Source organism: Saccopteryx bilineata, chromosome 4 (genome assembly GCF_036850765.1).
Source record: "Saccopteryx bilineata isolate mSacBil1 chromosome 4, mSacBil1_pri_phased_curated, whole genome shotgun sequence".
NCBI lineage: Eukaryota > Metazoa > Chordata > Mammalia > Chiroptera > Emballonuridae > Saccopteryx > Saccopteryx bilineata.
Genome location: NC_089493.1, coordinates 122135063 through 122279241, shown reverse-complemented (window position 1 = coordinate 122279241; position 144179 = coordinate 122135063). Strand labels below are relative to the sequence as shown.

Below are 144179 nucleotides of genomic sequence, written 5' to 3'. Positions count from 1 at the left end.
GATCAATTCAATTAAACCCCATACAGGATAAATGAGGTTTTCAATTTTTCAGATATTATTTTGTTATTATTCAAGTGGAAATAAAGATTATTTTAGGTAGCTATCAAATTATCTTAATCTTAGATTTTGTATAGTAAAATGGCTTGGTCGGAAAAGTATCATCTGAAAAATCTTTCTAAAGAACACAGATAACTACTGGGGCCTCACCATGAATTTACAAAATTTCAAAAACTTTATGTTCTAAAAATAATGTGTGAGATAGAGCCCCAGTACTCAGAAATTTGGTTATTGATAAGTCTTTAGAAGGTTGAGTGGGAGAGAAGGCAGAAAAGACAAAGCCTGAATTTCAGAGAAATCCACACTTAAATGAAACTAGGGCAATTTAAGATTAAATAGACACACTAATACCACTATCACCACCAGCAACAAAACTTTGACTTATAGATGCTGCCTGTCTCACTCTAATTCAATCTAGGGCTAGTTTTGGTTCATAATTTATCATTATTAATGGGTTAACATTCCCAAGATAAAAATTACATTTTAATGTAATTAGTTATTTGGCTCATTTTGTGATGCTAAGATCAATCAGAGAACTCAGGTTGTAAAAACCTGACCCCTGTATTATATAGTGTGTTTTCCTTCATGATAAGAACATGAACAGTGGGTTCAATAAAACTGACAAACTCCTGCCTAGACTCACTAAGGAAAAAAGAGAAAAGACTTCTATAAACAAAATCCAAAATAAAAAAGGAGAAATTACCACAGACATCACAGATATACAAAGGATCATATTAGAATACCACAAAATATTATATGCCACCAAATTTAACAATCTAGAAGAAATGGATAAGTTTCAAGAACTAGACAATCTTCCTAGACTTAGTCACAAAGAAGTGGAAAATATAAACAGACCCATGAGCAGGGAAGAAATAAAAACAACTATCAAATTTCCCTAAAAATAAAAGTCCAGGACCAGACAGCCACAGTAGTGAATTCTATCAAACATTCAAAGATTTGGCATTTATACTTCTCAGAGTCTTTCAAAAATGTAAAAAAGATGCAATACTCCCTTACACATTTTATCAGACTAACATAACCCTGATACCAACACTTGGCAAGAATAACACACAAAAAAGAAAACTACACCCCAATACCTCTAATGAATACAGATGCAAAAATTCTAAACAAAATGCTAACAAATCAAATACAGCAACACATTAAAAAAATAATACATCACAATCAAGTGAGATTCATTCCAGGAGCACAAGGATGGTTCAACATATGGAAATTGATCAACATTAATACAAAAAACAAAAATCATATGATCTCATCAATAGATACAAAAAAGGCATTCAATAAGATACAACATCCATTTATGTTTAAAAGACTCCATAAAATGGTATAAAAGTTACATACCTCAACATAATAAAGGCCATGTATGATACAGTATCAGTTAATATTATAATGAATGATGAAAAACTGAGGCTTTACTTCTAAAATCAGGAGGAAGGCAAGGTTTTCCACTATCTCTACTCTTATACAACATAGTTCTGGAAGCTTTAGCCAGAGCAATCATACAAGAGAAAGAAATAAAAAGAATCTATATCAGCTCTGGCTGGTTAGCTCAGTGGTAAAGCATCGGCCTGGCGTGCAGGAGTCCCGGATTTGATTCCCGGCCAGGGCACACAGGAGAAGCGCCCATCTGCTTCTCCACCCTTCCCCCTCTCCTTCCTTTCTGTCTCTCTCTTCCCCTCCCGCAGCCAAGGCTCCATTGGAGCGAAGATGGCCCAGGCACTCAAGATGGCTCTGTGGCCTCTGCCTCAGGCGCTAAAATGGCTCTGGATGCAACAGAGCGATGCCCCAGATGAGCAGAGCATCGCCCCCTGGTGGGCATGCCGTGTGGATCCCGGTCGGGCGCATGCGGGAGTCTGACTGCCTCCCCGTTTCCAGCTTCAGAAAAAAAAAAAAAACATCTATATCAAGAATGAAAGAAATAAGTGTATCACTATTTTCAGAGGATATGGAAAACCCCAAAGACTTCATCCAAAACCTATTAGAAATAATAAACCAATACAGTAACTTGTCAGGATACAAAAGCACTATACAAAAGACTCTACAATTTTTCCACATGCCAACAATGAAATTTCAGAAAATGAATTAAAAAAAACAATTTTTTTTTACAATTGCAACAAGAACAAGAACAACAACAAATACATAGGAATAACCTTTAAAAAGGATGTGAAGGACCTGTATACTGAAAAATATAAAGCATTATTGAAACAAATCGAAAAAGACAATGAAATGAAAAAATATTTTATGTTCATGGATTAGAAGAAATGACATAATTAAAATGGCCATATTGCCCAAAGCAATATACAAATTTAATGTAATCCCTATCAAAATCTCAATGTCATTTTATAAAGAAATAGAACAAAAAATTACCAGGTTTGTATGAAACCAAAAAAACCCTCAAATAACCAAAGCAATCCTGATAAAAAGGAATAAATCCAGAAGTGGCAAGCTACCTGACTTCAAATAATATACTACTGAGCCACAATAATCAAAACAGCCTGTTGGCCTTGGCCAGTTGGATCAGTGATAGAGCACGGTCTGCATGTGGATGTCCTGGGTTTGATTCCTTATCAGGTCACACAGGAGAAGTGTATACGGTGTTCATAAATAAAAAGAATTAAGATCATTAAAAGGTCCACACTATCCAAAGCAATCTATCGATTCAATGCAATTCTTATTAAAATAACAATGGCATACTTCACAGATCTATAAACAATATTCCAAAAGTGTATATGGAACCAAAAAATAACCCAAATAGCCTCAGCAATCTTGAAAATGAAGAACAAAGTGGGAGATGTCACACTTCCTAATATCAAGCTATACAACAAGGTCATTATAGTCAAAATGATTTGGTACTGGCATAAGGACAGGCATACAATCCAATGGAAGAGAATAGAGAACCCAGAAATAAACTCACACGTTTACAGTCAATTAATATTTACCAAAGGAGGCAAGAGTATATAGTAGAGTAAGGACAGTCTTTTTAATAATGGTGTCGGGCAAATTGGACAGTTACATGATAAAAAATGAAATTAGACTACCAATTCACACCATTCACAAAAACAAACTCAAAATAGATAAAAGATTTAACTGTAAGTCTCAAAACTATAAAAATCTTGGAAGAAAACATAGGCAATAGACTCTCTGATATTTCTTAAAGCAATATCTTTGCCAATTTAGCTCCCTGGGCAAGTGAAACAAAGGACAAAATAAATAAATGGGACTATATCAAACTAAAAAGCTTTTACACAGCAAAGTACACAATTAAAATAAAAAGACACCTTGGCCAATGGGAGAAGTTGCTCACTGATACCTATGCTGAGGGACTAATAACCAAAGTTTATAAAGAACTTTTAAAAATAATTACCAGGAAGGTAAACAATCCAATTTTAAAAATGGGCAAAAACCAGAATAAACACTTCTCCTAAGAGAAAAAGCATTTAAAGTATACTTTTTAAATAAGTAACAAATTAAGGATATTAAACATTACTGTTTAACATTTTCTGAAATCTCTGTCCAGGCAATGAAATGTGAAAGTATACAACTTTTTAAGTAGAGGGACAGAAAAATTTAAAAAAATGTTTAGATAGAATATTTCACACATTTGCATGCACAAGTTCACACAAAAACCAAATTAAAAACAATAAATACCTATTACTTGCTTACTATTAAGTTTATCAACTGATTGTCAAGATATTTGAATAAAAAATTGCTATTTAAAATATTTTTCATTTTTTAAGAAATTAAAAATGTAACAGGCCTGACCGGGCAGTGGCACAATGGATAGAGCGTTGGACTGAGACTCAGAGGACCCAGGTTCGAAACCTCAAGGTTGCCGGCTTGAGCACCGGCTCACCAACTTGAGCCCAAGCTCAATGGCTTGAGCAAGGGGTCACTTGTTCTGCTGTAGTCCTCCCCTTCAAGGCACATATGAGAAAGCAATCAATGAACAACTAAGGTGCCACAACAAAGAACTGATGCTTCTCTTCTCTCTCCCTTCCTGCCTGTCTGTCCCTCTTGCTAAAAAAATGTAACTTAAAAGAAGATGCTTTTAAATATATAGAAATGTCAAATGTAAGGGATCTAGAAATATATCATATGAAAATACACAATTACTACATCACTGGAAAAATTAAAATCAAATTTTATATAAAAAAGTGATATTTTAAAAATATTTGCCTGTAGATCAAGTGCAATTTTATCAAAATCTCTACATTTTGTATTTTTCATGAATTTAACAAAAGTTTTTTTAAATTATAGTTCTAATATCAAATAACCATCCAAAACATTACTGTCAGAAACTCCCCCTTCCATTTAATATTCAAATTTATTATACAGAAAGACCAATATAAAGGAAATATTTTTGTTTTATATTTTAATAATGCTCCAAATGTTTTTAAACAAAATGTTTACATTAAATTATTTACATTAAAGTAAATTTTATGTCAAACTGAAATGTTATCTAATTATTGCATTACAATTTAATTTTCAAAACGTATTATTATTGTATGTAGCTTTAAGAAAGTTTTCTCAAAACTTGAATTCTGTTAATCTATCAGGAATAACATGATGCTGACAGGTATTTGTACAGATATTAATAGTGAAAAAATACTTCAGTGCCTTAAACTTATAAAATTTAAATTGGTGCTGTAATACCATTCAATGCTTTTTTGGCAGTCTATCATTAACTTACACAAAGTTATGTTTACACAATTTATGTTTGAATAGCTGTTAGATTTTGGCCAGGAACTTAATTAGTACTGACCACAAGAAACCAAGAGGAGCCTGACCAGGCGGTGGCGCAATGGATAGAGTGTTGGACTGGGATGCGGAAGACCCAGGTTCGAGACCCCAAGGTCGCCAGCTTGAGCGAGGGCTCATCTGGTTTGAGCAAAAGCTCACTGGCTTGAACCCAAGGTTACTGGCTCGAGCAAGGGGTTACTCGGTCTGCTGAAGGCCCGCGGTCAAGGCACATATGAGAAAGCAATCAATGAACAACTAAGCTGTTGCAACGCGCAACGAAAAACTAATGATTGGTGCTTCTCATCTCTCCGTTCCTGTCTGTCCCTGTCTATCCCTCTCTCTGACTCACTCTCTGTCTCTGTAAAAAAATAAATAAAAATTAAAAAACAAACAAACAAACAAACAAAAAAACCAAGAGGAGACAGAACAGAGTAACAAGCCGAGTTTATTGAGCGATTCTACAGCAAAATGTGTTCTGCCATAGGGCCGGCAGGCCAAGAGTCAGCATGAAACTTTTCTTTATATTAGGTAATTTTTGTGTTGTGAGCCTAGGGGTGGGGTTCTAATGATCGATAGCCAGAAGGTTATATAATAGCTGTTATACTGCACACGTTCTTTCCCATGGTGCACTGGGTTTGCCCATTGAGGGAGGGGCAAACCACAGCAGTAATTTAGTATGATGTTATGCTAAGAGAGAATAAGGTTAACTAGGATACAGTTAGCTCCTCTGTGGTTTGATTCTAGCCTAAAAAATTATCTTCTTTATTTTGAGTCCATTCATTGGTTGACCAAGATACACCCCTCATCCACCCTGCTCTTACCTTCTTTCTACCTAACATATTTATGTTGAAAATCTTGACTTTAATATACAAAAATCCTTCAAAATATGTTTTATATATATCAGAGGCTAAACAGAAAGGAATGCTAATGGATTCAATAAATTAGCTATATGATAACTACAAGCTTTATGAAATTAAAAAATGTTATAGGATCACTATATTTTGATGAAAATTGATTTTCTTTTACTGTTTCTTCTGCTCATTACATTTAGCTTCCATAAAGATATGATTTAAATGTTTTACTTTGAAAACATTTGTTCTCAAGTTTACTATAAGTAGCATGTTTGTTGAACATAAGTTTGTAATGTAATATTATGTTATTCACATAATACAATTATTATTCTTTTTTTTATTTTTATTTTTCTGAAGTTGGAAACAGGGAGGCAGTCAGACAGACTCCTGCATGCGCCCGACTGGGATCCACCCGGCATGCACACCAGGGGGCAATACTCTGCCCATCTGGGGTGTTGCTCTGTTGCAACCAGAGCCATTCTAGCACCTGAGGCAGAGGCCATAGAACCATCCTCAGCCCCTTGGGCCAACTTTGCTCCAATGGAGCCTTGGCTGCGGGAGGGGAAGAGAGAGACAGAGAGGAAGGAGAAGGGGAGGGGTGGAGAAGCAGATGGGCACTTCTCCTGTGTGCCCTGGCAGGGAATCGAACCCGGGACTCCTGCACACCAGGCTGACACTCTACCACTGAGACAACCGGCCAGGGCTAATTATTATTCTTATAAATATCTTTTGTACATGTACCTTTACAAAGGGTTTTAATTGCAGCAGTTTGATAAATGCATTCATTTGTTGAAATTAAGACATACTCATTCAAATATGCAAAAATATTTATAGCAACATGTTTAAAACATGTGCCCGTATAAAGTGTCTTAAGTAAACAACATGGTGATTACCATAGGGTTGAGGGGAAATAGGAGAGGAACAGTGGGATAAATGTTGATGGAAGGTGACTGGACTTGGTGTGGTGAATATACAATACAATATCCAGAAGATATATTATAGAATTGTACATCTAAAACAAATAATAAGATTAACTAATGCCGCCTCAATAACTTCAGTTAAAAATTCATGATAATGGCCTGACCAGGTGGTGGTGCAGTGGATAGAGTGTCTGACTGGGATGCAGAAGAGCAGGGTTCAAGACCCCGAGGTCACCAGCTTGAGCGCGGGCTCATCTGGTTTGAGCAAATCTCACTAGCTTGGACCCAAGGTTGCTGGCTTGAGCAAGGGGTTACTCAGTTTGCTGAAGGCCCACAGTCAAGGCACATATGAGAAAGCAATCAGTGAACAACTAAGGTGTCGCAATGAAAAACTGATGATTGATGTTTCTCATCTCTCTTCATTCCTGTCTGTCCCTATCTATCCCTCTTTCAGACTCTTTCTTTGTCTTTGTAAATAAATTAAAAAAAAAATCATGGTAGTGTTCTAAGAACATTCATTCATTGTAAAAACATTGTACTTAGTCACATGTAAATCTAGCTTCCTTATAAACAACTTCTTCCTTTACTTGAACATTTACAGAGTATACTATATATGGCTCCTATGCAGAGCACATTCTATCAGAAAAGAATTTATTTATTATTTTGGAAAATATATCACACAAAGAAACATAGAAATTAGCACTAATTTATAAGTTAGAGATAAAAAAATGTTTCTTCAATAGTATATGACAGGTGTGTTACTTATTCAATAAATCCAATTCTTGCCATTTTTCAAGTGTCACAGTGAAGACATATAACACTTTTTAAAATTTATTTTTTTGGTGGAGGTTGAGATATAATTGACTTACAATATTGTGTAAGTTTAAGTTGTACAACATATCAGTTTGACATGTTTATATATTGCAAGATGATTATAAGCCTAGTATTACCTGTCACCTTTATTATGTCACATAATCATCATTTTGTGTGTGTGTGTGTGATAAGGGCAATTAAGATCTAGTCTCTTAGCAACTTTAAAGTTTAGAATACAGTATTGTTGACTATAATCACTAATGCTGTATATTAGACCTCTAGAACTTATAAATTTTCTCACTCCCCCAGCTCCTGGTAACCACCATTCTGTTCTGTTTTTATGATATTGGCTTTTTTAGGTTCCACATATAAATGATAATCTACAATGTTGACTTATCTCTAAGAATCTACTGATGAACAGATAAAGGTGATGTGGTATCTATACACTGTAAAATATTCAGCAATGAGAAAAAGGAAATCCTGCTATTTGCAACAACATGGACAGACATTGAAAGCATTATGCTTAATGACATATGACTTTTAAATTTAGTTACACACATTGTTTGCAGATGTACTTACAACCTGAATCTTAAACTGTTTTCTTTCAATGCCAAAATTATAAAAATTAGATCTTTAATTGATAATATATATATAATACATATTTTAATGAATCTGAATTTCTACAAATCGATTGTTCTTAGATGGGTTATCTTTTCATGTGAGTAAAAAACATTTTACTCACCAGTTTTAGTAAATTAGAAGTAATGCAAATGCACAGTAGTACAACAAAATAAGTTCATCATCAAATACGCTTTTCCCTCCAGCTGCTTTGGTCGGAGCAATTATGTAAATTTATGTAGTGAAATAATTGCATTAAGTAATTTAGTCATCAAAACACTAATTTTTTGTTATCACAATATAAATATAAAGTTGATTATAAGTCATCAAAGTAAAGCTATTTGCAATGGAAATGTAATTGAGATGATAAAATGAGGAAATTAATGTAGAGGTAAATGAGGTTATTTAAAACACGTTAAATTGTGATTGAATTATTTAAAATTTTTCCTTCATTTTGCAGTTTTAAGCATGCAACATAATGACACTTAAGATAGGTGATTTTTATTTTTTCAATATTTATACAATTTTAAGTAAACCATATTTCTAATCAATTTTTAATGGTTATTTATTGATCTTTTAGTGAGAGAGGAAGGGAGAGAGAGTGGGGGGGAAATATCTATGTGTTCCTGTATGTTCCTGACTAGAGATCACAGTGGCAACCTCTGAACTTTGGGAGGATTCTCTAACCAACCCAGCTATCTGGCCAGGGCTCTAATTAGTTTCTTTTTTTAAAGAGACATAGCCAACTTTCAACTTGCAAAGAAAATTAGCCTTTAGAGGATTAGTTTGTGTCATGTGCCTCCTCTCTGGTGACCTACATACTGCTTGCACAGAAAACTTGAGAAGAATGGAAGCACTTCCATGACTCAATAATATTTTACTAAAGAGTTAAATTGCCTTAGTATGGCCTACAAGCGTAGGGAATCACCCATCCAATCTTGAACCCTCTATGACTTGGATTGAGGAACTTTAGTTAAAAGCCCTGAGTGAATGTCTCTTGGATGCAAACAGCAAGAAATTGTGTGAGTGAGTGACCTTTGCACAGACACAAAGGAATGCATGTGAACGGGCTTTAGAAAATTAGCCTAGAGCAGTGGTTCTCAAACTTTTTGAAGTTGGGGTGCATTTAAAATCCTACAAATAATTGTAGGCACACTATATACAAGTTTCTGAGAAATGTTATAATAATTAAGTCAAATATTAAAGAAAAAATATTAAAGTCCAAGCATGCTTTTATGGTAATTAAATAAAATAAATACGACAAAATTAAATTTATTCTGATATTAAAATACTTTTTTATGTTACATTTTTTGAGTTATACTTTTTAGAATTCATAAAAAAGAGGGGTTAAGAAATAAAAATAAAAAAAGACCAAAAAACTCATCTTTTTATATATACAGATACACTCTTAGTAAGATTTAGTAAATTCTGCAGGTCCCTGCATGAATGTGTTGTTTTTTTCATTCATACATATCATCTTAACTTTATACCAAACAAAGGATAGAAGAAACTTGCCTCCAGTCTTTCTGGGGAACATGGGGGGTAGTGTAAACAACCCAGAACCACAGCTTAACAGCCTTTTGCAACCTAATCAGGTGGGAGGTTGGGTAGATTGTCATTTTACAGCCAATTCCCCACACCTCTGTCCCCCCAAAATCTAAATCCAAAAACCCTGTTGGGTTTTTTGTCCCCAACAGGCACATATTTCTCCGGAATGTCATAGGGCACACCTGTATATCTTCTAGGACAGTGGTCCCCAACCCCTGGGCCGTGGACTGGTACTGGTCCATGGGCCATTTGGAACTGGTCCGCAGAGAAAGAATAAATAACTCACATTATTTCTGTTTTATTTATATTTAAGTCTGAATGATGTTTTACTTTTAAAAAGTGACCAGATTTCTTCTGTTATATCTGTCTAAGACTCACTCTTGACGCTTGAATCGTAAGTTCGACAATTATATTTAAAAATACCACAGTTTTTACATCGGTTGCATAATTTTATTGTGTGCATTTATCCATCCCACCCTAAAGGCTGGTCTGTGAAAACATTTTCTGACATTAAACCGGTCCATAGCCCAAAAAAGGTTGGGGACCATTGTTCTAGGGCACACCAGTGCGCTCTGGCACACACTTTGAGAACAACTGGCCTGGAGGTTCTAGATTGTCCCTTCCTTTGTGCTTGTTAATTAGCAAAAGAAAAGAATATACTGACCCAAATTAGCCCTTTCTCCATTTCAGCAAAACTGCCATTAGTCTTTCTTTCTCCTTGTCACCTGATCATCCTCTACTATAGTCCTGTTACCTCTGTTCTGCTTCTGATAGTAAAAGTGAAGGACAAGGAGATTCAGGAGATCTCTCTTTGCCTCTTCTGGCTGGCCTCCCCCTCTCTTCCTCTTGACATAAGTTTGTGTCTTGAGTAGTTTTCTTTCACTCAACGCTGGTAGTTTCCAGCGGGCTGGAGTGCTACATATAAGAAACTATATAAATTAACCTCTTTTTACCTTTTAATTTGATTTGATCTTCTCCCCACTTTATATTAATTTTTGAACTTATAATATTCATTATCTGTTTACTTTCTAAAGCTCTACTCATTGCTTGGAACAGCTTTGGTGTTCTAGATATTAGAACAAATATGCCTAATTTTTTGGAAGCACATATTTATATAAATTCAAAACTCCCAGTTCCCTGGATATTTCATGCTGTTTCATGCCTTAATGCATTTATTCAAGTGTTCTTTCTCTTTAGAAGCACAATGTTCTTTACCCCAATGTTTACTTGGCAAACATTATGTAAATTATGCAGGACTAACTAGGCATAATTATCATGAGGCTGTGAGGCTTTCTCTACCGGAGTTCATTAAAGACATGTATAACTATTTAATTTTACATATGTATCCTGTCCAAGTGGTTTCATTTGCAAGCACACAATCTTAAAAGAAAATAAAAACTATTATAAAGCTGCATTTCTCTCATTTAGGTATAAAAAATCCAAACAAAGCCTCAAATTATTTTAAAGCAAAGGGAGAGAAGCCATAATGTCTATCATTCTCTTGCAGTCACTGCTGTTCTTGTTCCTTACTGACATGCAATGTTGTTGTTTTTTGTTGTTTACCAACATTTGACCAACAAATTAGAGCCATATGAAAGCTAAATCCTATATTTCACTGTCAGCACAGATCAATGTGTTTCAACAGAGAGAAATACCAGAAACAGTGCTCTGTCTTAATATTAGACTCAACACAGTGTATCTACCCTGAGTTTCTCCGTAGTAACTCTTAAAATACATAAAATCTTTTAGGTAACTCTTGTAGACACTGTGCTTTGAGGTCTCAACACTAGAAGTTCACTTATATTAGAACCAGCAAGAATTTTGCTCTGGTTCTAGGCCCTGATCCCAGCAGGGTTTTGGTTAGTTTCATTTCAGCCCATGAAGTACATAGGAATATCTACCATTTTTCTTCTTGATACAAGTACTTGATCATTACACTGGGAAAAAACTTTAGAATACCAGAGTAGGTTTTTTTTATTATCTTAGAGTGTTTATATTACTTAACAGATTTCTTTTTGCACAGTCAATACAAATGGCTCATTATTTCTGGTTTTTCATGTACCTTGCTTACTCTACCCCTCCATTCCCAACAAACAATCTATACAATTTGGGGAAAATTTTTATATATCTATGCTGACATGACCTCTTACAGTTGACCAGGTTAATAACTTTAATAGAGCAGAGAACAAAAATAAAAAAGGCCAACTCCATGGATGTTTAATCTAGAAAGGCCCATTATACTAAACATATTTCTAGTTGTACTACCTAAATAATATTTTAATTAATTAAATTAGTTAAATAATGTTTTTATGTGCCTGATGATCTTTGTGTGTGAAGGCTTTTAAGCCAGGAGACATGTTTATATATTACTGTATCTCAATTTCTAGTGAAATTTTTTCTTCAATATTTTTCTTCTATTAGTACTTTAAGCACCAGGACAAAATACCAACACAGTAATTTTGCAAAATATCAAGTTTAACAATGTTTTAGTAGTGGAAAATATTGTTAAATAGGATAAAATATTTTGTTAACATCGGCACTTAGTATGTCATTGTAAATGTTCAGAAGTATATAAGGGAAGCATTAGAAAATAAAGTAGGATGGATTAAAGAGTTATTGAAAATAGTGAAGTAGAACAAGAAAAGAGGAAAACCAAAAAAATAATTTTAAGCATTTCAAGAAGTAAAGATAACAGAAAAACAGTATTTTCAGAATGCCCATGAAATCCAGTCTCCACCCATGGAAGCTTTCCAAATCAGAATTTTTACTAATATGGAACAATACTTTCTCAGACTATACCTAATTTTATCACAGGTATGTATATGACAGACAGGATGTCATTTCTTTTAATTGTGCAGAGAATTTGCTTGGCCAAGTTCACAAAAGGACTCAGATTTTTACTTTCTTGATTTTGATTTAAGACAAGGGAGACTGAGACAATAGGTCAGAAGATGAAAAGATAGCATGTAAATTAAAATGTGAGACAGCAAGCTAAAACAATACGCAAGAGAGAGATGTAAGGGTACAGAAACTGAGGAAACAGTGGATGCCTGTGAGCAGGAAGAGCAGAAGAAAGAAATTTGCAAACTATGGTGAAAATACCCATGGTTGCATTCTATTGAAAAAGAGGCTGCCCCTAGAGATGAGAAATCCTTGAGAAATTTTGTTCCAACCTAACCCAATCCTTAATAAGAAATTAGTTTGAAAAATTTACTAGTGTCATGTTTTGTGTGGCTGTTTTATTTTTTTAGTTTTTGGTTTTTTGTTTTGTTTTGTTTTATTTTTAGCAAAAGGGCCAATATAAAATACACAATCTTTACAATGTAGTAAAAAAAAAATTTCACTCACTAGCAACATATGTTTTTCTCATGGGTACATTTTACTTTCTCAGTTCTAAGACTTGGTGAAAGTGGAACATTAGAAATATTATTAAAAGTCAGATGCACATAAGAATTTATAGGCTTAGTTACCAAAAAGTGGAAATTTTCCCTATAACAGAGCAGAAATGCTATAAACAAAACAAAGCAAGAAAAGTGTGGAATCAAAAAAAGGTTACAGTGAAGTTTGATTTTTATTTTGGATTTGAAAATTCATTAATCTTAGTCTGAGTTTTCACCTGGACAACAGAAGGTTATTTTTTATTTTGAGAACTGATCTCAGCTCTGAAAATTAGGATGAAATAATGTGCCCAGTGCTCATATCATTGGAGCCATGTTTTCTATTTATTTTTGCTAGTCTGTGCAAGTGTCGTACCCATAGAGCAGACACTTAACTATATGTCTTAAAGTCTTATGAAATAAATGTATTAATTTTAAATATATTCATACATTAATAAATGGGTGCTATTTTATTCCTTTTCCAAATCTATATTATATGTATATTTTTATGTAAAATAAAGGCAGTCCATGTAAGGGAGTAGAACATTCCAAAACTATTTGACAAATGTCATTCATGAAAATTTTAAAATATTCATATTAAAATCTAAAGTGTTTCAAGATTGCTTGAATACAGCTCTAAGGTTTTAATGTGTAACTAGCAATCAAATCAAATCAAAATATTTTCTGATTACAAACATAAATGTGCCTGTTTAATATGTATTAATTTATTTAAAAATACTAAAAAGGTCCAAAGTATGGTATGTTAGAATTCTATTATTTGAAATAAGACTATATTAAACTAAACAGAATTTCATTCTTTTTAAAGGAAGTTCAGTTGCATGGTTTTAGGGAAAATAATAAAAGAAGTTACATATACTCTTCTTTGCACATTTGACTCAGCCTAGTTATATACATGTTTGCTTAAAAATTTATCTTCCAAGTTTTTTCTGGAATCACTTGATCCTGGGTAGGTAATTATGTTTTACTTACATATTGGTTCACAATAAGAATCTCTCTCTTTTTTTTTTTTTTGTACCATTGAATCCACAATACCTCAAATTATGCATAGAACCAATAGAAAATGAATACATTATTTTTTAGTTTACAAGTGAATTGTTTATGTCTTCTTACCCTTTTTTCTTAAGTTTAAAATAATTTCTAGACAAAGATAATGAATTGCACAAAACTATCATATTGAAATAAGTATGACATGTCAGTGTAATCCTAAATTAATAAAAACAAGTTAAGAAATCAATAAAATACTGTAAAGATATTCTATGATGTTAAAAAATTTGTCAGTTGGTGCCTATAAGATAAAAGTAGAAATATTGTATTTTCTATATGTAAGAAGAAAAACTATAAATTAAAACAATAACTTTTGTGCCTGATCTGTGATGTCACAGTGGTTATAATGTTGACCTGGAATGCTGATGTCACCATTTGGAAACCCTGGGTTTTCTGGGTCAAGGCACATATGAGAAGCAGCTACTATGAGTTGATGCTTCCTGTTCCTTTCCTCTACCTATTTTCCTATCTTTCCCTCTCTTTCTTTCCTCTCTCTAAAATCAATAAATAAAATTTAAAAATAGAAAATTAAAAGATAGCCTTTGTAATAATATCACAGTTATCAATTAATAAAGAAAAAATCAAACAAAACATCAAGTCCTTAAATTAAAAAACAATAAAAGACTGAAATTAAAGAATAAAAAAATAGAGGGATATAATATATATGTATATACATATACATATACATATAGGTAGATAGATAGAAATGATAGATAGATGATAGATAGATAGATAGATAGATAGATAGATAGATAGATAGATATACATGAAGAGGGAAGATAGTGAGGTGGACTCCTGCAGGCACCCTTCTGCATGCGCCCCTACCAGGATCCACCAGGCAACCCCATCTGGGGCTGATGCTCTAGTACCAAGTCATTTTTAGCACATGAGGTTGTCACGCTCCAAGGGAGCTGTTCTCAGTGCCTAATGCCATGCTCCAACCAACTGAGCCACTGGCTGCAGGAGTGGGAGAGGGAGCAGGGAGGAAGCAGCTTCTCCAGTGTGCCCTGACCAGGAATCAAACCCACATCCACACATTGGGCCAACACTCTATCTACTGAGCACTGGTCAGGGCATAATATATATTTTTAATTAACTATGTTAAGTTCCTAGAAATGGCTCTATTATTTTAATAAAATCAAGAAAAAATAGCAGTTATTTTTAATTTTTTGGTGAGAAATATCTTGACAGGTGGTGGCGCAGTGGATAGAGAATTGACCTGGGAGACTGAGGTTTCAGGTTCAAAATGTTGAGGTCTCAGGCTTGAGCATGGATGGGCTCACTCATATTGAACATAGGCTCACCCATTTGAGCTTGAGATTGCCGACTTGAGTGTGGAGTAATTGACATGACCCCAGAGTCACTGGCTTGAGCCCAAACAGCACTGGCTTGGAGCTCAAAGGTCACTGACTTGAATCCAAGGTTGCTAGCTTGAGCAAAGATCACTGGCTTGGCTTGAGCACCCCACTCAAGGCACATATGAAAATCAATCAATGAACAACTAAAGTGATACAACTATGAGTTGATGCTTCTCATTTCTTTCCCTCCCTGTCTTTCTCTCTTGTGCGCGCTAAAAATAATTAAAAAAAAAGAAAAATAGTATGAAAGAATTACATTTTTTTTTGCAAAATTAGTATATTTTTCAAAGATATATGTAAAAATGCAAAGTAAATGAGCTTAAAAAGAAAGGTTAAAGAGAGAAGAGAAATATGAAATTGTCATTTGAAAGAATGGAAAAGCAGACATCATAGAGAATTATTCTTTTAATAACTATGGTTCTTTTAATTCATGGCACTATGAATTTACAGTGATACTAAGAACATTGTTTTAACCTTCTCACCAGCACTCATACTTAGTTGAGTCAAAATGTGAGCTGACAGGGTATAATCTCACTTTCTGTCACTTGAGGAAATATTGCAATTTAGAGAATCTGTAAGGGACTAATAATGTTGTCATGCATTCTAATATAAATAGGGTTAGAAAGTGATACTGTTAGGATCAGTTTATTGCAAAACTTGATAAAATTGAAGATTTTATAACACTAGTGTAGATAAGCTACAATAAGGGGTTTATTTATTAGAGTTTAGGATATTTGAAGTTTACTTTCTGACATGATGCAGTTATTGATAATAAAAAATTCAAAGATATAACATGAGTGGTTAAAAGATGGATGTGAAATATATATATATTTGGAGATGATGGGTTAGGACTATAATGAGATTAGACTAGAATAATATGAGCCACACATATACTTTAAAATTCTTATTAGCCACATGAAAATAAAAAAGAAAGAAAATTTATTTTAATTTAATAATATATTCTATTTAACACAGTATATAAAAATGTAAGTTTTATATTTAATTAATGTAAAATTTTATTGAGATATTTACATTGTAGTTATGTATGATTTTTTGCATAGTAAATATTTACAATATTATGGTTTTAGTTTCCTTATAGTTTAATTTAGATTTCAATTTCAAGTTTTTAACCCTTACATGAGGCTGGCAGCTAATGTATTGGCAACAAATAATTAAAAATGAGTAAAATAAATCTATCTAGAAAAAGAAAATTCTAAATATGGAAATGAAATATCATATTTTTCATGGTTCCTAAATGAAATCACAAGGAAAATCAGAAAATATTTTGAATACCATTGAAAATATTAAAATGTGTGGCATGTAACTGAAATAGTACTTAGAAGGAAACTTATAATTTTAAATTCTTATATCAGAAAACAAAGCTAAAATAAATTTTCTAAGTATATTAGATTTTTTAAAATGCTTAGCGAGAGAGACAGAGAGATACAGGGACATTTAGGGACAGACAAGAAAAGAGATAGATGAGAAGCATCAATTCTTTGTTGTGGCACCATACTTGTTCATTTATTAGATTCTTATTGTTACTATAACATATTACCACAAATGTAATAGCTGCCTTAAAGCAACACAAATATATTATCTAGTAGTTTAGAGGTCAGATATCTGAAAATCGATCTATGTGACTAAACTGAAGGTACCAGCAGGTAGGGCTGCGTGCCTCTACCAGGTTTTGCAAGAGAGTAGATTACTAGCCTTTTCTAGCTTCCAGAGGCTGCTTGTATATTTTGGTTAATGACCACTCCCAGCAACAGCATTATTTTAACCACTGCTTCTATGGTCTCCTTCTTCAATTCTGACTCTAACGCCTATTAATTAAAAGGGCCCTTAGGGTGACATTCTGCCCACCAAAATAATCTAGGACAATCTCCCCATTTTAAAATCCTTTACTCAAAGTCCCTTTGTCATTTAAAGTAACATATTTATAGGTTTTGAGGATGAGGATTACAATGTAGAAATTTGAGGGAAGGCATTAATCTGCATACCACATTAATTGCCAAATGTAAGAAACTAGGGGAAAAAGAGCATAATAAACTGAAAGTAAGTAGAAATAAATAAATAATAAAGATGCTAACAGAAACCCAATTGATATAATTAAGCAACCCCCCAAAAAGCTGATTTTTTTTAAATGATCAACAAAATTGATAAACTAATTAAACTAATAAAATCAAGAGAGAACCAATTTACCAATATCAGGAATAAAAATGGACATTTTTATTACAGATTCTACTTATATTAAAATAATTAAGAATAATGGAAAAAAGTTTCAACAAATTTAGCTGCTTGAATGAGCAGAAATTTTTCTAAAATGCAACTAAAGAAAAAGAAAAAAAATTGAATAAACTTTTATTAAATTAAAATTGTTATTATGAACCTTTCTTTAAAAGAATACTCCGGGCTTAATTCACAACTTTACTGAATTCTATCAAATATTCAAGGATAAAGCAACATTATTATTTTACGTTATTTTTTTCAGAAACTAGAAAAGATCTCTGTCCAATCTATTTGTGAGGTTGGCATAACATTAATACCAAAATCTGACAAAAACATAACATGCTAAAAAAATCTTTACAGTAATGGAAGCACAATTATACAATATAAATAATAAAGAATACAAATAATAACCAAATGAAAATTAACAAACTGTTTTCGGGTAAGGCTATGCACATTATCTCTGTGTATATTCCCATATGTATATGTGTGTGAGTGTGTGTATATATATATTTACTTGATTTAATGAACACATTATTTAATGGCCATATACAAATAGACAGTACACTAATTCATAACTTGACATTTGATGTTTTCAAGTATACCTGGTGCTTATAGCTGGTCTAATATTCTGAGATAGCTCCTCAAAACCTGAATTTGATGATGGCATACAAGAGTGATTCTTAAAACCTTGGTCTGTATAAGAATCACTTAGATATTTAGTTGAAATATAAATTACTGGGGTCTCTACCCAGAGGATTTGACTTGGCCAGCATGAATTGGGGCCCAAAATTTACATTTCTAACAAGATCCCATGCTGGTTCTGGCCTCATATTTTGAGAACCACAGGACTACAGTAAACAGAAAATAGATACTAGAATTCCATTGGCAAATTTATTGAAAAGTTTCTGGAAATTCAGGCAAGCAGATCTATTTGAATGGATTGATTATGTACAACTGGAGAACCTACCCCATGAATATGATCCCCAGAGAGCCTAGGGGAGAACTTCTTTAATAATAATAACAATAATAATAATGATAGAAGTAGAAATGTGCTAGTGATTAGAGCATCAGCGTGTTTGAGAAGCTCAATAATGGTTGTCCTGAGTAGTGATCAGGGTTGAGAATAGGAATGCTGCCAGATGCAGGGTAGTCATGCTTCAGCATAAAAGTCAAAGGGGACATTATTCTCCTTATAAGCAGTAAAATAAGATTAGCAATAATAATGCTATCTGATGATTAAAAGCTCTTTGTTGAGCATTTAACTGTACCCATCTGAAATAGCTATCTACATGTCTTTCACAGAATCTTTTGTCACCAACTTCCCAATGTTTTCTCTTAAGTCCTTGGCCATCTATCCAAACTATCACCAATGTTTCTTAAATTGATGGCAATCCATGTTGATGGCCATATCTTACTTCAGGCTAAGTAGACACCCCAAAATAACACAACAGTATTTTTTTCTTTTCTTTTCTTTTCTTTTCTTTTCTTTTCTTTTCTTTTCTTTTCTTTTCTTTTCTTTTCTTTTCTTTTCTTTTCTTTTCTTTTCTTTTCTTTTTTTTTTTGTGACAGAGCCAGAGAGAGACAGAAAGAGGGACAGATAGGGACAGACAGACCAGAAGGGAGAGAGATGAGAAGCATCAATTCTTCGCTGCAGCACCTTAGTTGTTCATTGATTGCTTTCGCATATGTGCCTTGATCAGGGGTCTACAGCAGATAGATGCTTGAATCAGCAACCTTCACTCAAGCTGGTGAGCTTTGCTCAAACCAGATGAGCCCATGCTCAAGCTGGCAACATCAGGGTTTCAAAACTGGGTTCTCTGTGTTCCACTTTGATGCTCTATCCACTGCATCACCACCTGGTCAAGCCACAGCAGTATGTTTTTATAATCTTTAAAAAAAATTATATATATATTTATTTACTCTGAGTGAAGCTGTAATAACCCTGGGGTTGTCCAACCTATTCAAATTACGCCAGCAGGCAATGCAGAGTAATTTATAATACACATTTAATTTCTTCCTTCTTTGCCATCGAACCATAAGGAACTTGTTTCACAGTTTCCCTGGGAGCTTCTTGGTTATGATCTGAAACTAACTCCTATATTTAGAGGGGAAGGAGAAATGAAAATAAAGGGAAGACCAATCCAGATTGGTTGGCAGCAGATTTAATAAAGAGAATTTATAAGGCCTGTCTTGGGTGACCACAAGGCAAGTAATTTACTGTACTCACTTGCCATATCTTTACATTTTATATAGAGACCTTAATTGCGTTCATTCAAATACACTGGGAACCTTAACAACCTTTAATTATCCAGTCTAGATAGTATCATCACCATATTAGTATCTCAGAGCTGAGTCCTTGGGCAGCTTCTAGCTTGGTGAAGGCAAGTGGAGCACACATTCTTAGCAAAAGGGAGTGAGTAAGGACCCTTCAATTGCCAGGGTCAGCTTGCAAAACAGCTGTCACATCTTGATGACCTTCCCCACCAGAACTTCCCAGGGTGCCATCAGCATTAACTGAAGAAGAAGCAAAGCAATACAAATACATGTCAAGTATTAGAACCACCTGATTGTTCAACTTATTCACTTCTGGGTCTGCCCAAATTCTTTCTCTCTCTCTCTCTCTCTCTCTCTCTCTCTCTCTCTCTCTTTCCTTTTTTTTTTTTTTTTTAGATTTTATTGGTTCTTTTTTAGAGAGATAGAAAGAAAGAGAGAGGGAGGAGCAGGAAGCATCAACTCCCATATGTGCCTTGACCGGGCAAGCCTATGGTTTTTAACTGGCAACCTCAGCATTCTAGGTCAATGCTTTATCCACAACACCACCACAGGTCAGGCAACTGAGTTCACTCTCTTATAAGTCATTTTCATTAAATGACACATTCCTGCTGCATACGTCTCACATTATGATGAATTAGATCAGACAATGCCCAGGTTATGATGGGAAGCTTAGGCCTCATGAACACGTGATGTTTTATGGCTGTGCATTTAATCTTTGTCTAAGTCCATTAGAAATCCAGAGCTATTTGTCAAAGGAGAGTAGACACCTGCAGAATAAGGGAGATATGCCAGAATCTTGTGCTGCAATTTTTCTATTGATCTTTCCAGTGGCTGTAGAAACATTTTATGAATTTGACTCCAAAGGCAAGGGAAGTAAAGTCAATAATAAATAAATGGAACTATATCAAACTAAAAGCTTTTGCACAGCAAAAGAAAACAACAACAAAACAAAAGAAAGCAGCCAACAAAATGGGAGATGATATTCATAAAGAACAGCTCCGGTAAATGGTTAATATCCAAAATATATAAAGAACTCATAAAGGTCAGCAACAAACAAACAACAACTCAATTTAAAAAAGGGGAGAGAACCTGAACAGACACTTCTCCCAAGGAGACATACAAATGACCAACAGATATATGAAAAGCTCATCTTCACTAGCTGCTCAAGAAATGCAAGTCAAAACTACAATCAGATATCACCTTACACCTGTTAGATTTGTTGTTATAAAAAAGACAGGTAAGAACAAGAGCTGGATTGGCTATGGAGAAAAAGGAACCCTCATTCACTGCTGGTGGGAATGTGAACTGGTACAACAATTGTGGAAGACAGTATGGTGGTACCTCAAAAAATTGACCTTGGCCAGATGGCTCAGTAGATAAAGCATCAGCCCTGTGTGTGGACATCCTGGGTTTGATCCATGGTCAGGGCACACATGAGAAGTGACCATCTGCTTCTTTTCTCTTTTCTCTCTCCCTTATCTCTCTCTTCCCCTCTCATGATCAGTGGCTCAATTGATTTGCATGTCAGCCTCAGGTGCTGAGGATAGCCTTGTCGAACATTGGCCTCAGAAGGGGGTTGCTGAATGGATCCCAGTCAGGGTGCATGAAGGAGTCTGTCTCTCTAGCTCCCCTTCTCTCACTTCAAATAAATTAAGAATAGAATTACCATATGACCCAGCAATCCCTTTACTGGGTATCTACTCAAAAAACTTGATAATATTAGTACACAGAGACACAAGCACACTCATGTTCATTGCAGCATTATTCATGGTGGCCAAGGCATGGAAACAATCAAACTGTTCCTCAATAGAGGACTGGATAAAGAAGAGTGGTACATCTATAAAATGGAATACTACTCAGCCATAATTCATGATGACCTATTGCCATTTATGACAACATGGATGGACCGTGAGAACATTATACTGAGTGAAATAAGTAAATTGGAAAAAGCTAAACCTATACGATTTCACACATAGGTGGGATATAAAACTGGGACTCATAGACATAGATAAAAGTTAAGTGGTTACTCAGGGTAAGGGGTGGGGAGGGGATTAAAGAAGGACAAATATACAGTAATGGAAAATGATTTAACTTTGAGTGATGGGCACACAGCACAATAAAAAATTCAAGTGTTATAGAGATGTTTACCTCAAAGCTATTACTCTTATTGATCAATGTCACCCCTTTAAATTTAATTACAAAATTAAAAAAAAATTAAAAAACGACTGAGGCACACACACAAATATTGCACTGACATTTCAAGTATCTAGAAGTTCTACTAGATCATGAGGCTTCAGTGCTAGAGCACCATGCAGCCTGGGTTTCCTGCAGAGGTTTCTCACACTTCGGCCCCTAGAAACTGGTCGTCTAAGAGGTGAATGTGTAGGTGACTGATGTAGTCTACACAGCTATGGTATGTTTAGCCTCCAAACTCCCAAATGGCTCAATGTTATTTTCGTTTTTTTTCAGGGTCAGTGATGTGACGCTCATAAGCTCGCCTTTTAATTGCTGAGGATGTCTCAATATGCTCAAAATTACAGAACTCCTAGAAAATGTATTGAGGTAAAAACACCCTGGAATTTTGTTAGGTTGTACCCTATTGCCTGTTTCATATGTGTCTTACCAAGTCATCTAATGTGTTTGCTGCCTTCTGTTCACCAGTCAACTCAGCATAACATTATGAACATCATGGGCTCATGTAATGTTTTGTGAATTTTTTTTTTTCAGGGACAGAGAAAGACTCAGAGAGAGGGATAGATAGGGACAGACAGACAGGAATGGAGAGAGATGAGAAGCATCAATCATCAGTTTTTTGTTGTGACACCTTAGTTGTTCATTGATTGCTTTCTCATATGTGCCTTGAACGTGGGCCTTCAGCAGACTGAGTAACCCCTTGCTCGAGCCAGTGACCTTGGGTCCAAGCTGGTGAGCTTTGCTCAAACCAAATGAGCCCACGCTCAAACTGGCGACCTCGGGGTCTCGAACCTGGGTCCTACCGCACCCCAGTCCGACGCTCTATCCACTGCGCCATCGCCTGGTCAGGCTGTTTTGTGAAATTTTAAGATGATAGAAATTGTTGGAGACGATTTCTGTCTCAGGCCAAGATGTAGTAACATTAACCTGATTTATCCTCCCCAAATAAACAATAAAAACTTAAAACGTAGAAACACTTGTTTTCAGACATTAGATGTTATATCTCCCAGGTCAGGGACTCCTGAAGTACAGAAACAAGTGAATGAGTTCTAATATTGCTACAAATTACAAGCTGGAGAGAATTTCCTGTCTCTAGAAGAGGAAGGAGGAACACAATCAGTGTGCACTGATATCCTGGAGTTGAGTTAGAATTCTTAGGAGTTTGAGGAAACTCAAGTTGGTGGAACAGAATATCAGAGAGGAGAAGCCTACACACTGAGAAAGCTCAAATGCCCTATTATGCTTTCATGGTTGAAGAAGTTCAGTGATGGGTCCTTCTATGTCCTTACAAATATTATTAAACTTGGTTTTGGGATATATTTAAACTTCTTGGAAAGAGTTTGATCTCTTTATAGCTTATTAGGTGCAACCAGAGCAGCCTAAATCTAAAGCTTATTTTCCTCCTACAAAATAACAAAAACCTAGACAAAATATATGAAACAATATGCTGAGCGCTATGCAAAGGACAGTGATCCTTGAGAGAGAGGTTTGAAACAAATTCTGTAAGTGCACGATTGCCCAAGTTTACTGTTTGGATGATTGGAAATAATCTCTATCTTTACCAGCTAGAATAAAAAACTCCATAATTCCTGGAATATGTGTTAAACACTCAAAAGAATTTTGTCTAAGTAGAAAAAAATAGCATCCCTAGACTAAAGACTACACTAGCCCCTTCAAACAAAAATTCATCTTTCAAATCCATGGGCAAAGGACCATTCACATAAATTTCATAAAATTATTTAAAACTTTTTTCTCTATTTTTACTGAATATACAAATATGGTTATATATTATAAGTGTCTTTCTTTTTACATTATAAATTTTTTTTAATTAATGAACTAAAACTGATCTTGCTCAGCCTATGTACCCTGATATACTTATTATGTAAATTAACAAGAAAAAAGCATGTTGTCTGTTAAAATAGCATCTGAACTTTTACATAAACTAGTTAAAGAATATTACTATTTTTAGCTACAGTTTGGTATAGCTAATCATTGTAATAGCTCATGCTGTTTTATTTGGATAATAATCTCAAATACTTTACTGATGATACATGAATACTGATTTAAAATGCTGTATAATTTGTTAAAACTCAACTCTGTTGTTCCATAGTATTTGAAATCTGCTGCCATAGACTCCATGCAGACAGACAAGTAAAAAATAAATTATGTATTAACTTATTAATTATTGAAACCATAAAATTATCTTCTTAAAATTTTAATTTAAATTGTATTTATATTCATTCAGCTAATTTTTAAATTTATTTTCTAGGACTAACTGACTTGCCTTATTTTATTTTCTGTCTATGAAAAATACATTTTTAATAAAATATAATAGATATTTTTACATTTTTTCCTCTATGTAAGAGAACCATTGCTTTTTTGGGCTCTCACATTATACATTATCCCCAGATTACATTTATTTTTAATGATGTTTTAAAAAGTCACATAGAATAATATAATGGTCAAATTAACTCTTTGGGGATATACTTACTGGTTTTCAAATGGAGTTAGTAGGTGACTATTTACAAGTCATTGTATTAGCTACTACAAATATTCGACAAAAATGGTCTGGCATGTGCACTGCCATAGAAGAGGTCTCAGTTAAGTAAGAATAAGGAAAGTAAAGTTGACCACAAAAGTAGATAAAATACCAAAGGAAAGTTATTTAACAGCAACATATAGAGGCAGAATGGATCTGTATTGCATATAACTAAGGGATTAAGAGCTATCTTCCTCAAGCTGGCTGCAATATTTTGACATTTTGCAAATGGAGGAGTACAGTAGAAAATTTCATTTCTACTAAATTTAAAACTCAGTGGTGGGATGTTAGGTACTGAGAAGGATAGAAATGAAATCCAAGACCAGTGATGGTTCAGCACAGACTGAAGAGGGTATTCACACAGAGTTTTTGTCCACAATAGGACTGCAGATCTAATAAGGATTCTGAGAGAAGAGTTAGCCTGTTCCTGAGAATTGGACTCTGCATGGACAGAAAAGGTCTAGTGCCCGGTAGCACACACCACTGGGTGATGTGAGAATCTGAATGGGGCAAGGGCATTTATGCAGGGGAAGAAGGCCAGGATGGTGGTAGGAGGTATGTTACATATGGAGACTTAATTAAATTAGTACTATATTAATTTAATATAAACAAGGTACATCACTGCCAGACATGGTGGTTAGAACTATGCAAACTAGGATGGAAAATGATATGACTTTGGGTGATGGGCATACAACAATACAATCAACAGTTCAAATGCTATAGAAATGTATACCTGAAACCTATGTACTCTTACTGATCAATTCAAATAAATGTTCTAAATAAGATAAAAACATGTGCCCTGTTGTGCTGAATTTGAATTGGGAATCAGTATGAACCTGTGGTTTTCAACTGATAGATAGATGTGTTCATTGATAAATGACAGGTGGATAGATAGACAGATAAATATAGACCTAAAGGTGTAGGTTTTTACTCATTTGTATAATGAAATTTCTTAGCTCTGCCTGCTAAGGATTTTTTTTTTGAGCACTCTGGACGAAAAAAATGATTCAGTCGTACCTTGTGCTTTCCCCATCCCAGCTATAAAATTAGACATTTTTTGAGGTGCCTGGTTTTTTGTTCAGGAGCTACTATACCCAGAATAGTAATGAACACACTAGCATACCTAGCAAATAATTATTGGTTTCTCTACAACAATTTTTACTAAGCAAAATAGACTGGGGTAGTGAATGTACAAGATAAGTCTATAGCATCTTCTACCAGAAAGTAAGAAAGTCTCAAAAAAGAAAAAAATAGTGCTCAAAGAATGATACCACATCTAAAGAACAGAGAAACCAGCTACTATTGGTCCAACCTGGGACAATTTAGGCTAAAAACATAGTCACCTTAATAAATTATAATGCATTGCATAAAAGATAAAAACATAAATCTATTTTGTTATAAGTAACAAATAAATTTAAGTTTTATAAAAAAGAAAATACTAAATAATTGCATGGTGTCTTTCCACAAATCAATTATTTCAAAAAGGAAGAGTAACTTGTTAAAGGAAAAGCATGTCAGAATAATGAAATAATGAAATAATAAAATGAAATAATAAAATTGCCCTTTATCAGTACTGGGACAAACTGAAACTGTTCACCATCAGTTAGGACTCAAACAGAACACGGCATAATTACTATGATATTCCTGCCAAAAAATCAAATCAGGAGAAAACATCAAACACATTTAGACTGATTGGTGTTCTTTAAAATAAATGGCCAATAAGCTTAAAAATTAGGTCATGAAAGTCTAGGAGAGAATGGGACCCTATTACCTTATACTCTCTTTCTATACTCATGTGATGTTATAGCTAAGAAGTAACTAAGAATGTTCCAAATAATTCGTCTATATTAACTCTTTCTCTTCCAAAATTTGTAATTTTATGAAGTCTATCTGGCAAAACCATGGCTCTTTTCATGCAAATAGAATAAATCTAAAACTTCACCATCATTATGTACTTTCCTGGTCTAGACCCTGCTTCACCACCTTCTCTAGCTTCTATTTCTAATTTACAAGAACATTATTTCAAATTGAATTTCTCACTGATTATGAAATGAGACTCTATTTCATCTTACTTGAGTATTTCTGTCAAAATCTTATTATTCTTAAATTTAGCTCATCTCACATTTTAGTTTGTGAATTCTTTCAGGTGAAAACTATTTTTTTCTTTATCCAAACTCATATTGATCATACTTAAGTAAATCATCCTTGCACTTTAGATACGTATAAAGAATTATCTCCTCTTTTATATAGATTGCTCATGAGCAGAGATTCTATTTTTGTTTTTTACAGTATTTAGCAAAAATAAGTACTCATGAATTATTAAAATTTTGAATTATTGCTTTTCTTGTACCTGATTGAGAAAAATCATAGGACATGCAAACAGCTATATATGAAGTTGACATAAGATATTTATACAAAGAGATTACTGTTACTGAAAAAACACCAGTGATATTTCCTTGGAATGATAATGAAAGTTACTGTGAATGTTTTAAAATACATGTCTAAATGAAAATTGTATTTATAAATTAATTTTGTAAATTGGATATTTGTTCCATACTTTATAACACAAAAGAGTTAACACCCTGTGTTACCTTATCTTAAGCCTAATGAATGCTTAATTTTTCCTCATCTTATCTTTGAAGGTTACTATAAATGAGCATTCAAATTAGCCACTAAAAGCCTCAGAATCTCTCTACCTAAAACATGAATTTTTTCTTTTTTATAAATGCATGAGCCTCTTTATTAATGTGATTCTATTTAGCAGTTCAATATTATTCATTTATTCATTCATTCAACAAATATTTATTGAGCACTGCACTGGAGGAGATACTATTCTAGGTCCTGAGGATTTACTTATGAACAAAATGGACACATTTCTTGTCATAATTGGACTTACATTTTAGTGTGGGAAAGAAACAATAATCAGATGAAAAATAAATTTATAGTGTAATTTTATATTTTAATTTAAAATAATGTTCTATCTTCTTTTTTTAAGGTTGTATTTTAAGATTGTAATTTTTAGAAAGAGAGGAGATGGAGAGAGAGAGAAAAGTGTTGAAGGAGGAGCAGGTAGCATCAGCTCGCAGCAGTTGCTTCTTGCTTGTGCCTTGACTAGGCAAGCTCTGGTCCTGAACAGGCTATCATGGCATTTCAGGTCAATACTACAATCACTGCACCACCAAAGTGAGGCTGATTTACTGGGTTTTTTTGTTTGTTTGTTTGTTGTTTTGTTTTGTTTTAGTGAGAGAGAGACAGACAGACAGGAACAAACAGACAGGAAGGGAGAGAGATGAGAAGCATCAACTTGTAGTTGTGGCATGTTAGTTGTACACTGATTGCCTTCTCATACATGCCTTGACTGAGGGGCTCCTGCTGAGCCGGTGACCTATGGTTCAAGCCAACGACTTTGTTTTTAAGACAGCAACCTTGGACCTCAAGCCAGCAACCATGGGATCATGTCTATAATCCTACGCTCAAGCCAGCAACCCTGCGCTCACTCTGGTGTCCTTGGGTTTTTTAACCTGGGTCCTCAGCCTCCCAGGATGATGCTCTATCCACTGCACCACCACCTGCTCAGGCTGATTTACTGTTTTAATAGATGTTATTAAGAAAGCAGGTTATATACCTAAGAAACCTTCTGATTTTTTAAAACTGAGATAACTGTGAAAGCTTTCTCTGGTGAAGAAATATTTGAGCTGAGACTTGAATGAACTGAGAGAGTGCTATTATACAAATACAGAAGGTAAGAGATAATCACTCTTTTCCTAGTTTAAACAGTTACCTTTACAAACTCTCCTTAATAATCAACCATCATTTGTACTTGAAATTATGGACATCTTGAACTACATCAAATATGTTAAAATATAAATATTATAAGATTTTATGCCCTTAGTCTTTTAAATAAGATGTTTTGCCTTCTTGCAATGTCCACTCAATCCCTAGCTTAACCAAAAAAGCTTGTATTCAATCCTAAACATATATATTCAAGTAACCAGAATCTAGAGAAAAAGTGAAGAGAATGAGTGGACCAGTGCAGGCACTTCCACACCCTGGTTACCATTATCTTGACTTCCTACCACATTAATTACTTTTGCATGTTGTAGAACTCAAATGATTGAAATCAAAAAGCATCACTTTATTGTGCTTGTCTTTTTTTGTTATTGTTGTTAAATATTATATATTTTATATTTATCTATGTTATTCCATGTGATGTTAGTGTATTCTTTTTCATTGTTATTTGGTCTTATATATAAATTTTAATTAGGGTTTATGGGTGAAAGATTTTATGCTGAGAAGAGAGAATATATTATGATTATGTTTTCTTGTTGATTCTGATTTTAGTGTTGGAGTTGAGTTGAACCAGCTTTCTAAAATAATGTAGGTGACTTTTTTTCTTTTTCTATTCTTCAGAACACTTGTATTGCATAAGGATCTGCTAGGTTGACTGGTGACTGACTAACAGATAGCTATTGATAAAAACATGTATTTTACTTAGAAATAATTATATGTTTTATTTGGTGTGCCACAGTGGGCAATTTGATTCAACCTTTAAAAATGCTCATTTGGCAGGAGGTTGTATGAAAACTACTACACTTAAAATCAATTTGTGCCATATTTTTGGAATCCCTGATATTTCACTTTATACAATAATTTCCTAACATTTTTTGTATTGCTGAGGAACATTAATATTGATAATGCCTTTTTGTAAAATCTTGCAGATATTTTTTATAAAATAAATAACATTGTTAATGACCTTCTGTTAAATTTTCACAGATTTTTTAAATTATCAGAGCTGACTTTTTAATATCTGGCCTATCTTAAAAGGTTCATTTCATCCAGCTGTGACAATTTTAAACAAACTTGATATTTGGCAAGAGTCATAAAAAACCATTACAATTTACATTTTCTTCAACACAAAACATTTAGTATCTAAATTTTTATTTTGTGTTTCAATGGCTTTGCTATCACAGAACTATCACATGTTTGCAACCAAAAAAATAACACTTAAAATATGTTTCTGGTAAGTTAAAAATTTTTAACAAATGAAGACTGCGTGATCATAATACATCAAATGACAGATATTTAGGTTTTGTCTGATAGGTAGGACATTTTTATAACATGGATCAACTTAAGTAAAAGCATAATGAAAATTGTGCTACAATATTCATAAGAACATAACTTACATAACTTGATACCATTATTATTATTATAAAAAACTGGTACTATAATTACCATCTGCATAAAATAAAAAATTAATAGTTAAACACAAGTTAACTTTAAAACATTACTTACTTTTTTTAAATGCAGTGCTTATCAGTTGATAAAATTTGACAATTTGGTATGTGAAATATATTTTAAAATAGTATTGAATTAAGGCACACAAATAATGAAACCAGTGAAAAGTTGATGTAGTAAACATAAGAGCATGGTGAAAAAGAAATACAAAGCAAGCCAGATATTTAATTTTAAACTTTATAGAGGCACAGTTTTTTAAAATAAAAAAATAAAATAAAATTAGTTTAATATTGTATTTTATTTAACTAACTATATCCAAACATTTTTATTTCCATATTTAATCAAAATAAAATTATTAGTAAAAATTTTTTATTAAGTCATCAAAATCTGTTGAGTATTGTATTGTTACAGTACACCTAACCATGGACTAGCCTTATTTCCAACATTCAATAGTCGCACATGACCAGCACCACTTTTTGGAGAGTGCAGATGTAAAATACATTCCTTAATGTGTCAGTTTAAGACCTGAAACATTCTAATTCCAAGGTAGAAGAATTTAGGGTCAATGCCTTTTTATTTTACAGAAGATGGATAAGCATTTATTAGGTGAAATCATATATTTATTGTTTGCCACCCATTCATGGCAGCTAAGCTGTGCTAGCGAGCACAAACATCTTAGCTCCTTTAGAATCTTTTGTTCTAGTTTTGCTCATTCCCCCTTCCTTCTTCTTCCTTATAAAACGCTGCCTACACTGGAAGAGAGAGATAGATTTTGAGGACAAAAGTCTTAGCATTGCAGGTGGCTGACATTTGAATAAACCTCTTTCCTTTACAACAGAGCCTGGTGGTGTAATTGTTTTTGTGGTGACAGGCAGCCAGACCTGAGGGTCATTTTTCCAGTTTTACACTTATATGTATATCTATAAACATACATATATACATATGTTTGCAAATGTATTCATAAATAATATAATGTTCTATCACTTCCATTTAAATGAATGTTCAAAGGCTTAAAGAAAACAATTACCCAATATCATACCTTTTATCATTTTCAGACCCTTTTATGCCATTTTCTATATATTTTCCCCAGAACGAACATTCTTAACCATTACATTATCATTAAATTATAATGTCACCTAAGAGTCTTCTTTAAGACTGAAATGATGGACAGAAGTAATTCCCATCTCTAAACTTTATCAATTCTTTTTGTCAAAGGAAATGAATATGATATTAAAACTTATTGATTATGCTAAATGTCTTTCTGATAGATACGTATTTTCTTTCAACTTCTGGTTGACTATTATTTAATTATAACATTTATTTTTATATTAATAATGTCATATAATCTAAAAACAATTGTATTAACCTTACTTTTTTTTTTTTTAATTTTTCCGAAGCTGGAAACGGGGAGGCAGTCAGACAGACTCTCGCATACGCCCGGCATGCCCACCAAGGGGCAATGTTCTACCCCTCTGGGGCGTTGCTCTGTTGCATTCAGAGCCATTCTAGCGCCTGAGGCAGAGGCCACAGAGCCATCTCCAGCGCCCGGGCCATCTTTGCTCCAATGGCGCCTCGCCTGCGGGAGGGGAAGAGAGAGACAGAGAGGAAGGAGAGGGGGAGGGGTGGAGAAGCAGATGGGCGCTTCTCCTGTGTGCCCTGGCCGGGAATTGAACCTCGGACTCCTGCACGCCAGGCCAACGCTCTACCACTGAGCCAAATGGCCAGGGCCAACCTTACTTTCCTTACTTTTAATGGTTGTTAAGTGCTATCACATTCTTGCACTTTGACTCCACTCCCTAATAATTTGTTTATTTTATTATAAGTTTAATGATATAAATATAATACCAGAAATATTGTATATAAGTATATGTGTTTACATACACATATTCTATTTATATTTTTAAAAATATGGGTGCACGTAAATGATATACTTGTACATAAGAGGAGTTTATTAACAGTAGTAATTAATTGAAACTCACTTATAAAGAACAGGCCCATTATCAGCACCAAAAATTTAAGGTATAGATCAAGCTACTGTTCTATTATATTGAATGGTAAAATTGCAACAATTCAGGCTTTTGATAAACACAGAAGCAGTTCCAAAATTGTTATATTTATGTTTTTCTTGTTTAATTTGAAAAATAATTTTTAAGGTTAAACTATTTAGAATTTTTGTAATATTTAGTTTAAAATGCATTCTTAAATAGATATGAAAATATTCTAATATTCATGCTAATATGAGCCTGGTAAATAGATCTCTTAGAATGAATTCTCAGCTTTTAAAATAGTCTTGAATTATTTAATGTATTTCTAATATCTTCAGTGAATCACGGCACAATAATTTTTTCTTGAGTTTAGTCATCACAATGGTAGAATTTTAAGGATTTTGAAATTCACTTTCTTCTTACTTTGAAGGAGAACAGAGTCACTGTTCAGCTCATTTAGACCTTATTTCCCTACATTGGTGGGAATATGTAATGAGGACTCTACTCTCTGATGTCATAGTTTGGGGTATGAGAATTAATAAGTTATGATATGTTCAATATAAAATTTAGATCTATTTTCTCTTACCTCCGAGGCCTCAAATCTAAAAAAAAAAAAAGATGGTGAGGGAGGGGGGAGAGGGGAAGATGTTTCTGAACCGCTAGGGGATTTTTGTTTAACTAGAGAAGCAATCCTCTCAAAACAGTTTTATGATTTATAGCCCATTGCAAAACTCAGGGTATTATAAAGGGAAGTTAAGGAGTTGATGCAGGACATAGTAATGCAAAATTCTTTGTATACCACTGGCTTTGGATATCGTTCTTTTTCTCTTTCACCCCTTGAGTTACATGTAAAGATTTTTAAGATTTTTATTATTATTATTTTGTATTTTTCTGAAGCTGGAAATGGGAAGAGACAGACAGACTCCCGCATGCGCCCGACCGGGATCCACCCAGCACGCCCACCAGGGGGCGACACTTTGCCCACCAGGGGGTGATGCTCTGCCCCTCTGGGGGGTTGCTCTGTTGCAATCAGAGCCACTCTAGCGCCTGGGGCAGAGGCCAAGGAGCCATCCCCAGCACCCGGGCCATCTTTGCTCCAATGGAGCTTTGCTGCCAGAGGGGAAGAGACAGAGAGGAAAGAGAGGGGGAGGGGTGGAGAAGCAGATGGGCGCTTCTCCTGTGTGCCCTGGCCGGGAATTGAACCCGGGACTTCTGCACGCCAGGCCGACGCTCTACCACTGAGCAAACCGGCCAGGGGCAAGATATATATATATATATTTTTTATTCAGAAGTTCCAGCGTGTGGACACTGGAAGTTGGGAGAGAATGAGAACAGGATTTACTTATGCCCAGAATGAACTCAAATCAAGTTAGTTTATACTCACAGCACCTGTAACAATTTAACCCTTTTTCTCTAATTCTTTTTTTTTCACTCACCTTATGTACTATTTTAAATTCATACCTTGTTGTAGGTGAAAGAAAAGAATCTTACAGTTCCTCTAGTCAGAAGCTTAGCTGAACTTGGGAAGAGAGTGAAAGAGTGAGTGAGAGAGAGAGAGAAATGAATTGTCTGGTGTCAGTGGAGTAACAAGCACATAGAAGCAACAAACCAAAAATGAAATATTGTAATCAAGTCTTGATGCTTCCAGCTCCTCCCCCCTTCTCTCTTTCTCTGTCTCTCTCTCCTCTCTCTCCCTCTCTCTATCCTCTCTAAAAATGAATAATTAAAAAAAATTAAAAATAAATAAATATAACTTTTCTTAATATTATCAAAGTAAAATATGATTGGTATAAGAAACTACCAAATAAAGTTTTGAGGTATAATTGAATTGTCAGGTATCCTATTGTTCCAAGAGAGTGTGTCCTTAAACAATTTCTTCTTTGGTCAAACAAACATGTGTAAGTTTATATAAAAAATATAGTTTCTGTTTGTAAGTATATCTACTTTTTACTTCATCAAATAAAATTATATAACTTTTGGTAATAACCTACTTCCTTAGTGCCTACCGTATCTTTAAAATTAAATAAACATGATGAGAACCAACCACGTAATTTTTGGCAGTTCTGAGCATAAGAACAACTGAGGTTAAATTACTGTCCACAAGCACATATTAATGAACTTTGATACCATTATTATTTATTTACCTATCTCTTATAAGTGTCTAGATGGTTTAGAATAAACCACAACAAAACAAACTAGCAATGTTTCTTGCTAGAATGGAAGCAAGAAACCAACGCATTCCACATATAAGTGAAATCATATGATATTTATCTTTCTCTGACTGACATTTTTCACTTAGCTTAATACTCTCTGAGTTCATAGAGGCAAATTAAGGTTGGTTGAGGCCCCAGGCTTAGAAGAAAATATTGGGCCCCTTACATTAGCAAAAATGTAAAGTTGGGGTTTTGTGGAACCCTTCAGAAGTGGGGGCCCGGGGCACATGCCCGGTGTGTCCACCATTATTAAATCTGCCTCTGCCAGTTCAGCAATGTGACTGTGACAGTAAAAAAAAACCCAACAATTTTTTAAGTCAGAAAAATATTCTATTGTGTAAATGTAACACTGCTTTTTAATCCAATTATCTACTGATGGGTACTTGAGCTGTTTCCAAATCTTGGTTATTGCAAATAACACTGCAATGAACAAAATAAACTAATAAACAAAATAGAAACAAACTTATAGATACAGAGAACAGACTGACAGCTGTCAGAGGGGATGGGGGGGCTGGGTGGAAAAGGTGAAGGGATTAAGCAAAAAGAAAAACAAAAACAAAAACTCTTATAGACACAGACAACAGATGGTGATTACCAGAGAATGGGAGGATATAAAAGAGGGTTAAGGAGGAATAAATGGTGACAAAAGGAAACTTGACTTTAGGTTGTGAATACATAATTCAATATACAGATGGTGTATTCTAGAATTGTACAGTTGCAGCTCATGTCACCCAATAAATTCAATAAAAATAAAAAACAAGTTTTTAAAAACAACATTACTTGTGGGGAAGAAATAGTTCCTGGTGTCAGCAATGTCTTTTATTCAGTTCTTTATCATTAAACAAGTTAAAATATATTTTATTAAATGTGGATGTGCTGTTACACACATTTGCATAACATTTGCATACACACATATGTTTTCTTTCTGTATATATTATGCATGCAATCACAGTACTCCAAGGGAACATTTGGTTATTCAGGGTTTGGTCCACTCAAGTATCATTAAACTTAATCAAACTCAGCACAGCAACTTTTTTTTTCTTTTGTATTCTTCTGAAGTGAGAAGCTGGGATGCAGAGAGACAGACTTCTGCAGGTGCCCAACCGGGATCTACCTGGCATGCCCACTAGGGGGTGATGCTCGGGCCCATCTGGGGTGTTGCTTCATAGAAACTGGAGCCATTCTAGCACCTGAGGTGGAGGCCATGGCGCCATCCTCAGTGCCTGGGCCAACTTTGCTCCAGTGGAGCCTTGGCTGTGGGAGGGGAAGAGAGAAATAGAGAGAAAGGAGAAGGGAAGGGTGAAGAAGCAGATGGCTGAGAATCAAACCTAGGATTTCCACATGCTGGGCCAACACTCTACCACTGAGCCAACGGACCAGGGTCTTGGCACAGCAACTTTTAAAATTCACTATAAATTGACAGTTGAATTTAAGAACATCCCTTCTTCAAAAAAAATAAATAAATAAGAAGAAGAAGAAAAAGAATTTCCAGTAATGCTAACCTGGTTGGCACTTATAAGATAATCTTATAAGTAAACCTGAAGATATTTAACATTTTAAATGTTAATTGAAAAGCAGATCAAGTCAGCAGAAATATCAAAAATGACGATTTTGTCTGGGGCATGGATTCTCAGCAATCATCAAGATGCTTCCAATGTGTCAAATAGGGAGTAATACGAATAACAAGAAAATTAGTGTCTCTACATAGAACAGAAGTAATACACCTAACATTAAAGGTATAAGAAATGGGCATTTCAAGAATAACTCAGTAAGATAGTGCATAAACTTAAGGAATGATTGACTGAATGTTTTTTAATGGCACCTTTTTAGTTGATGCTAAATAAGTTACTAGAATAAAAATTAGAACTTACACAAGCCCAATATTTCTGAAGTGAAAAGTTAAATTGTATATCAAGAGAACATATATCTACAAATAAAGTAAATATTCATACCAAAAGACTGGGACAAATGTAACCCACAACTGTCCAAAAGCTTTTCCAAGGCTGCTAGTCTACTGAAAAAAGACGGATACAGCTTTTCCCTGAAAGGACTGACTGATCCACCACTGCCTCAAGTGCCACCTTCACTTAGTAGGATTGCCACAGGTTCTCCAGAAAATCCCAGCCTGCTTACTGTTTCTGGGTTCCCTGAGATTCTTCATCAAACAGGCAGGATTGTCTCACAGACGGTTTGTAATGGAGAAGAAAGCTCATTTAAATGTTTCACTGGTAAACTTAGTTTGGCTGATGAAAAGAGTAATAAGAACAATATGATTGGAACTGGACACATGGGCCAGTGACTTTTAAAGAACTCCCTTCTTCTAAAAAGTGAAAAAGAGACTCCTAAGCATGGAAGTAGCTTTTGTTTTGAAAATGTCCTGAATTTTGTCTCTAATCATTTTTTGTCTGGTAACTATAAGTCTTAATTGAATAAGTATTATTACACTGAGTAGCATTAAAAATAAGTGAATTAAAATTATATGCCTAATTAATTATATCAGTAGAATTGACTACACACTTGTCAAAATATGAAATGAGTAAATACCTACATTGTATCATATTACAGTTATTTGCAGATGATTAAAACCTACCAATAAAAAAAATCTCAATTATTGAGAGTGTTCTCTGATATCTTAGCTATGATTTCTTAAATATACACAAAACTCATACATAATAAATAAAAGTTGGGCCAACTTTAGTACATGCAAATAAAAATCTATATAAATATATACAACATAAGTACTTTATATATTACATAATGAAGATCATATATAAATATATATGTACATATATATAAATATATATATGTACATGTATATGTACAACCACAAATTATGCATAAAATCAAATTACCATAACAGAGAATATTTGAAGAGATAAATACCAAAAATGGATAAAGAAACATGTAGAAAAATAAACTAGGGATATACATAGAAAATTCAAAGAAGAGTGATGTCAGGTGGTCAATAAATATAGGAAAAGGCATCCAACATTACTGTAATTAGAGAACAATAAAGCAAAACAAAAATAATGAATTGCAATTTTATGCCTATTAGCTTATACAAATTAATATTTGATTGTACCAGTGTTGGCTGGGGAGAAAATGGACTTTTTACATATTACTTGATATTAATCAGTATAATTTTTTTGGAGCTCAATTTAGAAATACCAGTTGATGTTGAAAAGTGGTTGCTATACTCTAGCAACACATTTCAAAAGGCTCTTCCATAGGGAAATTCTCTCTTCTGTTCTTTCAGAGAACATGAAGATTTATGCTCATTTCATCATTATTGTACAGTTCAATGATGGCAAACAACCTAATAGTTCTGCAGTGAGGGAATACATGAATAAACATTGGCTTATTTACATGATTTACTGTGGCAGAGATATTCAATTGAATGAAATAAATCTTCATAAGCTAAGTATCATAAAAATAATATTAGGGTGTTTTAGAAGGTAATTTTCAAAGAACAGTGTATTTTCTCTAATAGTCTTTGCATATATTTAATATTTATTTTTTATTATTCATTTATAGTTGACATACAATATTATATTAGTTTAAGGTACTTTAAACTTCAAAATAATAGAATAATAGAATACATCTAGTAACGTGGAGAAATTTAAAATTGCTCATGTTTGATCTTTTTGACAAAAATAATTGCAATTTTATATGATTCAAATACTGACCTTAAAAATAGATGGTAAGTGCTAAATATCACATAAAAATGATTCATCTCAATTTAGGATAATGTGCATCTCTAGGAAAAGAGAAGTAAACAGAAAAGGAAACAGTTGGGGCTTTAGCTGTATCTTAATAATATGTTTATTTAAAGTAAAAGTACAAGATAAAGAAAAAACTTCCAGTAACAGAAAATAAAATGATTAGGAATATATTTAATTATAAAAACAAATAACTGTGAAAACACATAACGCTTTTCATAGGAACTAACATAACACCTTATTAAAAGGGTAGAGCATAATCTAAAATTAAAATTTTGTAGTGTATAAAGAGGTTAAAATTGATTTTATTTTAAAGTCTAATTAAAGTTCCAATGTGAATATGTTTTATTTGAAAATTGAGAAAATGTTTATTCATAAATAATTAGATATAACAAATTTGATAAGTGGATCAGTTTATTTTAATATTATGCTTATTAGTTGAGGTTCTCCAGAAAACCAACAGAAGGGATGTGTGTGTGTGTGTGTGTGTGTGTGTGTGTGTGTGTGTGTTTATAGACTCTTCTATGCCTCCAGTTTACCAATTCACCCAGCAGATTTGGGGACTTGCTAGACTCCATAATTGTGAACCAAAAACTTTTAGTAATTATCTTTATAATAATTATTATTATTAACTAAGAAGTAATAGTTGATGCAGTTAATTAACACCAAAAGGTTGTATTGATTATTTATTCATAATAATTATTATTATAAATCTGTCTATTATAAGAAATTGGCATACATGATTATGGAAGTTGTGTGGGTGGAGTGCAGAGCGCATTCCTAGCAGCTGTGGCTGATGCAATGCTGTGAGAATACTCCAGCTCCCAAAAGCCTCCTGGGCACACCCAGGAAGGAAGCTCACCCAATATAAGGAAGTGACTTAGCGCCAACCACATAGTTCCCTGGTCTTTTCAGCCATTGGCTTTGAGAAACACACTGTAAAACTCTATAGGCTGAACCCATGTATATAGTTAGCTTACTTCCTGAATAAAGTGGATCTGCGTCACTGACCCTGGTCCCCAGAGTCAGGTCTTTGTGTCTCCGTCATCCTCACCCCCAGCAGGACTTGTCCACAACTAGTTGCCAACGTCAGTCAGGGATCTAACCGGCATCCAAGGGACGGGTGAGTAACCCTCTGCAATGGGGAACCTTCTCCCCCACTCTCGAGCCCCACAGGCTCAAGCCCTGCATGTCCTATTGCAGAGTAGGCTAGTTGAAGTTAGTGAAAAGGATCTCTGTACGTACTGGGAGATTTTCTCTAGTCTCAATCCCTGGATTGAGGATGTGCCCTTCTGGGACCCGGATACTTGGGCCCGAGCTCTCCCTGTTAGTTTGACTGAGGTACATAAGAAACGGGCCTTCCCTCTCGGCCTCACTCCTGCCTTATTGGCAATACACGCCTGGTTGACCGGTGTTCCTGCTGGGGACCCTCTGCCAGTACCTGGGGTCCTGCCGGCTGCTCCTCTTTCAGAGGAGCCCCTACCTCCCTATTCGCCCCCCTCCACTGAGGAGGAAAGTAGTTTAGCCTACAAGTTTGCGGCTAAGTGTGCAGAAATGAAACTAACCAAATTGCTAACTGCACCATCAGCTCCGCCACCGGGAAAAGCAGAAGTCCGGGAAAAGCAGAAGTCGCTACTTCTGCATTTCCTGCTGGGGCTCAATGCCCCACCCCAGCCTCTTGGACACCATTTTCTCCAACATGTATTCCTGCTGCAGACCCATGGACCAGCCTATACGCCTCCATGTGTCAGCAAAGAGATATTTCCCGTGCAGCATTAGGACTAGAGCCCCCTCACCTTTTTCCGATCAATATTAACCCTACCACTGCATGACCGCAAGCATGGTATCCACATGACCAAAAACCAGTCGTCACTCTCAGAAAAGCTATCCAGGAAGATGGCCTTCATTCCACTTATGTTCAGCAATTAATTGAAAATATTAGTGTTGATTACTTGTTCTGCCAACTCCTCTCGACCATATTCCCCCTACAAACCACCCCTCATTAGTATCTAGCATCTACCCCTCTTCTGCATAGCATGCTTGTGTTTACAGATGCTGGTCCTATTGTGGAATAGTGTTCAAAGCACAAACGGAAAGCACTAAATTCCACAAATTTAATTATGAAGGATTCGTACAAGTAGGTGAACTACTAGCCATTATTATGCACTACGCCTTTGGCAACATGGCCCCCTTAACATTTTTTCAGATAGTGCTTATGCAGTACAAACAGTTAATGGCCTTGCCCGTTCCACCTTCCAGCCCAAGCAGACATTACTAGATAGGCTCTCAGCCAACTGAAAGAACTGTTAGAGGAGCGTCAACACCCTTGGTATATTCAGCATCTTCACTCCCATCCTGGCTTGCCTGGCCCCCTATTGGCAGGCAACACACAAGCTGATCATCTAGTTTTAACAGTCTCCCCTACTGAGCAAGCCAGACAACTTCATGCCCGGTTTCTTATGTCTGCCCATTCCCTCAAATCTCTCTTTCCCCATCTCACTCACGCAACCTGTAAACATCTTGTTCGCGTATGTAAACAGTGCAGCCCCTTACTACCCTTAGGCCCCCTACAACCACAGGGTGTCAATGCTCGAGGCTTACAGCCTAATACTGTGTGGCAAATAGACATCACTCATGTGTCCCAATTTGGCAAACTCCACTACATACACGTAGCAGTAGACGCCTTCTCTGGAGCCGTCTCGGCCACGGCCCTAGCAGGAGAAAAAACTACACATGCAATTTGTGCACTTTGATAGGCCATGCTTTGCCTTGGTGTACCTTGGGAAATTAAAACTGACAATGGGCCCCGTTATACCAGCAGCCAATTTAAAGCCTTTTGTTCTCAATGGCAAATCACACACTGCCTTGGCATTCCTTATAATCCCTAAGGACAAGCCATTGTAGAACGGCAACACAGAGACATTAAACTTCAAATTCAAAAAGAAAGGGAGATATGCCCCAGGCCTCACCTGGAGAAGTGCTCCTCAGTGCTGTATTCTCAATTATTTAACTTTTGATTCTGAAGGAGTAACTCCCGCTTATAAACATTGGGGAGGCCTTTGTAGCCACCCAACCCCTTTACCATTAGTACACTGGAAGGACCCAGCCACAGCTCAATAGCAGGGACTGCACCCTCTTCTAACACAAGGGAGAGGTTATGCTTGTGTTTTTCCAGAAAATAGCCCACATCCAATTTGGATCCCAGGAAGAAACATACGGCCACTCCCAGTATCCCAAGATGACCCCACCAATGACGCCTCCAACACCTGCGAACCCTCTGGTTCAGGAGATGGCCAGCCTCAGCCTTGATAAATGGCTGCCAGGAGGAAGTCCTCGTGCTCCAGGAGGAGACCTCATAACCAACGTGCTCATAACATAACCTGGGGAGAAATGAAGGCCCTAGCTGAACAGGCTCAAAGATTAGCCCCTGATGGACCCCCAGGTCCAGGCACTCTCTTCATGTGTGCCATTATCACAGCAAACTCCCAGGCATGAGGAGATCCTCACATCTAGGCAGCTGTTCCCCACCCTGACAAAATTATGCCTGTTAAAGTTAATAGCCCACAGTTTCCAGCAGTATGTTCCAGTAACTGCTCCCTTAGTCTATCTTGTGACAATAGTGGCCGGGAATCCCAACAGTGGAATGGCACTATATGGGGTAAACTCGGTAACCCAATGCTACTTAAGTTTACTCTGAATAATAACACTATCCCCTTGGAGGGATGGGTCCTCCTTTGAAATCATACTATGGAAAACTTTGCTAAAAATGGTACTACCAACCAAAGCTCAGTACTTGGCCTACAAGCCCTCCTCCCCCTGGCTACTAACAGCTGGGCTTGCCCCATTAACCTTGCCTTTTCAGGGTCACCTCTTTGCCCATTTCTATATGATGAACATCTAAGAACACTCCCAAGCCTGACCTGTGGTGGCACAGTGGATAAAGCGTCGACCTAGAATGCTGAGGTCACTGGTTCAAAACCCTGGGCTTGCCTGGTCAAGGCATATATGGGAGATGATGCTTCCTGCTCCTCCCTCCCCCTTCTCTCTCTCTTTCTCTCTCAATCTCTCTCCTCTCTAAAAATTCATAAAAGAAAAATTAAAAAAAAAAGAATAAACTTAAAAAAAAAAGAACACACCTGAGAGAAAGAATTCCCTGGAGAGACTGCTGCATTGCCTCTGGCCTGGATGCATAGATACATCAACCTTGGAATTTGGCATTGGAGGCTGAGATGGAATGCAACCATATGCAGTACGCAGCACACAGCAAGCCATCCATTTCATGTTTAGACTATGGGACTTTTGTGGGAAGGGGGTGTGCATGGACCTATGTCCATTTTTTACAATCAAAATGGAACTGTGTTTAACGGCACCTAGAAGGTCTCTGTAACACAATGGGAGGGAAATGACATCCCGACCCCTAGGAGGAATCCCCTGTTTAAGACCCTGTTCTATTTCCTAACTAGTCAAACATTACAGAAACTTGCCTCATTGTTTAATCCAGCTAATCTATTAGCATATAGTATAAAGGTATTATAGTTGTTTTAGTTCTACTAGGGTTCTGTTGCATAATGTGTAGCATTCAGAGGATACAACAACAGCAAGCTGTCATTCATCAAGTCCAATTGGCCTTAATTAAAAGAGAAGGGGGAGATGTGGGTAGAACACAGTGCGCATTCCTAGCAGCTGTGGCTGATACAATGCTGTGAGAATACTCCAGCTCCCGGAACCTTCCTGGGCATACCCAGGAAGGAAGCTCTCCCACAATAAGGAAGTGACTCAGTGCCAACCAGGCAGCTCCCTGATCTTTTCAGCCATTGGTTTTGAGGAACACATGTAACACCCTATAGACTGAACCTGTGCATATAAGCTAGCTTACTTCCTGAATAAAGTGGATCTGCATCACTGAACCTGGTCCCCGGAGTTGGGTCTTTGCATCTCTGTCGTCCTCACCCTTGGCAGAACTTGTCTACAGGTTGTATAGTCCCAAGATCTAGGCAAGCTGAAGAACCAGGAAAGCCAATGGTTTAGTGCCGCTTTGAATCTAAAGACCTGAGAAGCAGGATAGCCAATAGTGTAGTTCCATTCAGAAGACCAGCAGGCTCATGTCCTTAAAAGAGAAAATGTTTACATGATTAAATAATTTTTATAAAAGATAAAACTTGGAAATCCTCCTCTGCTAAATCAAGTGAGTAAATATTGAACCTGTATCATAAAGGGTACATGTCAATAATTTGACTTTGTAAGACTGCTACTTGTGATAGCTCCAGTTTTAGGAATAGTTAGCATTAATACATTAATTTTCACAATTCTATGAGAAGGTTCAGGTGCAGTGGAAATGGCATGGGTTTTGGAACCAGACATCAAAAGATTAACTATACATCTAACATTCATTTTGGGTGATTTGGGAAAATTCCTAAGGTGTCTGTATCTCACTTTTGTTTTAAATGGACTTAGCAAAACTACCCAGTGTTCCAGGCTAGTTTTGAAGAGTTGATGAAAAAATGGATATAAGCATCTTTTCATAACTTAAACACTCAAAATTAATTTATTTCTTCTACTTTCACTATCAGTCTTCTATTCATATTTATATGCAAAGCCTATCAGGGGTCCCCAAACTTTTTACACAGGGGGCCAGTTCACTGTCCCTCAGACTGTTGGAGGGCCACCACATACAGTGCTCCTCTCACTGACCACCAATGAAAGAGGTGCCCCTTCTGGAAGTGCTGCAGGGGGCCGGATAAATGGCCTGAGGGGGCTGCATGTGGCCCGTGGGTCGTAATTTGGGGATGCCTGCTAGATAATAGACTTTTGTGTTTTCTAGTAATTTACTATTTGTCTTTGTTTATTATAATCAAATGAAGAAGATGAAATCATGTGAATTCTACTTTCTTTAAGAATTTTTATAACACAGCAGTCCTCATGATAGATATTAACTCAGTAAAACAATTGTCTATTAGCTCTTCAGTCTTAGAAACTGAATTTTTCTGTTTGAAACCTGGGTCTCTGAGGTTCTCTTCAAAACCTGATATATACAAATCAATGTATCAGTGTATTTTTTTCATAAAAGGAAAATTACTGTTGAAAGAATCAATTTTGGAGTTGACAAGTTATTACATATTCTACCAATAAGTGAGCTTTATGGTGAGCCAGCATACTACTCAGAACAAGTGCCCATGTGCTAAAAGCCAGAACAAGTATTGATATATGATTCACATTTTAGACACGCTTGCCAGGCTGATGGAAGTTCTTTAGTTGTGAGTGTTCTTGGATGGCATTTACAACTACTTTCCCTTTTTCAATAGTTTGATCTTTACTTTTTACATGATTATTTTCTAAACAAGATAAAAGTTGATTAATTAAGTTTCTGCTTTGCAAATTAAAATCACATCTATTTTAGTTTCATTGATTATACTCATGATATTATGATTGCAATTTTGGAATTTTCCAAATTCTGTAGTGATAACCTTTTTGTGGTTCTCTTTTATTTATGAGTTTGTTTTTAATTTTATTTTAAGACTCCACATATAAGTTAGAGCATACAATATTTGTCTTTCTCTTTCTGACATATTTTACTTAGTATAGTGCCCTCATGGTCCATCATGTTGTCACAAATCATAAGATTTCATTTGTTATGGCTAAATAATATTACATTTTGTGTGTGTGTGTGTGTGTGTGTGTGTGTGTGTGTGTGTGTGTGAAGTATACACATATCCATCACTTTATCCATTCATCTCTTGGTGAATGTGGTTGTTTCATGTGACTTTTCCTTTGCTGATTTTGCTTTGTAATCCTTCACTGTAATAAATCACATCCATGGTATGACTGTATCCTGAGTCCCATTTGTCCTAGTAAATGACCTTAGCTAGGTAAGGGTCATCAACACAAATGTTCATCAGGTTCCTTTCCTATTACAGAATGGGGATCTAATTAAGGAATTTCCCTCACCTGGACCGTATAGTCATCATGTGTCCTGCCCAGCTGACTCTGAATCACCACACGGATTATGTACCAGTGATTGCTGTGTACCTTGCATCCTTGTCTTCTGCATGGGAATTTATTTCAGTTGTCTTGTGTCTGCTCTGGCATTGGAAACTGGGTGTGGATGTCATCTAACTTGCTTTATAATGTCTGAGACTCTGAAAACATTTCTGCTTTGCCAGCTGGTCTCCGGTTAAGCGACACCAATAGGGAGTGACTACAGGCTGGAAAGGAAAGAAGACACACGATAGTGCATGTGTGCCTCTCTTTTCTGTCTGTGCAGCTTTGGCCTCACTTTTCCACACTACAAACAGCAGTCCATTCCATCAGCAGCTGTTGAATCCACTTTGCAGGTTCTCCAACCTGACAGAACCAGCTTTGCTGAAGCTCTCCGAGGCACCAAAGCCAGCTGAACGACATTCCTTTCTTACTGATTGGGGTCCCAGCCCCACTGGTCCCCTCTGCTAATGCAGAGACATCAGCAATAGCTGACAGCAACTCTGCTTTGAATTCTGCATTTCAGCCTCACACTCTCTCCTCCAAGCCTCTCAATTCAATAATTCAAACTTTTTCCCTTCACACTCTCTGTCCTAGCCGTGGTAGCTGCTATTTTTATGACCCACTCACAGTTCTTATTTCAACTCCTGACTTTTTCTAAGCCTAATTATTAATACTTTGCATCAGATTCTCTTTTTTAAAATAGCTGATGTGATTTCTCACGCCTGACTACCGATGGGTGAGCAAAGGCAGAAAGGTGAGGGATGTGGCAATTTGGTAGGTGATAAATCAGCAGATCGTGAAAAGTCTCACCCAGACTTAATCAAGAATACTACATTATCGAGAGATACTGGACTATCAGTCTGCTGCAGGAGTGGGAAGGGAATTCATTATCTTTCTAGGGGAGTGTCCGAGTGGGTCCATAGGCAGGAGAAAGGATAAAATGGGTATTAGGCAGCCAGAAGGAAAACAGTGGTGAAGACCATTCAGCTGTGCACCAAACTTGTTTCCTTTCCTCCTGGGTAAATAGTTAGATTATAGTCTCTGGATCCCTTGCTTTTAGACATAGCCATGAGATAGTAATGGTGATGATTCTGGCTCCAGCTAGAGAGCTTAACTAACAGCAATTCATTATTTCACAGTTCTAGAGGCTGAGATCAAGGTGACAGCAGGGCTGCTCCCTCTGATGGCTGTGGAAGAGAAGCTGTCTTTTCTAGCTTCTGCTGGTTGCGGTCATCGTTAGAATTCCTTGACTTGTGGAGGCATCATTCTAATCTCTGATTTCAGGTTGGCACAGTATTCTCCTTATGTGCACGTCTGTCTCAAAATATCCCCTGTTTATAAGAACACCAGTCATACTGGAATAGAAGCCTAACCTACTCTAATATGATTAACTGGTTATGTCTATAATAACTTTATTTCAAAAAAATGTCATATTCTAAGATACTTGGGATAAAAATTCACCATGGGGAGGCACAATTCAACCAACAACACTGGTAACAGAACGTAGTATGATGTATACCCCTTCCAGGTCTAGCCTATAACAACACCTGCATTATTATGTTCTTTTCCTCAATCTTCCTCTTAAATATCAACCCTCATGGACCTTGAAATTCACATTTTGAAGAAGCCTGGAACCCTGAATGATGTATCAATCAGAATCCCAAATGCCACCTCTTTCTTATATGGAGTGCAGTCTGTAAGAGAGGAACATTTATTCTGTTGAGCCACTGAGATTTCCACACCTGCTTGTTATAATGCCTGGTATTACTTTAACTGATACAACTACCAAGTGGAAAGGAAAGATCATACACTTAAAAAGAGTATGATTATTTAACTTTAATCTTTATATTGTACTTATTTACATCTAATCTCCCTCTAAGTAAAGAGTTCCCAGAGGGCAAAATTTATGTTTCATCTTTTATCTCCTACACCTTCTTGAGGAGCCACTGCGCAACCTCACCCGCAGGTGTTGTAAAGTACCAAAAGCTACAGAATCAATATTTATATTTTAAGAGGCTTGAAGAACATTTTATTAATTTGGGCTAAGGTGTGCAAAGAAATTGTGAGAAATAGTCTCTGTACTGTGTGATTGGCATAAAACCAGGATGGCCCTTGGCATTATATTGTAAATGCAAAGGGGAGCAAAACATGGATCCCCAGACATTCCACTAACCCTGTGGGGAAAGGGGTGAATGGCTAGCCAGGTACAGGGAGAGAAAAGCCAAAATAAACCTTTTCTTATAGCAATGAGCCATTTGCGGGCATTTGTCCCCACGGAAACTACCTCTCCTATGTAAATGAGTGTGGTCAACACGTGTGACTCTGGACAGAGAAATGGCAGATAAACACTAGAAAATATAGGAATGCCTTTTAATATGTAAAGAGACATCTTTCTACCATTGTGTTGGCTTGTAAATTTTGTTTTATCCAAAATGATGTATGACTTGCAAATTGAACATGGTCCTATTATGTTAAAGGACATATGACTATAACCAATAGTGGTAAAGGGCTCCTAATTGCAATTTTTTACTTCTGTACTTCCCACTTACAAAACTATAAAAACTAGGTAGAACAAAGGGCCGGCGTGCTATCCTTCAGATTTCTGTTGGAGTTGCCGCGGCTTGGCCAAGCTAGACAATAAAGCTTTGATGTGTAATCGATGCACTTTGTTCGTGTTTTCCATGTTTTGGGTCCCTCCGGATTAGGCTTAACACTTCTAGCACAAAGTAAGCACTCAAAAATATTTGTTTGATTGAATAAAGGAAAATAAAAATCAAAGCAAACTGGAAAATTATATTAATGCAGAGTCTATATGTATTGATTCATTATGACTGTCAAAATTCTTAATAACATTTAAAATTTTTTATTTAAATTAAACCTATTGATTTTAATGAAATTCTCCATTCAAAAGAGTAAAGATGATTTTATGCATAGAAAGCCTAAGGAAAAGACTCTAAGTAACTTTATCCAGTCTTCAGACCTCAGAACTAATGTATTAATTGGCAATATTTAATACTGAAAGGACAATCAGACATATGCACAGAGCCAAAAGTCAAAGAACATAAGCCAAGTAATTAAATGATAGGTTTCTTGAGTAATTATAAAAAAATTATAATGGGCATTGAGACATTTGTATAAAAGCACTGGTGGAATTTCCCAAAGGAATGTAAAATCTAAACTAAAATTATTTCTAAACGTCAAAATAAACTGTCAGTTCTTCAAGAAAGTTCGATGTTAAGAAGCAGTAAATAAGTCACTAAAAGCATTCTTTTCTCTATGAGAAAGGATAGGCTTAGATTTTAAAGCCATTTGAAAAAGTAAAAATTCCAGAAGTTTTAGCAAGGGAAAAAATATTGCATTGCCTATAAATCAGTATATTCAAAACACTTTAAAGAACTTCCCAGCCTTATGAATAAAAAGAAATGATTGAAGTAAAAAATCAATTTGAATTCTGGAATTTCTAGAGAATGCAGGAACACTATTTTAATAAACATTTATGTGGTTAGTTGCTAGTGAGGCACTATAAACCAACAACTCATTTTGAGTATTTTAGGTACATAGAAAGAAAAATGTGATTCAAGTCATCAATAACATTGTTAATCTAAGACAATTTTTTCCTGTTTTCTCGTAAAAAAGAAAGAAAGAAAGAACGAAAGAAAGAAAGAAAGAAAGAAAAGAAAGAAAAGCAGTGCTAATTGAAGAGCTCACATTAGTCTTCCACTATGTAATCATGGTTTTCAACACAAATCTAGTAAATTGAGTTTTTGAAAATAGAATGATAAATGAATAATGCCGTTGTTTCAGATAGAGAATGGTTGATGGCTGGAATGACCTTCCAAGTAACTACTTTCATGGAATTATTGAGTTGCTTCCAAACTAGATAGGTGAAAAAAAATTTAATTGTTCAAGAGGTGATATATTTGTGATAACAATACAAAAATAAGAAAGGTGAAGTACAAAATATTGTTGAAAATGTAAAATATTTGTGTGGAGACTTCTGAAAGATAGAAAATGGAATGTAGCCCTGGCTGGTTGGCTCAATGGTAGAGCATTGGCCTGGCGTGCAGGAGTCCCAGGTTCGATTCCCGGCCAGGGCACACAGGAGAAGCGCCCATCTGCTTCTCCACCCTGCCCCTTCTCCTTCCTCTCTGTCTTTCTCTTCCCCTCCCGCAGCCAAGGCTCCATTGGAGCAAAGTTGGCCCCGGGCGCTGAGGATGGCTCTTTGGCCTCTGCCTCACGCGCTAGAGTGGCTCTGGTTGCAACAGAACAATGCCCTGGATGGGCAGAGCATCGCCCCCTGGTGGGCATGCTGGGTGGATCCCAGTAGGGCGTATGTGGGAGTCTGTCTGACTGCCTCCCCATTTCTGGCTTTGGAAAAATAAAAAAAATAAAAAATAAAAAATAATAAAAAAAAGAAAATGGAATGTAAATACATGGAAATTACAGAGGTTTCAATGCACTAGATATAATTTAGATGAAAAAAATACAATTCTTTATCTGGAAGGCAAAGTTACTATTCTTTCTCCTAATCTGGGAAAACCAGATTTACCACCTTTTCTCCTTTTGAATTGAAAGGAATCTAAGGAATTGAACACACAGTAGTTAGCAAATATTTATTCATTATTTACAAGAAATGAAATGTTAGGATAGACTTTGGAGAAAGATTATGAATAGGAGTAATTTAGCTGGCTCTAATTCTTGAAAATATCAGCTAAGAGCTATATAAATAAATTTTAGTAAAATTTAATAAAAATATTTATGGGCAGTTTTAGCATTTATAGGCACCTTGTACAAGTCACTTAATCTCTCTGAACCTCAACTTCTCAAATTTCTGGATTCTGTGAAAACTACATGGGAATACAGACACTTCCTCCAGAATACCTTCCAGTTCACCTTTTCTTTATAGAAGTTATTTTGTTTTACAGTATCCATATTTCAGAGAATGTACATATTTCTCAAAATGATATTTTTAGCTAATGTTTACAAAGAAGAGGCATATGCTTAACACTCACAACAATTTTTTTTTTTTGCATTTTTTCTGAAGCTGGAAACAGGGAGAGACAGTCAGACAGACTCCCGCATGCGCCCGACTGGGATCTACCCAGCATGCCCACCATGGGGCGATGCTCTGCCCACCAGGGGGCGATGCTCTGCCCATCCTGGGCGTCGCCATGTTGCAACCAGAGCCACTCTAGTGCCTGAGGCAGAGGCCACAGAGCCATCCCCAGCGCCCGGGCCATCTTTGCTCCAATGGAGCCTTGGCTGCGGGAGGGGAAGAGAGAGACAAATAGGAAGGCGCAGCGGAGGGGTGGAGAAGCAAATGGGCGCTTCTTTTGTGTGCCCTGGTCAGAAATCGAACCGGGGTCCTCCGCACGCTAGGCTGACGCTCTACTGCTGAGCCAACCAGCCAGGGTCACAACAATTTTGATGAAATAAATTGTGGGAAAAATCTTGAATCACCTTTCAAATACAATAGTTAGGTGGTTAGGCCATACTAATCACATGTGGGCCTTATACAAACAAGGTGTCAACAAAAGGAATTTATACTATGTTCACACATATATAAACTACTGGGAACCTGTTGGGCAAAAAAGTTTGTAAATTGTGATTTTTATGCTCACTTTGTTAAAGATGGCACTGCCCACGTGAATGGCCATCACCCAGGTGATAATATCAATTACCTTCCTGCTTGGGAAGGGGCTTGGTTATGCTAATGTATGCTGGAGGAGGGGTTGTACTGGCAAAAATGTTGTTTTTTAATTTATAATTTTAATTTATGTTTACGTAGATTCAAGTGTCCCACCGAATATATCTCCCCCCATCCCCTTATTCCCTTTCCCCCCTATACCCTTTTCCCCCAATGCCTTTCCCCCTTCCCTCCAGGAAGGGATTTGCTATCCTGTTCTCTATAATGCTTTGTTATGTATATATAGTATCATTAATCTCTTTTCCTTCTCTTCTACTTTCACTCTGATCTCTTTCCTCTGGTCCCTTTGACTCCGTCTCTGCCTCTGTTCCTTCACTCAGTTCACATTGTTCGTTGGATCACTCTACGGTTCTTTAATTTATTTTTCTAATCATTTAGTTTTATATGGAGATTTTATGGTTTTTTTGAGATTTTATGTTTTTAAGTTTCAGAATGCAAATAAAGTATTATCATTTTTAAGCATTACGTATTTTAGAGTAAATCAACTGCCATTCTCAGTTACTTAAAATAAAAAATCCTAAGCTGCAGCAAGATTGAGGACCAAGTTAAAGATAATAATAACTAAGTGGCTTAACTTTATGGAAAGCTAAATGTCCAACCAAAGCAAGCCCATCATTGCAATGTCAAGGCTCTGGATGGGAAAATATTTTGATTTGTGAAATGGAGATGTTTAGGTGGATGGCCCCAAATATTTTGACTACACAGCCACCTTTGAAACTTCTGAGCCTACAGACGTGACCTGTCCTTCCTTACAAGAAATAAAACACCCCTTGTGCTGAAATAAAAATTGCAGACACCTTTTCCCAGAAATCAAGAATAATCTCCTTAGGCCATTTTTACTGCTGTCTATTAAAAGAATTAATTAAAAATATAACATAGATAGGAATGAAAGACTTGATAAGGGAGGCAAAGACTATACTTCAGAAAAAGCTAGAAAACCTAGGCATTACGTGCCAGTTAGGATAGGGGGAACACATGAATGGTAGATTCTGAGGGGGTTGGTAATATCTCCTTAAGGCAAAAATTGAAAAAGCATTGATTGACCTGAAGTGCTCTCAATACATGATATAGGATTTAACTCCTTGGGAAGTATTGCAAGAAATGGTGTGAACTCCCTGCTAGGATGGCTCCTAGAAAATTATAAAGGCTCAGAAGAAATATTATTCTTATAACCATAAGGTTATCACTGAAAAAAAAAAAGCACTTGTACTACTAAAAGGACTAGGTGTTGCTCTCCTCTGTAAGCAAGGGCTAATGGTATTGATAAGTTGGTACAAAACATGGTAGAATGATGCTAAAAGTTATGATAAAACCATTAAAGAGTAGAGCCCATGTCATAATGCTTCCCCACCAGAAAAAAAGTGGTTATAATTATCATAAGTGGTACAGTTAAGTGGCTGGCAAAGGCTTCTCACTACATGGACATGCTTAAGAAAACACAGTCACAGTAAAGAGAAAACAAATAGATATTCAAAAAGAACTTTAAATTTATGTTGGAATCTGTGTGCATCTTGAATATAAGAGTAAAGATAAGGATTCAAGAATGTAGTTATCCAAATTATGTTTGTTGATTTATGATCAAGAGTTGTATGACAAAGTTTATATATTTGTGATATGAGCTTAATAAGAGTTGATATTTGAGATTGCAGTGAAGAATGACTATGGGTAAGGGAGGGCTCCAGGGCTCATAAAGTAAATGAAGATATAAGAAATAATAGGATTCAAATAAGATTGGCAAAGGAATGCAAACAAATAGAAGTCTATAAAAACTATATAAAGGAAAAATAAATTTTGATACTCTACATAATGTGAAATAAGGATGAGGTAAGAATAATAACGAGTAATGAAAAATCAATTTTAAAGCCAGCTATCTCAAATTAGATGAAATGGGATAAGAGTTCTTAGTAATAATTAGTCTTTATTTTATTCACTTAACATATTTATTGCCTGACTTTTATACATCTGTCATGCTAAAATATTAATATTGAAATGTCACTCTTTAATGATGAAGAAAGAATTAAAATGAGAAAAAATATTGAGGGCAAAATAGTAGGAAGGAGAACTTTTATGCTTTTTTTTGAACAGTTAAGCAGTTGCTCTGTTAGGAATAAACATATATACATATGATAATACTGGTATCGTGAATGTCACAGAAAACTAAATTATTGTGGATTAGAAATATTGAAAACATTTTAAGTATAAAAAACAAACAGACAACTTCCTGACCATACTTCCTCCGCTTCATGTAATATATAATTTGAAATTTTGTCATGATTTTAGGTAATGCTACTTATTTTACTGCTTATTAAATAATTCTCTATATTTCTTTCTGTATGTTTTATATTATTTTTAAATTTCAAATGATACATATATTCCAAATAAGGTATATTTTGCAATGTGTATTCCACTCATAATTTTCTATGTTTCTGGTCTTACTTGACATACACATTTAATATACATAGAACAACAAATGATCTTATCACAAGGTAATAATTAAGACTGTTATTATAAAGGTAATACTAAAATTAGAAACAATTACTAATGTGGTGCAAAATTGTGGCTCTTTAAAATTAAATATATAGTTTCCAAATTAATAAATATTTAATATTCACAACATCATATAATAGCTTTATATAGTGAGTGTGTAACACAATATAATAGAAAACTTAGTAAAATAATGTGTCCGAGGGCAAAGAAGCAATTGTGAATGTTCTTCATATCTAAATATATATATATATATATAAACTATGATCATAAGAGAGATGAAGCTTATAATATAGTTGTGTGATCTATTAAATATTAAATACAATAGAGCAACAATGAAATATCAGACTGAGTCATGGTGAGAATAACAAGGAAATAGAAAAAGAACATGCAATTACATTTTGCAACTCCAGAGTAAACTACCTCTGTATTCGTCCCAGCAATATTTCCTTTAAGTGAAATAAAAGATTAAGGAAACACAAACTATTGGCCTCTTAGTCAAATCAAGTACCTAATAGCTGGGGTCAGTGACCATATTAAAAATGACCTGTACATCTTTATATAAATATAATTTTAGCAAATTATATTAAGCACAACTTTTGTTTTTGAAATACTTTCTCAAATCTGGAATTGTGGATAAGATTACTTTTCATTTGTAGTGTATGATAATCATCAAAGATATTTTGGATACTTCAGAAATATTGTATGATGGTAAAATTTTTAAATTAAATAATTTTGTTTTACCTTGAATTATATATTCAATTAAATTCAACTGGACATTTTAATTTAAAAACTAATTTACTTTCTATTAAATTCTTAAATATTGATAAATTATAAGAAGAGGGGATTTTATTGTCAATTATATAACCCTGTTTATTTTCTGATTCATTTGTATCAAAATTACCTCTTTGCATGGGACAAATGGAGATTCTGGCTCCAAGGAATCAAGATCTCAGAAATCAAGTTCATGGAATTTATATTCTTACCTTTTAAAAAAAAAATTTATTTTAGAAATAGGAGAGTGACAAGGGGTAGGCACTGGAAGCATCAACACCCATATGTGCCTTGACCAGGCAAACCCAGGGTTTTGACCTGACAACCTCAGAGTTCCAGGTCAATACCCACTGTGCCACCATAGGTCAGGTTATACTCTTACCTTAAACCTCAGGTGATTTGACTGCACATTAAAGATTTAGAAACACTGGGAGTACTAAGAAATAGATGAATATTCATGCTGTGTGAAGAGCAGAATAGAGCATTGCTGTTTTACAATAAAATAAAATAAAATATCTTTGCAACAACTCTGAACTATAAATATGGCTATTTTTTGTTGATGTTTTCAGATGAAAACAAAATATCTAGAAAATTCAAATGATATACTCAAAATTATACAGTTTCTGGGGAGTTTGAATTTAGCCTTAAATTTTGAGATGAATCATTATAATCATTTTCTAAAATGAATAATGATTTTTGCAAATTTTAATGAATATAAGTGGTTTTTTTTTACTTTGTTAACATTTTCAAAAGAAAATGTTTTAGAAGTAAAATAGCCATTTTTTTTCTGCTCAGCTGCTTTTTAGACTTTTGAAGACATTAATATCAACTGGAATTCTTAGACATTCAGTCATGTATAACTTGTTCAGAAAGCTGAGACAGAATATGAGCTAAAAAGTTTTTTTTTCCATATAGGTTCTTTAGTTTTAAAGATTGTAAAGAGGTTGATAAGTCTTTAAAAAAGATCCCTTTCCCTTTTTTCTGGACACCATGTTTTCTAGCCTTCTTTGTTACTGGTATGAACTTGAAACTGAGTTTTAAACAGTGAAATAGGATAGGAAGGGATGTTTACCACCTAAGAACCAGAGCTCTGTAAAATTCCCAGTGCCATTCTTCTCTTGGCTCTTTTGCAAGATGGAAATCCACAGAATTAAATTGTAAGCCATGGGTTGAAGATGGCCTAACTTGCCACCTTCTGTAAACTGAGAACTTTATGTTCTGTAAACTGAAAAATAATTAAAACACACACACAAAAAAAACCCCAATCCTTTGTGTTCAGGTCTTCACACTTTTAGGGACCTGTCTGTTAAAGCAGCCTAATCTGTAGTAATTGAAACAAGATAACAAATTTAACTTAATGTTTGGTACACACAGCTAAATTAAACCTCAATATTATTGACAAAAAAAAAAAAAAGAATAAGGAAAGGTATATTTACAAATTTAAGAAAAAAACTGTATAGTTCTAATATCCTGAATCACATACATGGTCTATATATGCAAGAATGGCCAATATATTAAATGATTTTATACATATGTCTTCTAGATCCAAATTATTTTTTGATGAATTGTTTGGACAATTTTACAATATGGGATACTGAAATGTTTTGTGAAATTAGTCTACTTGATTATAGCAACTTCACTGAATCTCAAAGAATCATGTAGCTCCAGCCTGATGTGAATATTTGCTTAATCTGAATTGCTGATTAGAGCTCTCAGATGTTTGAACATGCTTTTCAAATATCCTTTGTGTCTCTTGACTAAGGAATATTTTTATTTTGATGTTGTCACCTTTTCAAAACAGATCCATCTTTTCCCTTGGCTTCTGTGGTAGTTAATAATTCTTCCTGATCCCCATCTGCAGGGATGATGGGCTAGGTGCCCTTCTTCAATGTTACAAAAATAACCTTTCTAGGGAATCCCATTACAGTTCATCTTGGGAAAAGGCTTATCTATTGAATAGGTAAACAGTGATTTAAAAAAAATAAAATAAAACCAGTTTAGCTTTTCAAAGAATGTCTTTCAATCTAACTTTAAAATACAGTTTCATCTCACTTTAACAAGCCATCATTCCTTATCTAGTTTATATTAATAAAAATATAGCTTTGGCTCTGGTCAGATGGCTCAGTAGATAAAACATCTACCTGGCATGCCAAAGGTTATGGGTTTGATCCCCTGTCAGGACACACACAAGAAACAGTCAATGAGTACACAACTAAAGGAAACAACAAGTGGATGCTTCTCTCTCTCTCTTTTACTTTCTCTTTTTTTTCTTTCTCTCTCCTTTCTCTCTCTCAAGTCAATGGAAAAATTTATATATATACATATATATATACACACACATATATGGCTTCATTCTTATGTAAGATTATTGAGACACTTGCAATCTGATAACTACAAACACCACATGGGGAATTGCTGCAACAAATCAAAAACCACGAGAGTACTGGGGAAAAGATTAAGGATGTTCGAGGGGGAGGAAGAAACTATATTTTAGATTGCTTTTATTTTTAAAATGTGTATTGGGTCAAGTACAGTACAGTGTGTGCCAAAAAAAATTAATTTTTTGAGAAAGAGAGAGAGAGAGAGAAAGTCAGTCAAGGGCAGACACAGAAAGATGAGAAGTATCAATTCTTTGTTGCAGCACCTTAGTTGTTTATTGATTGCTTTCTCATATGTGCCTTGACTGAAGGGCTCCAGCTGAGCCAGTGACCCCTTGTTCAAGCCAATGACTTTAGGCTCAAGCCAATGATCTTGGGTTTCAAGCCAGCTACCTCTGGGCTCAAGCCAGGGACCATGGGGTCATGTCTATGATCCCATGCTCAAGCCATTGACCTTGGATTTTGAACCTGGGTCCTCATCATCCCAAGCTGATGCTCTATCTACTGCACTATCACCTGGTCAAGCTCAATTTATTTTTATAATGAGTAAAATGTTTATAACAAACTTTTGCTTTATATAAGTTTAAGAAAATTAGTTTGAAAAAACCAGTGTGCCTTCTTTCTAACTTAGAATATTTTTTTCTATTGTTAATTAAAGTTATTTTAGAAAAAAATATAGTATGATAGTCTGATCAGGTGGTGCACAGAGGATAGAGCATCGGACTTGGACGTGGAGGGCCCAGATTCAAAACCCTGAGATCAGCAGCTTGAGTACAGGCTCATCTGGTTTGAGGAAGGCTCACCAGCTTGAGCGCAAGGTCGCTGGCTTGAGCAAGGGATCACTTGGTCTGCTGTAGCCCTCAGGTCAAGGCACATATGGGAAAGCAGTCAATGAATAACTAAAGTGCCGCAACAAAGAATTGATGCTTCTCATCTTTCTCCCTTCCTGTCTGTGTTGTAAAGTGATTAGCAAATTCCTGAGACTAGAGTTACAAGAAAATTTTGAGAAGGTTATTGCTTATTGCCAACATCAGCATGGAGCTCACAGGCTCAAATCATGCAGCTTTGAACAAGCTTAGGGGTTCGCTTTCAAAAGTAAAAACCACATTTTTGCACGGGTGGGGGGGGAGAAGAGCAGAATACAGGCACCTAACTAAGTGGGATTACAGAAACAAAACAGGTTCATTAAGCTAAGGTTATCTTTAGAACAATCTTGGCTATGTGGTCCAAATTTCTTAACAGTCAGTTGCAGGCCCCCTAATGTCTGCATTTTTTCAGACTGTTGAGCCTGCATAATAATTCCCTAAAATAGGCAGAAATAGTAAAATGCTGAGGCTAAGGAGTATTAGACGTACAAGCTAATCCTGGGTAGTTTACAATGTAAAAGGGGTTACAAATTGGGTCCCTTATAACGTCTGTCCCTCTCTCTGTCTCTATCTGTCCCTGTTACTCACACACAAGAAAATAGTATGATGTTTATTCAAAGCCTGAATTAGTATTTTTCCACTGACCAGGCATATTTCTGTATAATTTTAGAAAAGGAAGAGAATTTTAGTTAACCAAATATTTTAAAATACCTGATTTTTTTTTATTTCTTAAAGTTGCATATATTTAATGTGAAAGTAGAGGTATATACAAAATATTTATCTTTAAAAAATCTTATAAAATACTACTTGAACCTTGATATTCTTTACCCTCTAAATTAGAATCTTAAAATAATACATATTTGAAATTGCAAACCCATAATATTCTAAGCATTAAGAAAATAATCTAACTGTATTGGTATCTTTATAATCATAGATTCTTATAAACATCATACTTTTAAAAAAGTCCTCTTTGCTTCTGTTAGAGCCACACTGACCTTCTAATGATTGGATTACAATAATTTCAAGGTCACGAAAGATTTGACTGCTATTTGACTGTCAAAGCTCAACTATTAAAGTAAGCCACATGAGTTACTGAACTTCAAGTTTTCATCTATATGTAAAGGTATCTCTCAAAGTATAATATAGAAAGTGCAAAGACTAATGGAAGGTGAATGCATACATCAGAATAGAATTGTCCAACATCTCATATCATGCTTTTCCAGACACAAATTACGAGACTGCTTTCTACCACAACATGATTTAGCTAAAGAAATCTTGATATTACATTATCAAGATATATATTATGATATTATTATATATTATGATGTAATATACTATAATATAGAAAATGATATCTAACTTAACATATTATATTTAAAATATTATAAATAATATATTATTTAATATAATACATTATTATTTTAAATAAAGAAATCTCCTATAATCATTATATAATTAATCTTTACAATTTTAGCAATAGTTAGTTTATATAAATTAATGTTTGACAAAATTGAATGTTCCTGCCATGTCAAAGTCTTAAGAACCTTGTGAGTTTATAGCACTTTTACCTGACTATTTTATTTGAAAGTTATTTATTGAGCTCTAAATATATACCTGAATTTAGATAACAGTTTAGATTGTTTTTGAAATTATGGTCTTTATATTAACTAAGCCTTCAGGAAGTAATCTGTCTTTCTGTTTTGAAAGAAGTAAAGGAATATGTTAAAGTTCCCAGAAGATCAAATATCTCATTCTGGTAACCACTGGAATTTTCTGTAGCCAAGGCTGTTAAATATTTTACAATGATAAGGGACTGTCACTGAATCTGGCTCCCAGTCTAGACTGAATGAAAAGAGAGTGATGAAAAGTAAGAGTTGGTGATTCAATCTCATATAAACACACTGGTTACTTAACTTTTTCTCTCCCTTGTTATGCATTGTTCTGGATCAACTTTTCTTTCATATTCATTGTACTGTGTACTTTATCTGATTGTTTTTTTCTCTTAAATTCTGTAAGTTCTCATTTATTTCCTTTTTATTTTCCTTTTTTACCCTTTCCTCCACTGAAGAGTAGGTAAATTCTAACTTTGGCTGGTAAAGTATCTAATGAAAATATCAAAACAAAATAAAATTATATAAAGTAATCACTAAAATAATTATTTATTAATTAATATTTATTTTGCAATAGTGAAGGCAATGATCAGATGCTGAGGACTTTTTAGAGTATCAGTATAATAGACTTACTTAAAACTTGCCATAGGATGATTGCTTTGGAGACAATATCCTGGTCATAGTTGGCAGATGGACCTTTTACACATGGACAGTTTTAATTGATTGTGTTCTAAGTCTAGATGTATTCTAATTTGGGGATTTGTATACTTTACTGCCAAAACTATAGTGAAGGTTCCAATGAAAAGATTGGAAAACATCTATTATTTTGAGTTATAGCACTATTCTAGATTTCCTTGGATCAAGATACTCTTTTTAAAATAACTTCTCACCAATAGGCTATATATCACTTTATTGTTTGGCCACTACCTATTCTTTTTTTTTAACTCTGAAAGCAGTAATGTAATATAAGTTAAAATACAGATGCTCTTTGACTTACAATGGTGTTATATCATGATATACCCATCATAAATTAAAAATATTGTAAGCTGAAAATAAATTTAATACACCTAATCTACTGACCTGATGTGTTAGCTTAGCTTATATGTGTTCAGAATACTTCCATTAGCCTGCAATTGGGCAATCATCTTAGGTTTCATCTCAAGTATAGCCACCTGCATGTTCACCTCTCCAGAGGCAAGAAACACAGATGGGCATTTTCTACATATGATAGGATACAAAAATCACAAAACAATATCCAAAGATCACTGGCACCCAGTACACTGAGTACCGGCTGTTTACCCTGCTATTATGGCTGACCCAGAGCTGCGGCTGACTGCTGCTGCCCAGAATCACAGAGAATATGATACTGCATATTGCTAGCACAGAAAAAAAAAATACAAATTTAAAGTGCAGTTTGTACTGAATGTGTATAGCTTCTGCATAATCGTAAAGTAAAAAAGAACAAACAAAAAACCCCAAAACAAACAAACAAACAAAAAAACTTGTAAGTTGTATCATTTAAGTCAGGACCTTCTACAGTTGATTAAATTATTTTTTTTAAAAGGCAGGGTGTGAAAAGAAATGAAAGATTGGCTTTGATGAATCTTTGATGAATGTTTGCTACTTTGTATGTAAAAAACATAATATATAGTGGAATCTTCTTTGAACAGTTTTTGAAGGTACAAAGTAGAAAGATGGTGTGGAGAATTATGCCGTAACAAAGCTCCCTATTTTTCTTAATTGCATTAGTTATCTGTTGCTGTGTAATCACCACAAAACTTAGCAGCTTTAATGAACACACATTTTTGTCATCTCCAAATGCTTTCCGGAAATGGAAACACCATTTCCACCAGCATCAGCTACACCACTGTCTCAAATTTAGTAGGTAGCTATTTACAAGTGCTGTATCAGGGGGGCAAAGTAATTGTAGCTATTTTATTTCCTGTAAGTGATCCTATTTTTCTCATAAGTACTTATACACTGTCTGAAGAGAGGAGGGTTATAATGTGGAGAGGAGTGTTAGGAGGTGTAACTTATCAAAAGCAGTATGTAACAACTTTATTTCACTTTCCCTTTCTTCCTTGGCAGTATCTTACTTAGTGCTTGATCAGGGTGCCATTAATATCCCCTTCGGTTTGACTAAATTTAGGCAGGTTTCTTCTTAATGATAGGTCCCTGACCTTTGTTTTCTTAGAATTTACTTAGGATTTACTTAACATTTTCTTTAGATTTGTAATTTTAAATTTTTTTCTGTCCCTTTTCAATGTATGTAAATCTTCTCCTAACCTCTTGCCAGTTTTACAACAATAAATGTTTTTCTCAAGCACTCGAAAACATCTCCTTGAAATATAAACATTGGAGGAGATAGCATCCTAGTCTTCCAGTCTCGGTGGGAGGGTAGAAACCTACAGGCAATCAGGAAACACAGACGGCCTAATCACAGAGAAAAACAGTTAAAAATTCAGGAATAGATCTAAGATCTGGACATATCCACAGATTAACTTCCCCCAGAAAGCCCTTCAGCACCTCCTGCTTTTTCTTTCAGCAGAGTTGAGTTCAGTCTGTCCCTCTTATTATAATAGTCCTGAAAAAAATCTTCCTTGTCTATTTCTAGCTGGTAGAATTTTTGCTTTGAAGTTCTGAATATTTATTAGATACTCTTTTTTGTCCTTGTAGTTACTACAGGAGACGTTTTACCCACATTTTTCATCACTACCTCATATGTAGACCCATTTTTCCTCACTACCCACTGTCTGGTACTATATCAAATGCCATATACTTCTCAGTATGTGGAGTGTCCCATCAATCAGCTACATCTATAATAATGCTGCATAAGAAACTCTCCCCAGATTTGCTGGTATTGGGGGAAAGCAGAGTCTGACACCTTTAAATATGCCTTTTTGGGAATTTGATTGTTTTAAGCGGGTATTTGTAAGAAGCAAAAGACTCGGTGTAGGGCCAGGGGCCATCACCTTGGTGGCCATTCACATGCAAGTTCACATTGGATTCAGGCAGACAGTTAAGAAACAGTAGAGCCAAAAAAATAGTGGGTCATTTCTTTATTAAAGTCTCACACCAGCTGATGAGCAAACACACAGGGAAAACACTTCCCTTTCACTCAGGGCTCCCAAACCCACTGACACATTCTCCAGTTCCTCCTATAATCAAAGGTCCCCACAAGCCTCAGTAGGGTCTCAAAGCCCCTCAGCTCTGGTTTCCCATCTGCATACCTTCTCTCTCTCTGCACAAACTGGTTACTTTTTCAGCACTCTGCATTCTTTCTGCTCCTTCTGCTCCTCTCTGCAAACATGGCTTCTTTCTGACTCTTCTTCTTCTTTCTCTCTTCAAAACTTTCTGGGACAAAAACCTCTGCTCCAGCAAACATTAACAAAACAATGGCCCCTCCTAAGCAGGAATGCAATCCACAATTTGCGATCAAGATCAACTTCCCTGATCTCAGAGCAAGCATACATGTGGCTGCCCAGTGCCATTTTTTAACAATAATAATGAGAAAACTCAAAAAATACAAATTTTATAAACTCATTTGCCTCACACTCAGTAAGAGACTTGGACTTTCCCCTTCACTATATAAAAGAATTTATATAGAGGTCCTTTTCAGGAAGGAAGCAATCATCACAGATAGCTATAGTATAATATGAGCTAATGTAGTAGACAGGGAGTAGCCAGCCATGCCTGTCTGTTGAGAATCTTCAGTGTGTCCCATTGTTAAGGAAGGTCCAGCAAACATTTCTTTACTAAACTTTTGCTTTTTCATATTCATGTGAATTGCCTTCCTCCCCTCTGAAGTTCTAAACCACAACTCCCAAACCCCAGTCCTTCTTCTTAGATCAAGATGGCACAGAAGACTCAACTGTTTCTTTTGGTCTTGGGTCCCACATTCTAACAGTGCCCCTGCATGTACATACATAACAAAGTTGGTTATTTTTTTTTTCTTTTAATCTTTCTTATATCTGTTTGATTATTAGACAAGCAAGAGAAACTTAGAAGAATAGAAGTAACATTATGTTTCTTCCCTTGAGAACATATATATAATCTTTTATTTTTCTTATCACAATTTTACAAGTCAGCTGGAGAAGTTTAGCTTTAAGATCTAGGTCTGAAATATAGCCGGTGTGACTCTGCTGTAGGATGTAGTTTGGCTGGGTTTGACTCCAAAATCTGGATCTGCTCCATTAGCATCAATATGTGGTCCGGTTTCAATGGCCAGTGATTACTCAGAGTATGTTTCATAGTATTATCAGAGACTCAAAAAAGACCCAAGTAGCCCTGGCTGGTTAGCTCAGCGGTAGAGAGTCGGCTTGGCGTGCGGGGGACCCGGGTTCAATTCCCAGCCAGGGCACATAAGAGAAGTGCCCATTTGCTTCTCCACCCCCCCCCCCTTCCTCTCTATTTCTCTCTTCCCCTCCCGCAGCCGGGGCTCCATTGGAGCAAAGATGGCCTGGGCACTGGGGATGGCTCCTTGGCCTCTGCCCCAGGCGCTAGAGTGGCTCTGGTCGCGGCAGAGCGATGCCCTGGAGGGGCAGAGCATCGCCCCCTAGTGGGCAGAGCGTCGTCCCTGGTGGGCGTGCCGGGTGGATCCCGGTCGGGCGCATGCGGGAGTCTGTCTAACTGTCTCTCCCCGTTTCCAGCTTCAGAAAAATACAAAAAAAAAAAAAGACCCAAGCACCACCCAAGTCTCTGTGTATATGACATTCTCTAACCCAGTGGTAGTCAACCTGGTCCCTACCGCCCACTAGTGGGCATTTTAGCTTTCATGGTGGGTGGTAGCAGAGCAACCAAAGTATAAATGAAAAGATAGATTTAACTATAGTAAGTTGTTTTATAAAGATTTATTCTGCCAAACGTAGTGAAAATCTGACATAATGTCTGCTTTATAAGTTTCATAAAGTAAAGTTACTTCCCTACTTTATAAATCACCATTACTGTGGAACTGGTGGGTGGTTAGAAAATTTTACTACTAACAGAGATACAAGAGTGGGTGGTAGGTATAAAAAGGTTGACTACCCCTGCTCTAACCTATAAGCCAGAGCAAGTCACAGCCAAGCCTGAGAGTAAGAGGTGGGAAAGTACACTGCTCAGCATGAGGCCATGGAAAAGGTAAAAATATATAAGGCAAGAGAGTAGAAGCCATGATCTGTTTCCTAGAAAATTGCATTGGTGTTTGCATCACCATAACCCACTATTGAAAGCTACAGAAACATGATTGGATAAAGGTTAATTTAATATTTAATTTGTTACAGTGAAGCAGACCTGAAGGACTGTCAGCATCACAGAAAAAAGGGGTTGGGAGGTGCTCATTTTAGGATTGGGGTATGTGCTGAGTGATTTTGAAGAGGGTAAAAGAAATAGACAGTTTTAGAGTAGAACTGATGGCTAAAAGAAGAGATTGAGAGCTAGGCAATCTGTATAATGTTTACTCTAGTAGTGAGTACAACAGGGTTTTCACTGATAAGTGCAGTCACTTGTGTTACCTGGAAGTGGAGGATATGCATTTAGTTGCTTTTGTAGTTCCAAAGAGTTTTACGCCACTGCCACAGTGCAGAAAGTTTCTACTTCTTAAGATTGGTTTGAAAGATTCATGGATATACAGACTACCACAGGTCTTTCATGTCTTCTGCCTTGCCTCCATCTTTTCTTGTGGGTACCAGGTGGAACTCACAGAGTTGTTGAATAAGTGAGGAGTCCTTTTGTGTCTGGGACTCCAGGTGACTAAACTGCTATTGTAGCCTGCATCAAGCCCTCAAAATTCCATTAAAATTTTACTTGCTTTTTTCATAATCATTTTTATTGCCACCACTTTTTCTCCCAGGCAACATTAAAGGTGAAACAGTATCTCTTATAAAGGACTTATTTAACCTTTTGGATTTCAGTTTACATGATTGCCTTGGAACTTCAGCTTTCTGAGGAACTCGTATTCATGATACTGGAGATTACATAGGATTTTTCTGATTGTAGATGAACATTCTCTTGTGATTTTCTATATATCCTAAACCTGTAATCTATAATGTATTGTTTTTTCAGAAAAACAAGTCACTTAACATTCAATATATTAATTATTCTGATCTTAATCCAATGTTAATGGTTTAAACCATGAGTTAATGGTTTTCTTTTAAAAAATAAGAAATTTCAGAAAGGCTAAGTAATTTGCTGCAAGTCTAGCCAATACTTTTTGTTATGGTGAGAATGTAAATCTTGCTCTAATATCCTTCCAAATGGCCCAATACATGCTGGTCCCAAATGATCTTTGCCAGCCCTGCTAACTCCTTTCACATGAATCAGGCTGATTTTACCCCATTGCTTTCTCCATATTGTTCTTTTTTTTTTATTTTTTTTTATTTTTTTTTTTTATATTTCTGAAGCTGGAAACAGGGAGAGACAGTCAGACAGACTCCCGCATGCGCCCGACCGGGATCCACCCGGCACGCCCACCATGGGGCGACACTCTGCCCACCAGGGGGCGATGCTCTGCCCATCCTGGGCGTCGCCATGTTGCGACCAGAGCCACTCTAGCGCCTGGGGCGGAGGCCACAGAGCCATCCCCAGCGCCCGGGCCATCCTTGCTCCAATGGAGCCTTGGCTGCGGGAGGGGAAGAGAGAGACAGAGAGGAAGGCGTGGCAGAGGGGTGGAGAAGCAAATGGGCGCTTCTCCTGTGTGCCCTGGCCGGGAATCGAACCCGGGTCCTCCGCACACTAGGCCGACGCTCTACCGCTGAGCCAACCGGCCAGGGCCTCCATATTGTTCTTTATGCCACACAACTGTATCCAAGTTTAAAATTTTTACATGTAGTAAACATGTGTTTATATTGTAATTATGAGTTCTTTATTTTTCTTTTCTTTCTTTATTTTTTTAAGTAAGAGCAGGGAGATAGTGAGACAGATTCCCGCATGTGCCCCTGACCAAGATTCACCCAACAACCTCCGTCTTGGGCTGATGCTTGAATCAACTGAACTATCCAGAACCTAGGGACAACACTGGAATCAGTACAGCCACTGGCTGTGAGAGGGGAAGAGAGAGAAAAGGGAAAGAGGGAAGGGAAGAAAAGGAATCAGATGGTTGCTTCTCTGTGTGCCCTGATCAGGGATAGAACCCAGGACATCCACAGAGTGGGTAGATGTTCTATCCACTGAACCAACCAGTCAGGGCTTGCATTCTTTTTCTTAAAGAGGGTCCTCCAAACTGGTTAAGTGTCAGGCTACCTAAAACCTTGATTCTTCTGTCAGTGGGTGCTAACTGGGAGTTAATCTGAATTTTAAATTAGAGATATTCACTTAATTCCCATCATATAACCATAACAGAATTATATGCAATAGCACATGTATACATGAAGTAAGGGACTTGTTAGGAGTAGTAATGATAACTTATATTTTACGTGTTTATTTTAGAAGAGAAGATCTTCCATTTTAAAGGGCACACTAAATTATACCTGGAAAGTAGAATCACTGAAGCATAAAACCACTTTGCTATCAAAATATTTCTGGAATTTTGTTTTAACTATCATATAATTGTGTTTAAGTGATGGTTTTTCTTATTCTTTTAGTCAAATTTACTCAATGGAAAAGTTACATCACATTAAAAAATTATGTCAATTATGGCACTATAGATGTTGAGAGTATTTGTAAAAGAGGCCTTGAAGTAAAATATATCTTGGGTTGCCCTTTCAGCCAGGTAATGCTATTATAATCCTGTCTCTTTATAATAGTCCTGTCTCTTTCTTTAAATGAGAAATAGTTTCAAAAAGAAGTAACAGATTCTGTGTGATTTCTACCAATGACTCTGCCTCATTCTATGTATTTCATGATGCCTGTAGTAGAGCTTACTTGCTTTGACAAGATACTTCCATCAAAATCCTTGAGTTGAGCAGAATAAAATTGATGCAAAGATTATGCATCCTTTTGATTTGGGTGAAGATCATACCCTTAGTGGATGCTTTCTATGTGACATTTTTAAAATACATATATCTCTGTTATAATTTCTGTAGATAGTACATATACAGTGGTACCTTGAGATACGAGTTTAATTTATTCTGTAACCAAGCTCATAAGTCAGTCAACTCGTATATAAAACAAATTTCTCCCATTTAAAATAACTGAAATAGATTTAATCCGTTCCAGCCTTGTGAAAAATCCCCAGACCATCCTAAATTATGAAAAAGACATGTTTTTAATTAAGAAACACACATGTATACTTTACCAATGCATAACAAAATATATGAAATAAAAGAAAAAAGTGTTATTTAGTACTGTATTCTTACCTTGAAGACAGATGAGTGCAGCTAACAGAGGTGAATGGTGGAAGAGGAAGGAGGGAGGAAGGGATGCAGGCACTGTAAACATGTAAACAAAAACTGCACTTAACACTAAATGTAAAATAAAACTGCATTTTCATTACTTTAAACAAAACTAAAACTGCACTTTCTTTACTTAAAATGAAACCATAAAAACTTAATTGTAAAAAATGTACTTTCTTAACTTTAATCTTAAACTAAGCTAAACATTATGTATTTTTCATTTAATCATCACCTGTTTTTGCCTTTTTGGCTGCACTTTCGGCACTTTTTTTTTTTTTTTTTTTGTATTTTTCTTAAGTTGGAAATGGGGAGGCAGTCAAGACAGACTCCCACATGTGCCCGACCAGAATCCACCTGGTATGCCCACCAGGGGGCGATGTTCTGCCCATCTGGGGCATCGCTCTGCCGGAATCAGAGCCATTCTAGCGCCTGAGGCAGAGGCCACAGAGCCATCCTCAGCGCCTAGGCAAAATTTGCTCCAATGGAGCCTCAGCTGCGGGAGGGGGAGAGAGAGACAGATGGAAGGAGAGGAGGAGGGGTGGAGAAGCAGATGGGCACTTCTCCTGTGTGCCCTGGCCAGGAATCAAACCCAGGACTCCTGCATGCCAGGCCAATGCTCTACCACTGAGCCAACCGGCCAGGGTCCAATTGCAGGACTTTTGAATAAAAATCTATCCAAAAAGGTTTGCTTTTGCCTGCCTTTTAAAATGTTACGGAAATGTGACAAACAAGTGTCATTAAAAGTGCTGAAGCACGACCAGTTGAAACTTTTTCTGGATGTTTCTTTTCAATGAAACTTGAAAGCTTCTCCCTCATTGCCAGCATGTCTTTAATTTCACTCCGACTCTACCTCCTCCTCACTACATCTCTTGCAGAAGCTCCATATGTTGCATCATCTGTAGCTCCTTCAACTCCTCAGTTGAAAATTCCTTTTCATGTTCCTCGATGAGCTCATTTACATCACCCTCATCTACCTCCAGACCCATCGACTTTCCGAGGGACACAATATCCTCCAACGCTTCTACCTCAGTCTCGGTTATTGGTTTGAATCCTTTGAAGTTCCTGTTTGTAACAACATCAGGCCATAACTTTTTCTATGCTGAGTTTAAGGTTCTTCTTGTAACCTCTTGCCATGCCAAGTCAATAATGCGTAAACATAAAGACCACGATGTTGTAGTGATCTTTCAAAAACTCTTGAAGGGTTAGATTTGTATTTTCAGTCACCTCAAAGCAGCGGCAGAACAAGTGCTTTGTGTAAAGCTTTTTAAAGTTGGAAATGACCTGCTGATCCCTAGGTTGTAAGATTGAAGTCATGTTGGGTGGCAGGTAGAGAACTTTCACGAATTTTAACTCATCGAGATTGTCATCTTCAAGACCAGATGGGTGGGCTGGAGCATTATCAAGGATTAGTAATGCTTTCATAGGGAGTTTATTTTCTTGAAAATATTTCTTCACTGTAGGACCAAAGACGAGATTTACACATTTAATAAAAAATTACCGCGTAACCCATGCCCTAGCATTGGCGTGCCACATAACCTGCAGTTTTTCTTTAAGAATCTTGTGAGTCTTAAAGGCTCAAGGATTTTCAGAATAATACACTAGCAGTGGCTTTACTTTACAGTCACCACTAGCATTTGCACACAATGCAAGGGTCAGACGGTCCTCCATGGGTTTATGACCTGGCAGCTTCTTCTCCTCTGTGGTGATGAAAGTTCTCCAGGGCATTTTTTTCCAAAACAATCCTGTTTCGTCACAGATGAACACTTGTTGGGGGATGTAGCCTTCCTTTGCAATAAGCACAGCAAAACATGCAATGTACTCCTCAGCTGCCTTGACGTCAGCACTTGCACCATGCCTCATCACCAAGTGGATGCCAGATCTCTTCTTGAAATTTTCAAACCACCCATGACTTGCCTTAAATCTATCTTCTGCTGACTCTTTTGAGGTTGATGGTTCTTTCTTCTTCAAGTCACTATAAATAATACGTGCTTTTTCGCATATTACAGACTTTGTCACTGTATCTCCTGCCAGCTCTTTCTCTTTCACCCACACCAGCAGAAGCTTCTCCATTTCTTTATGGATATTTGTCCTTACTTTGGACAGAACTGTAGTTTCTTTTGTTGGATTTGAGCTTTTGATGGCATCCTTTTGTTTAAGGATGGTACAAATTGTAGATGTATTGCGGTTGTACAGCCTTGCCAGTTCAATCACTCGTACACCACACTCATGTTTTTCTATTATTTCTTGCTTTACTTCTATCAACATCATTCTCTTCTTCTTCTCACCACTGTCCTTTACAATCACTTTCTTCAGCCCCATTATAGCACACAATAAAAGTTAGTAAAAAAAATGCAAAAATGATGCAAGAAGGAGTACAGAGCATAAGATTCGACTTGATTCTGCGGGTAACATGTGAGAAAGAATGAGATGCTGGTGTTGTGCTGCCGATACTCTACCCGTGTGGCAATGCACCAACTAGCAGCAGCTTCCAAAATCACGACTTGTATCTTGGAATTTTGCTCTGATCTTGAACAAAAATACAGACCGAGTCACAGCTCGTATCTTAAAAAAATTCCTGTTGGTCTGTTCATATCTCAAGGCACCACTGACTTAAAAAGGTAATAAAATAATTCTTTTGCAAGCTTAAATTAAAAATAAACTCTTAATAAACAACTTTTAAATCAAATTCACATTTTTTTTGATTCCCTTAACATTTTATTGATATAAATGTTATTTATATCAATAACATTAAATTGCCAGGTACTGAGAAATACCTAAATGTCCTTATAAAAAGGTAAAGACTTAGTACTTTTTGTCTCTGTGGATTTATTGACCTAAGAGTTTTAATGAAAAAAAATGAGGTTAGCTGTAAAAAACACAGCATCATTGTCACTGTGAAGAAAATTGTCCTTGTGTCTAAAATGTAATAGTTTATTATTATTATAATAGTAGCAATCTATTCATAATAGATCTGGACACTCCAACAAATGTATATATGTTAAGAAGCTTATATTAAGGATCTAAACACAACTACCTTGTAAAAGTAATTTTTCTTTTTAATCAATAAATGCTTTAAATATGGAGATACTGTGTTCCTCAACATATTTTCATTTACTAATTATTGTATCAGTTGATGATTATTGCTAGAATAAGTATTATCTGCATTATTTTTGTGTTAGTTGAGAGTTACTGATTAATTCACCATTCTATGTTTATTCATTTGCATTCTATTTCAGGGAATAATATTCTTTCTACCCTTCTTTTTTTTCTTTATATTATTGTAGAATCATGCATTCCTATTTTATTCACTGGCTCATTAAGCGTTAATTCATTATCAAAAATATTTAGGGACATTTGGATAAAGAATGCTGTTTTAATGAGTGTTACAAATTTGGGTAATAAGAGTTTCTTTTTTTTTCTTTTTTCTTTTTTACATACTTATACTTCTCTGAACTTTCTCACAAAAGATGTTCCAGGTTCCCTAATACTTTCCTTGTTCGAGACCTGGGATCAGCCATTTCTCTGAGGAACCTTGGTTCACTTCAAAAAGGAATAATATTTGGATGCTAATTCTGGATGTTAGATATGCTAATTCTTAGTAAGTGTTATTACATAGAATAATTCAGAAAGTAGGACTGGAAAAGTTTTTATGTTTGTTTTGTTTTATTGCAAGTTCATGCTGATACCATGTTGAATCCAGCACCACATGGTTTTCTTTCTTCTTTCCACATTTCACATTATATCACCCTTCTCCTACAATGAAAATTCCATGTTCCAAATATAACATACTTACTCATTTACCGTAGGAAGAGGGAAGTTTCTGATATAGTTTATCCCTTGCAACATAGAAATTTATATTTTCTCTTTCTTTATATATAGCTTTCATATTACAATAGAGTATTTCTATATTAATGGAAACAAATGCCCACTTCAAACCCAAAAGGGAGGTAAAAGCACAAGTAATTACCTAAAATTTTAACTTTAATTTATTTTAAAAACTTAAGAGATTTGGTAGCTATAGCTCATGTCTCAGCAGCTGCTCCCGAAGCCATAATTGATCAGTGCCACATTATTCTTCATCTATCCTTTTAGTTTTTCTCATCCTCGATCACAAATTTGACTGGCTTTGGCTGCTTGTCTGGTAGTGGAAGACAGTTTTTTTCCAGAATGACCTTAACCATTCTTAGCCGTTAGATTATAAAAGACAGCATGCTCTCTGCTATCAGAAGTTTAGACATTCATAGTAACAATAGCTAAATAATTACTGAAGATAATTAGTTCCATATTTTTAGTTTCACATCATATGCCCACATCTCTGAAGATTTGCCAATGCCAGAGGCTAAGGAGAGAGTGTTATTTATATTCACAGGAAAAAGTTGTCATCTACCTGATCTTTGAGAACTTATATTATTCTCCTGTCACTGCTGTAATAAATGACCACAAATTTGACAGCTTCAAACAATGAAAATTTATCCTCTCACAATTCTGGACACGAGCCAATGTTGACTAGAATTCTTCCTTGTCTCTTCCTTTTTCTGGTGGCTGTTGGCATTCCTTGGCTTCCTTAGCTTGTAGTAGTCATATCATTCAAATCTTCATGTTACCACCTTCTCTTTTTCTGTATGTCTCCTCTGTGTGTTTTCCACAAGGACAATTGACATTGGATTCCAGGCTGATCTAAATAATCCAGAAGGATCTCATTATCTAAATATCCTTAATTTATTGTCACCTGAAAATAATATTCTATTAAAAAAAATAAGTTTCCAGAAATTTTACATGGCCCTATTTTGGGGGTCACCATTCAAACATGGCATGTGTAAAACCTTCCTGGATGAATTTATTGATTCCTCCCACATGTCTTCCATCTCTTATTAAATCTAAGTTAATTGCATATTAATAACAACATTTCAGTGAGGATATTTTTAAAAAATCAACAACAAAAAACACAGAAAATATATAATCCTTATCCTGCATCTTTGTTATTACGTGTTCTAAGATACTTATTCAAAGAAATTCCATACTTGATATCTAACACAAAATGAAAAGCATTCTAAAGTTCTTCTAAGAAGCTTTCCAGTTTCTGTATCAGAACTGCAGTGAAGCGAACAGCTAGAAATGAAAAAATGGGCTGGTGGGTGGGAGGACCTTGGATGCATAAGGACAGGTTTTGGGCTCCCTGGGATGAATCCTTGAGTCTAGGCTTAGAAGGGACAGGTGACCAGATCACAGGTGGGGTTTCTGGAGCACACATCTTGCTACCCAGGTTTAACCTGCTGCAAAACAGAGATGCTAAATTATTATGTTTCAAACTCATTAAGAATTCTTTACCTTATTTGGAAGTACTACTATTTTACCATCAAAAAAATTAGTAATGCTAGACTTCCATATAATTTATAATCCAATAATACAATAACTACAATATTTTAAGGAAATGATACCAGTGATAATATCACAAACAAATATTTCATGTTTTATATCAATGTTTAAACATTCTTTATTTATAAGAAGCCATCTAATTTTCATCAAGTATAATTATGTCTTGGTTCACAATTGTCATTATTATTAGATGTAATTCAACACCAACCTTAACTCATAACATACTCTTTTAACATGCCTCAGACTGGAACACATTCCACTTTGTCCATTCTTTTCTTTTTTTTTTTTTTTTTTTTTTTTGGAACAGAGACAGAGAGAAAGTCCAAGAGAGAGACAGATAGGGACAGACAGACAGGGAGATATGAGAAGCATCAATTCTTTGTTGTGGCTCCTTAGTTGTTCATTGATTGCTTTCTTATATGTGCCTTGACTGGAGGGTTACAGAAGACTGAGTGACCCCTTGCTCAAGCCAGCAACCTTGGGCTCAAGCTGGTGAGCCTTGGTCATACCAGATGAGCCCACATTCAGGCCGGTGACCTCAGGGTTTCGAACCTGGATCTTCCACGCCCCAGTCTGACACTCTATCTACTGTGCCACTATCTGGTCAGGCTGTTCATTCTTTAACAGATATTTGGTCATGTTCCTAATTTACTGATGGAAAATTTGCATTTTAAAATGATTACCTTTGAAATAAGCCTGGGTGTAAATATCAACATTTCAACACTTCTGAGTTAAATTAAAATTCCTCAACCAATAATTAATTGGGTCCTCACTCTCCAGAAAAGAAAAATATAAATTCTACAACTTTCCAACGGAGTCATTCAGAATGTGTAGATTGATTTTTAGGAAAAGTTAAATAGCGTCATTATAAAATCTTGGCTCTTCCTCCTGACAGTCACAGGTGAAAAATTAAATAATTAATAAAATGATAAATAAAAAATTAAATAATGAATTATTAAGTAATATAATGATGATAAAAATAAATAAATAAGATGATAATAAGAACTGAAAAGAAAGCAAATATTCAGAGCCTTTAAGATGTTTTGTTGTTGCTTGTTTGTTTTTTTTTTTTTTTTAATAAATTTTTATTAATGGTAATGGGATGACATTAATAAATCAGGGTACATATATTCAAAGAAAACATGTCTAGGTTATTTTGTCATCAAATTATGTTGCAAACAACTCGCCCAAAGTCAGATTGTCCTCCGTCACCCTCTATCTAGTTCTCTGTGCCCCTCCCCCTCCCCCTAACTCTCTCCCTCCCTCCCTCCCATGTCCTCCCTCCCCCCCACCCTTGGTAACCACCACACTCTTGTCCATGTCTCTTAGTCTCATTTTTATGTTCCGCCAATGTATGGAATCATGTAGTTCTTGTTTTTTTCTGATTTACTTATTTCACTCCTTATAATGTTATCAAGATCCCACCATTTTGCTGTAAATGATCTGATGTCATCATTTCTTATGGCTGAGTAGTATTCCATAGTGTATATGTGCCACATCTTCTTTATCCAGTCTTCTATTGAAGGGCTTTTTGGTTGTTTCCATGTCTTGGCCACTGTGAACAGTGCTGCAATGAACATGGGGCTACATGTGTCTTCACGTATCAATGATTCTGAGGCTTTGGGGTATATACCCAGTAGAGGGATTGCTGGGTCATAACGTAGTTCTATTTGCAGTTTTTTGAGGAACCACCATACTTTCCTCCATAATGGTTGTACTACTTTACAGTCCCACCAACAGTGAATGAGGGTTCCTTTTTCTCCACAGCCTCTCCAACATTTGCTATTACCCGTCTTGTTGATAATAGCTAATCTAACAGGAGTGAGGTGGTATCTCATTGTAGTTTTGATTTGCATTTCTCTAATAACTAATGAAGCTGAGCATCTTTTCATTTATCTGTTGGCCATTTGTATCTCTTCCTGGGAGAAGTGTCTGTTCATGTCCTCTTCCCATTTTTTTATTGGATTGTTTTTTTGTTTGTTGTTGAGTTTTATAAGTTCTTTGTAAATTTTGGATATTAGGCCCTTATCTGAGCTGTCGTTTGAAAATATCAGTTCCCATATAGTTGGCTGTCTGTTTATTTTGATATCAGTTTCTCTTGCTGAGCAAAAACTTTTAATTCTGATGTAGTCCCATTCATTTATCTTTGCCTTCACTTCTCTTGCCATTGGAGTCAAGTTCATAAAATGTTCTTTAAAACCCAGGTCCATGATTTTAGTACCTATGTCTTCTTCTATGTACTTTATTGTTTCAGGTCTTATATTTAGGTCTTTGATCCATTTTGAATTAATTTTAGTACACGGGGACAGGCTGTAGTCGAGTTTCATTCTTTTGCATGTGGCTTTCCAGTTTTCCCAACACCATTTGTTGAAGAGGCTTTCTTTTCTCCATTGTGTGTTGTTGGCCCCTTTATCAAAGATTATTTGACCATATATATGTGGTTTTATTTCTGGGCTTTCTATTCTGTTCCATTGGTCTGAGTGTCTATTTTTTTGCCAATACCATGCTGTTTTGATTATCGTGGCCCTATAATATAGTTTAAAGTCAGGTATTGTAATGCCCCCAGCTTCATTCTTTTTCCTTAGGATTGTTTTGGCTATTCGGGGTTTTTTATAGTTCCATATAAATCTGATAATTTTTTGTTCTATTTCTTTAAAAAATCTCATAGGGATTTTGATGGGAATTGCATTAAATTTGTATATTGCTTTGGGTAATATGGCCATTTTGATTATATTTATTCTTCCTATCCAGGAACAAGGAATATTTTTTCATCTCATTGTATCTTTTTCGATTTCCCTTAACAATGCTTTGTAATTTTCATTATATAGGTCCTTTACGTTCTTTGTTATGTTTATTCCTAGGTATTTTATTTTTTTTGTTGCAATCGTGAAGGGGATTATTTTTTTGAGTTCGTTTTCTGATATTTCATTGTTGGCATATAGAAAGGCTATGGACTTTTGTATGTTAATTTTGTATCCTGCGACCTTACTGTATTGGTTTATTGTTTCTAATAATCTTTTTGTGGAGTCCTTCGGGTTTTCGATGTATAGGATCATATCATCAGCAAAAAGTGATAGCTTTACTTCTTCTTTTCCGATATGGATGCCTATTATTTCTTTTTCTTGTCTGATTGCTCTTGCTAGAATCTCTAGTACCACATTAAATAAGAGTGGAGAGAGTGGACAACCCTGTCTTGTTCCTGATTTAAGGGGGAAAGCCTTCAGTTTAGTGCCATTTAATATGATATTAGCTGATGGTTTATCATATATGGCCTTTATCATGTTGAGATACTTTCCTTCTATACCCATTTTGTTGAGAGTCTTAAACATAAAATTGTGTTGTATTTTATCGAAAGCCTTTTCTGCATCTATTGATAAGATCATGTGGTTTTTGTTCTTTGTTTTGTTGATATAGTGTATTACGTTAACCGTATTACATATGTTGAACCATCCTTGAGATTCTGGGATGAATCCCACTTGATCATGATGTATTATTTTTTTAATATGTTGTTGTATTCGGTTTGCCAGTATTTTGTTTAGTATTTTAGCATCTGTATTCATTAGAGATATTGGTCTGTAGTTTTCTTTCTTTGTGCCATCCTTGCCAGGTTTTGGTATGAGGGTTATGTTGGCCTCATAAAATGTGTTTGGAAGTATTGCTTCTTCTTCAATTTTTTGGAAGACTTTGAGTAGAATAGGAACCAAGTCTTCTTTGAATGTTTGATAGAATTCACTAGTATAACCGTCTGGGCCTGGACTTTTATTTTTGGGGAGGTTTTTAATAGTTTTTCTATTTCCTCCCTGCTGATTGGTCTGTTTAGGCTTTCTGCTTCTTCATGACTCAGTCTAGGAAGGTTGTATTGTTCTAGGAATTTATCCATTTCTTCTAGATTGTTGTATTTGGTGGCATATAATTTTTCATAGTATTCTACAATAATTCTTTGTATTTCTATGATGTCTGTGGTGATCTCTCCTCTTTCATTTTGGATTTTATTTATTTGAGTCCTGTGTCTTTTTTCCTTGGTGAGTCTTGCCAAGGGTTTGTCAATTTTGTTGATCTTTTCAAAGAACCAGCTCCTTGTTTTATTGATTTTTTCTATAGTTTTTCTGTTCTCTATTTCATTTATTTCTGCTCTGATTTTTATTATCTCCTTTCTTCGGCTGGTTTTGGGTTGTCTTTGTTCTTCTTTTTCTAGTTCCTTAAGGTGTGAAGTTAAGTGGTTTACTTCGGCTCTCTCTTGTTTGTTCATATAGGCCTGAAGTGATATGAACTTTCCTCTTATTACTGCTTTTGCTGCATCCCAGAGATTCTGATATGTCGTATTTTCATTTTCATTTGTCTGTATATATCTTTTGATTTCTGCGCTTATTTCTTCTTTGACCCATTCATTTTTTAGAAGTATGTTGTTTAGTTTCCACATTTTTGTGGGTTTTTCCCCCTCTTTTTTGCAGTTGAATTCTAGTTTCAAGGCTTTATGATCAGAAAATATGCTTGGTACAATTTCAATTTTTCTAAATTTGCTGATATTGTCTTTGTGGCCCAACATATGGTCAATTCTTGAGAATGTTCCATGTACACTAGAGAAAAATGTATACTCTGTCGCTTTGGGATGAAGTGTCCTGTAGATGTCTATCATATCCAGGTGTTCTAGTATTTCGTTTAAGGCCACTATATCTTTATTGATTCTCTGTTTGGATGACCGATCTAGAGCCGTCAGCGGTGTATTGAGGTCTCCAAGTATGATTGTATTTTTGTTAGTTTTTGTTTTAAGGTCAATAAGTAGCTGTCTTATCTATTTTGGTGCTCCTTGGTTTGGTGCATATATATTAAGGATTGTTATGTCTTCTTGATTCAACTTCCCCTTAATCATTATGAAATGACCATTTTTGTCTCTGAGTACTTTTGCTGTCTTGTAGTCAGCATTATTAGATATGAGTATTGCTACACCTGCTTTTTTTTGGGTGTTGTTTGCTTGGAGTATTGTTTTCCAGCCTTTCACTTTGAATTTGTTTTTATCCTTGTTGCTTAGATGTGTTTCTTGTAGGCAGCATATAGTTGGATTTTCTTTTTTAATCCATTCTGCTACTCTGTGTCTTTTTATTGGTAAGTTTAATCCATTTACATTTAGTGTAATTATTGACACTTGTGGGTTCCCTACTGCCATTTTATAAATTGCTTTCTGTTAGTTTTGTATCTAGTTTGATTCTTCTCTTTTGTTTTTCTATCATTTGTTTTTGTTTGTTTGTGTTCCATACTTCTTTCCTCTGTTGCTACCTTTTTTAAGTCAAGTGTTTTTGTGGTGGTTTTTTTAAGGGTGGTTACCATTAAGTAATGAAAAGGGTACCTACCATATTCATTGTAGTACCCTATCTTATAAGTATTTCTGCACTTCATCATCCTTTGCTACTGTTAATCTCCATCCTCTCCCCCCTTTTTTTCCTTTGTTGTCACAGTTTAAGTTTGGTTTTATTGTGTTCTTGGTGGAGCTGTTACTTGTGGTGTTGTTTTCTTTTGTTCTTTGAATCTGGTTGGAAAACCCCCCTTAGTATTTCCTGAAGTGGGGGCTTTCTGTTGATAAATTCTCTCATCTTTTCTGTATTTGTGAATGTTTTTATATCTCCTTCATACTTGAAGGATAGCTTTGATGGGTATAGTATTCTTGGCTGAAAGTTCCTCTCTTTCAGGGCTTTAAATATTGGGGTCCACTCTCTTCTAGCTTGTAGAGTTTCTGCTGAGAAATCTGATGATAATCTAATAGGCCTTCCTTTATATGTTGTACTCTTCTTTTCCCTGGCTGCCTTGAGAATTTTTTCTTTGTCATTGGTTTGTGTCATCTTTATTATGATGTGCCTTGGAGTGGGTTAGTTGGGGTTAAGAAAACTTGGTGTTCTGTTTGCTTCTTGAATTTGAGGCTTTAGTTCCTTCCACAGGCTTGGGAAGTTCTCATCTATTATTTGTTTGAGTATATTCTCCATTCCATTTTCTTTCTCTTCTCCCTCTGATATACCTATTATTCTTATGTTATTCTTTCTGATGGAGTCAGACAATTCCTGTAGGGCTTTCTCATTTTTTATTATTTTTGAGTCTCTTTCTTCTTCTCTCTGTTGTGCCTCAAGTTGTTTGTCTTCTATTTCACTAATCCTATCTTCAATCTGGGCTGTTCTGTTAGCTAAGCTTGTTACCTCGTTTTTCAGCTCGTGAATTGAGTTTTTCATTTCTGTTTGATTTGTTTTTATAGTTTCAATTTCCTTGGTAATATATTCTTTGTGTTCTTTGAGTTGTTTTCTGATCTCCCTATATTGCCTTTCTGTGTTTTCTTGTATATCTCTGAGTATTTTTAAGATTTCTATTTTAAATTCTCTGTCATTTAGCTCCGAGGCTTCCAATATGTTAAGTCTTTTCTCCATAGATTTTTCCACATCTATTTGTGTTACCTCTCTTTCTTTTGTATCCATAATATTCGATTTCCTCTTTCTTATCGGCATCTGAGGGTGGTCTTATTGATAGCACTAATTAGAATTAATAAAGAGTAAAAAGAAAAAAAAGGGGTAAAACACCCCACAAAAAAAAATTAATAATTTATTATTTCCCCCTTTTTTTCTCTCTTCTCTTTCCCTCCTCTCCCCTCCTCAGGGAAATATCGTGCCTATAATGGAGGGCCTGATTTGGGGTGAAGAGTTCAAGGGGCAAAAAAAAGGGAGTAGGGACCTACTAAATGCAAAAAAAAAAAAAAAAAGTAAGAAAATCTTAGACAAGCATAAGATGATTTGCTTGTAAGTGATGGTCAACTAAGAGATATAATGAGAGGGATAAGAGGGAATCAGAAAAAAGGACCAAAAAAGAATAATAAAGAAGAAAAAATAAAAATAATAAGTAAAAATCTGTTGTATTAAGTGGAGCGAAGACTAAATACAATGGAGACCTTGGGTTGGGAGGACCCAAAATGCCACAAAAATAAACAAACAAGAGAAAAAATAAATAAAAACAAAAGCAAAAAAGAGAAATAAAGCCAAAAAAAATCCTTGAGTCCCAAATTAACTAATTTGTTCGTGATTGAGGATTATATGGGAGGAAAGTAAAATGAGAAAAGAAAAAACGAATAGAAAGGAAAAAATAAGAAAAAGTGAAAAACGAAGGAAGAAATAAAATAGGAGGAGAAAAAAACAAAATAAAGCAAGACAAAAAAAAACAAAAAAAAACAAAAGAGGAGAGAGTGAGAGTTAAGTGTTTTGGAGTATAACCTTAAAGGAGGGTGAGGATGAAGAAGAAAAATAAAATGCAACACTCATGGGTAGTGTAGTTCAAGAAAGGGGAAGCATAAGATGGGCAGAGAATAGAAGGACCGAGGTGGAGGAAATAAAGGCAAAAAGATAGAAGAAACAAACAACAACAACAAAAAAAAAAATTAGTGGATCAAGTTGTAAAGTCTGTGGGTTTTTCTTGATTTTGAGAGGTTAACTTCTTCCTTTGTCTTTTCTCTCCCTCTTCCTAGTCGGTGACTCTGTACCCCAGGCTCTGCCCCTGTGTCACTCTTAGGTAGGGATTTGCAGTTGGTGGGATTCTATGGCAATGTCATATAATTGGCTTTAGTCTTGCTGGAAGTAAAGGCTTGTTGGCGTTTGCAGGGTCCAACGATGAGAGAGTTTGCTTTCCTGGATTCTCTCTCCTAGTCCCCCCTTTCTGAATTAGCAGCCTGGTGATCCAGCTATAAGGCTGCAACAGCTTCTGCCTGGGGAGTAAGAGGCTCAAAGAGCTGGGAAATCCCCACTCTATCCCCACTCAGTGCAAGGCTTTGGGAAAGGCTCTGAGAGTCAGGGCCTCCAGTGTAATCAGGTGGGGGTGGGAGTCAATTGTTGTCAAGGTGACTGTTCAGCGCCTATCATTTAGTTGGACCTCTCAACCCAGGCTTTCCACACTTTGTAGCCTGTTTTTACAGGGAAGAAGAGGCACTAGTCTCTGCTTACGACTAGTGTAGTATAGACCTTATTATCTGCCAAGTCCTTCTTGTTAGCGTTTATCCCTGAATATGGAGGCTCTATCAATCAGAAGTTGCCCCCGCCCCTTTAGCGAGAGGCACTAAAAAATATCACGCCTCTTGTCTTGGATCGCTGAACTGAGAGAGATCTTATCAATTAGAACCGAGGGTGCGCAGATTTTATGGGTTAAGCTAATTTCAGTGATTGGGTCGCAGCTGTGCTTCCGAAGGTATTTTAGGCTGCCTGTGCGCGCCCCTCCCCCAAGGCTTGATTGTTAGCTTGAATGGCTGGGTGAGGTGCCCCGCCCATGGAGAGAATCTCCCAAGCCTCTCCCGCTCGCCCCGCCGCTGGTGGCTGGACCGCACCAGGCGCAGGATAATGGAGCCCCCTGGGTGTGCGGGCCAGCAGGGCGCCCTGGGCGCGTGGAATGCCCAAGGCACGCGCACGAATGGGGCGCTCCGGGCACCGGTGGCCGGTGACCCCCACTCACAGTGTGCGGGCTGCTGGGAACGTCAGCGGTGCTCAACCGGACCGGGCGCGCGCTCGGCTGCTCGCGGCGGCTCGTGGCGGCCGCTCGCAGCGGCCGCTCGCGGCAGCCACTCGCGGCGGCGGCTCACGGTTCCCAAGTATATGGGCTGACTCACCACAGGCGCACTCCCTCGCGGCTTGAATGAGCGTCGCTGCGGTAGCTTCCTCCACACCCTCATCTCTCAGATTCAAGTGATAACAGTCCTTTTGCTTTCAGTTTGTGTGGAACTCCGGAATGCTCCGAGGATAAATTTTTCTGTTTCTAGTTGATAAATTTGTTGTGATTTAGGGGAGAGCTGTCGGACGCGCTTCTCACGGCGCCATTTCCGTGACGTCACTCGCCGCTTGTTTGTTTTTGAGGTATTATTGTGCCTCATAAAAAAAAGATAAAGCCAAAGAAATTGCAAGGCAGAGCTGAGTAATTTTCTCAGAGAATGCTACATCCACAGGAAATGAAGACTGCATTTTATTATTAAATTTTCAACATAGACATACATGTATGAAGAGATTGAGTCTATGATGTTTAAGTCTTATTCACTTATATAAGTGCATTATAATTGTTAAGAGCATGGGCTCTGGTCCAGTTATTTTGGGTTCAAATTTCAGCTTCACAATAGACTAGCCCTGTGACCCAGGGCAAATTAATTCATTTTCTAAGCTTTAGTTGCCTAATTTGTAAAAATGAAATTGCTGTAAAGATTAAGGGATGGTATGTAACTTGCATGCAATATGAGGTACATACATGGAAAGCAATCAATAAACTGCTAAAATACAGCTAAAGTTAGCAATACTCTTATTAGTATTATTATTGGCTTAATATTTCACCTCTTTCAGGTCTTTGCTCAAGTGCCACTTTTGTGAGAATATTCTGATCTCCCTATTTATATGTATTATATAAGCCTGGACCTTTTTCAATCCTATCACTGGTCTATTTTACTTTATATAATTTATCATCATCAGAGGTACTCTATTATATTACTTAATAATTCATTATTTAATTATTTAATTTCCTCTATTTCCCCTTACCCTTATTAAACTTAAGTTCTTTAAGAAAAGAATTTTATCTGCTTTGTTACCTACATTTTTCCCAGTGACTACATTCTAGGCCCTAGAAGAATGCCTGGCATAAAGTATATACATAATAGTTTTGAATGAATTAATCAATATTATTAAACTGTTATGAACTTCAGCCTATAAGAAGAGTTTTAGAGCCTAATAAGCACTAATGTCCCTATGACTAAGTGGCTTATTCAAAATCAAAATGTGAACTGGCCAGTTGGCTTAGTGGTAGAACATCAGCTCGGTGTGTAGATGTCTTGGTTAGATTCCTGGTCAGAGCACACAGGAGAACTGACCATCTGCTTCTCCAACCCTCCTCATCTCTCTTCTCTCTTTCTAGCTCTTTCTTCCTCTCCTGCAGCTTGGTTGGAGCAAGTTGGGCCTGGGCACTGAGGACTGCTCCATGGCCCAGCCTCAGGTGCTAAAAATATCTTAGTTGCCGAGCAATGGAGCAGTGGCCCCTGATGGGCAGAGCATCACCCCATAGGGGGCTTGCCAGGTAGAACCAGGTCAGGGTGCATGTAGGAGTCTGTCTCTCTCCCTCCCTGCTTTTCACTTAAGAAAAAACAACAATAACAAAATGAAAAGGTGCTTCAGTAGTAGACAATAGACTGTTCCTTTGGATCTCAGCAATTTTTTGCTTATTTAACAATCATAATATTTTATAGTTATAGTTTATTCAGCATCTATTACTTGACTGCAACTATAATTGATGTCTTGTATATTAATTATAGTGATTTGAATTATCACAGAGAAGTCGAAACATACAATTTTCCTCAATTTTAATGTGATTTTAGTGGCTCACATTCCATATGGTGCCTCTTTTTCTCTTTAGCTCCATTTTTTTCTTACTAACTATCATGTTAGGACAATTCTTCCACAAGCTTGGTTATCAGCCTTCATTGTTTGAAAGCACTATCACTGTTTAATCACTGAATCTGCTGTTATGTTTTCTCTCAAATTACTAGAGTTTACAATAAATAACTTAATATTTGGTTTTTTTAGATATTGTTTATTCATTTTTAGAGAGAGAGAAGGGAGGAGGAGCAGGCTGCATCAACTCCCATATGTGCCTTGCCAGGCAAGCCCAGGGATTCAAACTGATGACCTCAGTGTTCCAGGTTGATGTTTTATCCACTGTACCACCACAGGTCAAGCTAAATAACCTAATCTTAAAGATGGCCAAAAAAAGACATTGCTTCCTTTTGTGCTATAATATCTTGTGTCTTTGAAATATTCTTCAAAATAAACTCCAGTAGAAGGAAAATTTAATTTATTAATGCTGTATAGGATTATACACAAATATGAACATACTGATCATTGACTGACGATGGTTTTTTGAGACTTAAGAAATCTTACTTCTTTATTAAATAAAACTCTCCTTAAAATTGGACTAACAGTTTCTAGTTTGGTCAATTGGCACAATTTAAGCAGCTCCTTTAGTTTGACCTATTTTAATTTTACCTGTCAATTTCACTTCTACTAATAAAACATTTGAATAAATGCTATCTCAAAAACAAATGAAAATAGAGAGCGACTAAAAAACAATAACAACAAAAAAAACTACCATTTTCTGAGTATGTGCCAAAACTCTGCTAGTCACTACAAATGCACTATTTTTGAAAGGTAGTAGTTTCTTCATTGGAGAAAATATTGCTCAGGACATATAAGTAAATTCAAAAAGTCTTCAAATGAATGATCATATCTTTTTACATGTAAAATAAAAATCAATGTTATTTCAAATAAGCTATATTGTCACTTCACCAAGGCAGATAGTAGTAGAAATGATAATATACAGAGCATTTCTGTTATTAGAACTCCACCTTACCTCTTGCCCACCCCCTTTTACTGGAAAAAGATAAAGAATGCTTAATATATTATTTGTTTTACCTTTTGTGTTTACCAATATTATGAGTCCAGGAAATATGGTATCTTTAGTACAACTCAAGTCAATAAATTTCTAAAAGATTTATGGAAGTTGCAAAATTTTGAACAGTATTTCCTCTCCTTTTTTTTCTTTCTCCAGAGATCATAGAAATCCACATTCATTGTGAAAGCAAAGGATTTTGCACAGGACTTAAACATAGAGAGCCTTAAGGGTCATTCAGAGATAATTTTCCTTGACAGTTACCTAGTAATACTAATTTGTCATTATATATATTTTGTATTTTATAATGGATTATACAGGGGTGGTCAAAAGTAAATTTACTGTGCTGTTGTGACAAACTTTTGAGTTAATAAAATTATTGTAATAACCTTAACCTGCATTATTTTCATACAAATAATTGGAAACTTCTTTTTGCTCACTCCTGTATTCAAACATCATGTCTATTATACACAAAAACATTATACCTTAAATGAATACAGATGTAGTCAGCGTAAGATGTACCCCAAAGCACTGAAGAAAAATACAATATTTAGTTACTCCTCAAATTTTAATCCATTAATATTGGTTAGAGCAATGTGTACCAATGGCAGCATCTATAAATATGTTTAACACTAAAACTATGTAAAATTTAAAAAATTGGAAACAGAAAATATATGAACTCTACTATCTCTAGCATTCTAAGATTAAATAAAGCAGATAATCAATTATCTGATAAATTGGTTCTTGGAATATAAAAATGTGGGTTATTAGATAATTCTGGTTATTAGATATATTCCTTAATAGCACCAGTAACCTAGAAAATAGGCCAAAAAAGATGGTACAAATATATTCTCTTTGTGGTCAACATATTTTGATACAATTTTATTTCTATATTCTGAACCACAACAAAAGGAACTCTGAACACTGGGTTATGAAATTTTCTGAGAGGCTATTGTTCTATAGCAGTCAGAACTCCAATGCAACAAGTAAGAAATGTGTGTGTGTGTGTGTGTGTGTGTGTGTGTGTGTGTGTAGATGAAAAGAAAGAGAGAGCTATTTATTACAAGGAATTTATGTAATTTTTATGGGTTGGATAGGCAAGTTTGCAATATGTAGATCTGAACCTCTCAAGTAGAGGTTGATGATGCAGTACACGGGTGATATTTCTTTTATCATTTTCCTCAGGGAAAACTCAGTTCTACTCTTATGACCTCTCAACTAATTAGATCAGATCCACCCAGATTAATCTTCTTTACATAAAGTCAATTAATTGAAGATGTAGCTCACATCTACAAAATACCTTCACAGAAACACCTAGATTAGTGTTTGATTGAATAACTGGGTACTACAGCCTAGCCAACTTGACATATAAAATTAATTATCATCACAGTACACCTCTTGTCAATTTGGCACCTATAAATATCTCTTTAATCCACACTTAATATACAAAGAAGGACATACAAAGTCATACTTCTACTGAACATGATACACTTATTCTACATATAACCAAAAACATGCTAAAGCTTTCCCCAGAAAATCCTTGGGTGATATGCACTCATCTTAATGTAAATAACTTAAATATATATAAATTAAACTATTACTAATATGTTTTATATGAGACTATAAAGGAATAAAAAAGATATAAAATATAATATGTATATATACATACAGGCACACAAATATTCATAACAATATTAAAAAATGCTTGTGACAATTAGTCTTTGTTTCTGTTCCTGATCACATGATTATAGTTAATATTTATAACTACCTTCTTTCACTACCTATTTCATTCTCCTTTTTCCATAGGCAAACATCTCAGTTGGTTATCATTCATAGCCTGGTGTGTTGACCTAAACTTTCACTTTTTTTTTTTTTTTTTTTTTGCATTTTCTTTTGCATTTTTCTGAAGCTGGAAACAGGGAGAGACAGTCAGACAGACTCCTGCATGCGCCCGACCGGGATCCACCCGGCACGCCCACCATGGGGCAACGCTCTGCCCACCAGGGGGCGATGCTCTGCCCATCCTGGGCGTCGCCACGTTGCGACCAGAGCCACTCTAGCGCCTGAGGCAGAGGCCACAGAGCCATCCCCAGCACCCGGGCCATTTTTGCTCCAATGGAGCATTGGCTGCGGGAGGGGAAGAGAGAGACAGAGAGGAAGGTGCCGCGGAGGGGTGGAGAAGCAAATGAGCGCTTCTCCTGTGTGCCCTGGCCAGGAATCGAACCCGGGTCCTCCGCACGCTAGGCCGACACTCTACCGCTGAGCCAACCGGCCAGGGCCCTTAAACTTTCACTTTTAAAGTATCTTGTACATTAACACTTTTCTCAAGTTGAGTTATAGTTTTCCATTGACTTTAATCATAGGACTTGGTATTACAAAGAGATTCCCTAAGGGACTTCCTTTGTACCAAGCATACACTTACTACCTCCTCCTTGGTAAGTAGGATCAAACACCTCATTGAGTATATAGTAACTCTTCTTTGTCTTTTGATTCAGAGGCATAAGGAGTCCAAAAATAACACAGTGGCAGACATTACTTTGATTCAATGTAAACTTTGTTGTGGTTCCTAGTGGAAGCATTTCTCATTCTGGGACTAACACCCCTCTATACCAGCACAACTTAAGGTATGGTAAACAGGATTTTGCTCTTGAATCTCTAGAAGTAATAGTGGTGCTGTTCCACTCTTTAATTCCTGGACTTGTGAATTCTGATTGTGCATGGACCAGCACCATATATTAGATGTTGATTTGCAGGGGTAGTCAACCTTTCTATACCCACTGCCCACTTTTGTATCTCTGTTAGTAGTAAAATTTTCTAACTGCCCACTGGTTCCACAGTAATGGTGATTTTTAGAGTAGGGAAGTAACTTTACTTTATAAAATTTATAAAGCAGAGTTACAGCAAGTTAAAACATATAATAATAATTACTTACCAAGTACTTTACATCATATTTTCACAAAGTTTGGCAGAATAAATCTTTATAAAACAACTTACTATAGTTAAATCTCTTTTTATTTATACTTTGGTTGCTCTGCTACTGCCCACCATGAAAGCTGGAACGCCCACTAGTAGGCAGAAGGACCAGGGTGACTAGAGCATGCACAGCCTTCTTGAGTATTGAGACACAGCTGGCATGGTAAGTGAGTCTTCAAAAGACTATTTCTCCATTTTGTCAAGCTGTCGGTTTAAGAATAATGGGAAAACTGGCAAGACTAGTGAATTCCATTAGCATGGGCACATTTCCACATTTCATTTGCTGTGAAGTGGTTTCGGTAAGCAGAAACAATACTGCGTGGAATACCATGACAGTAGATTAGACTTTCTGTAAAGCCACAGATTGTAGTTAGCCTAAGCATTATTTTCAAGAAAAGCAAATCCATAGCTAGAGTGTCAATTCCAACAAGAATAAAGCATTGCTATTTTTAAGATGAATCAGTCTTATATAATCAACCAGCAATCAAGTAGCTGGCTATTTGCCTCAGGGAATGGTGCTTTATTAGAAACTCAGTGTTGCTCTCTACTGATGGCAGATTAGGTACTCAGCAGTGACTTTACCTAGGTAGGCCTTGGTTAGTGAATTGTGTTAGACTCATGCACAGTCTCCTTCCTTGCCACCATGGTCACTTTATGAGATTATTGGGTGATGACAGGAACTAGCTGAGGAAAAAGACTAACCGGCATCCAAAAAATAGGACATCATATGCCTTTGATTATTAAAATCTTCCCTTGATGAGTATTCACAAGGAGCACATATATCTTTATGTTCATTGCTGATTTAGAAAGATCTATCTATATATCCCTTTCCCAGATTTCCTTATCACCAACTTTCTAATCATGTTCCTTTTAACTCTCTAGCCATTCAGCTCAATCATTGGCCATTTTGATACAGACTTGTACTTGTGATCATATCTCCTTTTAATGCAAAAACACAACTAGGCACAATGCTCAGATTTCTCCCCACTCGGAAGATTTTCCTTCACCTCTTTCCTCCAGGGATGTCCCAGAAGGAGACCATAGTGTTAGAACTATTTACTTTTGACTTTTTTCAGCACATTATGCAAAGCTATCGGTAGATAAACCCAAATTTTAACTGGATTAGTCATCTGTTTATAGGTAACCCTCCAAGAAACCATTGGTGTTACTGGGAAAGAAAAGGTAGTGTTTCAAGAGCAGGGATTACGGGCATTTGGACAACCTTCTCTTATGACTTACGTGTGACTTTAGCACCTCTCAAATTCATTATAACTTAATAAAAAAGTACACTAGCTGTCACCCAACTGTATAACTTGATGGTTCATAAATAAATGGGCAGCTCATGTAACATGTTATCTTTGTGGTCTATGACTGAGCATTCAGTCTCCTAAGGCCCAATAGCTAGTTAAAAAATGTTTATAAAAAGAATAATGAGAAATCAGTTAATAAGCAGCTAAGGTGCTGCAACGAAGAATCGAAACTTCTCATCTCTCTCCCTTTCTGTCTGTCTGTCCCTCTCTCTCTGTCTCTGTCACACACAAAAAAAAGAATAGTTTTCTTCAAAGGATAATAAAGCTTTGATCCAAAACCCTAAGAAACTTATGTCTATGGAGACCTGCCAAAGGCAACAAACAGTCTCTCATTCTGCCAGTGCCTTTAAGCACCATTGGATTATATAGTCTAAGAGGTAGGCATTATGCATGACAGCCTAGCTCTGCTGCAGAAAATTTTCTTGTTCTGCTCTTCACTCAAAATGAATTGTTCCTTTGGTTATTTGGTATATAGTATGGAATAGCATTCTCATGTGAAAAATATGTTGCTCCAAAATTCAAATAGGTTCACTCAGTATTGTGCCTTATTTTTGGTTATAAGAGGAGCCCGATGTAACAATGTATCTTTCACCACAGAAGGGATCTCTACATGTGTTACACCACTAGACTCCTAGAAATTTTACTGAGTCCAGGGGATTCTGAGATTTTGTCAGATTTATTTCCTACCCTTTGATATGCAAACGTCTTACCAATATGTCTATGAGTCATTGCTACTTCTTGCTCACACACATGTAATTTCTTCTTCCCTTTTACCTTATCAATAATATGGATAGAAACAGTGAGCAAAGTAATCAATATTTTTATAGTTTTCAGTACTATGGGTAATTCCTACTATAACATATTATGGTGTTAATAAAATCATATTTAATTGTATAATAAATAAATTGTATTGCTTTATAAACAATTTTTATCTAATCTTTTGTGATTTTGTTAGCTCATCAACAACTCCTGATTCTTTAAACAATCACTTCTGTTGAGTTTTATGATGTGACAATCTTCTGTTTATTTTCCCTCTTGATCTCCAATATTAGCCCAGTTTTCTCTCTGAGGTGTCTACATTGTAGAGAGCTCAATTTTTGGATCTCTTATGATTCTGCACCTTTCCCTTAGGAGCTCTTATCTAGCTATATGGCTCTGTATAACATCTCTAAATGACAACCTCCAAATTTTTGTCTTCAATTCTAGAGCTCTTCTCTTGCAATTAACTGTGTATGTGAAATTGCAACACTGTTTCCCAAGTTAGGGAAACAAATTTTTGTATATCTCATTTATTTATCTAGTTAACATATTATCCTAGTAGTAGATTATAACTAGATAATTGCATTCTCCTGCACTGTTTCATAAATTTATAAACAAATTATAGAGTTAAACTATAATATTAGCAGCAGTATTAAACAAAATGTGGGACTTTAAAACAGAGAATCAATAGAAAGAGGGTAGAAAAAGAGGTGAGGAGAAAAGTAAACTTCTCTATAACCTTGTGGGACCAGAGACTTTAAGGACAAGGATGCATCTTATCTCAGAAAGGAATTGGAAAGCAATTTACATTATTTCTCTATAGTTTCTTCCTCTGAGTGTGTGTGAAAGAGTGTGTATGTATTTATGTATGTCCATTTTTTTATTCTCTCTCTGAGGAATAGATTTCTCTCCTTATTCAGGGTAAAATAAACTTTATAAAATGATCTTAAAGACATGTTTTGACAATGTTTTTATACTTTTTCTTAGACCTGCCACTGAGAAATTTTATTTACTTCTTCCTTAATACATCAAAATGTGCCACATCTCTGAATTATCTGCCTTTCAATTAAATTCCTTATTCCAGAAATTGGCCTCAGCTGCTTTTTAAGGAGAAAACTCACATACTAAATAGTAACATCCAAATAGAATGAAATATTTTTATGTCATAGAAATTGAGCTTTACTAAGTAAAAAGAATCAATTATAATTAAGTACATGTTTTTATACAACTTAGTGAGTTTTTGAGAAGTTAGTTTAAGAGCAATAAATTTTTAGTCTAAGGACCTAAAAAGCATTCAATCTATAACACTATATCATTTGAAGTACAGATTTCAAAACAATATTTTCTGGAGGATATTAATTTCTTAGTAATATGTCTGTCATATGAGAAAATTACAAACTATTAAATTCCTAGAAGCATAAACTGGATAATAAAAAGATTTGAATTTGTGTGATAGAATGATTACAGATATTGGAGGTATTTTTAGTGTTGATACTTTTGGTTTTTTTAGAGCTTAGAGTATTAGATACAGAAATTTTTTCATATTTATGGTTGCCGAAGAGATTAATTTGAATCTTTATCTCTTGATTAAAAGGAAGATCATTAGAACCATCAAAATTTGTTTAAGGAAAAATGATAAAATGCTAATCATCATTATATCATTAAATTTTATATAAGGTAGTAACACAAATATTATGTATGAATTAAAAATCAGTTTGCTTTAAATGTTAATGAATAAATGGATATCATAGGAAACTACTGATCTTACTCGAAAAGAAATTGGACCATATTTATTTAACACATATTAGAACCATTTCCATTTTTTCTTATAATTTCTAGACCAAACTTAATTGTTACTGCTGTCTTGACATTTTTACTACATTATATGTCTCATCAGTTTAAAAAGTTTACTTCTGTGACAGCTGAACCATTGAGTAAATTGGTTCTTCAGATCAATATTCTTGCTCCAAAAAGGAAGAAGTCATGCACAGGTGTCTGGCAGTGTTTATTCACTGAAGCAGTTCATCTACTACTGTTGATTGTTGGCACAGTGACAGTCCATTTTAGGTCTGCAATTGGTTAACCCATTTCTAAAAAAACTGCACGTTGGAAAAAAAATAGAGCAGACTCAATGTACTATTAAATAAAAATGGCCAATCAGTCAACACAGACACCCTCTCTTCATAGCAATCAGCAACAGCTGTATCCCAATTAAGGCTATGATTTTGCAGGTGCTCACAAAAGTCTGTGTCAAAATAAATCCACTTATTTAAAATATTTGAAACATTATAAAGTCTTTATAGCTAGGTTCAGGAAAAATAATTTGTAGGGTTTTTCAGACAACTTATTTATAAATGTCAAATTTCTTGGGTAAAAGAAGGAAATAAGATCAAAATAAGATGTCTGGGGAAACATCATTAACTTGTTCTCAGTAAAGATAGAAAAGGAGATTTTGAACAGCCCTACATATAACTGGTGGAAACAGATGCCACCTTAGCCAACATGTTTCTCAATATATTTAATATACTGCCTGACCTGTGGTGGCGCAGTGGATAAAGCGTCGACCTGGAAATGCTGAGGTCGCTGGTTCAAAACCCTGGGCTTGCCTGGTCAAAGTACATATGGGAGTTGATGCTTCCAGCTCCTCCCCCCTTCTCTCTCTATGTCTCTCCCTCTCCTCTCTAAAAAAATAAGTAAATAAATATATTTAATATACCTTGCTTACAGAAAATTATTCATTTTAATTATTTTTTTCAATTTCTTATTGATTTTAATTTATTGTGCTTACATAGATTCAAGTGTTCCACTGAATACATCTCCCTCCCCCCAATCCTATGTTCCCCTTGACACCCCCTTTGCTGCCTCCCCCCAACACATTCATGCCTTCCCATCAGGATTTGCTGTCCTGCTCTCTATAACGCTGCATTATGTTTCTATAATTTCACTAATCTCTTTCCCTTCTCTGATCTCATCCTCTCCTCCACTCTCCCTCTGACTACTTTCATTTTTAATTATTTACTTCAATCAATGTGTGTGTATCATAGAATATACACTTAAGATCATTCCTCTGAAAACATTTTAATTAAAATTTTAATGAATATTATGTGTATATAAACTCTAAAACAACCATTTTAAATTTTAATTTTTATAAGAATTACAAGGTATTGTTATAAACACAATTTTATTTTCACAGTGTCTAAGAATTCTGATTTTGTAGGTATATTGTCAATTTGTCCAGAAAATATATAAGGTTATCAAATACATATAGTAATAATGATAAAGATATTCAACTTAGACAAAATTTTGAGAAAGCTTGTTCTAAATTTGTGCAGATAAAAAGAATGAGAGTTTTACACTTTCTTTATATATTATTATTTTAAAAATATTGATTTCAAAAGAAACATGCTTATTTGCTTATGTATATACATGATAGCTATTTTTCTTTCTGAGTCTACTCACCAGTATAATAACATATCTGTTTTTTAAACAGACAATTTATGAATGTTTTCTTTTTTAATTTTTTTATTTTAATTATTTTTTTAACTGGGATTTTTTAATTAATTAATTAATTTATTTATTTATTTTAGATTTTATTTATTCATTTTTATTAGAGAGAGAGGGGAGAGAGAGAGATACAGAGAGAACAGGGGGAGGAGTGGGAAGCATCAACTCCCATATGTGCCTTGACCAGGCAAGCCCAGGGTTTTGAACTGGCGACCTCAGCATTCCAGCTCGACACTTTATCCACTGCGCCACCACAGATCAGGCTCTTAATTAATTTTTTATTTATTGTGTTTACAGGGATTCAAGTGTCCCACTGAATATAACTCCCTCACCACTCAACCCTATGTCCCTTTTTATATATATGCCCTTTGGCCCCCTCCCCCCTCCCTAACTGCCTCTTTCCTTCCCACTAGGATTTGCTGTCCTGTTATCTGTATCTCTGTGTTATGTATATATAATTTTACTAATTCCTTAACCTTTTGATCTTGTCACCTCATCCCCCTTCCCTCTGATGCTGTCCTTCTGCTCCCTGTGACCCTGCCTCTGCCTCTTTTCCATTTCTCAGTTCACTTTGTTCATTAGATTCCACATATAAGTGAGATCATATGATATTTTTTATTCTCTGCCTGGCTTATTCACTTAGTATAATAATCTCCAGGTTCATCCATGCTGTCACAAAAGGTAAAATTTTCTTTTTCACAGCCACATATTTTCTATTGTGTATATATACCACAACTTTTTAATCCATTCATCCACTGACAGACAATTGGGCTGTTTCTAGATCATGGCTACTGTAAACAATGCTGCAATAAACATGGGGGTGCTTTTTTTTTTTTGAATCAGTGATTTGATATTCTTAGGATATATTCCTAAAAATGTATAGTTGGGTTAAAGGGCAGTTCCATTTTTAATTTTTTGAAGAAACCCCATACAGTTCTCCACAGTGGCTGCACCAGTCTACATTCCCATCAGCAGTGCAGGAGGGTTCCCTTTTCTCTACACCCTAGCCAGCACTTATTGTGTGTTGTTTTGTTAATGAGCACCATTCTGACTGGTGTGAGGTGCCATTTGTATGTCCTCTTTGGAGAAGTGTCTATTAAGTTCTTTTCCCCATTTTTTAATTGGATTGTTTACCTTCCTGGTGTTGAGTTTTAAAAATTCTTTATAAATTTTGGTTATTAACGCCTTAGCAGATGTATTGGTGAATATGTTCTCCCATTGTGTGGCTTGTCTTTTTATTTTGTTAATGGTGTTTTTTTTGCTGTGCAAAAGCTTTTCAGTTTGATATAGTCCCATTTTTTTATCCTGTCCTTTATTTCACTTGCCCATGCAGAAAAAACAGCAAAAATATTGCTTCGAGAGATATTGGAGAGTTTACTGCTTATGTTTTCTTTTAAGGTGTTTATGATTTCATCACTTAAATTTATATCTTTTAACCATTTTGAGTTTATTTTTGTGAATGATGTAAGTTGTTGGTCTAGTTCCATTTTTTTGCATGCACCTGTCCAATTTCCCCAACACCATTTATTAAAGAGATTGTCTTTACTCCACTGTATGCTCTTACCTCCTTTGTCAAATATCAGTTGACCATAAAAGAAGTGGGTTTATTTCTGGATTCTCTGTTCTGTTTCATTAATCTATATGCTTGTTCTTATGCCAGTACCAAGCTGTTTTGAGTACAGTGGCCTTGTAGTATAACTTGATATCAGAAAGTATAATAACTCCCACTTTATTCTTCATTTTCAAGATTGCTGAGGCTATTTGTATTTTTTTTGGCTCCATATAAATTTTTGGAATATTTGTTCTATATCTTTAAAGTATGCCATTGGTATTTCAATAGGAATTGCATTGAATTTATAGATTGCTTTGAGTAATATAGACATTTTAATGTTTATTCTTTCTATCTATGAACACGGGATATGCTTACACTTGTTTATATCTTCCTTGATTTTTTTTATTAATATTTTATAATTTTCCAAGTACAAGTTTTTTACCTCCTTGGTTAATTTTACTTTTAGGCACTTTATTCTTTTTTACTGTTGCAATAGTGAAGGGGATTGTTTTCTTAATTTCTCCTTAACACAGCGTATTATTGGTGTATAAAAATGCCACTGATTTCTGAATATTAATTTTATATCCTTCCACCTTGCCAAATTTACTTATCAGGTCTATTAGTTTTTTGACTGAAACTTTAGGGTTTTCTATGTATAATATCATGTCATCAGCAAATAATGATAGTTTTACTTCTTCTTTTCCAATTTGGATGCCTTTTTTTTCTTCTTCTTGTCTGATTGCTGTTGCTAAAACTTTCAGAACTATCAATATTTTGAATAAGAGTGTTAAAAGGGGATACGCTGCCCTTGTTCCTGATCTTAAGGAGATTGCTTTTAATTTTTGCCCATTGAGTATGATGTTGACTGTGTGTTTGTCATAAATGGTCTTTATCATGTTGAAGTATGTTCCCTGTATTCCCACTTCATTGAGAGTTTTGATCATAAATGGGTGTTAGATTTTATCAAATGCTTTTTCTGCTTTATTGATATTATCATGTGATTTTTCTCCTTCCTTTTATTTATGTGATGAATCACATTGATTGATTTGCAAATATTGTACCAGCCTTACTTCCCCAGAATAAATCCCACTTGTTCATGATGTATGACTTTTTTCATGTATTGCTGGATCTGGTTTGTTAATGTTTTGTTGAGAATTTTAGCATGTAAATTCATCAGGGATATTGGCTTATAGTTTTCTTTCTTTGTAGTCTCTTTACCTTGTTTTGGAATGAGGATTATGCTTGCCTCATAAAAAAAGCTTGAAAGTCTTTTTTTGAAGGATAGGACTTGGTTCTTCTTTAAATCTTTGGTAAAATTTGCCTGTGAAGCCATCTGGTCCAGGACTTTTGTTTGCTGGGAGTTTTTTGAAAACTATTTCCATTTCATTTGTTGTAATGGATCTGTTTAGGTTTTCTGACATTTTCAGATTGAGTTTTGGAAGATTATATGTTTCTAAGAATTTATCCAGTTTGCTTAGGTTGTCCAACTTTTTGGCATACAGATATTTATAGTATTTTCTTACAATTCCTTGTGTTTCTGTAGTGTCAGTTGTTACTTCTCCACTTTCACTTTTAATTTTATTTAATTTTTTTCCAGTTCTTTTAGATGTAGAGTTAAGTTGTTAATTTGAGCTTTTTCTTGATCTTAAAGTATTTTTTTAATGCTATGAACTTCCCTCACAGGACTGCTTTTGCTGTGTGCCATAAATTTTGAGTTATTGTATGTTGGGTTTCATTTGTGTCGAAGAAAATTTTTTTTCCTTGATCTTGTTGTTAACCCATTTGTTATTTAATAACATGCTATTTAGCCTCCAAGTATTTGAATGTTTTTCAGTATTTCTATTGCATTTGATTTCTAGTTTCATGCCATTGTGATCAGAGAAGTTGCTCGATATGATCTCAATCTTAAAATTATTGAGACTCATTTTGTGTCCTAACATGTGGTTTATGTTACAGAATGTCTCATGAACACTTGAAAAGAATCTATATTCTGCTGCTTTGGAATAAAGGTTCTGAAGGTATATATTAAAACCAGTTGATCTAGTGTCCCTAAGGCCACTATTTCTTTGTTAATTTTTTTGTCTGAAGGATCTATCCATTGATGTTAGTGGGATAGTAAATCCCCTACTATTATAATATTGTTGTTGATCTGGCCCTTTATGTTCATCAAAATCTGCTTTATATATTTAGGTTTTCCTATATTAGGTGCATAGGTATTTACAATGGTTATATCCTCCTGTTGAATTGTTTCCTTTATCATTATGTAGTGACCTTCTTTATCCCTTTGTTTTAAAGTCTATTTTGTCAGATATAAGTATTGCTACTCCAGCTTTTTTTTTTTTTTCATTTCAATTGGCGTGAAATATTTTTTTTCATCCCTTCACTTTAATTCTATGTGTATCTTTTGTTCTGAGGTGGGTATCTTGTAGGCAGCATATTTATGGCTCCTGCATTCTATCCATGAAGCTACCCTATGTCTTTTTATTGAGCATTTAATCTATTTACATTTAAAGTTATTATTGATATGTAGTTGTTTATTATTATTTTATTCTTTAAATCTACAATCCTCTTTTTCTCATTTTTTTTTTTTGCTCTTTTTACAGCAAGCTTCTTACCATTTCTTGCAGTACTAGTTTGGTCGTAATAAATTCCTTCAGTTTTTTTTTTATTTCTCTTTCAATTTTAAATGATAGCCTTGCTGGATAAAGAAGTCTTGGTTATAGGTTCTTGCTTTGCATTACTTTGTATATTCCTTTGCCAATCCCTTCTGGCTTCACATGTTTCTGCTGAGAAGTAGGATGTCATCCTTATGGGGGCTTCTCTATAAGTAATTAACTGCTTTTCTCTTTCAGCTTTTAGTATTCTTTCTTTGTCTCTTAACTTATGACATGTCTTGCTGTAGGCCTACTTGGGTTCCTCTTTAATGGAACTCTCTGTGCTTCTTGAACTTTTTGTGACTTTTTCCATCATCAATTTAGGAAAATTTTCAGCTATGATATCTTCAAACAGGTTCTCTATTCCTTGTTTGTTCTCATCTCCTTCAGGAACCCCTATAATGCAGATGCTATTTCTCTTCATGTTGTCACAGAGCTCTCTTAGAGTTCCCTCAGACTTTTTGATCCTCTTTTCCTTTTGTTGCTTTGTTTTCATTCTTTTGTTTAACTTGTCTTATAAATTGGTTTTTGATCCTCTGCTTCATCCACCCTGCTATTAATTCCTTCTAGTTCAGTCTTCATTTCTGATATTGTATTTGTCATTTCTGACTGGTTCTTTTTTATGATTTCAATGTCCTTTTTGATGTTTGCTATCTCTTTATTTAGGTACTCATTATATCTATCCATTGATGCTTAAAGATCCTTGAGCATACTAAAAATCATTGTTTTAATCTCTGCATCTGGTATTTTGGTTACTTTCATTTCATTCAGTTTTTTTCTGGGAATTTCTCTTATTGATTCATTTGGGTCACATTTCTTTGCCAATTTTTACTGTATTAGGTAGCGCTGTCCTACTTTGAAATTTTGTGTGGTCTTTATGAAAAAAAAAATGGGCTCAGTGGTACTGTCCTCCAGGCCACTTTTTTTCCGTGTTCTAGGACTGCTTCCTGAGGATACTATTTTTCCTCTTGTTGTATGTATTAAATGAAGTTGGTATCTTCATGAGTATATTTATCCCTTCAAACTGGCTGGTTGTAAGGGTCAACCTTGATTATGTGTATTACACACTGTGCGATGTCTGTCCTATTAATTCTCCATAGTGTCTGGTGCCTGGTAGACTCCACCTTTGTAAACCCAAATAAAGCACTGTTTTTTTTAAAATTTTTTTTATTATTCTTTTTATAATACTAATAGAAAAATTTATCTGTTTGAATTAGTCAATAAATAAACAACAAATTTCTGAAGATAATTTATAGGGTCATTTTAACATAAAAGACTATGGAAAGATAAAAATTAGGTTTTTGAAATGGAATTACATAGTGGGAATGGTATTAGTAAGTCTTACTGTATGGATAAAATTTCCAGAAAACCTAAGTGAAAAAAAATGGGGGAAAAAAAAGACAGTAGAAAATAATTATGATATACTATAATTTTATTTTTATAGCACTATACACATACACACAAAAATATAAAATGTTTAATTGTATCTTCTGTTTTGTATGTCCACATTGAAATGTTAAATTCAAAATTCAGCATAATATGGTTTAATTTTTTAAAAACACTAAATAAATGCACTACCAGATTTAAAACAAAACTAATTTTTCTGCATTCCTTTGACTGCATCCGTTCAAGATAATTCAAATGCCATTTCCTTTTCCTATACCTCTATTCTAAAATATCTCATAAGGCAGTGTATCTAAATACATCTGATCCTACATATTTTTTTGTAATGCTTTTAGGAAAGGTATATATAATTCAATGTAAATGTCCTTGGGATTTAGCATTTGGTTATTTTGTAGATAGTGGATGAAGATATTGAATATTTTTTTTAAAGTTTCAACCCTTGACAGGAAAGATGATTATGTCTTTGTATGCTTTATACCATTATTCAAAATGCATTATACAAGTACATGTAATTCTGTCCTTAAAAAGTATGACATGTAATTATTTTTGGGTTACTGTTTAAAAGGACAGTAAAGATTACTATCCTGCTTTCTAAGAAAATTTTGTTTGCTTTTACAGGAAACACATTATGTTTTCACATTAATTTTTAGATTATACTCAAGAAATCTACCATTAGAAATCTGCATCTTTGGTAGATTCTCTCTAAATACTAAAATATCTTCAATAATTTTCAATGATAACTGTTTTTTATAGAAAAATTGGAATGGATGGCAACTGAGTAATAAAATAAACTATTAGTGGTCAGGATATTGTATTAGCCAAAAACAGATCATATAACATAAAATTTGGCAGTAATTGAACAATATAAATGACTGACTATAAAGTGTGCTATATAAAAAGTATAAAAGCTTTATATTTTTTCCAATATATTTCATTGGAATATAATAGCTAAATATAAGAAGAAATAATATGGCACATTATTTTAGCAATATTTTTTGAAATAGATATTTTATATCTCTTTACTTATGTCTTTGGGAAAGATCAAATATAGATATCTATTTTTATGGTGATATTATTAGTATCTTATAGATTTTAAGAGGAAGAAATACCAATAGAACATCAACAAGAAAAAATAGGCTTCAATAAAAAAAATTTAAAAAGACATACTAGTGGTTTGGGAGAGTTTCTAAAAACTTCAAAGAAAAAACCTCAAAAAACAAAAAACAAATCCAGGCTGAATCACATAAGTGGATAGTTTAAAAAAAAATTGAGTAAAATATTTGCTCCAGGGAGAGTCATGTCTTACTCTATATAACAGGGGTTAGGAAGCTTTTTGGCTGACAGAGCCATGAATGCCACATATTTTAAAATGTAATTCTGTGAGAGCCATACAATATGTTTAACATTAAATAAAAGTAAATGTGTGCATTTTATGTAAGACCGACACTTTTAAAGTACAATAAGTCTCTGAATTCTTTTTAATAACATTGTTATGCTGGTTCTAATCAATGATGAATAAAGTACTTCTTACCATTAATGCAACTTCTGGTGCTGCATGGTTTTGCTGATGGTTTTGTAGTCTGGTTGATATGTAGTTAGGTTAAGCTTCATGCAGGTGTTGAGACTTCTATCCATTAAACGTGATCATAGGTTGATCTTAACGTTCTTTTTTTTTTTTTTTCCAAAGCTGGAAATGGGGAGGCAGTCAGACAGACTGCCACATGCGCCCGACCAGGATTCACCCAGCATGCTTACCAGGGGGCGATGCTCTGCCCATCTTGGGGCGTCGCTCTGTTGCAATCAGAGCCATTCTAGCGCCTAAGACAGAAGCCACAGAGCTATCCTCAGCGCCCGGGCAAACTTTGCTCCAGTGGAGCCTTAGCTGAGGGATGGGAAGAGAGAGACAGAGAGGAAAGAGAGGGGGAGGGGTGGAGAAGCAGATGGGCACTTCTCCTGTGTGCCCTGGCCGGGAATCAAACCCAGGACTCTTGCATGCCAGGCCAATGCCCTATCACTGAGCCAAATGGCCAGGGCTCTGGTCTTAATGTTCTTTAGATGTGAGAAAGACTGCTCACATGCATACATAGAACAAAACATTGTCAGTACAGCAATACTCACGCTGCAGTGTGTGGTATGTGATGAGAAGCACATTCCAAGTGTTGACAGTCAGCTGGTCCATGGGTTGAATTTTTTTTCATTTCTCTCCACTTGTGTTTGCTCGCCAACTCTGCTTGCTGTCGTGCAAGTCTTTCCAAATCTTCATTGAACTTGAACTTATTCACCCACATGTCTGAGGCCTTCAGGTCAGCAGCTTGTAACTCAAAATCTCTGATGGAGACACCAGGGATGTAACTCAGGTCAGTGCTGTCCATTGCACACTTGTGTGGATGGGTGATGAACTTAAAAAGAAGAGTGCACTCACAAAATTCTCCAAAGTGTGCTTTGAATGACTGCAGGAGATTAGATGTGAAGCCCACTAGCTGCTGGAGATCAAGATGTTGAGCAGAGTCACTTGCTGTGCATACATCTTTAAACTCTCCCAGTTTTTTTAAAGTGTAGTAAACGACCTGTTTCAATGTTGGCAATAAAGAGTTCCAGCTTTTTTTCAAATGCAAACACTGCTTGTTGAAGGGATAAGACTGTGCTTCCAATGCCTTACATTTTCACATTGAGCTGGTTCAGATGTTCAGTCATGTCCATGAGATAGTAGAACTTCAGGAGCCACTCAGTGTTAGCTAACTTAGGATGCTCGATGTTTTTCATTTCAAGAAAAGTCCGGATTTTGCTCAGACAAGCCACGAAATGGCTGAGCACCTTCCCTCTTGATAACCAATGCACATTGCTGTGCAGAAGCAAACCAGGATAATTATTCTCAACTTTATTCAGCAGTATTTTAAACTGGCAATCATTTAAATAAAGCTCAGGCAACAATAAAGTTGACCACCCAAATGACCAGCGACATAACCTCACCAAGCTGCTCACCACACATCTAAGCACAAAGCACCTCCTGATGTAGGATACAGTGAAAACTCAGGATGGGTCTCTTTTCATGTTCAGGAAGAAGTGTTACGAATCCTCTGTTTTTCCCAACCATGCACGGAGCACCATCAGTACACACCAAAATAAGTTAATCCATCAGTAGATTTTTTTTCTTTAGTGAACTCAGTGAAAGACTTGACAATAAATCCTCCCCTCTTGTTGTCTCTTTCATAGGCAAATCAGCAAGACTTTTCTCATGTAGTGTGTCACTGACAGCATACCTTGCAATCACGCTGAACTGGGATAAAATGCTTACGTCTGTTGACTCATCCAAAGCGAGAGAAAAAAGTGGTACTGCATTTATGTCCTTCGCTTGGGTTGCCTCAATTTGATTTGCCATCATGATAGTATGATCGTGAACAGTTCTTGCCAACAGAGGCATGTCTTTTGTTTGCTTGATTATCTGTCTTTACCTGAAAAGACGTCAAAAAGTTCATTGGCAACATCAAGCATGAATGTTTTGGCATACTTCCCATCTGTGAATGGCTTTCCATTTCTCACAGTCACTAAAGCACTAGCAAAGCTAGCTGAATTCCAGTCACCTTGTTGAGTCCAAACACGGAGTTGCTGCTGACTAGCTTTCAATCTTCACAGTAGCTCTTGACATGCTTTCTTCCTACTGTCCCCCTCTGGATATTTTTATGCAAATGTAGTATGGCGTGTGTTGAAGTGCCGCTTTATATTTGACCATTTCATCAATGCAATTTTATCATTTTATATTAGATACAGTGCAGAACCTGCTCTCTCCACAAAGGCAAATTCCTCTGTCCATTCCTGCTGAAAAGTATAATACTCCTCATCTTTTTTTTTTCAGCCATCTTCTTTGTCAAAAGGGTTTCTGCAATTAGCTAGCTGACTACTTGATTAAAAGGAGGGAAGTTTACTTCTTGACCTCACAGAGACCCATGAACGTTATGCATTTTCCAATAAAAATTTGATGTTGTCCCGGAGGACAGCTGTGATTGGCTCCAGCCACCCACAACCATGAACAGGAGCAGTGGGAAATAAATGGATTGTAATACATGAGAAGGTTTTATGTTTTTAATGTTATTATGTTTTTATTAAAGATTTTTCTGCAATCCAGATGCAGCCATCAAAAGAGCCACATCTGGCTCACAAGCAATAGGTTTCCAACCCCTGCTATATAAAATCTGTCTTATTTTTTAAATACCCTGAAAATTTATAGATTTTTTTCTAATATTTTTGGTCTCAGTGACAGGATTATACATAAACTATTTTGTTTTCTTATAAAGATGATTTTTAAAATTGTCTCATATTTTCTGTTTTTGACATTAATTTTATCTTATGTCTTTCCTTATTTTTATTGAATTGGGATAACATTGGTTAACATATTTATACAGGTTTCAGGTGTCCTTTTGTACAACACATCTCTGTACACCATATTATGTGTTTACCCCCCCCAACTAAAGTCTTCATCCATCACCATTTACTCCTCTTATATCATCCTCTACCTCCATCCCCTCCTACCAATTACTACATTGTTGTCTATGTCCATGATTTTTTTTAATTTTTGTCCTTTTTCTGCTCAATCATTTCACCAGCCTGCAGAGTATGTGCAAAAAATCACTTCGCTCTCTCACCTTGTCAGCTGTCAGTCAGCTTTCTATGTGTGAGTCTGTCTCTACTTTGCTCATGCTCGTTAGTTCATTTTGTTCATGAGATTTCACATGAGTGACATCATATGGTACTTGTCTTTCTCTGACTGGCTTATTCACTTAGCATAATGCTCTCCACGTTTATGCATACTGTCACAAAAGGTAAGAGTTTCTTCGATTTATGGCTGCATATTATTCCATTGTGTAAATGTACCACAGCTTTTTTTATCCACTCATCTACTAATGGGCACTTGGGCTGCTTCCAAATCTTGACTATTGTAAACATTTCCTTGAATTAATGTTTTGGGTATCTTTGGATAAATTCCTAGAAGTGAAATCACTGTATCACAAGGTAATTCCATTTTAAAATTTTTGAGATAACTCCATATTTCTTTTCACAGTGACTGTACCAGTCTGCATTCCCACCAACATTGCATGAGGGTTCCCTTTTCTTCACACCCTTTTCAATATTTATTGTTTGTTGATTTATGGATGATAACCCTTCTGACAGGTGTGAGGTGATATCTCACTGTGGTTTTAATTTGCATTTCTCTGATGATTAGTGACATTGAGCATCTTTAATATGTCTATTGGTCATCTGTATGTCCTTTTTAGGACTCTGTTTATTCAATTCCTTTGCATACTTTTAACTGGATTGTTTGAGTTTTTTGGTGCTGAGTTTTAAAAGTTCTTTATAAATTTTGGAGGTTAATTCCTTGCTTCCTGATAAATAGAAATTTTCAAAAAGCACCAATCCATTTAAAGTAATATTATCAGCTTGATTAATATTATTACAAAAGAAACATTATTTTTCTATTCTAAACATTTGTATTTATCTGATATTTAATTTTTAAATCCTATTTACTCTTAATGGTTTTTATTGGTTCTTTATTATGTTCACAGTTTATTGGAGTGGATATAAATAATTATAATAACAACTGCCTGACCAAGTAGTTGTGCGGTGGATAGAGCCTTAGCTTGGAACTCAGAGGATCCAAGTTTAAAAACCAGAGTTCTTCAGCTTGAGTGTGGGCTCATTCGGCTTGAACACAGGCTCACCAGCTTGAATGTAGGGTTGCTGTCATGAGCATGGGATCATAGATATAATTTTAATTTTTCAAGCTTGAGCCCAAAGTCACTGGCTTGAGCACTGGGTCACTTGCTCTACTGTAGATCCCTGGTCAAGTCACATATGAGAAAGCAATCAATGAACAACTAAGGTGCTGCAACAAAGAATTGATGCTTCTCATCTCTCTCTGTTCCTGTCTGTCTGTCCCTATCTTCTCTTTTTTTCTTTCTTTTTGTCTCTCTCAGACACATGAAAAAATATATAGTAGAAAAATAAAAATAATTATAATAACAATATTAGTGACAATGAGGAGAATGATAAAAATAACACGTCCACTATAAATAATTTGCCATCCACTCTAAGAATACAGTTCAATAATTCATTAACAATTTTTAGCACTCTGCCAACATGGTAAGCACTCAGTAAGTTCTGTGAAGATTGGTAAGACAATATGTCACTTTCCTGATTTTAGTTTGTCTTCTTTTTTTGCTTATAACAATTAATTGGTGAAAAAATATAATGTAATGTAAAAGTTTTATTTAATTAAAAGTAAAAACATACATATTACTTAGAAATTTGAGCCTTCAAAAATTATTGCTCCTTCTTATAACAAACATTATCAAGGCCTATGAATAATACCTTTTCTGTCTACATTTTAAAAAATTAAGACCACTCCTTGAGTCTTCACTTCAAAATTGGTCATCAATGTTACCTTAGAAATGTATTTTAATTTAATTATCTGTATATGTAGCTGTATCTTTACTATCTTTATTATTTAAACAACAATATGGTAAAATATTTATTTCCTAGATAAGCTTTTATTTCTACAATATTGGTATGTTCCCTAATAAAAGACATTTAAAATTAAAATTATTTTTTCCAAAGTATATTAGAGAATTATGAAGTTATTGGTGTGTTTTAAATTGCTTTCTAATGGAATGGTGTTAACATTCTGGTCCACCTACAATGTACAACATTTATTTCATTGAATTTTAGTAAAGTTCAGTGTTTTTGTTACTTCTAATCTTTCTTTTTGGTGACTAAAATAAAAAAAAAATAAAAAAGTTTTTATGTTATTTGATTTAGGAAAGTTAAAAACAATCCTATGAAATTGTGATATTTGATCTTTATTTTTATAAAAATTATCTGTATGTGTTTATTTGAATGAATTTATTCCTAACACCATTGATACATATCTATTAGTCTAGCCATTCAACAAATATTGGTTAACACCTCTTGTATGAGCAAGATACTATTCGAGGAGCTATAAATAAAGAAGTGAACAAAATTGATGAAAATATCTGCCCACGTAAAACTTACCAATGATAAATGAACTAAATAAATAGTGTTAATTATGTTAGTGTTAATAGATGCTATGGAATTTAAAGGTTTTTTAAAGGAGTTTCTGTCTCAAAAAGTAATTTTAAGTATGAAAGAGTAAGTTGTGTTGGTATCTAGGAAAGTGAAGTTCTAAACAACATGCAGAGCATGTGCAAAAAAACTTAGGAATTATTTTACATAGTATTACATAGGAGGAGCAAAGAATCCAATGAATTGAAGTGAATGAGTGTTGGGCATTAGAGAATGAGATCAGAGAAATAATGTATGAACAGATATTGTGCTTCCCTTGTGTAAGTGCTATAGACACTACCTGAAATTTGTTCCATATGTTAAACTAATAATGCTAGGCACATGCCAATTAAGTATGAATTCACTACTCACATAGTTTAACTTTCTGGGGATAGCTGGACATGCTCCCAAGTGGGGCTGAAAGTCACTTGAGAGAGCAGGATAAAGTAAGTGGTTCAGGTGTTATCATGGTTAAGGGGCAGGGATGATGTGAATATTCCTGTGCATGAAGGTGGGGTTTATATGTTTTAAACTTTCTGCCTCTGTCAGGGAGAGAGCACACCAGCTTTCTTATCAGTTTGTTTAGATGTGGAGCAAATTGTAAGAAGAAGGATGAAAATTGAAATAATTAGCAAACATTAAAAATGAATTATACCATATAGCACTAATTTCAACTCACAGTAAAAAGAAAAGCCATTTGAAGGTATTGTGCCAGCAGAACCATGACATAATCTGATATTTCTAACTTGGAACATTATGTTGTTGTGTTGAAAACTGAAAATAAAGAAAGAAAGATGCTCAGAAGCAAGATGTAGCACTTTCTTTAATTTTGTAAAAGATGGTCAAGGCTCAGAACAAGAAGTTAGCAGTGAGGAGAGTAGGAACTGACTGGTGAAGAATATATATACGTTGAAAATAAAAATATCAAGGTTTGTTCATGAAATAGATACGCTATTACAGAGAAAACAGTTTGGCCTTGAAAACTTGGGAAGATGAGACTGATAATAACTGATCCAAACAGGTCTCAGAGAAAGTAAATAAGGAGCTACATCTGACACCCAAGTTGAATAAGGGCTTGGATATATAAATCTGGAGGTTAAGGAAAAACTGGGCTAGTGATATACAACTGAAATATATTAGCCCAGTGATGGTATTCAAAGTTATAAAACTGGAGGAGAATCTATGCAAATGATGTACACAGGAAAAAATTAAGCAGCATAAGGACTGATCCATGGAACATTCCTAAGTTCAGAGATCAGGTAGATGCTGAAAAATTAGCAAGATATAACCGAGAGAGTAACAGCATTAGGAATAAAGGAGGTGTCTAGGATATCCAGAAGAAAAAGCATGTCAAGGAAGGAATATAGAATTGTGTTGAATGCTGTTAATAGGTCAAGTCATATTAGGCCATAGATTGTACTTTTGAGTTTAGTCGGCAGGCAGTCATTGATCACCTTGCCAATAAAGTTTCCAGAGGACTGATGAGAATGAACTTTGCCTGAAGTAAATTCAAGAGAGAGCAGGAAGAAAAAACTTAAAGAGAAGTTTTGTTTTGAGGAGGAAGTTTCCTCTAAAGGACTAAATACATGGATGGCAATTTTAAAAGGTCAGTTTTTGTTTTCGTTTTTTCAGTCAGTGAGATAGATACATACCAATATAAAATAGTCAGTATATTCAGGAAAGTATTTCACGCCTGAGAGAGCAGAAATACTTGGTCCAGATCTAGACACCAATAACGGTTTAGTCGTTACTAAAAATGCATGGATTCCAACTACAGTAAGTAGTTAGGTATGAGCGGAGTAGAAATGATATAGGCCAGGTGCAGAGGGTGACCAGGACAGATAGCCTAGGTGCCTATCAATGAATAAAACCACAAGCCCTTGCATGACCACTCCCTTGAACATTAATTCCTAGAGATAACATTTAGGCCTCAGCTGTGTTTCAGCTCCAGGCCCAGAAAAGCAGCAAAACCAGGTAGAATGACATCAAAGGGGACATCAGGACCAGTTGCACTGATTAATGACCCCATCCTCTGGAGCTCACAAATTGGTGGCTATTATGGCCCTGAGAAGGACACACAATTTAAAAAAAATATTAATTAAATAATTAGATAACTTTTTGTTGTTTTATTAATGAATACCTATTTTAATTTTAATAGAATTTATTGGGATAACACTGGTTAATAAAATTACATAGGTTTCAGGTGTTTCAAGCCATAATATTATATCATCGGAACACTGCACCATGCATTCACCACAAGTCTCTCTCAATCACCATTTATCCTCCCATTACCCTCTTTCCCCTACCTCCTTTACCTCCCTTTATCACACTGTTGTTTGTGTTTATGAGCTTTATTTTTTTTGTTGTACCCCTTCAGCTTTTTCACCCAGCCTCCAACCCCCTTTCTCTTTGACAGCTGTCAGTCTGTTCTCTGTATCTATGAGTCTGCTACTATTTATAGTTTTTGTTCATTTTATTCCACATACAAGTGAAAACATATGGTATTTGTCTTTCTCTGACTGGCTTATTTCACTTAGCAGAACACAAAAGAAACAATATTTCTTTCAAATATTAATGAAATAATTAGATGCCTTTTTAGTATTTTAATAAATGCATATTTTAATTTTTTATTTATATAAATTATAATTAGGTCAAAGGTAAAACATACAGTCATTTATTTTAACAAAGGATTTTTTTACTAGTATAAGAAGAGTGAAAGAATTTTTATAATACTTTTCTTATTAGCTTATAAATATTTAATAGAAGCTAAAATAAAAAAAAGACTTATGGCCTTTATTAACAACTTTTATTTATTTATTTATTTATTTGTTTGTTTTTAAATGTCTTGTTAGTATAGAAATACACTTTAAAGTCTGTGAACATAAAGTCTTTTTCTTGTGGGTATAAAATTACAGTGCAAAGTGACAGTCCCAGGCAATGGCCAAACATTGTGATAGATTCAGTATTTAGGTGTGAGGGAAATGCTATTGGAGCAAGATAAGTGGGGTCCTATAATTTACTTCATGCATCTACTTTAGTGTTTATTTGAGGAACATAAATCTTGCACTGGGTCTTTAAGAATAGAAAGAAATTGCCAAATGAAGTTTATTTATTTATTTATTTATTTATTATCTGTATTTTTCTGAAGTTGGAAATGGGGAGGCAGTCAGACTCCCGCATGAGCCCGACTGGGATCTAGCTGGCATGCCCACCAGGGGGCGATGCTCTGCCCATCTGGGGCGTTGCTCTGTTACAACCAGAGCCATTCTAGCGCCTGAGGCAGAGGCCACAGAGCCATCCTCAGCGCCCAGGCCAACCCTGCTACAATGAAGCCCCGGCTGAGGGAGGGGAAGAGAGAGACAGAGAGGAAGGAGAGGGGGAGGGGTGGAGAAGCAGATGGGTGCTTCTCCTGTGTGCCCTGGCCGGGGATCGAACTCGAGACTCCTGCACGCCAGGCTGACAATCTACCACTTAGCCAAATGAAGTTTAAAAAGAGCCCTAGGAAATGGTAAGAACATTCAATTGTATAATCCAGCTGGGAAGTATCATATTAAAAGGTTTATCAGGTTTGAGAAATGGTGACTGAAGAGATAGAATTAAACTGTTCCATGGAGTTGCATATTATGTTAAGTGTAAAACTGAACTTCATGAAGTGTATGGGAGTCTTCATGTATTTGCCTGGGAGTAGATTTTATTTTTGGAAGATAAATCTATAACAGCAGTGGGAAGCATATTGTGATGTAGGAATGGAATACTGGTGTCCATATAACTACCTCCAAAATAAAGTATTTCTCAAGACAAATATTAGCTCCAATCTTTAGAGACACAAGGAAACATATCTGTAATCCTCAAAGTATAACTTTTGTCTATATTATGGGTTAGATATATAAATATCTAGTCTCACAATACCCAGTTACTAGTATATCAGCATCAAATATTGTATGAAAACATACATGTGTATTTCTTTACCCATCCAAAATTGTCTCTATATTTGCAGTAGGTAAAAGATTTATGCATGAAATACCCCTTTAATTTCCATCAACAATAAAAAGTTAAGACATTTTATATATAAGACTCTGTATCATCAAAACCAGTTTTTAAAAATTCACTTATTTGGGCCCTGGCCGGTTGGCTCAGCGGTAGAGCATCGGCCTGGCATGCGGGGGACCCGGGTTCGATTCCCGGCCAGGGCACATAGGAGAGGCGCCCATTTGCTTCTCCACCCCCACCTCCTCCTTCCTCTCTGTCTCTCTCTTCCCCTCCTGCAGCCAAGGCTCCATTGGAGCAAAGATGGCCCGGGCGCTGGGGATGGCTCCTTGGCCTCTGCCCCAGGCGCTAGAGTGGCTCTGGTTGCAGCACAGCGACGCCCCGGAGGGGCAGAGCATATCGCCCCCTGGTGGGCAGAGCGTCGCCCCTGGTGCGCGTGCCGGGTGGATCCCGGTCGGGCACATGCGGGAGTCTGTCTGACTGTCTCTCCCCGTTTCCAGCTTCAGAAAAATACAAAAAAAAAAAAATTCACTTATTTGTTTAATTTATTTAAAACATACATGTGCTTCTAACACAGTCTGGTAAATGTGTTATTTCTAATAGGTGTTTGGTTTACAAATAAGGCTTTTTAAATTTTAACTTTAGTTTAGAAAGCAATAGAAGAGATGTGTGAATAAACAGAAAATTATAATGCTGTTAAAGTCTCATCTGGAATAAAGAGGTCACATGTCTTTCTAATGGTTATGTATGGTACTTTTAAATTACCCTTTTTATTTTCATTTCTCTTTAAACCAGTCTATTTTTAAATCCAGGTATATAATTAAACCTACTTTGAGAGTCCCTGAAAACATGGCTTTCATCTATTGAAATATGACTTTTTTTCGCATCCAAAATATGTCATTGGTTTAGAAATAGCCAGAATAATGAACATTTATTTAATGATACCATGGAAAAGATCAAATCTATTTAAACATTAAAAGCAGGAGCAATTAACCATTGGCAGTAGTAGGAATGCACATATAACACCAATTATCTGACTCTGAGAGAAGTAATACAAGGATATCAAAAATATATATTTATTTAATATGTCCACTGAGCATATTTAAATTTTTTTGAGTAAGATATGCAAGGGATAGATAATAATGAGTCCATCAGTTTCTACTATTAATTGCAGTATTAACTTCTTAAATGATCTCTATTTAGGCAAGAAAAATGATAATAAAACTAATTTCTGAAGAAGTTTGCTACAAAAATATCATCAAAGAATGAGTAGTCCAAACAATATTCTGCTAGGAATATTGAAGTCTGATGTGGCTCTAAAAATAGTTTTGAAGAACAGTAAACACTTGTTAAATAATAGCTTATATATTAATTTGCTATCTAGTACTTTGTTTCTCAGTACTCAAAATTGCAGTTTCCAAAGCCCCTTTTCCCAATGTACCTAATGATCTGGGGGAACATAAAGTTATCCATTGCAAAAAGCTGTGCAGTGCTATGTGATAGCTGGAAGCAAGAGTGATCTTGTGATAATCTAATATGTATTGACAGATCAAAATATGTCTTTGAGAAAAACTTCCATTATTTTTTTTTATTTCCTTCACAAATGAAATCAAAGATGCTTGACGCGGAAGGAGTATCTGAAGAAAGTATATATAAACCCAGTTCAAAGCAGGAAGATAAATATAATTCTAGGAAGCAAACATTGGTGTTAGGAGACAATTAAAAATACTTAGTTTCTCTGACATTTTTCCAGTAACATTTAACATTACAAATAGATTGGGACAGTATGTGTACATATGTTATATAATTAAAAATAAAGATATATGCCTCAGGTAATGGTATGGCTTATTTCAGAAAGAGATTTGTAGGCACAGTTGAATAGAACCAAAGCTGAATACCTTACAGTGAAGAAAAAGGAATGTTGACTCCATGGCTTGAAGAAAAAAACACAATAGCAACCAACAAATAAAAACAAAATCATATATTGTTGGATGTAGTTTGCTAATATTTTGTTGAGGATTTTAGCATCTAAATTCATCAGGGATATTGCCCTATAATTTTCTTTCTTTGTGTTGTCTTTGCCTGGTTTTGGAATCAGAATTATACTCGCCTCATAAAAGGAGCTTGGAAGTCTTCCTTCCTCTTGAATTTTTTGAAATAGCTTGAGAATAGGAGTTAACTAAAAAGCTTCTGCACAGCTAAAGATAATAAGAACAGAATAAAAGGACAAACTACACAATGGGAGAACATATTTGACAATACATCTGATAAGGAGTTAATAACCAAAATTCATAAAGAACTTGTAAAACTCAATACCAGGAAAACAAACAATCCAATCAAAAAATGGGCAAAAGAAATGAATAGACACTTATCCAAAGAGGACATACAGATGGCCAATAGGCATTTAAAAAAATGCCCAACATCATTAATCATTAGAGAAATGCAAATTAAAACCACAATGAGATATCACCTCACACCAGTCAGAATGGTGCTCATCAACAAAACAACACAGAATAAGTGCTGGTGAGGATGTGGAGAAAAGGGAACCCTCCTGCACTGCTGGTGGGAATGCAGACTGGTGCAGCCACTGTAGAAAACAGTATGGAGATTCCTCAGGAAATTAAAAATTGAACTGCCTTTTGACTCAGCTATACCACTTTTAGGAATATACCCCAAGAATACCATAGCACTGTTTGAAAAGAAGAAATGCACCCCCATGTTTATGGCAGCATTGTTCACAATAGCAAAGATCTGGAAACAGCCCAAGTGTCCATCAGTGGACGAGTGGATTAAAAAGCTTTGGTATATATATACTATGGAATACTACTCAGCCATAAGAAATGATGACATCGGATCATTTACAACAACATGGATGGACCTTGATAACATTATACTGAGCAAAATAAGTAAATCAGAAAAAACTAAGAACTATATAATTCCATACATAGGTGGGACATAAAAATGAGACTCAGAGACATGGACAAGAGTGTTGGGGCTACGGGGTGGAGGGAGGAGAGGGAGGGGGTTGGGGGAGGGGAGGGGCACAAAGAAAACCAGATAGAAGGTGATGGAAGACAATTGGACTTTGAGTGATGGTAATGCAGCATAATCAAATGTCAAAATAACCTAGAGATGTATTCTCTGAACATATGTGCCCTGATTTATCTATGTCACCCCATTAAAATAAAAAAAATAAAAAAAATAAAACAAAATCAAAACAACAACAAAACCTGCTGAAGGAAGCAATGACAAAGGAAAGGTAAAGCATTTTAAGAATAGTAAATTCACTAGGACACTGCAAACTACTAAAATTAATTTATAGAGTTTGAGCGAAAACTCAACTACCCAGAATAACAAAGCTGAACATAAACTTTTACAAATTCTACACTTGATCTTAGCCAAAAGGCCGAGAAGCAATAACTTTTACAGATTCTGGGAGGCCAGTAATTTCTGAAATTTTATATGCTGATGGTATTGGTGAGCATGCTTAAGTATGGTAGAGAACTGATTGTATTTAAAATGATAGCCAAATTATTTTCATAACCAAAGCATTGACCTGAGAAATACTCACATTATTAAAAATAAAACCAAGATGACAAAAAAAATTGCAATAATCTGGCTTTTAATTTGCTGTGTATACAGAACAAAAATAGATTAATACCATAAATGTCCCAAAGACTGAATTGGGAGTTAATCTCAGAGGTGGCCATTTCTGTATCCTACTCCTTGGTCACAACAGCATCTAATTCTTTCCTCTGCTTAGACAACTATCAGCATCCAATAAGTAAAGCATCTCAGTTTAAACCTGACTTACCAAAGAAAGTTTTATCTAAAAGAAATGACTGGAAAAATAGACTACAGTGCCAAATTGAAAAAATTATTTTAATTTTTAATTTAATATATTAATGTACTAAATTTTCAAAATGATCAAATTTATAATAAATATATTAATTAAAATGTTATATGTATATTTATATATACATATAGAAATGTTATTTATAAAAATATAAATAATATTACATTTATACTACACATATTTTTTCATTTAAATATTTCATTTGCTTGGTCACTATTTATAAGAGTGCAAAAAACTGTATCATGCACTTGACAAAAAATACAAACAGATACAGTATAAATCACAGTAAGTGAGCTCCCTAAGGCTAAAAGAATTTTTTAACACAAAAATATTGAACATGGACATATTGCTTCTGGTAGATTGTGTGGAGCAAAAGTATGATTTAAACTAGATTAACAATCTGCTTACTAAATCTATTACACGGGGCACAGCATTTTCCCATTTTGCTCAATAATATGGATATATTAAATAAAAGCTTCTAATTCTATTCCCTGTTTAAAAAATATTTCTTTTTTGCTATTAAGAACTGTCATATTGAATTGTGTTTTTCTCCTAGAATTTTTCTCAATATGTAGCTCTGGGAACACTTACTGAAAATTGCTTGGTATAGTTTGTAATGATTTTGCTTCTATTGAAGAAATTATTTACATTATTCTTTTCCTTCAGTTGGATCATAAGATTGTTTATATCACAATTGTAATACATGAAACTTACTGGTAATAACTTTTCCCCCACACAGTTTTGACTCCTAAGAGTAGAGACTATAATGATAGTTTTTATGTTTTAACTGTGAATGGAAGTATAGTAGTTGGAGATAGAGAATTACTGGTTTTGATGAGAGGGGCAAGTAGGAGTCTGGATCAAATAATTCTTCTAATGAGTCTTGGGGCTCTCCTTAATATTTCCTAGGAAGTCTATATCTAAACAGTAGTAACATTTGAAGTTATTTTAACTTGTGTTCATGTGATCTAACACCATCCAAGCTTCATTTCTGAAACACACCATCTAGGAAAAGTATTGCTTATACATATATAAAATTTAAAGGGGCAAAATAAAACATAAGTAGAAAAATAATTCTATTCATTCCTATTTCCCATGCTGCTATTTCTTTCCACAGTTCTCTCATTATATCATAGGCCAAGTGGAGGATATAAGGTACATGGTATAACATTTCAAATATCATTGCACCTTTTCATGTACAATGCAAACGGGTGAGAAGAGACCCCCCCCCCAAACCCACACTTAGTGTACGCTGTGGTCTATCTGAGAATATAGACAACCTACCCTGGCAAATCTTTCCCTGACTCCTTGATGTTCACCCGCTGCAAGTTAACCTGTCCTAGGCTAAAATTATGCAAGTCAGAAAAGCTTAGTTTCTAGAGACTGATACTTCTTTTATATTCAGTCTTTAAGTTTGCAGTGAGAAAAAAATTTCAAGAATAAGATATATGCTCCTGGTAAGAAAACAGGTTCTCCATTTTGACCATCACAATCAACAAGTACACATCTTCATTCAGGTGACAAGGGAACATCTGAGTCCGGGTGTCCCTTAATATCTCTTACTCGAGGTTTTAAACAATCTCAAAGTGCTGTTTAACTTTGGTTATTTTTGGAAACTGTTATGTAGATTTCTTTGCAGCTAAATTATCTTCTTTATAAATCCAGCTTCTCTACTGACTATCCTTGTATGAATTTGGTGAATTATTTCACTGAGTTTGTAAAATTTATTCCTTCCAGAGGTGAGCTCCCTAGGGCCCTTAGCTACATACAGACTTCATTTTGCTTTTAAGTTGAACCAGCAAGATATATAGTAGGACACTTGACTTTAGAAGGGCTCAAAGCAGAAATTCCCAGCAGGGATTTTATGCCTTTCCAATCACATACAACAAGTCAGGCTATCTAAGCTGTTATGTCAAATAAAATCTATGAATAAACAAAGTGACCCCAAGGGTTGTCAGGGGAATTTCAGATTTCATAAAGTATACCATTAAGTCCTACTGCCTTATCATAGCCAAGAGTCAAAATTAGACATGCAGACCTCGCCAGTGATGAGAAGTTTTTTTCTGTTCATCTACAAATCAACTCTAACCTGCAAAAAGATGTAATAGTTTATGAGTTAAAATTTTACCAGATACATTTTATACATTTTAGAAAATATTATTGTGTCTTATGTTATCAATTTGAAAGGATTACAATATACTGTTATAAGTGGTTATAAAACACAATATACAATTCTCACCCTGGAAAAACAAAATGAGGTACATGTATATAATAATGTAGTAATGTGTTATAGATTAAACTTATTTTAGGTTTAAAACATTTTAATTAGCACTTATTTTCCTCAAAATTTGATGAGTTATTAATATAAAGATAATGATAAACATAAATAATCAAATTAGATCTGTGGTAATTTAAAAAGTGCCAAATATACAAAAATTTTGCTTTTAATTATGGACTTTAAACCTGTCATCTAGTCCCTCCCTGACTTCTCTAATGGAAAGACATTTGACTAGATTTGATTATGATCATAATGATTCGATTACATTGCAATTATTAGGTTTCTATTATTTTTGCCTTTTTCTCTAAAAAATCAAGATATGCATCAAATATTGTCATAGGTAAACTCAAAAATAACTAAACTGAGGTAAATTTACTAAATATGCAATGTGAATACTCATTAAACTCAATTACACATTAAAATCACCATAGCGGTGGTTAAGGTGCAGTGAAAGTGAAATTTTAGCTACTTCAATGGAATGCATACTGAATTGCTAAAAACACTTGAATGTTGTTATTACTGATGAACTGCTACAAAGATAATTGGACCTACTATTATTTAATTAAAGAGGTGAGTTCCTTAAAAAAATTCACTGGTAACACTAAACACTTTGCAGTCTATAGAGTTGACTGAAGTTCATCAGAAAGAATGCAGTTGGCACACGCACTATGTTATGCTTGGTTACCTAGCAAGGTTTAACTTTAGTGTGTATGATCATTTTTATAACAAAAATTTTACTATTTTGAATTGAAATGTCTGAAATATTGCATGTCTGGTTAAAGAGATATTTTTTTAAGTGTAAGAAGACTTTTATTTTTATTTTATTATTAATTTTAATTTATTTTGTTAACATGGATTCAAGTAACTCACTCAGTATAACACCCTCACTCCCCAACCAAGTGCCCTTCATTACTCTCCCTCCACCCCCCTGCCCCTATCTCCCTTCTCCCTTCTCAATGGGATTTGCTCTCCTATTATCTGTATTTATATGTTTATGTATATATAATTTCATTAACCCCTTCACCTTCTCTGATCCTATCCCCTCATCCTCCTTCCCTCTGACAGCTGTCCTTCTGCACCCTGTGACCCCGTCTCTGCCTCTATTCCATTTCTCAGTTCACTTTGTTCATTAGTTCCACATATAAGTGAGATGATATGATATTTGTCTTTCTCTGTCTGGCTTATTCCACTTATTATAATAATCTCTAGGTCCATCCATGCCATTGCAGAAGGTAAGATTTTCTTCTTTTTCACATCCATGTAGTATTCCATTGTTTAAATATACCATTTATTTTATTTTATCAATATATTTTTTATTTTTTAGTGAAAAGAGGGGAGGCAGAAACACTCCCATATGTGCCTTGACCAGGATCCAACTAATGAGCCCACTAGGTAGCAATGCTATGTCCATATGGGGCCCTAGTTCTGCTGCACTGGAGCTATTTTTTAGTGTCTGAGGTGGAGGCAATGGAGTCATATCCAGTACTCAGGGCCTATTTGCTTTAATTGAGTCATGGCTCCAGGAAGGAAGGAGAAGAGAGAGAGAAAGAGAAGTGACAGGAGGATGGGCGGAGAAGCAGATGAGAGCTTCTCCTGTGTGCTCTAACTGGGAATCAAACCTGGGACTTCCACACATCAGGCCAATGCTCTACCACTGAGTCAACCGGCTAGGGCAGTACCACAGATTTTTCATCCATTTGACCATTGATGATCACTCTGGCTGTTTCCAAATGCTGGTTATTGTAAATAATGCTGCAATAAACATGGGGAAGCATATCTTCTTTTGAATTAGTGTTTTGGTATTCTTAGGATATATTCCTAAATGTGGGATGGCTGGGTCAAAAGGCAGTTCCATTTTCATTTATTTTAATTTTTTTATTTTTTGTATTTTTCTGAAGTGAGAAACAGGGAGGCAGAGATAGACAAACTCCAACATTCACCTGACTGGGATCCACATGGCACGGCCACCAGGGGGCGATGCTCTGCCCATCTGGGGCATTGCTTCATTGCAACCAGAGCCATTCTAGCGCCTGAGGCAGAGGCCATGGAGCCATCCTCTGTGGCCAGCCCAAAGTTGCTCCAATGGAGCTTTAGCTGCAGGAGAAAAAGAGAGAGATAGAGAGAAGGTATAGGGGGAAGGGTGGAGAAGCAGATGGGCACTTCTCCTGTGTGCCCTGTCTGGGAATTGAACCCAGGACTTCCACACTCCAAGCCAACTCTATACCACTGAGCCAACTGGCCAGGGCTAAGGCAGTTCCATTTTCAATTTTTTGAGGAAACTCCATACTGTTTTCCAGTGTCTGCAAAAGTCTGTTTTCCCACCAGCAGTGCAGAAGGGTTTCCTTTTCTCTACACCCTCAACAGCATTTATTGTGTGTTGATTTGTTAATGAATGTCATTCTGACAGGTGTGAAGTGGAATCTCATTTTGGTTTTAATTTTCATTTCTATGATGATTAGTGACAATGAACATTTTTTCATATGCCTATTGTCCATCTATATGTCCTCTTTGGAGAAGTGTTTATTCAGTTTGTCCCCCCCCCCCCCTCTTTTTTTTGTATTTTTGTAAAGTGAGAAGTGGAAAGGCAAAGAAACAGATCCCACATGTGCCAGACTGGGATCCACCCAGCATGTCCACTAGGGGGTCATGCTCTGCCCATCTGAGCCTTTGCTCTGTTGCAACTGTAATCATTCTAGTTCCTGAGGTGGAGGCCATGGAGCCATCCTCAGCACCTGGGCCACCTTTGCTCCAATGGAGCCTCGACTGCAGGAGGGGAAGAGAGAGAGAGAGAGAGAAAGGAGATGGGAAAGGATGGAGAAGCAGATGGAAGCCCCTCCTGTGTGCACTGGCCAGGAATCAAACCTGGGACATCCACAGACCTGGCCAATGCTCCAACACTAAGACAACCAAACAGGCCTCCTTTGCCCATTTTTAATTGGATTATTTACCTTCCTGGTGCTGTTTTAGAAATTTTGGTTATTAAGCCCTTATCAGACATATTGGCAAATATGAGCTCCCATTGAGTGGGTTATCTTTTTATTTTGTTCATGGTGTCTTTTGCTGTGCAAAATCTTTTTAGTTTGATATAGTCTCATTTGTTTATTTTGTCCTTTATTTCACTTGCCTGTGAAGATATATCAGGAAAAATAATGCTATGAAAAATATTGGAGATTTTACTGCCTGTGCTTTCTTCCAAGATGTTTATGGTTTTGTGACTTACATTTTAGTCTTTTATTTATTTTGAGTAGTTTATTTTTGTGAATGGTGTAATTTGGAGGTCTAGTTTCATTTTTTTGAATGCACCTTTCCCATGTTCCCAACACTATTTAATAAAGGGAATGTCTTTACTCCATTGTATACTCTTTCTTTCTTTGTCAAATATCAACTGACCATAAGGGCATTGGTTTATTTCTCTGTCCCATTCCATTGATCTACATGCCTGTTCCTATACCAACCTGTTTTGATTACAATGGCCTTGTAGTATAACCTGATATCAGGAAGTGTGATACCTCCCACTTCATTCTTTATTTTCAAAACTTCTGAGGCTATTAGGGTTCTTTTTTGTTCCATGTAAATTTTTGGAATATATATTTGTTCTAGAACATTAAAGTATGCCATTGGTATTTTAATAGAAATTGTATGAATTTATAGATTGCTTTGGGTACTATAGACATTTTAATGATGTTTATTCTTCCTATTGATGAATACAGTATATGCTTGCACTTGTTTGTATCTTCCTTGATTTTTTTCAATGTCTTATAATTTTCTGAGTACAAGTCTTTTACATCCTAGGTTAAATTTATTCCTAAGTACTTTATTTTTTGTTGCAATAGTGAAGGGGATTGTTTCTTTAAATTCTTTTTCTGACAATTTATTGTTGGTGTATAAAAATGCCACTGATTTCTTAATATTATTTTTATATTCTGCCACCTTGCTGAATTCATTAATCAGGTCTAGTAGGTTTTTGACTGAGACTTTATAGTTTTCTATGTACAATATCATATCATCTGCAAATAATGATAGTTTTACTTCTTTTCAAATTTGGATGCTTTTTATTTCTTCTCTTTGTCTGATTGATAATTCAGAACTTCCAGAATTATGTTGAATAACAGTGGTGAAAGGGGCACCTCTGCCTTATTCCTGATCTTAAGGGGATTGCTTTTAGAGGTTGCCCATTGAGTATAATGTTGGCCGTGGGCCTATCATAGATGGCCTTTATTATGTTGAGGTATGTTCCATGTATTCCCAGTTTGCTAAGAGTTTTGATCATAAATGGGTTCTGGATTTTATCAAATGATTTTTCTGCATCTACTGATATAATCATGTAATTTTAATTCTTCATTTTGTTTTTGTGATTAATCACACTTATTGATTTGCAAATATTGTACAAGCCTTGCCTCCCTGAAATAAATCCCACCTGATTATGATGTATGATTTTCATGTGTTGCTGGATCTGGTTTGCTAATATTTTGTTGAGAATTTTAGCATCTGTATTCATCAGGGATATTGGCCTATAGCTTTGATTCGTTGTAATGTCTTTACCTTACCTTTTTATGAGGCAAGCGAGTGAGTATAACGCTTGCCTCATAAAAAAGACCTTGAAAATCTTTCCTCCTCTTGAATTTTTTTGAAATGACTTAAGAAGGATAGGTGTTAGTTATTTTTTGATTGTTTGGAAAAATTTGCCTATGAAGCCATCTGGTCTAGGACATTTGTTACTGGGAGATTTTTTTTTATAACTGTTTAAATCCCACTTGTTATAATCAGTCTGTTTATATCTTCTCATTCTTTCAAGTTAAGTTTTGGAAAATTGTATGTTTCTAAGAATTTATCCATTTCACCTAGGTTGTCCAGTTTTTAGGCGTATAAATCTTCATAGTATTGTTGTTTTACAATCCTTTGTATTTCTGTGGTGTCAGTTGTTACTTCTCCACTTTCATTTCTAGTGTTATTTATTTAAGTCTTCTTTTTTCTTTTTAATTTTTATTTATTTTTTTATTTATTCATTTTAGATAGGAGAGGGAGAGACAGAGAGAGAGAAGGGGGAGGCATCAACTCCCATATGTGCCTTGACCAGGCAAGCCCAGGGTTTCGAACCGGCGACCTCAGCATTTCCAGGTTGATGCTTTATTCACTGCACCACCACAGGTCAGGCCAAGTCTTCTTTTTTCTTGATAAGTCTAGTTAAAGGTTTGTCAATCTTATTTACCTTTTCAAAGAATCAGCTATTGGTTTCATTGACCTTTTGTTTTTTCTTATAACCTCTATATAATTTATTTTTACTCTGATCTTTATTATTTCCTTCTACTTCCTGTGGGCTTTATTTTTTGTTCTTTTTCTAGTTCTTTTTATGCAGGATTAAATTGTTTATTTGAGCTTTTTCTTACTTCTTAAGGTATGCTTGTAATGCTATGAACTTCCCTTTCAGGACTGATTTTGTTGTGTCCCATAGATTTAGAATTGACATATATTCAGTTTTATTTGTTTTAAGGAAATTTTTTATTTCTTTATTGATCTCATTGTTAACCCATTTATTATTTAATAACATGCTATTTAGCCTCCAAGCATTTGAGTGTTATTCAGTTTTTCTATTGTAGTTGATTTCTAGTTTTATGCCATTGTGATTAGAGAAGATGCTTGATATGATTTTCATCTTCTTAAACTCATTAAGACTTGTTTTGTGTCTAACATGTGGTCTATTCTAGAGAATGCACCATGAGCATTTGAAAAGTATTTATATTCTGCTGCTTTGGGGTAAAAGGTTCTGAAGATATCAATTAAATCCAGTTGATCTATTGTGTCATTTAAGGCTGCTGTTTCTTTGTTAATTTTCTGTCTGGAGTATTTTTCAATTGATGTTAATCAGGTATTAAAATCCCCTATTATTATAGTATTGCTGTCAAACTCGCCCTTTATGTCTATCAAAATCTGCTTTATATATTTAGGTGCTCCTATATTAGGTGCATAAATATTTACAATGGTTATATCCGCCTGTTTTTTCTTGATGAGATTGTTACCTTTATCATATGTAGTGACCTTCTTTATCCCTTACGATAGCCTTTCTTTTTTTTTTTTTTAATAAATTTTTATTAATGGTAATGGGATGACATTAATAAATCAGGGTACATATATTCAAAGAAAACATGTCTAGGTTATTTTGTCATCAAATTATGTTGCAAACCCCTCGCCCAAAGTCAGATTGTCCTCCGTCACCCTCTATCTAGTTCTCTGTGCCCCTCCCCCTCCCCTAACTCTCTCCCTCCCTCCCTCCCATGTCCTCCCTCCCCCTCCACCCTTGATAACCACCACACTCTTGTCCATGTCTCTTAGTCTCATTTTTATGTTCCACCAATGTATGGAATCATGTAGTTCTTGTTTTTTTCTGATTTGCTTATTTCACTCCTTATAATGTTATCAAGATCCCAACATTTTGCTGTAAATGATCTGATGTCATCATTTCTTATGGCTGAGTAGTATTCCATGGTGTATATGTGCCACATCTTCTTTATCCAGTCTTCTATTGAAGGGCTTTTTGGTTGTTTCCATGTCTTGGCCACTGTGAACAGTGCTGCAATGAACATGGGGCTACATGTGTCTTCACATATCAATGTTTCTGAGGTTTTGGGGTATATACCCAGTAGAGGGATTGCTGGGTCATAACGTAGTTCTATTTGCAGTTTTTTGAGGAACCACCATACTTTCCTCCATAATGGTTGTACTACTTTACAGTCCCACCAACAGTGAATGAGGGTTCCTTTTTCTCCACAGCCTCTCCAACATTTGCTATTACCCGTCTTGTTGATAATAGCTAATCTAACAGGAGTGAGGTGGTATCTCATTGTAGTTTTGATTTGCATTTCTCTAATAACTAATGAAGCTGAGCATCTTTTCATATATCTGTTGGCCATTTGTATCTCTTCCTGGGAGAAGTGTCTGTTCATGTCCTCTTCCCATTTTTTTATTGGATTGTTTGTTTGTTTGTTGTTGAGTTTTATGAGTTCTTTGTAAATTTTGGATATTAGGCCCTTATCTGAGCTGTCGTTTGAAAATATCAGTTCCCATATAGTTGGCTGTCTGTTTATTTTGATATCAGTTTCTCTTGCTGAGCAAAAACTTTTAATTCTGATGTAGTCCCATTCATTTATCTTTGCCTTCACTTCTCTTGCCATTGGAGTCAAGTTCATAAAATGTTCTTTAAAACCCAGGTCCATGATTTTAGTACCTATGTCTTCTTCTATGTACTTTATTGTTTCAGGTCTTATATTTAGGTCTTTGATCCATTTTGAATTAATTTTAGTACACGGGGACAGGCTGTAGTCGAGTTTCATTCTTTTGCATGTGGCTTTCCAGTTTTCCCAACACCATTTGTTGAAGAGGCTTTCTTTTCTCCATTGTGTGTTGTTGGCCCCTTTATCAAAGATTATTTGACCATATATATGTGGTTTTATTTCTGGGCTTTCTATTCTGTTCCATTGGTCTGAGTGTCTATTTTTTTGCCAATACCATGCTGTTTTGATTATCGTGGCCCTATAATATAGTTTAAAGTCAGGTATTGTAATGCCCCCAGCTTCATTCTTTTTCCTTAGTATTGTTTTGGCTATTCGGGGTTTTTTATAGTTCCATATAAATCTGATGATTTTTTGTTCCATTTCTTTAAAAAATCTCATAGGGATTTTGATGGGAATTGCATTAAATTTGTATATTGCTTTGGGTAATATGGCCATTTTGATTATATTTATTCTTCCTATCCAAGAACAAGGAATATTTTTCCATCTCATTGTATCTTTTTCGATTTCCCTTAACAATGCTTTGTAATTTTCATTATATAGGTCCTTTACGTTCTTTGTTATGTTTATTCCTAGGTATTTTATTTTTTTTGTTGCAATCGTGAAGGGGATTATTTTTTTGAGTTCGTTTTCTAATATTTCATTGTTGGCATATAGAAAGGCTATGGACTTTTGTATGTTAATTTTGTATCCTGCGACCTTACTGTATTGGTTTATTGTTTCAAGTAATCTTTTTGTGGAGTCCTTCGGGTTTTTGATGTATAGGATCATATCATCAGCAAAAAGTGATAGCTTTACTTCTTCTTTTCCGATATGGATGCCTTTTATTTCTTTGTCTTGTCTGATTGCTCTGGCCAGAACTTCTAGCACTACGTTGAATAAGAGTGGAGAGAGTGGACAACCCTGTCTTGTTCCTGATTTAAGGTAGAAAGTCCTCAGTTTTATGCCGTTTAATAGGATGTTGGCTGATGGTTTATCATATATGGTCTTTATCATGTTGAGATATTTTCCTTCTATACCCATTTTGTTGAGAGTCTTAAACATAAAATTGTGTTGTATTTTATCAAAAGCCTTTTCTGCATCTATTGATAAGATCATGTGATTTTTGTTCTTTGTTTTGTTGATATGGTGTATTACGTTAACCGTTTTGCGTATGTTGAACCATCCTTGAGATTCTGGGATGAATCTCACTTGATCATGATGTATTATTTTTTTAATATGTTGTTGTATTCGGTTTGCCAGTATTTTGTTTAGTATTTTAGCATCTGTATTCATTAGAGATATTGGTCTGTAGTTTTCTTTCTTTGTGCCATCCTTGCCAGGTTTTGGTATGAGGGTTATGTTGGCCTCATAAAATGTGTTTGGAAGTATTGCTTCTTCTTCAATTTTTTGGAAGACTTTGAGTAGAATAGGAACCAAGTCTTCTTTGAATGTTTGATAGAATTCACTAGTATAACCATCTGGGCCTGGACTTTTATTTTTGGGGAGATTTTTAATAGTTTTTTCTATTTCCTCCCTGCTGATTGGTCTGTTTAGGCTTTCTGCTTCTTCATGACTCAGTCTAGGAAGGTTGTATTTTTCTAGGAATTTATCCATTTCTTCTAGATTGTTGTATTTGGTGGCATATAATTTTTCATAGTATTCTACAATAATTCTTTGTATTTCTATGATGTCTGTGGTGATCTCTCCTCTTTCATTTTGGATTTTATTTATTTGAGTCCTGTGTCTTTTTTCCTTGGTGAGTCTTGCCAAGGGTTTGTCAATTTTGTTAATCTTTTCAAAGAACCAGCTCCTTGTTTTATTGATTTTTTCTATAGTTTTTCTGTTCTCTATTTCATTTATTTCTGCTCTGATTTTTATTATCTCCTTTCTTCGGCTGGTTTTGGGTTGTCTTTGTTCTTCTTTTTCTAGTTCCTTAAGGTGTGAAGTTAAGTGGTTTACTTCGGCTCTCTCTTGTTTGTTCATATAGGCCTGAAGTGATATGAACTTTCCTCTTATTACTGCTTTTGCTGCATCCCAGAGATTCTGATATGTCGTATTTTCATTTTCATTTGTCTGTATATATCTTTTGATTTCTGCACTTATTTCTTCTTTGACCCATTCATTTTTTAGAAGTATGTTGTTTAGTTTCCACATTTTTGTGGGTTTTTCCCCCTCTTTTTTGCAGTTGAATTCTAGTTTCAAGGCTTTATGATCAGAAAATATGCTTGGTACAATTTCAATTTTTCTAAATTTGCTGATATTGTCTTTGTGGCCCAACATATGGTCAATTCTTGAGAATGTTCCATGTACACTAGAGAAAAATGTATACTGTGTCGCTTTGGGATGAAGTGTCCTGTAGATGTCTATCATATCCAGGTGTTCTAGTATTTCGTTTAAGGCCACTATATCTTTATTGATTCTCTGTTTGGATGACCGATCTAGAGCCGTCAGCGGTGTATTGAGGTCTCCAAGTATGATTGTATTTTTGTTAGTTTTTGTTTTAAGGTCAATAAGTAGCTGTCTTATATATTTTGGTGCTCCTTGGTTTGGTGCATATATATTAAGGATTGTTATGTCTTCTTGATTCAACTTCCCCTTAATCATTATGAAATGACCATTTTTGTCTCTGAGTACTTTTTCTGTCTTGTAGTCAGCATTATTAGATATGAGTATTGCTACACCTGCTTTTTTTTGGGGTGTTGTTTGCTTGGAGTATTGTTTTCCAGCCTTTCACTTTGAATTTGTTTTTATCCTTGTTGCTTAGATGTGTTTCTTGTAGGCAGCATATAGTTGGATTTTCTTTTTTAATCCATTCTGCTACTCTGTGTCTTTTTATTGGTAAGTTTAATCCATTTACATTTAGTGTAATTATTGACACTTGTGGGTTCCCTACTGCCATTTTATAAATTGCTTTCTGTTAGTTTTGTATCTAGTTTGATTCTTCTCTTTTGTTTTTCTATCATTTGTTTTTGTTTGTTTGTGTTCCATACTTCTTTCCTCTGTTGCTACCTTTTTTAAGTCAAGTGTTTTTGTGGTGGTTTTTTTAAGGGTGGTTACCATTAAGTAATGAAAAGGGTACCTACCATATTCATTGTAGTACCCTATCTTATAAGTATTTCTGCACTTCATCATCCTTTGCTACTGTTAATCTCCATCCTCTCCCCCCTTTTTTTCCTTTGTTGTCACAGTTTAAGTTTGGTTTTATTGTGTTCTTGGTGGAGCTGTTACTTGTGGTGTTGTTTTCTTTTGTTATTTGAATCTGGTTGGAAAACCCCCCTTAGTATTTCCTGGAGTGGGGGCTTTCTGTTGATAAATTCTCTCATCTTTTCTGTATTTGTGAATGTTTTTATATCTCCTTCATACTTGAAGGATAGCTTTGATGGGTATAGTATTCTTGGCTGAAAGTTCCTCTCTTTCAGGGCTTTAAATATTGGGGTCCACTCTCTTCTAGCTTGTAGAGTTTCTGCTGAGAAATCTGATGATAATCTAATAGGCCTTCCTTTATATGTTGTACTCTTCTTTTCCCTGGCTGCCTTGAGAATTTTTTCTTTGTCATTGTTTTGTGTCATCTTTATTATGATGTGCCTTGGAGTGGGTTTGTTGGGGTTAAGAAAACTCGGTGTTCTGTTTGCTTCTTGAATTTGAGGCTTTAGTTCTTTCCACAGGCTTGGGAAGTTCTCGTCTATTATTTGTTTGAGTATATTCTCCATTCCATTTTCTTTCTCTTCTCCCTCTGATATACCTATTATTCTTATGTTATTCTTTCTGATGGAGTCAGACAATTCCTGTAGGGCTTTCTCGTTTTTTATTATTTTTGAGTCTCTTTCTTCTTCTCTCTGTTGTGCCTCAAGTTGTTTGTCTTCTATTTCACTAATCCTATCTTCAATCTGGGCTGTTCTGTTAGCTAAGCTTGTTACCTCGTTTTTCAGCTCGTGAATTGAGTTTTTCATTTCTGTTTGATTTGTTTTAATAGTTTCAATTTCCTTGGTAATATATTCTTTGTGTTCATTGAGTTGTTTTCTGATCTCCTTATATTGCCTTTCTGTGTTTTCTTGTATATCTCTGAGTATTTTTAAGATTTCTATTTTAAATTCTCTGTCATTTAGCTCCGAGGCTTCCAATATGTTAAGTCTTTTCTCCATAGATTTTTCCACATCTATTTGTGTTACCTCTCTTTCTTTTGTATCCATAATATTCGATTTCCTCTTTCTTATCGGCATCTGAGGGTGGTCTTATTGATAGCACGCAGGCGCACTCCCTGGCGGCTTGAATGAGCGTCGCTGCGGTAGCTTCCTCCACACCCTCGTCTCTCAGATTCAAGTGATAACAGTCCTTTTGCTTTCAGTTTGTGTGGAACCCCGGAATGCTCCGAGGATAAATTTTTCTGTTTCTAGTTGATAAATTTGTTGTGATTTAGGGGAGAGCTGTCGGACGCGCTTCTCACGGCGCCATTTCCGTGACGTCACAATAGATAGCCTTTCTTTTAAAGGCAATTTTGTCAGATATAAGTATTGATACCCCTTTCTTTTTTTAATTTCCATTTGCATGAAATACTCTTTTTCATCCCTTCACTTTTAGTCTATGTGTATCTTTGTGTATCTGAGGTGGATCTCTTGTAGACAGCATATGTATGGGTCCTATTTTTTTTTTTTATCTATACAGCTACCCTATGTCTTTTGATTGAAGCAGTTAATCCATTTACATTTAAGATTATTATTGATGTGTACTTATTTATTGCCATTTTATTCTTTAAATCTAAAATCCTCTTTCTCTTGATTTCTCTTTTCTTTGCTTTTTTACAGCAGGCCCCTTAAGATTTCTTGCAGTATTGTTTTGGTCATAAATGAATTCCTTGAGTAGTTTATTATCTGAGAAGCTTTTCATTTCTCCTTCAATTTTAAATGATAGCCTTGCTGGATAAATTAATCTTGGTTGTAGGTTCTTGTTTTGCATTCCTTTGAATACTTCTGGCCAATATTATCTGGCCTCAAGTGTTTTTATTGAGAAGTCAGATGTCATCCTTATGGGCGCACCTCTGTAGTTAACTGCTTTGCTCTTGCAGCTTTTAGTATTCTTTCGTTGTCTCTTAACTTTAGCATTTTAATTATGATATGCCTTCCTGTAGACCTCTGTGTACTCCTTTTTAGTGGGACACTCTGTGCTTCTTGAGCTTGTGTGACTTTTTCCTTCATCAGTTTAGGTATAATTTCTTCAAACAGGCACTCAATCCCTTGTTCATTCTCTTCTTCTGGAACCCCTATGATTCAGATGTTGTTTCTCTTCATGTTCTCACACAGGTCACTTAGAGTTCCCTCAGTCTTTTTGAGCCTCTTTTCATTTTGCTGTGCTGCTTCTGTGCTTTTGTTTATTTTGTCCTCTAAAATGCTGACTTGGTCCTCTCTTTCATCCAGCCTGTTGTTTATTACTTCAAGCTCAGTCTTTATTTCTGATATTATAATTGCCATTTCTGATTTGTTCCTCTTTATGATTTTAATGTCCTTTCTGATGGTTGCTATCTCTTTATTTAGGTGCTCATGATTTCCATCCATTGTTGCTCTAAGATCCTTGAGCATCCTAAAAATCACCATTTTAAACTCTGCATCTGGTAGTTTGGTTACTTCCATTTCATTTAGTTCCTTTTCTGGAGATTTTTCTTGTTGATTCATTTAGGTAGCACTTTTGTCTAACCATTTTGTCTTTGTATTAGGTAGCATTGTCTGACTTTGAAATTTTTGTGCTGTTTATGAGAAGGATGGGCTCTGTGGTACTGACCTCCACACCACCTGTTTTCCTTGTTCTAGGAATGTTTCTTGAGTGTATTGCTGTTTGTGTCTGCATTTCATGTATCTGGGTAGTGTGGGAGGGGCCAACCTCTGTATAAGAATCAACTTCCTTTTGCTTAGAGATGAAGCAGCTTTGTAAAAGCCCCAATATCTATAAGATTTGCCTCCACTTTTCAGCTGCTCCATCTCCACATATAGCTGGTTTGTCTTTTCAGAGTCTTCCGTAGAAAGACTGTAATGTTGGCTCAGACTAGCCTTACGTAACAATCTCTTCTACAGGTTGCAAGCTTGGTGGGTTAGGGCTGCTGAGATTGGGAATACATTAGTAGGACCCCCTAATTCAAGGGTCTCTTGGTTAAGAACTCAGTATCAGGAAAGTTGCTCTTACTCCAGAGTCTAATCCCTTAGCCACTGCTGGGTACTCAAATTTTATTTCTCCCCAACAATGTGAGCAGAATGTTGAGATTGAATGAGGTTGACAGTCCCCTCTGCTGAAGTTTTTACAGCTTGTGAGACCCTGGTCTCAGGGAGGAAGTCTAAGAGAGTTTTCTCCTGGGGCTCACTGTGCCCCCCCAAAGTGACTAAGCCCCTCAACCAGACCCAAAAAAGTCTCACAGAGACCCATAATTTAATGTCTGTGCTCCAGGCCTCTCTCCCTTTTCCCTGTGGAATCTAGCCCAGTGGAGCAGCTTCAGGCTGGCTGACTATAAAGTTCTACCCCATCCAATGCACATGAGCTGCTGTGCCAGTGCTGATCACAAGGAGCAAAACTTGCCTCAGCTAGGCCAGGGTTGAGGAGCCCTTTCTTAGGATAATCCATTAGCAAAGGTTGTTAGGTCCTGAACTGATGTTTTCTACAGCTGGCCACTGGATGTGTCAATGCTGGGCCTCCCTGGAGGAAAATTGGTACAGACAATTGGGAAATACTGCCCATGACTGGCCCTCAGCAACCTTCTTGGAGCTACAAGTTACCCAGAGATTTGGCTGCCTCTGCTGGGCCCAGGTGCACATGGAAATACCAAGCTGCACAATTAATCTGTCTTTTACCCACACTGGGCCTGGGGGAAGTTCTGCTTAAAAGGCCACAGTTCCCTGAGTCTCACCTCTTACAACCTCTGTCTGGTGGCTGCTTGTTGGACTCAGCCAGTGAAAAACACCTATGGTAAAGTCTATAGTTTGCAGCTATTCAGGAATTAGGAAGAGTGGTGGGTGTGGCTCAGCCCAGGTGTCAGTTTTTTTACACTTTTTTTACAGACCTCAGTAGGGTGTGTCTGCAAGAGTTCTGTGGATGTGGTGTGAGACCCAGAGGTGTGGCCTGCCTGCAGTCCAGACAGTTTCTACTGAGATTCCTGTGGGGAAGAAGCACCAGTCATAGATTTGGAAGAGTGGGAAGAAAATCTGCAGCCTCAACACCATAAAAGTGAGTCACTGATGACCTCCTGCTTTTTTACTTCTTGTAACAACCCAGTGTCCATGGGTGAGGCTGGAGATTCTCGAGAGTAGAGTTGTTGCTTTTCCCCAGGCTGATACTTCTCAGAGAGGACTGCTCCACCAAGAAAAATGGCAAGTGTTGTATTAAAGAATGATTCAGCACAGGGGTCCTGGTGTCCATCTTCTACAGTGTTTCTCCCTGGGCCTCCAACTTTACACTTTTCTCACACAACTCAAGTCCGCTCTGCTCTCCCCCTCCAGTACCCTGGGTATGTGGCTATGAATGACCCTTCTGCACTGACCCTTTAAGATAGATCCTGCTTCTCCAAGAGTTCTGTTTCTTTCTCACAGACAGAAACCAGGCTCTTTTCACCTCCAAATGCAGTGTGGGTGCTTCTTCTAGGCTCCGGACTCTAAGCTAGAGCTCCAGGCCTGGGCTGAGCAATTACACCTCTCAGTGTGACCCTCCCCGCAGTGAGAGTCCCTCCAAACACTCTGCTCCTGCTTACTCCTGGGAGCATGCAGACCTTTCTGCATCTCCGTCCTTCCTACCAATCTCAGAGTGGCTTTTTCTGTGATCCCTGTTTATAGGTTCCTCTTCCTTTAGTCCAAAGTTGGTTTTTCAAGATAATTGCTCTTAAATTAAGTTGTAATCCAATTTGGTCCTGGAACATAGCAGTTGGAATGTCCGCCTACTCTTTCACCATCTTGGAATCTCCTATAGTGATATTATAGGAGTGAAAAAGTAAATTTCAAATTGAACTCCTTTATAAAAAATAATGTAGCTAAATTTTGTCAGTCTGAGATATTACATATCAACTTATAGTGTATTTCATATCTTCCTATTAAGTGATTAAAATTTTTTATAATTTCAAAAAATAATTCTGTTAACTTTCAATAACATTTCATTTTTCAATCTTCAGAGAAAGCTTTAAAGAAGGCTTTAATTATTTGTAAAAATGATGCTTAATGTCAACCAACTTATTTCTTTTCTGTGGAATGTAGAAGGCCTAAATCACAGATTTTTGGACAAGAGAAATGGTTTTCATACATTTATAGTTCTATTGTTATGCCAATGAAAATGTATTTCAAGTTTAAATAACCAGTCACATAAATGAGTCAGATGCTAAATGAGGATTATAGTTTGCTGTGATTTTATTTTAACCAAAAAGGAAAAAAGTTTCTCTAAAGAAGACTGAAAGCAAGTGTAGGGGTTTAAATTCATTTTTATACCACTTTATTTACTGTTATTCTGACTATTTATTAATCAGTTTTATAACATTTCAAGAAGTAAAATTATAATGGTTTCCCATCCACGTACTAACCAAGCCCTACCCTACTTAGCATCTGAGATCATATGAGATTAGGAACACTGAGGGTAAAAAAAAAACCATAAAAAAACATGGTATTGGCAGAAAAACAAACACACAGACCACTGAAACAGAGTCAAGAGCACAGAAATAAAACTACATCTATATGGACAAATAATCTTTGACAAAGGAGCCAAATACACACAATCAAGAAAAGAAAGCCTCTTCAAGAAATGATGCTATGAAAATTGAAAAGTCACATGCAAAAGAAAAAAAACTTGACTACAGTTTGTTCCCATCCACAAAAATTAATTTAAAATGGATCAAAGAGACACATATAGGACCTGAGACAATAAATGACATAGAAGAAAACATAGATACTAAACTTATGGGCCTTGGCCTTAGAGAATAATTTATGAATTTGACTCCAAAAGCAAATTTAAAATATTAAATTAAAAAATATCTTGAAAATTTTGGAAGGAGAATCACAATAAGAAGTATAATCAGGCTCAACCAGGATAATTCCATTAAAAAACCATTGCACAAATAATTTGGATAATTGATGGTGTGGATAATCTCTATATATCTTTTGAAAATAAAACAAATTGAAGTTTTAATATCTGTAAAGTTATTTTAGATTTTTCAGAACCTAAATAAGTTCATTTTATTATATTCAAGTACAATTATTTTTTGTTAATATAAACAAAAAATATTAAAGATGATCACTTATATATACACAAAAATGAGACTTTTCTGAAAAGTACAATGAGCCATGGACAGATAGCTTGGTTGTTTAGAGTGTCATTGGGAAGCATGGAGCTTGTGGGTTTGATTCCCGGTCAGAGTACATAAAGGAACAGATTGATTGATGTTTCTGTCTCTCCCTCTCTCTCCTTCTTCCCTCTCTAAAATGAATAAAATAAACATTTAAAAGTATTTTTTAAATCGCAGTGTATACAAAGCAGAGTTTTTTAATTTAAACAAATTTTATTGAATTATATTTTTTGAATATTATTCTACAAGTCAGTATCACAGAGGATTTTCCTTATTCACTTTTTTCTATACAAAATGACTCTTCTCCAAATCTGAAAACTGTGTTGTTTTTCTGCACAGCATGTTAGATAATGTCCAATCATTGCTTACTGAAAGTATATTATTTCCTACAATAGTACTACTCTTAAACCTACAATTTTTATGTTATTAAGTCAAGCATTTTACAGAACAGCAAAATGAAGCATAATTACAATTTAGACCTTCATTATTTTTGCATATAATTCCAATATATTCTCTCAAAAAGGCTTTTTTAAAAATAATGTGAAAACTTACATTGAAGTGATCATTTAACTAGATGAACAAATCAATGAAAAATGTTGAAACCATTGTTTCATTCTCCATCACCACCCTTGATTCAATGATTTCAACATGCTCTGACAATTGAATTTTTATTTTGAATAATTCAAAGTCTTCATATGGAATACAACTCAACCGAATAAGAATGAAAGCTAACTTTAGTGCAATTTTTAAAAATCAATCTGATCTTTTTGGTAAAGAGGGAACAACTGGTTTACTTTGCAAGGTTCATTAAATTAGGCCACTCTTTAATAAATTGCCATTTTCACTAAGAAAATGGCAACACAGTTATGTTATAATCTATGGAAATGTGGCATCTGCCACAAGAACAAAATTAAGAGATTAATTTTTTTTTATTAGTAAATGAGCCATGAGCTGGGTAAATGTGGGGCGCTTGGAGGTAAGGGTAATAATAGCTGAGGTGCTCTGTTTCCTAAATCACATATTTCATTTTCCAGAACAAGAATATTTTACATAGAATACCTTATTTAGTTGATAATATAGTTTACTTCTGCTATATCCCTAACAGCTAGTAAACATTTACTTCCCAAATGGCTGTATTTTTCAAAAGTCAAAGCCAAAAGCTAACAGTCTCCAATAATCCATAAATCTTTTCTACAATGAACAACTTTGTTCTTGTTAGAACAGGAGCTCTCTCAATGGACACCCAGAGTTCCAGTACCAATTGTTATTATATATGCATCTCACTGGTCAAAGAGAAATCTATGATTAACATTTGGCATCAGATATTGTTACATCAGAACATGTGGAGTGATCGCTGAAGAGCTGACAACTTTGCTCATAACTCACATTCCTGGCAATCATTTGACTCCTGAGCATTGTTTGTTCTTTCTTTCTTGTATTCTGAAATAACAGAACCTACTCATCAAGCAGTTTTGATGACAAAGTAATTACATCAAAATTATCAGCTCACAAAATGACCTGGTTTAATGATTTGTCACAATACCAACTGCATATTTCCCTTTTGTGCATAGTTGACCTACAGAGAAGGGAGAGGGAGAGAGGAATATATAGAGTATATGATATAGTTGTGTAGCACCTGCTATGTCCTAGGGACTATAAGTAAACAGTCAATGTCATTTTTATTAATTCCAATAAGGAATTTGCAGGGGGGGGAATTAATCTCTATTCCCTTTCAAGTCTAAAAACTAAGATATGAATGACAAGCCAACAGAGTTAAAAATCTGTTATCTTCAATGTTACACTACCTGTTTACTTCTTTATATTGTTTTTTCTCAGCCTCCCAGCATTGCTCTACTTTCCTACTAAGGTCTCAATGACCTGAAGGTTACAACATATCTCATTCCATTTTTTGTCATTTTGGCAGCCCTGTCTTTGATTCTTTACACTAAATTCATTCTTATAGGGGTTGCTATGTCCTGAAAGCACAAAGCTTCAACTCCTTTGTAATATCTATTTGCACTAAATACTTCAGTCACTTTTTATTTCCACTCCCTTCTTGTCATATACAGATCTTTTATTATAATTCATTTTTCCAGCTGATACTACATACTGTCTCAATGGTCATCGACATTCTACATTTTGTTTCCTTGAGATCTTTTAGCTGATTTGTAGTATCCTGGAGAATTGTTATACTAAGATATTCAAATAGCAGTAAAGTTTGAAAAGTATCTTCTATGTGAACTATTAATATTATTTATTTATCAATAATTTGTATGGTTTCAAAATTCTAGAGTGGTACCATAAATGCAGTAAGAGCTGCTAGCCACATGAGACTAATCTTGAAATGTGGTTAATCAAATTGAGATGTGCAGTAAGTATACTTACACATTAGAGCTTGAGAATTTAATACAGCTTTAAAAAATAATTTAATCAGACTTATTTTTAATATATATGACACATTAAATTGATAATATTTTCATATTGTACTACATGAAATATAATATTAATTTTATTAAATCTATTTATTGTACCTTTTAATATTCTAACTAAAAAACAACATATGTGGCTTTTATTTGTGACTGACATCATATTCTATAGAATTTGTTTTCTACTTTTTACTTTTTAAATTTTATTTAAAAAAACTAAATTTAATGGGGTGACATTGATCAATAAGATTACATAGGTTTCAGGTAAACATTTTTACAGCATTTGAACTGTGATTATCTTGTGTACCCATCACCCAAAGTCAAGTCATTTTCCATAATTGTATAGCTGTCCCTCTTAACTTGCCTCCCCCACAAAAATACCATTCCCCCTGGTAACTGTCTCACTTTTGTCTAAGCCCCATGAGTCTCAGTTTTGTTTTGTTGTTGTTTTAAGAGGAAAAGGTAGATTTTTAAAATTTGTTTTATTAATTCATTTTTAGAGATAGAGTAGAGAGAATAAGAGAGAGAGAGGAAGGGGAGGAGCAGGAAGCATCAACTCCCATATGTGCCTTGACCAGGGAAGTGCAGGGTTTCGCACCAGCAACCTCAGCATTCCAGGTTGATGCTTTATCCACTGTGCCACCACAGGTCAGGCAAGTCTCAGTTTTATATCTTGCTTACATGTGAAACTCTCAGGTTTTTATGATTTACTTATTTCACTTAGCATAAAGTTCTCTGTGTCCATCCATGTTGTCATAAATGGCAATATGTCATCATTTCTCATGGCTGAGTAGTATTCCATTGTGTGTGTGTGTGTGTGTGTGTGTATGTGTATATATATATACCACATCTTCTTTATTCAATTCTCTACCAAAGGACACTGGTTGTTTCCATGTCTTTCTTGGTCACTGTGAATAATGTTGCGATGAACATAGTGGTGCAAGTGTTTTTATGTACCAGTGTTTTTGAGTGTTTTGGATAGAAACCCAGTAGAGGTATTGCTGGGTGATATTGCAGTTCTACACTGCTCACAAAAATTAGGTGATATTTAAAAATAAATCTTAAGCATTAAAATACCCTCTAATTTTTTGAGCAGTATATTATTAAGTTTTTGAGAAACCACAATACTTTCTTCCATATTGGCTGTACTATTCCTTTTTCTCCACAACCTCTCTAAATCTTGTTATTATATGTCTTGTTGATAATAGATAATCTAATATGTGTGAGGTGTATCTCATTGTAGTTTTGATTAACATTTCTCTAAATGCTAACAAAGATGAACATCTTTTTAATATAACTGTTGGGAGGGATGTCAGAGAAATGGTACTGTGAGGAGTGCTCCCGATACCTCTCCCTGAAATTTCAACAAATTCAACAACTAGAAACAGAAAAACAATCTCAAGAGTATCTAAAATACACATACATCAAACAAAGGTATGATTGGGTGAAAAGGTGGCTGAATATATAACCCACTCTGAAGGAATTAAAATGGAGAATGGAGTATTCCACTTTCCTCACTGACCAGAGCAAGGGCTGCTTTCACTTGGAACTGAGAGAAAGCGAGGACTGGGAACATGAAAAAAGCTGGACTAGGGCAGAGATTTTCAAGCCAAGGAGAGAGTGGGCCTGCGGCTCAGCCCATGTGGAGCTAATGCCAGTGGCAGATCCCAGCAGAGGTTGGCAAGCAGTTGCCTAGTTGCCTTGTTTACCCCCCTTATCCCAATCATTAACCATGGGCAGTGTGCAAGTGGATCCACCTAGCACTTCAGGCGTGGATGCCCACGTTCCCAGATGGAGGGACGGGGTCGGAGACTGTCCATAGTGGGCCTCTGTGTGGGCTGTGAACAGAGTTTCTGAATAATCCCAGCTTCCCAAACAACATTATGTGAAAAGTGCACAAAGGCCGGCTTCCCTATACCTGGACCTGTCTGATCGGTGCACCTCTGCCAGCCATACAGGCTAACAAAGCACACTCCTGGGGAAGAGAACTGCAGAAGTGGTGGGGGGAAGGGCACGTAGACAGCTTGCAGACAGCCTCTGTAGAGCAGACCTGCGGAGTGCTGAGGGATACTAGACATGCCCGGAGGCTCATAGAAAGACACCTGAAAGGCAATTGGCTCCCAGACCTGCCTGATTTTGCTGGTGGCTCTGGCTGGCAAAGCCTTTCCCAGAACCCTGCATTGAGTGGGGAGAGAGAGGGATTTGGCAGCTCTTAGAGCCTCTTGTTCACCAGGCCATGGCTGGGGCAACTTCACAGCTGGGTCCCAGGCTGCTGGTTCAGGAAGGAGAGATTTGGGGAGGGGCCCTGGGAAAATGGACTTTCCCATTGTCGGAGCCTACAAATGCTAACAAGCCCCATATACCAATGGGACTGAGGCCTAGTTTATGTCATCACCATAGTAACACACAGCAAATCTCTGCCTAAGAGTACCAAAGGGGCAGAACCTGAGGTACAGTGCCACCGGCCAAAAAGAGAGAGAAGAAAAAAAAAGAAAGAAGATAACTTCTCAAAACCAGAAAAAATCCACAGTCTTTATAATTTTTTCTTGTATTTTTTATCTTTCTTTTCTTCCTTCCACCTTGGTCATATTATCCTCTTTCCATTTTATTCTTTTCTTTTCATTTTGAATATTAATATTCATAGGTGTTACATTTTCCATTCTTTATTTTTTTCTATGAATGTTACATTCCAAAGAACTTAACTAAATTATTTTTTTCTCTCTCTTTTTGTTTCTTCTTTTCTCTTTCACTTTTTCCCTCATTCAAGTCTCACCCACAAGCAAATTATTTTATTCTGAATTCATTTTTTTCTCTATGGCATTTTTGTGCTTTTTACTCTGCTTTTTATCTCTTTAGCATTTCCCCCAACTCCAGCTCTTATTCTATAGTTTTGTGCCACTTAATACAATAGAATTTTTATTTCTCGGTATTTTTTTTCTTTTTCTATTTTTTTCTTTTCTCTTACACTATTTCTCTCATTTGACCATCATTTACAAACAAATTATTTTGTTCTTGATCCAAATTTCTTCTGGCATTTTGGGGGTTATTGCCTTGTTTTTTGCCTATTTGTTACTCCCCCAAACACAGGCCCTCCATTCTACATATTTTTGTTTCACTTAGCACAATACAATTTTCAGTTTTTCACTGCATTTTCTCAAAATTATTTTAATAACTCTTATTAGTGTTATTAACAATACCATTTTCAAATGCCATTAAAGAAAAAGAAATTGAATATCATGGATACAAAAGACAGTGTAGCTCAGATAAATGAGAAAAAAATCTATAGAAAAAATTTCAATAGCTTAGAAACCTTGAAGTTAAATGACAGAAAACTTAAAATCGAAGTCCTAAAAATACTTAGGGATATCCAAGAAAGCACAGAAAGGCAATTTAGGGAGCTCAAAAAACAATTCAATGAACAGAAAGAATACTTCACCAAGGAAATTATAATTATGAAAATGGATCAAACAGAGATGAAAAACTCAATTCATGAACTGAAAAATGAGGTAACAAGCTTAGCCAATAGAACAGGCCAGTTAGAAGAGAGAATTAGTGACATATAAGACAGGAAACTACAGGTACTACCGGGAGAAGAGAAGACTCACAAATTTTAAAAAATGAGGTAGCCCTACAGGAATTGTCTCACTCCCTCAGAAAGAGCAACATAAGAATAATGTGTCTATCAGAAGGAGAAGAGATAGAAAATGGAATGGAGAACATATTCAAACAAATAATAGATGAGAAATTCCCAAGCCCATGGAAAGAACTAAAGCCTTGAATTCAAGAAGCAAACAGAACACTGAGTTATCTTAACCCTAACAAACCTACTCCAAGGCACATCATAATGACATTGGCACAAACCAATAACAAAGAAAAAATTCTCAAGGCAGCCAAGGAAAAGAAGAATACAACATATAAAGGAAGGCCCATTGGATTATCTACAGATTTTTTTAGCAGAAATTCTACAAGCTAGAAGAGAGTGGACCCCAATATTTAAAGTTCTGAAAGAGAGAAACTTCCAGCCAAGAATACTATACCCATCAAATCTATCCTTCAAATACAAAGGAGAAATAAAAACATTCACAGATACAGAAAAGATGAAGGAATATATCACCAGAAAATCCCCACTTCAGAAAATACTAAAGGGGCTTTTCTGACCAGACACAAAGAACAAAACAAAACTACAAGTAAGAGCTCCATCAAGATCGCAATAAAAACAAGATTAATCTGTGACAAAGAAACAAAAAAAAGGGGGAGAGGACAAAGATTAACAGTAGCAAAGGAGGATGGCATGCAGAAGCACTCATGAGATAATGTACTACATGATATGTATGCTTTCCATTACTTAATGGTAACCACCCCTGAAAAAACCAACACAGAAGTACATGGCTTGAAAAAAGAAGTAACATATATCTATTGGCCATTTTTATTCAAAGAAGTGTCTATTTAGGGTCTCTCCCCATTTTTTAATTGAATTGTTTATTGTTGGTTGCTTAGGTTTGTGAGTTGTTTATATATTTTCAATATTAATCTCTTATCAGAGCTGTTTGTGAATGTCATCTATTTGGGTGGCTGCCATTTTGTTTTGTTATCAGTTTTTTCTGCTGTGTTTTTTTGTTTAATATAGTTCCATTTATTTATTGTTGTCTTTACTTCCCTTGACTTTAGAGTCAAATTTATAAAATATTCTCTATAACCAAGGTCCATGAATTTAGTACCTATGTTTCTTTATATGTAATTTATTGTTTCAGATCTTATATTTAGGTCTTTGATCTATTTTGAATTAATTGTTGTGCATGGGGGCAAAGTGTAATCAAATATAATTCTTTTGCATGTGGCTTTTCAATTTTCCCAGCACCATTTATTGAAGAGGTTTTTTCTTCTCCATTGTGTGTTTTGGGCTCCTTTAACAAAGATTATTTGTATATGTATCTATCTATATATATATTTAAACCATATATATATGGTTTTATTTCTGGATTCTCAATTCTGTTCCATTTGATAGCAAGTCTGTTTTTCTGTCAATACCATGCTGCTTGGATTATCATGGCTCTGTAGTATAATTTGAAGTCAGGTAATGTGATACTTCCAGCTTCATTCTTTTTCCTCGATTGCTTTGACAATTTGGGTTTTTTTTATTGTTCCATAGAAACCTGGTGATGTTTTGTTCTATTTCTTTAAAAATAATATTGGGGTTTTAATGGAGATTGCATTAAATTTGTAGACTTTTAGGTAATATGGCCATTTTAACTATGTTGTTTCCTCCAATCTATAAACATGGAATATTTTTTTCATTTTATTTATCTTTTTTTATTTCTATCAATAATGCTTTATAGTGTTCAGTATATTAGTACTTCACATTTTTTTGTTAAGTTTAATTTTAGGTATTTTTTTGTTGTCGTTATTGTTGTTGTTGCAATTATAAAAGGAATTGTCTTTCTTAGTTATTTTCTGAGTTTTATTGTTGGCATATAAAAAACCTGCAGACTTTTTGTTTATTGATTTTGAAACCTGAGGATTTACTGTATTGGTTTGTTGTTTCTAATAGTTTTTCAGTGGATTCTTTTGGGATTTTTGTATCCAAGATCATGTCATCTGCAAAAAGTGCTACCTTTACTTCTTCTTTCCCAATATGTATGCATTTTATTTATTTTTTCTTGCCTGATATTCTTGGCTAACATTTCCAGAACTATGTTGAATAAGAGTGGAGAGAATGGATAGCCTTGTTTTCTTCCTAATTTTAGAGGCTAAGCCTGTATTTTTTCACCATGTACTATGCTATTGATTGATTCTTTGTAATATATGGCATTTATTATGTTGAAGTGCTTTCATTCTATTCCCATTTTATTGACTGTTTTATACATAAATGGATGTTTTGTCTTATCAAATTTCTTTTCTGCATCTATTGATAGGATCATATTATTTTTGTCCTTTGTTTTGTTTATTTGGTGTATTATGCTGTTTGATTTACATATGTTGAACTATTCTTATGGTCCTGAGATGAGTCCCAATTAATTGTGATGTAATTTTTAAAATGTATTATTGTGTTTAATTCACTGTCTTGTTTAGGATTTTTTGCATCTGTATTCATTAGAGATATTGGTGTATAGTTTTTTGTGTTTTTTTTCTTTTTTTTGTGTTGTTCTTGCCAGGTTTTGGTATGAAGGTTATGTTGACCTCATAAAATGGGTTAGGAAATATGGCTTTTCCCCCCATTTTTAAAAAGATTTTGAGAAGAATAGGTATAAAGTCTTCTTTGAATGTTTGGTAGAATTTACTGGTATTGCCATCTGGTCCTGAACTTGTATTTTTGGAGAAGTTTTTGATAATTTTTCTATTTTTCCCTGCTTATGGGTCTATTTAGGTTTTCCACTTCTTCATGACTTAATATCAGGAGATTATAGTTCTAGCAACTTATCTATTTCTTTTAATTGTTATATTTGGCAACATATGATCTTTTATAGCATTCTAGTATAATCTTTTGTATAACTATGGTGTCTGTGATAATTTCTCCTCTCTCATTTTAGATTTTATTTATATGAGTCATTTTTCTTTTTTCTTTAGTGAATCCAGCCAAGGGTATGTCCATTTTATTAATATTTTCAAAGAACCAGCTCTTTCTTGCATTAATTTTTTCTATAGTTTTTTGTTCTATATTTTATTTAGTTCTGCTCTAATTTTTCTATTTCCTTTCTTTTGTTAACTTTGGGTTTCTTTTGTTCTTTTTCTAGTTCCTTAAGATGTGATGTTAAGTTGTTTACTTGAGATCTCTCTTGTTTCTTGATATAAGCATGTAATGATATAAACTTCCTTCTTATTACTGCTTTTGTTCTATTCCAGAAATTTTGATATCTTGTATTATCATTCTCTTTAGTCTGTATTATCTTTCAATCTCTGCTTTTATTTCTTCTTTGACCCAGTCATTTTTTAGAAGTATGTTTTTTAACTTCCACATTTAAAAAATATTTTATTTATTCATTTTTAGAGAGGGGAGAAAGAGAGAGAGAAGATTGATGGAGCAGGAAGCATAAACTCCCATTTGTGCCTTGACCAGGCAAGCTCAGGTTTTCAAACTGGTGACTTTGACATTCCAGGTTGACACTTTATTCACTGTGCCACCACAGGTCAGGCATGATTCAAATTCTCTTGAAAGTTTATTTAGAAAGTCACATGATAGAATAAATCAGCTGTAGATGAAGTGAGCCAGCTGGGCTGCTTGGACTCAAGCAACAAGTTAGAGAGATAAAACAAGGGCCCTTGGAGCTTTGGAGAAAGAAATCAAAGGTATATTCCTTGAGGGAAGAAAAGGGGAAGAAAGGTAGGGTGTGCTGGAGAGAGAGAGAGATAGAGAGCAGGGTCCTTCATTTAAATCTGCTCTTTAAAGGTGAGGTTTTTAAGAGATGTCTCAGGGAGGGTCTCAATAGAGTATACATCAGCTTTCCAGGGTTATCTTTTTCCAGATTTGTGATTTTTACTGATTGGTCAGCTCTAGAGTAGGGGGTCATTAGTCATTGCTTCAGGTTCTGATTTTAATCATGATGTCTCTTTGTCTGGTTTTGCTGCTTTTCTGAATCTGAAAGCTGAAACACAACTGAGGCCTAGATGTTATCTCTAGTTTTACCAAAATTCTGTCTCTGTGGTCAACAGACCCAAGGCTATGTTTTTAAGTTTATTTGATGTGGACCAGAACCTCATTATATCAAGGGCTTAAAACTTAAGGGAGTGGTCATGCAAAGGCTTATATGGGAGTCATATTCTTGGCTATTCTTTGGTCTCCTTGTTTTTCCTTTAAGAGATTCCACCACATTACTAACAGTGTGCCAGGGGAGAAAAGGTCAGGGGAAAGTTCAAAGCTCATGACTAGTGATATGAAGTCATGGAGTTTAAATCATATGACAGCAATATGCAGGAGGAAGAAAGGTCATTCTAGGAGTGAGGTCTTACTCTAAAATATTTGTTTTCCCAGGTTTCCTATTGCTAAGCTGTTGGGGCTTTCTGCCCTGGTTACCTTCTGTACTTGGCCTATTGTTCCTACTCTGCTTATATCTGTTGAACTGCCCACTCTCTGTTTCTCCTCTAAATTATCAATAGCCTTTGTATAACTCTAATGCAAAATTTATTCTCAGGGCTTCTACTTAGGGTTTTTTTTTTCAAATATTTTTACAGATATAATCACAGAGAAGATCACTTTCATCACTTTTTAGTTCAATCTAGTTACCAATCCACCTTAGTAAGGACCCACACATGCACTCACCAAACAGAAGAAAGACCTTACCTGTTGATTTGCTGCCAGATGCCCTTCTTAGGACATGTAGTTTCCCACCTTCTTCTGCCTATTTACTTGACTAAGGGAAAAACCAACCCACAGCCTTATGTTTCTTTGCAGCAAAACACAGCTCTCACAGCTTCTCACCAGGGAAATTAAGCAGTGGTGCATGTTATTGTTATTATGCTCTTTCTAGCATAAATATGTATTAATCTAAACCATATTATTAATATAAGCAGATAACAAACATCATTCTAGGCACATAAGGAAAAATATCAGGTCAAAATTGGTGGATTGTATTAAAAATTACCTCCATTTATAATTTGGAACATATAAAGTAAGTTTAAAATCTGTAACTCATATCAGCAATATGTGAGAAAATACCATAAAATAAGACATAACTTAAATTATAAAAATTTAGGAGAGCATATACCAAAAGATCAAGTGCAATTATTACTAGAAGTGACTACATAAAAGATTTCTTTTTTAGTTTTAGTATATACATTTTAGTATTCATTTTTTGTATGATTTAAGCTTCTGATACAATAAAGAATCTCTTAAAATAAGAATATCTGTGCATCAAAACAAAAAACAGTATTAGAGACTTGGAAATATATTTTCAGTGCTCATAACTAAAATATGTTAACATACTAAATGCAAAAAATAAATCCAGTAATTATTAGCAACAGTAAGAATGAAATGACATTCAATGACCATTAATGTCATTGATAAAATTAATTACTAAGCAATGTATATATATTTATAATTATATATCATATAGAATATATAAAGTAACCTAGAATTTTATCATATTTCCTATAGATGTTTTAATAGGAGAAACACTATCAATTTTTCTTGGATATGGTAAATAATAAAGAATACATATTATAAATTTAGGTTGAAATTAGAAAACTCAGATTTTAATTTCAGCTTCAGCATTTGCTAGTTATGCAAATTCTGCCTCGCAACGTTTTCTGTAATGTTTTTATGACTTACAAAGTAAGAATTATTATACTAACTACCACATGGGTTTGTTTTGAGATTAAATACTGTGTTAAAAGTCAGAGTACAGTTCCTTAAATTCTTAAATTCTTCTGTTTCTTTGGTGTCAGTGAACATATAGACATAGAAAAGGCACACTTTGTCAAAACCCATGATCATTGGTGGATTATTTATTACAGAATTGAAAATAAACAGCAGTTTATTTTTAAATGGAAATTTTCTCCTCCATTCCCTTTCTTGATCTCCCATGATACTGTGTCAGGCTTCTTTCTGTGCTTTCTAAAGCAACCAGGAAGTTTATTTGATCTAATCATAGGGTTGGTTCCTCTGTTGACCAGCCATCATCATTAGGTGATCTTGGAGCTTTCTAAAAATCATCTTGTTAACAATACAAGACACTTTTATTGCTTTCACCATGAAAAAAAAAATCAAGTTTTAACAGCTCTGTACCAGAAACCTACTGAAGACCAAATATATATTTCTCATTATAAATCACAATATGACCTATACTTTTAGGGTAGACCTAGAAATTTCCTTGCATTACCATGCATTATGTTTACTTTAAAAAAGAAAAATAGGCCCTGGCCGGTTGGCTCAGTGGTAGAGCGTCGGCCTGGCATGTGGAAGTCCTGGGTTCGATTCCTGGCCAAGGCACACAAGAGAAGTGCCCATTTGCTTCTCCACTCCTCCCCTCTCCTTCCTCTCTGTCTCTCTCTTCCCCTCCCACAGCCAAGGCTCCATTGGAGCAAAGATGGCCCAGGCGCTGAGGATGGCTCTGTGGCCTCTGCCTCAGGTGCTAGAGTAGCTCTGGTCGCAACAGAGCAACGCCTGGGATGGGCAGAGCATCGCCCCTGGTGGGCCTGCCGGGTGGATCCAGGTCGGGCGCATGTGGGAGTCTGTC

General features: G+C 35.4%; 1 pseudogene; it reads right to left on the bottom strand.

Moving 5' to 3' along the window:
- Positions 1–112157: 112157 nt before the first annotated feature.
- Positions 112158–112302, bottom strand: LOC136336807 (U2 spliceosomal RNA; annotated as a pseudogene).
- Between the last annotated feature and the right edge of the window lie 31877 nt (positions 112303–144179).